This window comes from Oncorhynchus clarkii, chromosome 1 (assembly GCF_045791955.1).
Source record: "Oncorhynchus clarkii lewisi isolate Uvic-CL-2024 chromosome 1, UVic_Ocla_1.0, whole genome shotgun sequence".
Lineage (NCBI taxonomy): Eukaryota > Metazoa > Chordata > Actinopteri > Salmoniformes > Salmonidae > Oncorhynchus > Oncorhynchus clarkii.
This window is the reverse complement of record NC_092147.1, coordinates 69358113-69502291: the sequence shown is the minus strand read 5'-3', so window position 1 is coordinate 69502291 and position 144179 is coordinate 69358113. Positions and strand designations below refer to the sequence as shown.

At 42.7% G+C, this 144179-nt stretch overlaps 2 protein-coding genes across 3 annotated transcripts; one reads left to right on the top strand and one right to left on the bottom strand.

Moving 5' to 3' along the window:
- Window positions 1-34527: 34527 nt before the first annotated feature.
- On the bottom strand, window positions 34528-77669 carry LOC139417168 (coiled-coil domain containing 85A). 2 transcript variants are annotated; one of them, XM_071166412.1, is made up of 4 exons: window positions 77161-77669; window positions 74011-75058; window positions 39115-39172; window positions 34528-35184 (listed from the first exon to the last, which is right to left on the bottom strand). In XM_071166412.1, the coding sequence occupies exons 1-4, from the start codon at window positions 77389-77391 to the stop codon at window positions 35169-35171; spliced, it is 1353 nt and encodes a 450-aa protein (XP_071022513.1). In that variant the 5' UTR covers window positions 77392-77669; the 3' UTR covers window positions 34528-35168. The 2 variants fall into 2 exon arrangements, with proteins under 2 accessions (XP_071022513.1, XP_071022521.1); XM_071166420.1 differs by lacking the exon at window positions 39115-39172.
- Window positions 77670-91293: 13624 nt separating this feature from the next.
- On the top strand, window positions 91294-94660 carry LOC139417157 (heme-binding protein soul2). The gene is made up of 4 exons (XM_071166401.1): window positions 91294-91531; window positions 91629-91755; window positions 93253-93430; window positions 93538-94660. Exons 1-4 carry the CDS (start codon window positions 91397-91399, stop codon window positions 93710-93712), a joined length of 615 nt encoding a protein of 204 aa, XP_071022502.1. The 5' UTR covers window positions 91294-91396; the 3' UTR covers window positions 93713-94660.
- The last annotated feature ends 49519 nt before the right edge of the window (window positions 94661-144179 follow it).

Genomic DNA, 144179 nt, shown 5'->3' with positions numbered 1-144179 from the left:
GAGACTCTGTCCATAGGACAACAATCAGTCGTATATTGCACAAATCTGGCCTTTATGGAAGAGTGGCAAGAAGAAAGCCATTTCTTAAAGACATCCATAAAAAGTGTCGTTTAAAGTTTGCCACAAGCCACCTGGGAGACACACCAAACATGTGGAAGAAGGTGCTCTGGTCAGATGAAACCAAAATTGAACTTTTTGGCAACAATGCAAAATGTTATGTTTGGCGTAAAAGCAACACAGCTCATCACCCTGAACACACCATCCCCACTGTCAAACATGGTGGTGGCAGCATCATGGTTTGGGCCTGCTTTTCTTCAGCAGGGACAGGGAAGATGGTTAAAATTGATGGGAAGATGGATGGAGCCAAATACAGGACCATTCTGGAAGAAAACCTGATGGAGTCTGCAAAAGACCTGAGACTGGGACGGATGTTTGTCTTCCAACAAGACAATGATCCAAAACATAAAGCAAAATCTACAATGGAATGGTTCAAAAATAAACATATCCAGGTGTTAGAATGGCCAAGTCAAAGTCCAGACCTGAATCCAATCGAGAATCTGTGGAAAGAACTGAAAACTGCTGTTCACAAATGCTCTCCATCCAACCTCACTGAGCTCGAGCTGTTTTGCAAGGAGGAATGAGAAAAAATGTCAGTCTCTCGATGTGCAAAACTGATAGAGACATACCCCAAGCGACTTACAGCTGTAATCGCAGCAAAAGGTGGCGCTACAAAGTATTAACTTAAGGGGGCTGAATAATTTTGCACGCCCAATTTTTCAGTTTTTGATTTGTTAAAAAAGTTAGAAATATCCAATAAATATCGTTCCACTTCATGATTGTGTCCCACTTGTTGTTGATTCTTCACAAAAAAATACAGTTTTATATCTTTATGTTTGAAGCCTGAAATGTGGCAAAAGGTCGCAAAGTTCAAGGGGGCCGAATACTTTCGCAAGGCACTGTATGTTTTTGTAAGAAACCTCTTTGTCTACCCAGGTGTCAATGGAGGCTCCCATTCCCTGTACTCCAGTGTGGGGGATGATGACAGTCTGCCGTGTACCAATGTGGTCCACCCTGACTGTTCCTCTACAGTGTGGCTCTTCAGCAGAACTGAGTCTCACAGTGCTACTGAAAAGGTATTTCAAGGGAAGATCCAAAATGAAGGAAACGAGTGCAGTGAAAGACTGGGAGTAGGGTCTGACTGCTCACTACGTGTTCGTAACATTGGCGCTGAGGATACTGGAGTCTATGTCTACCGACAGTACCTTACAGATGGCAGAGCACATCTTGGAGAGGATACTACTGTCTACCTGTCTGTTCTCACCATCTCCATGTCCACACCAGAGACAGATCTAAAGTATCCTAGAAATTTTACATTGAGGTGCTCTCTGCTAACATATGTGGACTCCTTCGTTAGAGATATCGTTAGGGTGAGCTGGGTGAATGAGACAGGTGGCGAGTTGCAGGGAGACTCCAGATACCAGGTCACACGGGTGTCTGGCTGTGACATCACTCTGACTGTGAAACTTTGGAGAAAGGATAAGAACAGGAAGTGGTGGTGTCAGCTGACTGAGGGAACGAGGAAGACATTTGTCTACCTCACTTCTAAGGTCTCAGGTGGGACTATGGATCCTGTCGGGACAATCATCACTGCTCCAGAACAACCTATTGATGGTGAAAGTCCTCCAAAGCCCTCTCATTCAGGTACCAACAACATCAATGAGTTGCCAATCAGTCGCATAGTGCTCTGTGTGGCACTGCCCTTGATGGTAATCGTATATGCAGTTTACACAACTAGGAGGAACCGCCCATTAGCAGAGGTGTCCTCTGTTATAGAGCTGTAAGTCAAGACGAACAACCCCCTCCTTGTCACTCTCCATAGCATAGCGCCAGACTTACTCTACCTTTAATGAATGTGTACAACTGCGAGATTATTTGCTGAAGGATTCGTGCTGACATAATACATAAAGGCTTTGAAATAAATAATTAAAATGTGGTGCATGCTAATGGTATCCACTCAATGGGTAGTGACAATTAATGCTTTACAAATAAAGACGTTATATTTCTGTTTTGTAGCTAGCATTAGTGTGGTCAATTGCCTAAGAGGAAGGGGATTGCTTACCTGTGATACTGTAAAACATTCTCTAAAATTTCTACTGCATTTCTCTAAATCAGTCTTTCATTACCAGCTTCTATAATCTACAGTATAATGTGTGTGTGTGTGTTGTGTGTGTGTGTGTGTGAAAGTGCGTGCTTGTGTTTTTGTGTGTTTGTTTTTTAGCGTCCATTAAGCATGCTTACTCTCGCTCCGATTACACTGTATTTGATTTACGACCTTGTGTCACTGCATCTCTCTCTGTGTGTGTGTGTGTGTGTGTGTGTGTGTGTGTGTGCGCGAGCACGCGTGCATGCATGCATGTGTGTGAGTAGAAAGAGAGAGAGGGTTGGGAGGCAATGTGTTTATCCCTAAGCTGATGCACCTATATATAACCAATTGAGAAACTTTTAACTCTTTAAATGCCTCCTTTTCTATCTCAACACCATCTCCTCTTCTGCTTACCGTCTATTATAGAAAATAATGTTGTAAGTCTTGGGGCAATTTGTGGAGTAGGTCATATGGCTTTCTGTAACTTAAGCAAAAATAAATATTCATATTCCATCCCAAACACATACTGTACTATAAATGGTTGTTTTTCTAGTAGCAATGCCTTTACTGTGTTGCTTACAGACCCATGAATATCAGTCTGCGGAAAACAATGCAGCTGTGTCGTTACAGGAACAAAGAGAACCTGTTTCCACGGCTTCCTGGAACCAACAGTTAGGGACAAGACTGGCGTGTGCAGAGGAAGCTCCTTTGTGAACCCTATGATTGACTAGTGTACTGTACAATAGTATTGTCAGTTAATACTGGGTGATGATTTTTTGTTGGTTTGTGCATTCAGCCATACATTATGTTTCTGTCTCCATTCTTACACTGTGTGTGCCCGTGTTCACCCAAGGGGTCATGAGTGTATTATTTATCAGGATTGGCCTATAATTACAGCGGTCAACACACCCCTTTTCACACTGGGCTCATGTTATTGATTAGAGTTAGTAACGAATGTAGCCTCTCATTACTGCGCTATTGATGGAAACACGCAGCCATAACCCACACAACAACCAAATTTCAACTCCAATTTCTCTTTTAAGCCTTCAGGCCACCCTGAAGTTGAAAAAGTGGTGATTCTCATTGTGTGCAGGGTTCAAATTAATTGTCTGGGTAAACTCATACAAAACATGTAAGCCCTATAGGTTAACCAGGAAAGCCACATAAGGTTTGAAAATCCATTGGCTCCACAATTAATTTTTGACACACCCAATAACTATTGTTAAATGTGAAACCCTGTGTGAGGATTTACTGTGTATGCATGTGTGTGTGTGTGGATACAAGTGTGTGTGTGTCCTTCAGCCTCTCTATTTCGGCAGACAGTGTATCCCACCTGCTCTTCCTCTGTCATGCTGACACTGGCATCGCTGAGTCATCCTGGAGGATGGCCATGTTGGTTATTCACAGCACAACAGAAAAGGAATGACTGCTGTGAATGAATTACTTGAGTGAACGAGGTTGATACATGTACCAGGTATACCTGTTAGGAGGCTGCACAGATAGGCCCAAATTAAATGTATGGTTTTAATAGGATATTTTACATACTCTAGTCCTGTATGGTTCCCATTAATGTGGTAGATACAGGTAACGATTCTTCCAAACAGCAGAAACCCAATCTTCAACGTACATGAGATACGCACCAGGTTAAATTTGTGGTTTCAGCATTTCTTCATTGACAGCCATTTAAAGTTCATGGATTAAAATACAGTCGTGGCCAAAACTTTTGAGAATGACACAAATATACATTTTCACAGTCTGCTGCCTCAGTTTGTATGATGGCAATTTGCATATACTCCAAAATGTTATAAAGAGTGATCAGACGAATTGCAATTAATTGCAAAGTCCCTTTTTGCCATACAAATGAACTGAATCCCCAAAAAACATTTCCACTGCATTTCAGCCCTGCCACAAAAGGACCAGCTGACATCATGTTAGTGATTCTCTCGTTAACACACGTGTGAGTGTTGACGAGGACAAGGCAGGAGATCACTCTGTCATGCTGATTGAGTTTGAATAACAGACTGGAAGCTTCAAAAGGAGGGTGGTGCTTGGAATCTTTGTTCTTCCTCTGTCAACCGTGGTTACCTGCAAGGAAACACGTGCCATCATCACTGCTTTGCACAAAAAGGGCTTCACAGGCAAGGATATTTCTGCCAGTAAGATTGCACCTAAATTTATCGGATCATCAAGAACTTCAAGGAGAGCGGTTCAATTGTTGTGAAGAAGGCTTCACGGCACCCAAGAAAGTCCAGCAAGCGCCAGGACCGTCTCCTAAAGTTGATTCAGCTGCTGGATCGGGGCACCACCAGTCCAGAGCTTGCTCAGGAATGGCAGCAGGCAGGTGTGAGTGCATCTAAACGCACAGTGAGGCGAAGACTTTTGGAGGAATGCCTGGTATCAAGAAGGGCAGCAAAGAAGCCACTTCTCTCCAGGAAAAACATCAGGGACAGACTGATGTTCTGTAAAAGGTACAGGGATTGGACTGTTGAGGACTGAGGTAAAGTAATTTTATCTGATGTATCCACTTTCCGATTGTTTGGGGCATCTGGGAAAAAAAGCTTGTCCGGAGAAGACAAGGTGAGCGCTACCATCAGTCCTGTGTCATGCCAACAGTAAAGCATCCTGAGACCATTCATGTGTGTGGTTGCTTCTCAGCCAAGGGAGTGGGCTCACTCACAATTTTGCCTAAGAACACAGCCATGAATAAAGAATGGGACCAACACATCCTCCAAGAGCAATTTCTGCAACCAACCAGGAAGAGTTTGGTGAAGAACAATGCCTTTTACAGCATGATGGAGCACCTTGCCATAGGGCAAAAGTGATAACTAAGTGGCTCGGGGAACAAAACATCGATATTTTGGGTCCATGGCCAGGAAACTCTCCAGACCTTAATCCCATTGAGAACTTGTGGTCAATCCTCAAGAGGCGGGTGGACAAACATACAAAAAAACAAATTCTGACAAACTCCAAGCATTGATTTTGCTAGAATGGGCAAGTTAATTGACAGCATGCCAGGGCGGAATGCAGAGGTCTTGAAAAAGAGGGTCAACACTGCAAATATTGACTCCTTGCAACTTCATGTAATTGTCAATAAAAGCCTTTGACACTTATGAAATGCTTGTAATTATACTTCAGTATTCCATAGTAACATCTGACAAAAATATCTAAAGACACTGAGGCAGCACACTTTGTGGAAATTAATATTTGTGCCATTCTCAAAACTTTTGGCCACGACTGTAGAGCCATTATGGAGTAGCTGTTGTGTGAGAAAATCAGACAACCTCAGGATGAAATAGATTTGCTAGGAGGTGAAGACAGCAAAACTATGAAATCACACATATGGAATCATGTAGTAACCAAAAAAGTGTTAAACAAATCAAAATATTTTATACTTGAGATTCTGAAAGGTATCCACCCTTTGCCTTGATGACATCTTTGCACACTCTTGGCATTCTCTCAACCAGCTTCACCTGGAATGCTTTCCCAACAGTCTTGAAGGAGTTCCCACATTCTTGCCATTATATGGATAACTATTGCTCATCACAATATGAGCTATTGTGATGAGCAATAGTTGTGTTGAGAACAACCCAAATGTAAACTTATATTACACTCTCATTCAGACAACCTCAGGATGAAATAGATTTGCTAGGAGGTGGATGATAACGAGAAAAGCTGTGAACCTGTGACGCTGAGAATTCCGATCCGGAATTCCACTCAGTCTGTTTAAATCTTTGTGAGACAGCCAATCCATCACCACGGGAACCTAATTTCTGCCCTGTGTCCGATGCAAATGAACAGCGTTCCCAATCCCCCCGCCGTTGTCTTACCAATACTCCAGGAGAGGCGGGTATAATGTCGGACCATCCGATTTCCGTTTAGTAAATAGTGTGGGTGTTTCGACGCATGAGGGGTCACATCTCATCTGCATAACTTAACAGAGACAAGATTTGCTCTATGTTATCACAAATGCTTAGTTTATGTGCTAAATATGCTATATGATGTTCATTTCAGAAATAGCTCATCTGACATACATTGTCTTCTGTAAATGGCAATTTAGTGTGCATTTTTAATACCTCTCTACACCTCACAGACCAATATATAACAGAGCTGAGCAAACACACGTGTGGGTGGGGGGGTGGACAGAAGTTTTTGCCCGCGCTGCAGATGGCTATATCGGTCCGCTATTATAGGACTATTAGGCCTAGGGTACGACTTTTGTGAAATATATTTTCTTCTAAAATATACAATGCCAGTCAAAGGTTTGGACAAACCTACTCATTTAACGGTTTTTCTTATTTTTTTCTATTTACTACATTGTAGAATAACAGTGAAGACAGCAAAACTATGAAATCACACATATGGAATCATGTAGCAACCAAAAAAGTGTTAAACAAATCAAAATATTTTATATTTGAGATTCTGAAAAGTATCCACCCTTTGCCTTGATGACATCTTTGCACACTCTTGGCATTCTCTCAACCAGCTTCACCTGGAATGCTTTCCCAACAGTCTTGAAGGAGTTCCCACATATGACGAGCACTTGTTGGCTGTAGTTCCTTCACTCTGCGGTCCAACTCATCCCAAACCATCTCAATTTGGTTGAGGTCGGGTGATTGTGGAGGCCAGGTCATCTGATGCAACACTCCATCACTTTCCTCCTTTGTAAAATAGCCCTTACACAGCCTGGAGGTGTGTTGTATCATTGTCCTGTTGAAAAGCAAATGATTATCGCACTAAGCCCAAAACAGATGTGATGGTATATTGCTGCAGAATGCTGTGGTAGCCATGCTGGTTAAGTGTGCCTTGAATCCTAAATAAATCACTGTCAGTGTCACCAGCAGAGCAGCCCCACACCATCACATCTCCTCCTCCATGCTTCACGGTGGGAACCACACATGTGCAGATCACCCTTTCACCTACTCTCACAAAGACATGGCGGTTGGAAACAAAAATCTAAAATTTGGACTCATCAGACCAAAGGACTGATTTACACCTGTCTAATGTCCATTGCTCATGTTTTTTGGCCCAAACAAGTCTCTTCTTATCATTGGTGTCCTTTAGTAGTGGTTTCTTTGCAGAAATTAGACTATGAAGGCCTGATTCACACAGTCTCCACTAAATAGTTGATGTTGAGATGTGTCTGTTACTTGAACTCTGTGAAGCATTTATTTGGGCTGCAATTTCTGAGGCTGGTAACTCTAATGAACTTATCCTCTGCAGCAGAGGTATCTCTGAGTCTTCCTTTCCTGTGGTGGTCCTCAGGAGAGGCAGTTTCATCATAGCGCTTGATGGTTCTTGCGAGTGCACTTTCAAAGTTCTTGAAATATTCCGCATTGACTGACCTTCAAGTCTTAAGGTAATGATGACTGTCGTTTCTCTTTGCTTATTTGAGCTGTTTTTGCCATTATATGGACTTGGTCTTTACCAAATAGGGCTATCTTCTGTATACCCCCCCTACCTTGTCACAACACAACTGATTGGCTCAAACGCATTAAGAATAAAATAAATTCCACAAATTAACTTTCAACAAGGCACCTGTTAATTGAAATGTATTCCGGGTGACTAACTCATGAAGCTGGTTGAGTGTGTAAAGCTGTCATCAAGGCAAAGGGTGGCTACTTGAACAATGTCAAATATAAAGTATATTTTGATTTGTTTAACACTTTTTTGGATACTACATGATTCCATATGTGTTATTTCATAGTGTTGATGTCTTCACTATTATTCTACAAGGTAGAAAATAGTAAAAAAAATATATATATATAAAGAAAAACCCTGCAATGACTAGGTGTGTCCAAACTTTTGACTGGTACTGTACAGTGCCTTGCGAAAGTATTCGGCCCCCTTGAACTTTGCGACCTTTTGCAACATTTCAGGCTTCAAACATAAAGATATAAAACTGTATTTTTTTGTGAAGAATCAACAACAAGTGGGACACAATCATGAAGTGGAACAACATTTATTGGATATTTCAAACTTTTTTAACAAATCAAAAACTGAAAAATTGGGCGTGCAAAATTATTCAGCCCCCTTAAGTTAATACTTTGTAGCGCCACCTTTTGCTGCGATTACAGCTGTAAGTCGCTTGGGGTATGTCTCTCTCAGTTTTGCACATCGAGAGACTGACATTTTTTCCCATTCCTCATTGCAAAACAGCTCGAGCTCAGTGAGGTTGGATGGAGAGCATTTGTGAACAGCAGTTTTCAGTTCTTTCCACAGATTCTCGATTGGATTCAGGTCTGGACTTTGACTTGGCCATTCTAACACCTGGATATGTTTATTTTTGAACCATTCCATTGTAGATTTTGCTTTATGTTTTGGATCATTGTCTTGTTGGAAGACAAATATCTGTCCCAGTCTCAGGTCTTTTGCAGACTCCATCAGGTTTTCTTCCAGAATGGTCCTGTATTTGGCTCCATCCATCTTTCCATCAATTTTAACCATCTTCCCTGTCCCTGCTGAAGAAAAGCAGGCCCAAACCATGATGCTGCCACCACCATGTTTGACAGTGGGGATGGTGTGTTCAGGGTGATGAGCTGTGTTGCTTTTACGCCAAACATAACGTTTTGCATTGTTGCCAAAAAGTTCAATTTTGGTTTCATCTGACCAGAGCACCTTCTTCCACATGTTTGGTGTGTCTCCCAGGTGGCTTGTGGCAAACTTTAAACAACACTTTTTATGGATATCTTTAAGAAATGGCTTTCTTCTTGCCACTCTTCCATAAAGGCCAGATTTGTGCAATATACGACTGATTGTTGTCCTATGGACAGAGTCTCCCACCTCAGCTGTAGATCTTTGCAGTTCATCCAGAGTGATCATGGGCCTCTTGGCTGCATCTCTGATCAGTATTCTCCTTGTATGAGCTGAAAGTTTAGAGGGACGGCCAGGTCTTGGTAGATTTGCAGTGGTCTGATACTCCTTCCATTTCAATATTATCGCTTGCACCGTGCTCCTTGGGATGTTTAAAGCTTGGGAAATCTTTTTGTATCCAAATCCGGCTTTAATCTTCTTCACAACAGTATCTCGGACCTGCCTGGTGTGTTCCTTGTTCTTCATGATGCTCTCTGCGCTTTTAACGGACCTCTGAGACTATCACAGTGCAGGTGCATTTATACGGAGACTTGATTACACACAGGTGGATTGTATTTATCATCATTAGTCATTTAGGTCAACATTGGATCATTCAGAGATCCTCACTGAACTTCTGGAGAGAGTTTGCTGCACTGAAAGTAAAGGGGCTGAATAATTTTGCACGCCCCATATTTCAGTTTTTGATTTGTTAAAAAAGTTAGAAATATCCAATACATGTCATTCCACTTCATGATTGTGTCCAACTTGTTGTTGATTCTTCACAAAAAAATACAGTTTTATATCTTTATGTTTGAAGCCTGAAATGTGGCAAAAGGTCGCAAAGTTCAAGGGGGCCGAATACTTTCGCAAGGCACTGTATGTTAAAAAGCAGCTTTTCTGTGTTGGAATTGTACCCCATCAACAACAGAATGGTGTGGGAGTATACTGGAATTGTCTGTAGAGCTCCGAGGCAAGATTGTTTTGAGGCACAGATCTGGGTAAGAGTACCAAAACATTTCTTTGGAACCACCAGGACTCTTCCTAGAGCTGGCCACCTAGCCAAACTGAGCACACGGGGGAATAAGACCTTGGTCACAGAGGACATCCAATAAAAAAAACATCACATCACATTTCTCAGTAATGATGTCAGACTCTGACACAACTTGCCTAGGCAGGGACGAAGAGGAATTTCCACATTTCCTAAATGTAGACGGATCACCAGCGGAGTGGGTATTAAGTGTGGTTCTAAATGTGTTTAATCTAGATGTGTGTGATGGGCCAACAGATGGCAGCGGGGACAGATTATTGCTGGTGATTGAAGTGCCTGGTGGTGTGTGTGTGTGTGTGTGTGTGTGTGTGTGTGTGTGTGTGTGTGTGTGTGTGTGTGTGTGTGTGTGTGTGTGTGTGTGTGTGTGTGTGTGTGTGTGTGTGTGTGTGTGTGTGTGTGTGTGCGTGCATGTGCATGTGCATGCATGTGTGGTTGCAGTGATTGGGTGTCGGGTCAATGCTTCTGTCATCTTAATTGCATGCATGGTCCAATCTCACAGTCATTTTTTAATCCCGGTTTAATCCCTGTTATAATGAAGACTAGCGTTAACCAGTGGCGATTTTAGCATGTAAATCTTTGCGGGGCTAAAAAAAAGAAAGTGGGATGCATGCCAGCGAAGCCACTACCCAACACAACACTAAACAATACATGAATTGCGCCTTACCACTGCTACACCTGTCTATCAGCGGAGCCTTGTCTGGCAGCGAAACAGTTCATTCAGCCCCCATTACTGCCTTTAAAAAAAACATAGCTGACTTGCTTAAACAAATGGGGTTTATACTCACAATTGAGATATACAAACTATGGCATAAGGGGATGACAAATGGATAAGATGCGATACGTAATTTCGATTAAGACATTAATGAGGACGGACGGATGTAGTCGATATAACTACTTGTTCAACACTTTGAAATGTACAGCGACAGAATTCAGAACATGGGCCGTTCTTACAGTGTTCCCCCTGTACACCAAGTCAGAACCGTAGGATAAATAAAGGGGATATATAAGCAGACAATGAAAGATCTTACAATATTAGATGATTTCTCAAAAACAGGTTATAGGCCACATGTGCACAACCAAGTCAGAACAGTAGGCGAAATTAAGAGGAGAAAATAAACCAAATTTAGAGAGGCACATGGGCTACTAACAGCTTACTACACAACATACACTTACAGTAGTATTAATTTCTTAGCTACAGTATACATATCTCCCTGGCATATTACATAATTTAGGCAGCTGCATACAAGACATGTTTGGACTCACCTTGTGCTGTGCTCACAAGTGGTGCAGCAGTCCGTCGTGGGCAAATTCTGTCATCAAACTATGGGATCGAAGTCTGGCATTATGGTGCATTCAAGACAACTGGGAAGGTTGAACCATGATGATGTCAGTGATCTTCAGGTCATAGCTCTAGAAAAAGACCAGAGTTCCCGATTTACAATTCTGAGTTGGATGAAAGTGCAAAACGTATTTTCCCAGTCGTAGCTCGTTTTTCTTGAGATCCCAGTTGTCTTGAACTCACTAAAGTCAAATTTTGCAGTTCCAAGTTAACAGTTGTTTTGAGTGCGGCACAAATCATACTTCATTGATAGCATGGCCAATGTTGAATGTTTATCATATTAAACTAGGAAAAGAGACCTTTAATATTAGACTTGTGACCACACAGCCACTCCACTGAATAGCAGGGTAATGATTGCTTTGCAGTTAGCCACTGATTCCTTCCAACCTACTCCGTGTTGAATTTTTGTTGTGTAATATTTATGCACAAAGGCCGATGAGCACCTATACGTTTTATCTATAATTTATCTTCATTACTTCTCTTCATATGACCAGGATTAAAAAGGATTTGCCAGTAGGTTTATCAAGGCGAGACCCAAATGCAGACACGGGAGGCAGATGGTTAGAGTCTTACAATGTTTATTAATCCAAAGGGGTAGGCAAGAGAATGGTCGTGGACAGGCAATAAGGTCAAAACCAGATCAAAGTCCAGGAGGTACAAAGTGGCAGACAGGCTCGTGGTCAAGGCAGGCAGAATAGTCAGGCAGGTGGGTACAAAGTCCAGAAACAGGCAAGGGTCAAAACCGGGAGGACTAGAGAAAGGAGAATGCAAAAAGCAGGAGAACGGGAAAAACGTTGGTTGACTTGGAAACATACAAGACAAACTGGCACAGAGAGACAGGAAACAGGAATAAATACACTGTGGAAAATAAGTGACACCTGGAGGGGGTGGAGACAATAACAGGAACAGGTGAAACAGAAACAGTGTCCCCACCCCCTAGGGACCTCCTACCTGGACGCATACCTGGCTGACCGGGTTGTCGGCGGTGGAAATCTGCGATGAGGGCCAGATCCAAGATTTCTTTAGCAGGAACCCAGCACCTCTCCTCTGGGCCATAACACTCCCAGTCAACCAGGTACTGGAAACCCCTACCCCGTGGTCAAACCTTCAGGAGGCGTCTGACCGTATACGCTGGCTGGCCACCGATAACCCGGGGGGAAGGGATGGGCCTGGACACAGAAGACAAAAGGACAGTGAGACACAGGCTTAATCCTAGACACATGTAAGCTAGGGTGAATGCGGGGGTAACACAAGACGGACAGCAGTGGAACTCAGTACTCTGGAGATGGGAAATGGGAGACAGCTTGCGGGACTCTACCCGAAGGGGTAGATCCCAAGTGGAAAGCCATACCCTCTGCCCAATGCAGTAGCGGGGAGCTGGTGTCCGGCGACAGTCCGATTGTCGACGATACCTAGTGTTGGTCTTGAGAATAGCCGCCCTGGCTCTTCTCCAGGTACGTCGACAGCGGCGGACAAACATCTGGGCCGAGGGTAGGCTAACTTATTCTTATTCCGGGCAGAGTGCAGGCTAATATCCCATGGAGCACTCGAATGGAAAGAGTCCCGTGGCAGAACTGGGAAGAGTGTTCCGGGCATACACCACCCAGACCAGTTGACGGCTCCAGGTAGTTTGGTTAGTTGAGACCAGGCACCTTAAGGTGGTCTCCAGGTCTTGGTTGGCTTGGTCCAACTGACTGTTAGTTTGGGGATGGAATCCGGATGACAGGCTGGCCGACGACCCAATAAGGGTGCAAAATGCCTTCCAGAACTGAGACGAGAACCTGGATCGGAGACCATGTCTACCGGGAGTCCATGGGTCCGGAAGACATGCTGCACCATAAGCTGGGCTGTCTCCCTGGCAGAAGGTAGTTTGGGGAGAGGGATGAAATGGGTGGCCTTGGAGAACTGGTCGACTACCGTTAGAATGACAGTGTTGCCATCAGATGGAGGGAGCCCAGTGACAAAGTCCAGAGATATATGAGACCAGGGACGATGAGGAACCGGTAGTGGCTGCAGAAGGCCAGAAGGAGCTTTCTGTGGAGTTGTTTTGAGCACACACAGTGCATGCAGTGACGAAGGCAGAGACGTCAGGGACCATTGTGGGCCACCAGAAACATTGTCGAAGGAAGGCTAGTGTACGGGACCCTGGATGACAGGTCAGCCTGGAGGAATAAGCCCATTCCAGGATACGGGACCAGAACGGGTTAGGGACAAACAGCCGGTTAGACGGGCCCCCTTCAAGTGCAGGTTGGGAGCGTTGCACCTCGCGAACCAGGTTCTCAATACCCCAATCCACAGTGGCAGAAAGGCATGATGTAGGGAGAATGGTTTTGGAAGTCGAGGGTGTGGCAGAGGAACTGTGTAGTGGGAGAGAGCATCAGGTTTCACATTTTTAGACCCAGGAAGGTAGGAAATGGTAAAGTTGAGTCTGGTAAACAGGAGGGCCCACCGGGCCCGCTTGGCTCAACGGAGATATTCCAAGTTTTTATGGTCGGTCCAGACCAGGAATGGCTGTTCTGTTCCTTTCAGCCAGTGCCTCCACTCCTCCAACGCCATCTTCACTGCCAGGAGTTCTCGGTCGCCAACATCGTAGTTCCTCTCTGCAGGATTGAGACGATGGGACAGGAATGCACAGCGATGAAGCTTCTGGTCCTGGACAGATCGCTGGGACAGGATGGCCCCCACTCCAACATCCGAAGCATCCACTTCCACCACAAATTGACACGAGGGGTCAGGATGGATGAGAATGGGTGCTGTTGTGAACCAATGCTTCAGGTCCACAAAGGATGTGTCGTCAGCTGGAGACAATTTGAACAGTACCTTGGGGGAGTTGAGTGCAGAGAGGGGGGCCAACAGGGTGCTGTAATCCCGAATGAAATGGCGGTAGAAGTTTGCAAACCCAAGAAACCGTTGCAACTGCACCCTGGACGTTGGTTGAGGCCAATCCACCCCTTTCCTTTCCAGGATCCATCTGAACATTTCCCTCAACAATGACATATTCCGGAAAGGTAATAGAAGAGCTGTGGAACTCACTTCTCGGCTTTCACAAACAATTGGTTCTCCAGGAGGTGGTGAAGGACCTATCTGACATGGAGTACATGTTCTTGGGCAGATCGGGAACAAACAGGATGTCGTCCAGGTAGACGAACACAAACCGGTTTAGCATGTCCCTAAGCACATCATTGACCAAAGCCTGGAAGACAGTGGGGGAGGGGCGTTGGAGAGTCTAAATGGCATGACCAGGTACTCATCAAATCAAATGTATTTATCTAGCCCTTCTTACATCATCTGATATCTCAAAGTGCTGTACAGAAACCCAGCCTAAAACCCCAAACAGCAAGCAATGCAGGTGTAGAAGCACGGTGGCTAGGCAAAACTCCATAGAAAGGCCAAAACCTAGTAAGGAACCTAGAGAGGAACCAGGCTATGAGGGGTGGCCAGTCCTCTTCGGGCTGTGCGGGGTGGAGATTATAACAGAACAGACCCCTCCTGTCTCAGCCTCCAGTATTTATGCTGCAGTAGTAGTTTATGTGTCGGGGGGATAGGGTCAGTTTGTTATATCTGGAGTACTTCTCCTGTCCTATTCGGTGTCCTGTGTGAATCTAGGTGTGCGTTCTCTAATTCTCTCTTCTCTCCTCTCTAATTCTCCTTCTCTCTTTCTCTCTCTCGGACCATGCTGGTCATTTATGAACATTTGAACATCTTGGCCATGTTCTGTTATAATCTCCACCCGGCACAGCCAGAAGAGGACTGGCCATCCCACATATGCTCTCTCTAATTATCTCTTTCTTTCTCTCTCTCGGAGGACCTGAGCCCTAGGACCATGCCCCAGGAATACCTGACATGATGACTCCTTGCTGTCCCCAGTCCACCTGACTGTGCTGCTGCTCCAGTTTCAACTGTTCTGCCTTATTATTATTCGACCATGCTGGTCATTTATGAACATTTGAACATCTTGACCATGTTTTGTTATAATCTCCACCCGGCACAGCCGGAAGAGGACTGGCCACCCCACATAGCCTGGTTCCTCTCTAGGTTTCTTCATAGGTTTTGGCCTTTCTAGGGAGTTTTTCCTAGCCACCGTGCTTCTACACCTGCATTGCTTGCTGTTTGGGGTTTTAGGCTGGGTTTCTGTACAGCACTTTGAGATATCAGCTGATGTACGAAGGGCTATATAAATACATTTGATTTGATTTGATTTGATTTGAACATGGCCAAGATGTTCAAATGTTCATAAATGACCAGCATGGTCAAATAATAATAATCACAGTAGTTGTCGAGGGTGCAACAAGTCAGCACCTCAGGAGTAAATGTCAGTTGGCTTTTCATAGCCGATCATTAAGAGTATCTCTACCACTCCTGCTGTCTCTAGAGAGTTGAAAACAGCAGGTCTGGGACAGGTAACACGTCCGGTGAACAGGTCAGGCTTCCATAGCCGCAGGCAGAACAGTTGAAACTGGGGCAGCAGCACGGCCAGGTGGACTGGGGACAGCAAGGGATCATCATGCCAGGTAGTCCTGAGGCATGGTCCTAGGGCTCAGGTCCTCCGAGAGAGAGAAAGAAAGAAAGAGAGAAAGAGAGAGAGAATTAGAGAGAGCATACTTAAATTCACACAGGACACAGGAAAAGACAGGAGAAGTACTCCAGATATAACAGACTGACCCTAGCCCCCCGACACATAAACTACTGCAGCATAAATACTGGAGGCTGAGACAGGAGGGGTCAGGAGACACTGTGGCCCCATCTGATGATACCCCCGGACAGGGCCAAACAGGCAGGATATAACCCCACCCACTTTGCCAAAGCACAGCCCCCACACCACTAGAGGGATATCTTCAACCACCAACTTACCATCCTGAGACAAGGCCGAGTATAGCCCACAAAGATCTCTGCCACGGCACAACCCAAGGGGGGGGGGGGGGCTCCAACCCAGACAGGAAGATCACATCAGTGACTCAACCCACTCAAATGACGCACCCCTCCTAGGGACGGCATGGAAGAGCACCAGTAAGCCAGTGACTCAGCCACTGTAATAGGGTTAGAGGCAGAGAATCCCAGTGGAGGGGAACCGGCCAGGCAGATACAGCAAGGGCGGTTCGTTGCTCCAGAGCCTCTCCATTCACCTTCACACTCCTGGTCCAGACTACACTCAATCATATGACCATCTGAAAACATAGATAGGCAGACCATTCCATAAAAATTTAGCTCCAATAGGAGAAAGCCCTGCCTCCAGCTGTTTGCTTATAAATTCTAGGGACAATTAGGAGGCCTGCGTCTTGTGACCGTAGCGTACGTGTAGGTATGTACGGCAGGACCAAATCGGAAAGATAGGTAGGAGCAAGCCCATGTAATGCTTTGTAGGTTAGCAGTAAAACCTTGAAATCAGCCCTTGCCTTAACAGGAATCCAGTGTAGGGAGGCTAAACCAAATTTTTTGGTTCTAGTCAGGATTCTAGCAGCCGTATTTAGCACTAACGGAAGTTTATTTAGTGCTGTATCCTGGTAGCCGGAAAGTAGAGCATTGCAGTAGTCTAACCTAGAAGTAACAAAAGCATGGACTAATTTTTCTGCATCATTTTTGGACAGAAAGTTTCTGATTTTTGCAATGTTACGTAGATGGAAAAAAAGGCTGTCCTTGAAACAGTCTGGATATGTTTGTCAAAAGAAAGATCAGGGTCCAGAGTAACGCCGAGGTCCTTCACAATTTTATTTGAGACGACTGTACAACCATCAAGATTAATTGTCAGATTCACCAGAAGATTTCTTTGTTTCTTGGGACCAAGAACAAGCATCTCTGTTTTGTCCGAGTTTAAAAGTAGAACGTTTGCAGCCATCCACTTCCTTATGTCTGAAACACAGGCTTCTAGCGAGGGCAATTTTGGGGCTTCACCATGTTTCATTGAAATGTACAGCTGAGTGTCATCCGCATAGCAGTGAAAGTTAACATTATGTTTCGAATGACATCACCAAGAGGTAAAATATATAGTGAAAACAATAGTGGTCATAAAACGAAACCTTGAGGAACACCGAAATTTACAGTTGATTTGTCAGAGGACAAACCATTCACAGAGACAAACTGATATCTTTGCGACAGATAAGATCTAAACCAGGCCAGAACGCATCCGTGTAGACCAATTTGGGTTTCCAATCTCTCCAAAAAATAAAATAGAAAATAAAAAAGAATGTGGTGATCGATGGTATCAAAAGCAGCACTAAGTTCTAGGAGCACGAGGACAGATGCAGAGCCTCGGTCTGACGCCATTAAAAGGTAATCTACCACCTTCACAAGTGTAGTCTCAGTGCTATGATGGGGTCTAAGACCAGACTGAAGCATTTCATATACATTATTTGTCTTCAGGAAGGCAGTGAGTTGATGCGCAACAGCTTTTTCTAAAATTTTTGAGAGGAATGGAAGATTGTATTTTATTTTTTTATTTTCTGGGTCAAGGTTTGGCTTTTTCAAGAGAGGCTTTATTACTGCCACTTTTAGTGAGTTTGGTACACATCCGGTGGATAGAGAGCCGTTTATTAAGTTCAACATAGGAGGGCCAAGCACAGGAAGCAGCTCTTTCAGTAGTTTACTTGGAATATGGTCCAGTATGCAGCTTGAAGGTTTAGAGGCCATGACTATTTTCATCATTGTGTCAAGAGATATAGTACTAAAACACTTGAGTGTCTCCCTTGATCCTAGGTCCTGGCAGAGTTGTGCAGACTCGGGACAACTGAGCTTTGGAGGAATACGCAGATTTAAAGAGGACTCCATAATTTGCTTTCTAATGATCATGATCTTTTCCTCAAAGAAGTTCATGAATTTATTACTGCTGAAGTGAAAGCCATCCTCTCTTGGGGAATGCTGCTTTTTAGTTAGCTTTGCGACAGTATCAAAAGGAAATTTCGGATTGTTCTTTTTTCCCTCAATTAAGTTGGAAAAATAGGATGATCGAGCAGCAGTGAGGGCTCTTCAATACTGCTTGGTACTGTCTTTCCAAGCTAGTCGGAAGACTTCCAGTTTGGTGTGGCGCCATTTCGTTCCAATATTCTGGAAGCTTGCTTCAGAGCTCGGGTATTTTCTGTATACCAGGGAGCTAGTTTCTTATGAAAAATGTTTTTAGTTTTTAGGGGTGCAACTGCATCTAGGGTATTGCGCAAGGTTAAATTGAGTTCCTCAGTTAGGCGGTTAACTGATTTTTATCCTCTGACGTCCTTGGGTAGGCAGAGGGATTCTGGAAGGGCATCAAGTAATCTTTGGGTTGTCTGAGAATTTATAGCACGACTTTTGATGCTCCTTAGTTGGGGTCTGAGCAGATTATTTGTTGTGATTACAAACGTAATAAAATGGTGGTCCGATAGTCCAGGATTATGAGGAAAAACATTAAGATCCACAACATTTATTCCATGGGACAAAACTATGTCCAGAGTATGACTGTGACAGTGAGTAGGTCCACAGACATGTTGGACAAAACCCACTGAGTCGATGATGGCTCCGAAAGCCTTTTGGAGTGGGTCTGTGGACTTTTCCATGTGAATATTAAAATTAGAATATTATCTGCTATGACTACAAGGTCCGATAGGAATTCAGGGAACTCAGTGAGGAACGCTGTATATGGCCCGGGAGGCCTGTAAACAGTAGCTATAAAAAGTGATTGAGTAGGCCGCATAGATTTCATGACTAGAAGCTCAAAAGACGAAAACGTTGTTTTTCTTTTTTAAATTGAAATGTACTATCGTAAACGCATTAAATTCATCAGGCTTAAGCCATGTTTCAATCAGGCCAATCACATCAAGATCATGATCAGTGATTAGTTAATTGACTTTAACTGCCTTGGAAGTGAGGGATCTAACATTAAGTAGCCCTATTTTGAGATGTGAGGTATCACGATCTCTTTCAATAATTATTTTATTTTTTATTTGATTTAACCTTTATTTAACCAGGAAGGGCTCATTGAGATTTTAAATCTATTTTTCAAGAGCGTGCTGGCCAAGATAGGCAGCACCAAGTCATTACAAAAATTACAGACAAACAACATGAAAAACTACAAGTAATCTAGTAAAAACCATAGAATTCACAAGAGTATAACAAAATCATAAAACGGCAAATTAAAAACATTTACAGGTCAGGGAATCAGTCTCAAAATCCTTCACCAGGGATTTAAAAATATCGGGACAAGTTCTTGCAGTTTAAAAGTATTTTGTAAGGCGTTCCAAGACAATGGCGCAAAGTACATAAAAGCCCTTTTACCAAATTCAGTTCGGACATTTGGAACAGTTAGCAGGATAAAGTCCAGCGAACGAAGAGAGTACCCACCACATTTCTGAACAATGAAAATGCCCAAATAAAAAGGTAGTAAACCCCAAATGGCTTTGTAAATAAAAGTATACCAGTGCCTGAGCCTACGAGTGACAAGAGAAGGCCAGCCAACCCTGGTATACAAAGTGCAATGGTGTGTAAGGGTTTTGCAGTTTAAAATAAATCTCAAAGTGCAATGGTAAAGGGTGTCAATTGATCTCAAACACTGAGCGGAAGCATTCATATATAAAATATCCCCATAGTCTAGTAAAGGCATAAATGTAGCTGATACTAGCCTCCTTCTGGCTTCAAAAGACAAACAGGCCTTATTCCTAAAATAAAATCCCAATTTCAGCTTAAATTTTTTTGTAAATTGTTGAATATGCAATTTAAAAGAGAGGCCATCGTCAATTAAAATTCCAATATATTTATATGAGGTTACAACCTCAATCTCCTTGCCCTGACAGGTAGTAATAGGTGAAAGGTTCAGAGGTCTATTTCTTGCTTTAGAAAACACCATTAGTTTAGTTTTGTCAGTATTGAGGATAAGCTTCAATCGACACAAGGTATGTTGAACAGTATAAAAAGCAGTTTGCAAGTTCTGGAAAGCTTTTGTAAGAGACGAGGCACAACAGTAAATAACAGTATCAGGAATGGAGGAGGTCTTTATTCTAGTGAGATTGCTAAGGCGAACACCGCCATGTTTAGTTTTGCCCAACCTAAGTTGAGGCACAGACACGGTCTCAATGGGGATAGCTGAGCTGACTACACTGACTGTGCAAGTGGCAGACTCCACTATGCTGGCAGGCTGGCTAACAGCCTGCTGCCTGGCGTGCACCCTATTTCAATGTGGAGCTAGGGGAGTTAGAGCCCTGTCTATGTTCGTAGATAAGATGAGAGCACCCCTCCAGCTAGGATGGAGTCCGTCACTCCTCAACAGGCCAGGCTTGGTCCTGTTTGTGGGTGAGTCCCAGAAAGAGGGCCAATTATCTACAAATTCTATCTTTTTGGAGGGGCAGAAAACAGTTTTCAACCAGCGATTGAGTTGTGAGACTTAGCTGTAGAGCTCATCACTCCCCCTAACTGGGAGGGGCCAGAGACAATTACTCGATGCCGACACATCTTTCTAGCTGATTTACAGGCTGAAGCTATGTTGCGCTTGGTGAACTCTGACTGTTTCATCCTAACATCGTTGGTGCCGACATGGATAACAATATCTCTATACTCTCTACACTCTTCAGATTTAGTTTTAGCCAGCACCATCTTCAGATTAGCCTTAATGTCGGTAGCCCTGCCCCCTGGTAAACAGTGTATGATCGCTGGATGATTTATTTTAAGTCTAATACTGTGGGGAATGGAGTCGCCAATGACTAGGGTTTTTAATTTGTCAGAGCTAATTATGGGAAGCTTCGGCATCTCAGACCCCGTAACGGGAGGAGTAGAGACCAGAGAAGGCTCGGCCTCAGACTCCGACTCGCTGCTTAATGGGGAGAACCGGTTGAAAGTTTCTGTCGGCTAAATGAGCGACACCGGTTGAGCATTCCTACAGCATTTCCCTCCAGAAGCCATGAGAAGGTTGTCCGGCTGCGAGGACCGTGCGAGGGGATTTGTACTAACGTTACTATCTCTAGTTACTGGTGGCACAGATGCTGTTTCATCCTTTCCTACACTGAAATTACCCTTGCCTAACGATTGTGTCTGAAGCTGGGCTTGCAGCACAGCTATCCTCGCCGTAAGGCGATCGTTCTCCTGTATATTATGAGTCCAGCGACTGCAATTAGAAGGCTTCATGTTAATGTTACTACTTAGCTTCGGCTGTTGGAAGTCCTGACAAACCATGTCCAGATAAAGCGTCCGGAGTGAAAAAGTTGAATGAAAAAAAGTTAAGTGAGGGAAAAACTGAAAATATAAACGGTAATTAAAAAGTAAAAAACGTAAAGTTGTCAGGTAGCAAAGTAAGGTTGGCAACAAAACGCACAGCAACATGTAAACAAGTCTGCAAACAAGTTGATGTCAACTTGATGTCATAATTGATGTCATAATGTCCACTGGCTGTGTTGAAGGCTGTCTTCCACTCATTCCCCTCGTGTATCCGAACCAGGTGGTAGGTATTCCGAAGGTTCAACTTGGAAAACATGATAGCCCCCTGGAGAGGTTCAAACGCCGAGGAGAGGTAGGGTATACCAATTTTTTACAGTGATATTGTTAAGTCCCCTGTAGTCAATGCACAGGTCCTGTCTTTCTCAACAAAGAAAAGTCCTGCACTGGCTGGAGATGCAGAAGGACGGACGACCCCAGTTGCCAGACTCCTCTATGTACTCCTCTGTAGCCTTGGTCTTTGGTCCAGACAGAGAATACAATCGAACCCGTGGTGGTGTAGTGCCTGGGAGAATGTCAATGTCACAATCATAAGGACGGTGCGGGGGAAGGGAAGTAGCACGTGCCTCACTGAACACTTCCAGGAGGTCATGGTATTCAGTAGGAATAGCAGAGACATCCACAGTCTTGCTAACATCCTGAGGAGGACAACTTGGGGATGTGCTGCTTGAAGGCAGTGGGAATGGCAAAAGGACTCCATCCCAGGATGGAGCTTGTGGTCCAGTCAATCACAGGATTGTGTTTTTGTAGCCAGGAAAAGGGGAGGAAATGTGGTTACCAGAAACACGTAATTGAAGGGGCACCCTACTGTACTATGGGTGACTTCCCCTATAGAGCGGCCGTCCAATGCCCTAGCATCCATGTGCACAGAGAGAGGCTGAGTGGGAATACCAAGCTTCGAAGCTATCGTGGCATCCTGTTAGGAGAATTATGTTCTCAATGTTCATAAACCAATTCAATTAAACTACTCAGTCTGCGACCAGGATTTGTCAGATACTGGTTGAAATGAAACAGACAGAGGCCCAGTCCACAATATTCAAATGTTTATTCAAGGGAACGTTCTGGAGTCCACAATACAAAGACATTCATTTTATAGCGACACACATACTTCCACACAAAACATTAGGTATCCTACGCATCCACTGTCCAGCTACCCAGCCGACAGAGATTAGGGGAGTCCGTGAGAATCACTCCCCGCCCTCCCTCAAGATAGGGAGACCCTGGGAAGTTCTCAGTGCCCCCAGCCAAGGTCGGCACCGAATCTTGCTCAGACAGTCTGTTTTCAAGATACTAGACATATTGTTACAGATATATTGTTATACCCTAATTCTGCCTAAAAACTACACTCCCAGATATATAATTATACTGACTAAAACCACACACAGCATTAGAATAATCTAATGATTCTAATCAATTGCATTCAATCATATGGTTTCAGAGTGGAATATTCTAATCATTCATTTAAACATATAAATACCATTAACACATCCATAAGACATTCATCAGTCCCAGAGTTAATGAGCACTCAGAGAGACTTAGATTGGTCTCCTCACAGCACAAGAGCAAAAAGGGGTGTGCGGGTGATGGGAATTAGGGAACTCCCAGACTGACTCACCATAGTACTGGTACCCACTAGAGACAAGGGTTTCCTAATAGGGCAGGTAGACATAAAATGTCCTGCCCCTCCACAGTAAAGACAACAGTTATTATTCATCCTCCGTGCGCGCTCCCAAACTGATAGCCTAGCTCTTCCCAACGGCATAAACTCAGGAGTATCTAACTAACCCGTCATAGATTCACGAGAGAGCTCGGGTGGCTTTGGCTCCTCTCGGAAGAGCTGCCTTTGGAAACTTACGGATTCAATAGGAGGTGAATGCACCATATCGGGTGCACGTGTGTGCCTGAGACCAGACCTCCTCTCACTCTTGCGTTCCCTTAGGCGTCCATCAATGTTAATGGTTAAGGTGATAAGGGAGTTGAGGTCCACCGGCAGTTCCCGAGCAGCTAGCTCATCCTTTACCTCCTCAGATAATCTGTGCAGAAAAGTATGGAAAAGCGACTCCGGATTCCAGGCACTCTCTGCAGGCAACGTGAGAAAGTCCACCGCGCAGTCTGCCAAACTACGGGAGTTGTGACGTAAGTCAAGCAGTTTGCTGGCTGCTTTTCTCCCGGATACCAGAGACTCAAAAATGTCTCACCTCTGCCATGAATTCCTCCAAATGACCGCAAATGGCAGATTGTTGTTCCAAAACTGCCGTAGCCCAGGAGAGCACCCTTCCCGACATTAGCGTAATTATATACGCTATCTTCGATCGGTCTGAAGAAAACGAAGATGGCTGCAGCTCAGAAATAAGCGAGCACTGACAAAGAAAACCCCAGCAGGTACCAGGATTCCCCAAACGTCGCTCTGGAGGAGGTAAGCAGGGTTCACGGGGAGTCGGGATAGGCTGTACAAACTCGCCACAGATAGGGAAAAAATTACAGGGCGATTGCTGTTTTTCAGAGGTGGCAGACAGATTATGAGCTAACTCCCTGATTTGCTACATAATAGCCTTTAACCCATGGTCGTGGTGTTCCGTCAAGGAACTGAGCCCTTCCAAAAGGACCTGTAGTAACTCCTGATCTCTCCCAATGGTGGCTCCCTGCAGGGAGACCGCTTGACGGAGCTGGTCCAAGTCTACTGGGTCTGTCAGAGCCAGTTCGTACTATAAAGGCACAAGGCGAGACCCAAATGCAGACACAGGAGGCAGATGGTTGGAGTCTTACAATGTTTATTAATCCAAAGAGGTAGGCAAGAGAATGGTCATGGACAGGCAATAAGGTCAAAACCAGATCAGAGTCCAGGAGGTACTCTGAGAGTGAGGCGGATATATTTCATTTAGCTGATTATTTACAGTTGAAGTCGGAAGTTTACATAAACCTTAGCCAAATACATTCAAACTCAGTTTTTCACAATTCCTGACATTTAATCCTAGTAGAAAATCCCTGTCTTAGGTCAGTTAGGATCACCACTTTATTTTAAGAATGTGAAATGTCAGAATAATAATAGAGAGAATGATTTATTTCAGATTTTATTTCTTTCATCACATTCCCAGTGGGTCAGAAGTTTACATACACTCAATTAGTATTTGGTAGCATTGCCTTAACATTGTTTAACTTGGGTCAAACGTTTCGGGTAGCCTTCCACAAGCTTCCCATAATACGTTGCGTGAATTTTGGCCCATTACTCCTGACAAAGCTGGTGTAACTGAGTCAGGTTCGTAGGCCTCCTTGCTTGCACACACTTTTTCAGCTCTGCCTGCAAATTTTCTATAGGGTTGAGGTCAGGGCTTTGTGATGGCCACTCCAATACTTTGACTTTATTGTCCTTAAGCCATTTTGCCACAACTTTGGAAGTATGCTTGGGGTCATTGTCCATTTGGAAGACCCATTTGCGACCAAGCTTTAACTGATGTCTTGAGATGTTGCTTCAATATATCCACATAATTGTCCTACCTCATGATGCCATCTATTTTGTGTAGTGCACCAGTCCCTCCTTCAGAAAAGCACCCCCACAACATGATGCTGCTACCCCCGTGCTTCATGGTTGGGATGGTGTTCTTCGGCTTGCAAGTCTCCCCCTTTTTCCTCCAAACAAAACAATGTCATTATGGCCAAACAGTTCTATTTTTGTTTCATCAGACCAGAGGACATTCCTCCAAAAAGTATAATCTTTCTCCTCATGTGCAGTTGCAAACCGTAGTCTGGATTTATTATGGTGGTTTTGGAGCAGTAGCTTCTTCCTTGCTGACCGGCCTTTCAGGTTATGTCGATATAGGACTCGTTTTACTGTGGATATAGATCATTTTGTACTTGTTTCCTCCAGCATCTTCACAAGGTCCTTTGCTGTTGTTCTGGGATTGATTTGCACTTTTCGCATGATTTCTAGGAGACAGAACGCGTCTCCTTCCTGAGCGGTATGACGGCTGCGTGGTCCCATGGTGTTTATACTTGCGTACTATTGTTTGCACAGATGAATGTGCTACCTTCAGGCATTTGGAAATTGCCCCCAAGGATGAACCAGACTTGTGGAGGTCTACAATTTATTTTCTGAGGTCTTGGATGATTTCTTTTGATTTTCCCATGATGTTAAGCAAAGAGCCACTGAGTTTGAAGGTAGGCATTGAAATACATCCACAGGTACACCTCCAATTGACTCAAATTATGTCAATTAGCCTATCAGAAGCTTCTAAAGCCATGACATAATTTTCTGGAATTTTCCAAGTTGTTTAAAGGCACAGCCGACTTAGTGTATGTAAACTTCTGACCCACTGGAAATGTGATACCATAAATTATAAGTGAAATAATCTGTCTCTAAACAATTGTTGGAAAAATTACTTGTGTCATGCACAAAGTAGATGTCCTAACCGACTTGCCAAACTATAGTTTGATAACAAGACGTTTGTGGAGTGGTTGATAAACAAGTTTTAACCTGTTGAGTGTATTGGGCAGTATTTTGATATTTGGAGGAAAAACGTACCCAAATGAAACTGCCTATTTCTCATGCCCAGAAGCTAGAATATGCATATAATTGTCAGATTAGGATAGAAAACATTCTAAAGTTTCCAAAACTGTCAAAATATTGTCTGTGAGTATAACAGAACTGATTTTGCAGGTGAAAACCTGAGGAAAATCCAACTAGGAAGTGCCTCTTATTTTGAAACCTCCCTGTTCCATTGCATGCCTTCGCTACATTTAAAGGGATATCAACCAGATTCCTTTCCCTATGGCTTCCACATGGTGTGAACAGTCTTTCGACATAGTTTCAGCCTTTTATTCTGAAAGAATGAGCGAGAATGATTACATTGCATCAGTGGATGGCTGGGTGTCCCTAGAGTTTTGCATGCGCCAACAACTTGGAGCAGACATTTTCTCTCTCTCTCCTATTGAAAAAGCTACGGTCCGGTTGAAATATGATCGATTATTTATTGTAAAAACAACCTGAGAATTGTTTATAAAAAACGTTTGACATGTTTCTACGAACTTTACGGATACTATTTGGAATTTTCTCTGCCCCGTCGTGACCGCTCGAGCCTGTGGATTACTGAACAAAACGCGCCAACCAAATGGAGGTTTTTGGATATAAAAATAATCTTTATCGAACAAAAGGAACATTCATGTGTAACTGGGAGTCTCGTGAGTGCAAACATCAGAGACATTTGTCTGCTGAGAGAGATGTCCTTACATAAACGCTTGGTCTGCTTTTGCTGTAAAGCTTTTTTGAAATATGACACGGCAGGTGGATTAACAACAAGCTAACCTGTGTTTTGCTATATTGCACTTGTGATTTCATGAAAATTAAATATTTTTAGTAATTTAATTTGAATTTGGCACTCTGCAATTCAGCGGATGTTGACAAAAATGATCCCGCTAAAGGGATGGGTGCGCCAAGAAGTTTTAATGACTCCAACCTAAGTGTATGTAAACTTCTGACTTCAACTGTATCTCTCTGAAATTAAACCATCAATTGATTTTTAACAAATACATGTCTGTCATTGAACAACCCCATACCATGATTAGATAGTGACAAAACACACCAGTCTCTTATGCCATTTCTGAAAATGGATATACTGTGTACGGTTGCATTTTGGAATGAAACTCTTCTATTCAAGTTTGAGATAAAATGTAGATTCTTCTGACGTCCTTTTTTAGGTAGGGAATTAAGGAAGGAAGTAAAGTCGAAGTGCTCATTGGATGAATTCAAACTCTATTTGAATGTAGTTCATCAATAAATATTTTTTTATCTCAAATTGTCAAATTAAAGTGTACGTGTCACATGATTCGTAAACGACAAGTGTCGTAGACTAACAATGAAAGGTTTACCTACGGGACCTTCCCAACAATACAGAGAGAAAAATAATAATAACACAAGGAATAAATAAACAATGAGTAACGCTAACTTGGCTATACACACGGGGTACCAGTACTGAGTTGATGTGCTGGGGTACAAGGTAATTGAGGTAGATATGAACATTTAGGTAGGGATAAAATGACTAGGCAACATAATAGATAAGAAACAGTAGCAGCAGCGTATGTGATGAGTCAAAAGAGTTAGTGCAAAAATAGTAAATGCAGCTAGTCAGGGTAGCTATTGGTTAACTATTTAACTAACTATTTAGCAGGGAGTAGAAGCTGTTCAGGGTCCTGTTGGTTCTGGACTTGGTGTATCGGTACCACTTTCTGTGCTGTAGCAGAGGGAAAAGCCTATGGCTGGGATCTTTGACAATTTGTAGGACCTTCCTCTGACACCGCCTGGTATAGAGGTCCTGGATGGCAGGGAGCTCGGCCCCAGCGATGTACTGGGCCGTATGCACCACCCTCTGTAGCGCCTTGCAGTCGGGTGCCTTGCAGTTGCCATACCAAGTGGTGATGCAGCCAGTCAAAACTTTTTGAGGATCTGAGGCTGTAGTCTATTCCTGTAGTCTATGATCAGATCCTTTTGTTTAGCTGACCTCCTCCCGATAGGCTGTCTCATCGACGTTGGTGATCAGGCCAACCACCGTCGTGTCGTCAGCAAACTTAATGATGGTGTTGGAGTCGTGGGCGGCCAGGGAGTACAGGAGGGGACTAAATACGCACCCCTGAGGGGCCCCCGTGTTGAGGGTCAGCGTGTTGATTGTGTTGTTGCTTACCCTCACCACCTGGGGGCAGCCGGTCAGGAACACCAGGATTCAGTTGATGTGAGGCATGATCAGCCTTTCAAAGCATTTTATGACTACAGAGGTGAGTGCTATGGGGTGATAGTCATTTACCTTGGCATTCTTGGGCACAGGGACTATGGTGGTCTGCTTGAAACATGTAGGTATTACCGGTCAGGTAGAGGTTGAAAATGTCACTGAAGACACTCTCCAGCTGGTCGGCAACTGCTCTAAGTACGCATCCTGGTAATCCGTCTGGCCTTGTGAATGTTAACCTGTTTAAAGGTTACGGAGAGCGAGATCAGAGTCGTCCAGAACAGCTGGTACTCTCATGCAAGGTTCAAAGAAAGGTGAAATTAATTAATTAATTAAGTGTTGCTTCCCTCGAAGCAAGCATGAAATTAATTTAGCTTGTCTGGTAGGCTCTCTTCACTGGCCAGCTCGCGGCTGAGTTTCCATTTGTAATCCGTGACCGTTTGCAGCCCCTGCCACATCCGATGAGCATCAGAGCTGAAGAATTCCGTCTTAGTCCTGTATTGACGTTTTTACTTTTTGATGGCTCGTCAGAGGTTGTAGTGGGATTTATTATAAAAATCCAGATTAAATCAAATAAAATGTTATTTGTCACATGCGTCGAATACAACAGTAAAATGCTTACTTACCCTTAATTAACCAACAATGCTTTAAGAAGTTCTAAGAAAAATAATACAGTAAAAAATGGATAAGTAAAAAATAGAAAATAGACAATAAAAGTAACAAATAATTAAAAAGCAGCAGTAAAATAACAAGTGAGGCTATATACAGGGGGTACAGGTACAGAATCAATGTGCGGGAGCACCGGTTAGTCGAGGTAATTGAGGTAATATGTACATGTAGGTAGAGTTAAAGTGACTATGCATAGATTATAAAGAGAGAGAGTAGCAGCAGATAGAACAGTCCACAATCATCTCCTTTGTCTTGATCGCGTTGAGGGAGAGGTTGTTGTCCTTGCACCACATGGTCAGGTTTCTGACCTCCTCCCTATAGGCTGTCTCATCGTTGTTGGTGATCAGGCCTACCACTGTTATGTCATCGGCAAACGTGATGATGGTGTTGGAGTCACGCCTGGCCATGCAGTCATGAGCGAACAGGGAGTACAGGAGGGGATTGAGCACGCACCCCTGAGGAACCCCTGTGTTGAGGATCAGAGTGGCGGATGTATTGTTACCTACCCTTACCACCTGAGGGCAGCCGTCAGGAAGTCCAGGATCCAGTTGTGTTTAGTCCCGGGGTCATTAGCTTAGAGATGGAGCATTGGAAGTTAAGTCCAGGTTTAGCCATTATTCTCTTTCTTACGTCTTGCCTTCACAAGAGAAGGTCACGGTTGTTTTATTGGGTATCCTTCATTTGGCGTGGGCTACGGCCAAACAGTAGCCTGTGTGAATTTGGGTTAATAAACCGTAAATTCGTAAACTTAATCCTCTGTCTGGACAATTGTTCCTTTATGATCTAGCCAGGTCAATACAATAGCATCTTGAAAATGACTGGTCGCTGAGTCAGACAGGCACGGTCATTAAGACACTGAGTGTAAAACTGTGGAAACCCAGATAATCATAATAGTGTCTGAGCATTTAGGTCTGTTGCCATGGTGATGAAGTCATGTCGCCCATGGTTGGGCAGCGTTATGTAAGTGTGTGGGGGGTGGGGACACGGTTGAATACAACATGGGCAACATGCTACAAAACAACGCAACAGAAAGAGGAGTGTGTTTGTGGGTGTATGCGCGTTTGTGATTATTTCACAAGTCTGGATTTCATCAAGTATTTACCTGCTTTCAAGTTTACAAGCAAATATTTAGATGGTGGTAACGTATCAAATATAACCCAGAATCCCTTTGATCAAATTGCATTTAGATAACTACTGTAAGGGGTCAAACACAATGTATACTGCGTATGCCCTTGGGTCTTGCAATACATTTGTGTAAGTAGCCCCTCTCAGACTTCTAGGTCAGTATGACTCAACAGTGTGTGGAAACGTACTGTACTGAACAACCAGTTGAAGACATTGACCACGTTTACATGCGCACAGCATTCTGGATAGTAGCTCATAAGACCCGTTGAAGGTCTTATATGGTATAAAACGTTTCCATGCACCTTTGATATCCCGCTAACAAGTATCCCCATATCCATGAAAAAACAGAATATTTCTAATTAAAGTGAATATATGGGTTAAATGGAATAGTAATTGAAATATGGACACCGACCGTAGGCCTATAACTGCTCACATGTAGCTTAATACAATATTAACTACTGCAGAATTATGCATTTTTTGCAGTAAAGGTATAGAACAAATGTTTATTTTGTCTCGGGTACAGAAGTGGAGAAATATTATTTATTTCTTTCAGCATCTCTTGAGAAAATGCAAATGTGCGTGTAATGTGTTATCTTTCACACTGTTATGCAAGCAGACAGTATTTCAACCACATAAAATATCAGCCTGGTCTCATAGACTAGACGTAACATAGTAAATGTAAATCCGGGACACTCAAATGATATAGTATTATTTGTTAGGTTTGTTATGGTTACATAAGACAGAAGGTTATGTAAGGCAAAAACTTAAGGAGGGTGTAACAGAGCAACCTGGTCTTAGAGCATTTAATATGTTACGTTTGGTATGGTTACATAAGACAGACAGTTACTTCAGGCAAAAACAAAAGGAGGTTGGTTATTCAGGGCGGATGGGTGGGTGTATAATATGATGGACAACTTTAGCATTTTAGATGAATAGAAACTTTTCAACTATTTACTACTTTTTAGCTACTTCGCAACTACTTAGCATGTTAGCTAACCCTTCCCCTAACCATAACCCTTTTAGCTAACACTTCAACTAACCTTAACCCTTTAAGCTAACTCCTAACCTTAACCCTAACCCCCCAACCCCTAGCCTAGCTAACTTTAGCCAGCTAGACAACATTAGCCACCTAGTCACCAAGCTAACGTTAGCCACAACAAATTAGAATTCATAAAATATTATACATTTTACATACAGTACCAGTCAATAGTTTGGACACAATAAAACTAATTCAAGGGTTTTTCTTTATTTGTACTATTTTCTACACTGTAGAATAATACAATGTAGTATTACATCAATACATCATGTAGTAACCAAACAAATCAAAAACATATTTGAGATTCTGAAAAGTAACCACACTTTGCCTTGATGACAGCTTTGCGCACTCTTGGCATTCTCTCAAGAAGCTTCACCTGGAACGCTTTTCCAAGAGCCTTGAAGGAGTTCCCACAAATGCTGAGCACGTGTTGGCTGCTTTTCCTTCACTCTGCAGCCAACTTATCCCAAACCATCTCAATTGGGTTGAGGTCAGGTGATTGTGGAGGCTAGGTCATCTGATGCAGCACTCCATCACTCCTTATTGGTCAAATAGCCCTGACACAGCCTGGAGGTGTGTTGGGTCAGTGTCCTGTTGAAAAACAAATGATAGTCCCACTAATCCCAAACCAGATGGGATGCCGTATCACTGCAGAATGCTCTGGTAGCCATGCTGGTTAAGTGTGCTTTGAATCCTAAATAAATCACAGACAGTGTCACCAGCAAAGCACCCCCACACCATCACACCTCCTCCTCCATGCTTCACGGTAGAAACCACACATGCACAGATAATCCGTTCTCCTACTCACAGTTGATGTTCAGATGTGTATGTTACTTGAACTCTGTGAAGCATTTATTTTGGCTGCAATCTGAGGTGCAGTTAACTCGAATGAACTTATCCTCTGCAGCAGTTATAACTCTGGGTCTTCCTTTCCTATGACGGTCCTCATGAGCGCCAGTTTCATCATAGCGCTTGATGGTTCTTGCGACTGCACTTTCAAAGTTCTTGAAATTGACTGACCTTTATGTCTTAAAGTAATGATGGACTGTCATTTATCTTTGCTTATTTGAGCTGTTCTTGACATAATATGAACCAGGTCTTTTACCAAATAGGGCTATCTTCTGTATACCAACCTCTCCATTGTCACAACACAACTGATTGACATTAAGAAGAAAAGAAATTCCACAAATTAATTTTCAACAAGGCACACATGTTAGCATAGCATAAGCTACGGACAACGAACACAATTGCATTTTATCGATGGCAATTTTAATGCACAGAGATACCGTGTAGAGATCCTGAGGCCCATTGTCACGCCCATTTTCTTAAGGTACAGTATCTGTGACCAACAGATGCATATCTGTATTCCCAGTCATGTGAAATTCATAGATTAGGGCCTAATGAATTTATTTCCATTGACTGATGTCCTTATTTGAACTGTAACTCAGTAAAATCTTTGAAATTGTTGCATGTTGCATTTATATTTTTGTTCAATATACCTATATTTGACTAACAAATGGCCTATCAAATTATAATGTGGCCAGTAGGCTATACGGTACAGTTGGAACTGCGCAGGTATCCTACTTTTTGAAGTGATTTGTTTGACAATCAGATAAAAACATCATCACACCACACCCATGATATGTAAAATTGAACTTGCAGAGACCGCAAAAAACAACAGTAAACAGGGTAAGATGTTTACAAGGCACAGTATCAGGTCTAAGATCAGCATATCCCAGGCATCTTATACGGGTTTCTCATAACCGGGATATAAGCTTTTTCGGATGATTGTAAACAGGATATGATGTTTATATGCATCAACTCAAAAACAGAATATTTGAGTATCCCGAATAATAACGGGATATTGGTGTGCATGTAAACGTGGTCAATGTGACAATGGTGGCCCAGATGGTGATTATATATGGTGTGTTTGGTGATTTCAAATGGTCACAAGCATATTGATCAGGCCGCACATTGCTACATCCACCAAACTGGAGAAAACATACCTCAAATGCTGTTGAAGAACGTTTTGGGAAAATGTGGTTTTGGTACAAACAGCCACACAATGTAGCAAACGTTGAACGCACCCCAGGTAGACTTCCAGGTGTAGTGAGTCACATAACTGACGGAGAGAGAAAATAGAGGCAAAGGAAAAGCTGCTTTACTCAATCCCTAGTGAGAACTACTGATTTATACACAGACAGTTCCCTAGAGGGAACAGGGAATAACAATGAAGGGGAACAATCCATTGCAAATCCAGGACTTTGCAATGTGATTCCCAAATCCCTAGGCTCTGACATTAGTGTGCGACTGTTATCCTGGATCAAATGTAGGATGTTTAGGACTTGAAAAAACAACGCAGTTCTTCTATAATGAGAAATCCCCAGGGATCTCCATGCATGCAGACACACACACAAACACACACACATGTGCAGAAACAGACACACACAGAAAGTCACACACACACCAGGTATCAAAGTGCTAGTGAAGGCATGTTGCTAATTAGACAATCCCAGTTCCTACAAATTGTGTTATTTTATTTGAACAATACTGGAGTTATGAAATCTATGCCATCCTCTTCAGCCCTCTCAGCCTACATTGACATTACATGTCAAAGTAAGTACAGGCAGATAGACAGATAGTGTGTTAAGTAGTCAGGTAGGCTGACACAGAGACACAGCTTGCAGGCAGTAGTGAGGGCAACCCTAGTAGGACCCACTACTGGTGCATTGCAGTGGGAACTGAGACAATCACAGGAGTAGGTTTGCAGTTCCGCCCCGCTGACAGAGTTAATGTTAATCAGCACACCACTTCCCTCGCCTACCCCACACACAGGTGTGTGTTTGTAAGATAATTGTGTACAATGAAAATAAAACATTTTCCCTTGTGTGATTTCCTTAGTGTGTATGCTTCCTTTGCGCGTGTATGTTGGTTGGGAAAGTGTAGAGATGTATATGTGTTTCTAGCTGCGAGTGTGTGTTTCGAGGGTGGTTCTCATTAGAATTGCTTTGATCTGATGCCATTTGAGTAAATAAATAATGTTAGACCATTTCCCATGGCAGCAACCCAGAGGGAAATCTATATGTTTACTGTATAATATACTGTTACGAAAACACACACACACAAGCTGACTATAGAGAGATATTGATCAGATAAGCCTGTGAATATCATGGAGGTCTCTTCGGTCAAGCGGAATGGTGAGCTTGATCATCATGAGCTTCTATCTGCTGTGTTGTGCCTGGATCGACGAGTTAAGCGCATAATTGCTGAATACCTGTTGCCGCTCCTTCTGCTGGGGTGAAATGGTCATTTTCTTCAACCTTAACATGAATCCATGCACTCCTAAACACAAACACACCTATCGTCAGTGTATGGTGTGTGTGTGGGGCCAAACAGAAGACAAGTCTCTCTGGATTAGGTATTTTACATAAAGACACTTTATTATATTAGACATACATCTCTTGATATGATATTTATAGATATTATAAGACCAGTAGGTCAAAAATAATACTATAATTGTTATATATAGAAAACTAAGCAGATATACACTACTTTTGACTTATCTTAGTTCTGTCACCAAAAATCTAAAAGTCACAGGGATTGGAGGTTACACAGTACAGTCTGTTAGTAATAATGTGTGTGTGTGTGTGTGTGTGTGTGTGTGTGTGTGTGTGTGTGTGTGTGTGTGTGTGTGTGTGTGTGTGTGTGTGTGTGTGTGTGTGTGTGTGTGTGTGTGTGTGTGTGTGTGTGTGTGTGTGTGTGTGTGTGTGTAAGTGACCCCTCACAAATCACATGAATTGAGATTAGGATTTTGTTAGGTTCTCGCCACAACCATTGTCATATTAGCTGGTGTTTACATTTATAGATGTATATTAAGGGGCCAATATAATGCAATCTTCTCAGTTGAACTTTGACACAAGGTTTATGTACTGTACTGTAACACTGGTTGGAACTTCACACAAAGCTGAAAGGGGAACACAGTACTGTAATGCATTATGGAGAGCATGTGTTGGTCTGTAAAGGGCCTATGGCCTACAAGTCTTGTTCCTTTCTGTTTCATAGGCTTTTTTTACAAAGGAGGTAGGACTATTTTGTTGGCAACAGAGAGAAAATTCACTGACAGTAATATTAATTTGGCAATCACACTACCGTGTTTCCTCTATCTGACATTAAGAAAGAGCATGGCTGAAGTGGGAGTCGCCCTCATCAAGACACTGTCTTTCAATCTTTATTTTGGTCTTTCTCTCTTGTTTAATCTTTCTCTACTGCACCTCTCTCTCTAGTGTTTCTCTGTCTCTCCCCCTCTCTCTCTCTTTAGGGGCTCTGGTCACTGCAGCATGTATTATGGAGGCTTGTCGGGGTCAGGAGGCATCAAAGCTGAAAGACAAGAGGGGAAAATGCGTATTACCATTACTGTGTATATGCATGTTTCGTGCAAGTTGTCGTATGTGTGTGTGTGTGTGTGTGTGTGTGTGTGTGTGTGTGTGTGTGTGTGTGTGTGTGTGTGTGTGTGTGTGTGTGTGTGCGCGTTAGGGATGGGGGTTTTAAATAATTTCACTATTCGAATAGAAATTTCTGTCAGATATCCGGATATTGTAAATATATGTTATTTTTTTACTTACGTTTCTTAACCTGAGCACTGCTGCTATAGCTAGCTAAGCTAATTCAGGCTACATGCTGCGCTTTTTCCCCAACCCCATTCAGATAAAACAACAGCTTACCTGTTGGTTGCTCGTTGTAGCTTACTCCTTCTCATTGAGAACTTCTATTTCCATAATTTTATTCCATCTTGCATTGCATTAGTGAACTCTCACTCCACTTGCTACACATTGAGCCTCTTTGTCACCTTGATTGGCCAACATCAACAACTAGCTACAGTGCCTATAGAAAGTCTACACCCCGTTGAACTTTCTTCACATTTTGCTGCGTTAAACTTAAATCTAAAAAGGGATTATATTCAATTTTTTCCCGACATAGCTACACAACCTACTCCACCTTTTCAAAGTTAAAGAAAGATATAAAACATTTTCCAAATTAAGAAAAAATAATACAACTGAAATATCATAATTGGACAAGTCTCCACCCGCCTGAGCTAATACTTGGTAGAAGCACCTTTGGCAGCCATTACAGCTGTGAATCATTTTCATTAAGATTCTACCAACTTTACACAACTCTTAGAGCAACATACAGAGCATTCAGAAAGTATTCAGACCCCTTCACTTTTTCCACATTTTGTTTCGTTCCAGTCTTATTCTAAAATCGATTAATTAAAACATTTTCCTAATCAATCTACACACAATAACCCATAATGACAAAGCGAAAACAGGTTTTTAGAATTTTTGAAATACAGAAATACCGTATTTGCATAAGTATTCAGACTCTACTATGAGACTCAAAATTGAGCTGTTTCCATAGAACATCCTTGATGTGTTTACAACTTGATTGGCGTCCACCTGTGGTAAATGCAATTGATTGGAGATGATATGGAAAGGCACACACCTGTCTATAAGGTCCCACAGTTGATAGCGCATGTCAGAGCAAAAGCCAAGCCACGAGGTCAAAGGAATTATCTGTAGAGCTCCGAGACAGGATTGTGCCGAGGCACAGATCTGGGGAAGGGTAACAACACATTTCTGCAGCATTTAAGGTTCCCGAGAACACAGTGGCCTCCATCATTCTTAAATGGAAGAGCACTCCACCAATCAGACCGTTATAGTAGAGTGACCAGATGGAAGCCATGCCAAAAGGTACCTAGAGGACTTTCAGACCATGAGAAAGACTCTGTGGTCTGATGAAACCAAGAAACTCTTTGGCCTGAATGCTAAGCGTCACGTCTGGAGGAAACCTGGCACCATCCCTACGGTGAAGCATGGTGGTGGCAGCATCATGCTGTGGGGATGTTTTTCAGCGGCAGGGACTGGGTGACTAGTCAGGATCCAGGGAAAGATGAATGGAGCAAAGTAAAGAGAGATCCTTTTGGCAAACTCCTTGGGGCAGCAGGTAGCCTAGTGGTTAGAGTGTTGGGCCAGTAACTGAAAGGTTGGTTGATCGAATTCCCGTGCTGACAATTTAAAAATCTGTTGTTCTGCCCCTGAACAAGGCACAACACACTGTTCCTAGGCTGTCATTGTAAATAAGAATTTGTTCTGAACTGATTTGCCTGGTAAAATAAAATAATAATCCTTGATGAAAACCTGCTCAGGACCTCAGACTGGGGTGAAGGTTCACCTTCCAACAGGACAATGACCCTAAGCACACAGCCAAGACAATGCAGGAGTGGCTCTGGAACAAGTCTCTGAATGGCCCAGCCAGAGCTCAGACATGAACCCGATTGAACATCTCTGAAGAGACCTGAAAATAGCTGTGCAGTGAAGCTCCTCATCCAACCTGACAGAGCTTGAGAAGATCTGCAGAGAATAATGAGAGAAACTCCCCAAATACAGGTGTGCCAAGCTTGTAGCGTCATACCCAAGAAGACTATAATTGCTGCCAAAGGGGCTTCAACAAAGTACTGAGTACAAGATCTGAATACCTATGTGATATTTCTGGTTTTTATTTTTAATACATTTGCAAACATTTCTAAAAACCTGTTTTGCTTTGTCATTATGGGGTATTGTGTGTAGATTGATGAGGGGGAAAAACTATTCAATACATTTTAGATTAAGGCTGTAACGTAACAAAATATGGAAAAATTCAAATGGTCTGAATACTTTCTGAATGCACTGTATGTGTGTTTGTTTTTGAGTGTGTGCATGCCTTTGTATGTGCAGTACCAGTCAAAAGTGTAGACACACATACTCATTCTAGGGTTTTTCTTAATTTTGTACTATTTTCTACATAGTAAAGGCATCAAAAATATGAAATAACACACATGGAATAATGTAGTAACCAAAAAAGTGTTAAACAAATCAAAATATATTTTAGATTCTTCAAAGTAGCCACCATTTGCCTTGATGACAGCTTTGCACACTCTTGGCATTCTCTCAACCAGCTAGTCTCCTGGAATGCATTTCAATTAACAGGTGTGTCTTGTTAAAAGTTAACTTGTGGAATTTATTTCCTGAATGTGTTTGAGCCAATCAGTTGTGTTGTGACAAGGTAGGGTTGGTATACAGAAGATAGCCCTATTTTGTAAAAGACCTGGTTCATATAATGGCAAGAACAACTCAAATAAGCAAATAGAAACGGCAGTCCATCATTACTTTAAGACATGAAGGTCAGTCAATCTGGATGAACTTTGAAAGTTTCTTCAAGTGCAGTCGCAAAAACCATCAAGCGTTATGATGAAACTGGCTCTCATGAGGACCACCACAGGAAAGGAAGACCCGAGAGTTACCTCTTCTGCAGAGGATAAGTTCATTAGAGTTAACTGCACCTTAGATTGCAGCCCAAATAAATGCTTCACAGAGTTCAAGTAACAGACATATCTCAACATCAACTGTTCAGAGGAATCAAGCCTTCATGGCCAAATTGCTGCAAAGAAACCACTACTAAAGGACACCAATAATAAGAAGAGACTTGCTTGGGCCAAGAAACATGAGCAATGGGCATTAGACAGGTGGAAATCTGTCCTTTGGTCTGATGAGTCCAAATTTGAAATTTTTGGTTCCAACCGCCATGTCTTTGTGAGACGCAGAGTAGGTGAATGGATGATCTCCGCATGTGTGGTTACCACCGTGAAGCATGGAGGAGGTGTGATGATGTGATGATGCAGGGGTGCTTTGCTGGTGACACTGACAGTGATTTATTTAGAATTCAATGCACACTTAACCAGCATGACTACCACAGCATTCTGCAGCGATACGCCATTCCATCTGGTTTGGGCTTAGTGGGACTATCATTTGTTTTTCAACAGGACAATGACCAACACATCTCCAGGCTGTGTAAGGGCTATTTTACCAAGAAGGAGATGCATCAGATGACCTGGCCTCCACAATCACCCGACCTCAACCCAATTGAGATGGTTTGGGATGAGTTGGACCACAGAGTGAAGGAAAAGCAGCCAACAAGTACTCAGCATATGTGTGAAGTCCTTCAAGACTGTTGGAAAAGGATTCCAGGTGAAGCTGGTTGAGAGAATGCCAAGAGTGTGCAAAGCTGTCATCAAGGAAAGGGGTGGCTACTTTGAAGAATCTCAAATATAAAAAATATTTTGATTTGTTTAACACTTTTTTGGTTACTACATGATTCCATATGTGTTATTTCATAGTTTTGAAGTCTTCACTATTATTCTACAATGTAGAAAATAGTCAAAATAAAGAAAATGAGTAGGTGTGTCCAAACTTTGACTGGTATTGTATGTCTCACCTGTCCCAAATCTTCACACTCCTACAGGTGTTGGTGCAGCAGCCAGCAGATATGAGAGCTGCAAACAACATCAATAAATATGATCAATAATCTATATGACAAAGGACAAGCACAACATCCTGACAATAAAACCAGAATGGAATAGAATAAAATAAACATATTTAAGAGTATTGTCGTGTGTCTGTCTTGATTTTCACAGTGTATCCAGGGCAGTGTGTGTGTGTGTTCGTACGTGTGGCCATAGTAGTGAGTCACTGTACTAATTACAGTCATTAGGTGGAAAACAACCCCATAATTCAAGTGTGTTGTAATAAGGAAGCATCACTTAATCTGAGAGGACTGGATCTGCTGATTTGATTTGCTTATAATGCCCTCTTAATTATTTATGTTTGATACACTGAGGACAACACACACACACCCCAGTTAGCACATAACGTTCTGAGAACCATGTTTCTTAGAGCTTGGTGAGAGCAAGGTTGTTCTATGGTTATTTTGCATACAACCTTCCCACAAACTTCTGTGAATGGTGCAGGATACTAAACTAGCACATAACATGAAACAAATGTTTATTAGGTGGGAATTTCAGTGCTTCAACATAATGAAAGTTTCCAACAGGTTTCCTCATGGTTAAATTTAAAGTAATGTTCTCAGAACGTTCAGAGAACGTTTAGAGACAACGATCTTCTGTGGGAATTTCAGTACTTGAGCATAACATTTTCTACAGGTTTCCTCATGGTTCTATTTAAAGTCATGTTCACAGGACATTAAGAAGACATTCCATAAAAAATACAAGAAAACAGTAACATTCAAAGAATGTTATTTAAAAACATACATTCCGTTCTCAGCGTCAACAAAACTCTCTATGTTGTGTGTTCAGGTGAGTTGGCCGCTTGTTTCCTTTGACATTAGGTCAATTTGAATAGACTAAACTGAACAGCTTTGTATGAGTAAAAATAACATGGCATGCTACTTCCGTCTGGTGATGCAGTGGACTAATTCCATGGATAGAAAACAGAAGATCTTCGTTTTGAATCTCACTGACGCTGTGCCACAATAAATCTATGCTTGGAGTTCAAAACAGTTAATAAAAACTAAACTAGCGGTGAAATTTTCTCAGAACATTATTTAAATACCTTAAAATAACCTATAATTTCAGTTCAGTTCTCAGAACATTAATAAAACCTCCCAGGAAAACATTCAGGGAACCATAGTAAAATATTCTCAGAACCTCCCAGCAACTGAAAAATATTTGTTCCCAGAAAAGGTAAAATTGATCAATTCTGTTTTTAGAACGTTTAAAACGTTTAAAAAACTTTCTGTTTTAACGGTCAGGAAACTTATGGCTTCGTTCCCAGAACCAATGAAAACCAAAAAATGTACATTCCCACAACTTCCAAGAAACTAAATGTCTGTCATTCTGCACCTGAGCAAAGCAGTTAAACCACTGTTCCCCGGGCGCCGAAGACGTGGATATCGACCAACCCCTCTGATTCAGAGGGGTTGGGTTAAATGCGGAAGACACATTTCAGTTGAAGGCATTCAGTTGTACAACTGACTAGGTATCCCCCTTTCCCAGTGCAAATGAAAAACATGTTTTAAGTTTCAAAGTTACAACAACCTATAGCTACGTTTTTGTATTTGGAGTTAATAAATAATTTTTGATTTGGGTCGCAGCATGTTATGCATATCTGCTACTGTAGCATAGAAGCAAAGGCCGGACAAATATTATTTATCTCTTTTGTTTTAATATGTTAAAATGCATCCTACTGTATGTACATAAGTGGACATTATCAAGGGCCATATTTTTTCAAATAAAACAACGGCCAGTTTGGGTCGCAGTTGCACATTTTTTTGTAAAAACAAATAGGCTATGGCTGGTCCATGAATTCTTTGTGTTTTTTCAATAAGGCCCGTGTGCTAATTGAGTTTGACACCACTTGGCTAGCATATCTATTTATGTAGCTATTTATTTAGCAAGGTAAAAACACTGAGCCTAGCGTTAGCTAGCTGCTGGGAGGATGACATGTCATTGGATGAGTGGGTGAGTGACCGACTTTTTCCACTCATATCGTTTTTCTTTGGCTACAGCTAGAGATGCTGCAGGTTCATACGGTTAGCGAGCAAGAAATGTGAATCACTTTGCTAGCTAGCTATGCTGAACTTTATCCACAGTTAGCATATCTCTTAGTTGTCAATCAAATTTATTTGGCATCGATCAAATGTGCGGGCAGGCAGGCAAGTTCCCATTCAGTTGTTAAAACGTGGGTTGGGACAAGCATGCATTTGCAGGCAAGGTGCAGAAGGACGAGCAGGCCACTATTCCCCATTGTTTATCAGTGCAATTTTAACGGCAAACTAGTTTGAGAGGCTTAATCTACTGTTCCCTCGTTCGATTTTAGCTCATCTCGCTCTGGCTAGCATTAGTTGTTGATCTTGTTGTTGTTGATGTGCATAGGCAACTGAGGGAGAGAGACTCCCTTTTCATGGTTGTTCGATCAATAGGATTGTGAAGTTTGCAAATGTAAAAGGACTCCCGTGGTATTTACATATTTGCAGAAATCCATTCAGGTGTATTTTGTAGCTTTTGATGAATGCGTTCTAATGATCCAATGTTGCACTGTTACTACTGCCTGTAAACACACAGTCCAGTTGAAAGTGAATGATGGCAGGCCTGTGTGGCAAATGACGTATTTGCATATAAGCCTACTGTACCTCTGATTGGCTATGATGCACTGGTCTGCGTAGACTCTGGTCCCAGACAGGACAGATGTTTTATTTTGTTTTAATTACAGCAGTGTCTATTAATTGTCCAAACGCGAGGCCGCTTTCCCACTATTAATCTAGAATTTTCACAAACGCCTTACTGTACGTAATTCCCAAACATACTATGAATTTATGAAAACATGATAATGAACATATCTCTCTTGTCAGAAAATGTACAAAAAAAGGTGTAATATTCTTCCTGGAGGAATATGAACAGATTTTATGTTGCAAAAATGCTGTCAGTTCCACTTTAAAACAGTTAGAGTTTAATTGCTGTGATAGGAGAAAACTAAGGATAGATCAACAACATTGTAGTTATTCCACAATACTAATCTAAATGACAGAGTGAGAAGACTGAAGCCTGCACAGAATAAAAATATTCCAAAACATGCATCCTCTTCGCAAAAAGGCACAAAAGTAAAACTGCAAAAATGTGTCAAGGAAATTAACTTTTGTCCTGAATGTTATGTTTTGAGTAAATCCAACACATCACTGAGTACCAGTTTTTGAGGATAAAAATAAATGGAAAAAAGCCAAACACAGGCAAAATCCTAGAGGAAAACCTGGTTCAGTCTGCTTCTAACAGACACTGGGAGACAAATTCCCCTTTCAGCAGGACAATAACCTAAAACACAAGGTCAAATATACACTGGAGTTGCTTTCCATGATGACATTGAATGTTCCTGAGTGGCCTAGTTACAGGTTCGAATTAAATCGTCTTGAAAATCTATGGCAAGACTTGAAAATCGCTTTCTAGCAATGATCAGCAACCAACTTGACAAAGTTTGAATAATTTTTTAAAGAATAATGTGCAAATGTTGTACAATCTAGGTGTAAATAGCTCTTAGAGACTTAAACAGGAAGATTCACTGCTGTAATCGCTGCCAAAGATGATTCTGATATGTATTGACTCAGGGGTGTGAATACTTATGTAAATTAGATCATTCTGAATTAAATTTTCAATAAATTTGCAAAAATTTCTAAAAACATGTTTTCACTTTGTCATTATGGGGTATTATGTGTAGATAGGTGAGAAAAAAAGATTTAATACATTTTGAATCAGTCTGTAACACAACAAAATGTGGAATAAGTCAAGGGGTATGAATACTTTCTGAAGGCACTGTACATATATGACTCGTTTCAGGAAACTTCACAGGAGCGTCATTTGAACATAAACAAACATTTTTTTATCAAAATGTGTTTTTTGGTAGAAATGCCTTCTGGAATATGTGACCTTTCATGTTCCTTAATAACAAACTTGTATTCTATCCATTAATACGAATACAATTGTTAAATTATGAGCCAAGTTGGTTTAGCCACAGAGATAGGTGGAACCTTCCCACAAGCCATGATTAGCTGCGAAAATGGATGGGTTGGATATGCCGGGAGATGAGTTTGGATTGGTCTGCCATGTAGCATGCTTCTGTCTATAACATGAGCTGTTCAGTATGTGTTGACAGTCCTTTCCATGAAAGATTTAACGTTAGCCATCGAGAACTACAAAAGTTTTGCTACTTTTCTCAACAACATGACTTGACACAACGCTGGCCAAACGAGATGTAGCTAAACAAAATTGAGTTAAATGTTTAACTACGTGAAGCATTCATCCATGTATACAGGTAAGAGTCTAGCTACATGTTCAAATATAAGTTTCTAATTTTGTCAGAAAGTCATTTGTATTGCAAGTTAAAGCCTACTGTTAGTTAGCAAACGTTAGCTTGCTGGCTCGCTAACTAGCATTATGGGTATGATCTGTGTAGTAATATTATTTGAATCAGAAATACATTTGCATTGCTAGTTATAGCCTAATGTTAGCTAGCTAACGTTGAACCAATTTTGTTAGCTTTAGCTACCTGCAGATTCATACTACAGCTATGACAATGTTTGTATTGGTACTGTAGTACTATGAGATTATCATGGTTCATTGTTTAACTAGCTAGCTACCTAGCTAGCTAGCCAACATGTCTAAACAAAGGACTCCATTTCGGCCGGATTATTACATGACCCATCAAATTAGCGAGGTTTGTCTGGGGGTAATTATGGCCATCTATTGTATTTCATGAACCTGTCTAGACAATAGTGACTCATCCACTTAGCTAGATGTGGCTGGGGAGTGGTTATAGCATTTCCTTCACATGACCCATCAATTTAGACAAGTGTGTCGGGTAAGCATCATATAATAATGATAAAATATTTATACAACACTTTCTGTTTTTGATATTGCTACTAAGTAACCACTTCACTGCACCGTTTACACCTTCTGTATCCTGTGCATGTGACAACAAAACTAAGATTTTATTTGATATAGCGTGTGTTTACCACATGGCCTCATACGTGAATCCCTAAAGAGATGGGCGTGGCTAAGGCTTTAGAGGGGGTGAACGATGCTGAAAGGGTGTAGACAAAGAAGAACTCTCCAGTAGGTGTACCAAAAGATTCAAAGGCCAAGTGGGGTTAAAAGTTTATCAACTTTCAAAGCAGAATTACTTTCCCATTGTTCCTCAACTGCAGTGTATGATATACAGTTTTCTAGCTTTGAGTCTACTTTTATCCAATGTAATTAAAAAAAAACACAATTTCAGATTTTACTACATAAGACCGAATCTACTGTAGACGATCGGACACATATGAATTTTTCCCTGTTGCCTTCCGTGGATGTCATTGGGCAAGGGCAGAGAAAAAGGCAAGACACTGCTTTGACAGAGATTATTAACACACATACCACCACACTGACTCTCTATGTGGAGAAAGGTATTTTAAAACCCAATACTTAGCCATCAATGGTCAAATATTAGGCAGTACATATGTATCCTATTTAGACCCTTCAGCCATCTTGGTTATTCATGCAGGACCAGTGGATCAGACTTCCAGTGAGCATGTGGCAGAACAGCTGTTCAGAAAGAGAAAATAAAGAAGAGCTGACTAGTGACCACAGTCATTCATCATCTGTCATACATGATGTGTGTGTGTTGTGTGTGCATGCGTGTTTATTTAATATTCTAAGTACAGAGCAAACACTGACAGGTGTTTTGAAGGGCTATCCTGCCCCTATCCTGTCCTCTAAGCAGAGCGACCCTGATCCTCCTGGCCCTCTCTGCCACTATTGACCTGCTTCCTCCTGCCCTCCCATTGGTCCAGCCAGAGACAAGGACAGAGACCTCTGGCTAGTCCACAGCTGTCTCCTCTGCTCTGCTGCACCTGTGTGTGTGTGTGTGTGTGTGTGTGTGTGTGTGTGTGTGTGTGTGTGTGTGTGTGTGTGTGTGTGTGTGTGTGTGTGTGTGTGTGTGTGTGTGTGTGTGTGTAGGGGGGAGTGGCCCTCCATTTTGTTAGGGTCCTTTGAGGCATAGCCTCATTGTGAGAGGAGGAAAGAGGAAAGAAGGGAGAATAGAAAGAGGCGACTCTTTGAAAAACAGCGCCAGGCTTCTATGAAGACTTCAAAGAGTAAACACACACATACACACACACACACACAAACACTAAAGACACACACACACCAACTCAACAGTCTTCATTATGTTCCTGAATCCCTCTATGACAGCCATTAGACACAGTGTCAGTGAAGGTCTGCTCTGAATCTGAACCTCTGCATTAGGCTATTAGTGGGGGAACAAAAAGCTCAAAGCACCAGGAACGACGCCTAAGTGTTGCTTACACTATCAAACAAACAGAGTGATATTACTGCATCTATTTGGATACATAACACACTGTACACTAAGATCAGTCACAAGCCTGTAGCTGACATGGTTAGGGGAGTTTGTGTGTGCGTTGCGTGCCTGTACACGCATACTGTACATGCGCATGTGTGCGTGTCTATGTTCATGACAGTGTGGGTAGGTTAGCTGCACATGTAAGCCATTAATAATATGCAAAATATTCCTCAGCAGACATAATAGGAAAAAGGCTTCAAAGTGGAAATGCAAATTAGAAACCAGGGAAGCAGCTGTTGGCCTAGCTTAGGAGCTGTCCCCTGTAGAGGACCTCTGATCACTATCACACACACACATACACATGCTCACACACGCTCACATACACTCACACATCCTCCAACATCCCATAATCCAACAGCAGTCCAGGTCAACACTTAATTAGTTTCCTACCAAATATCTGTGCTGGGCTTACCACCTTATTAACCTACTTCTTGCCTGCTAGCAACCAAAAGAGAGAAAAATACCCAACAGTGGCAGCACACACACTTTTTGACTCCCACACACACTTTTCTGTTATAGTTGTTTGTGGGAACTCCTAGCACTCGCAGCCGGAAGACCCAGAGATGGAGTAAATAGAAGTGATTGGAGCACACCAGGGAAACCAGCGATATTAGGAGCTTAAACTACTATTTAAAAACCCTAAGATCAAACACACTCACACACCTACGCTGTGTGTGTGTGTGTGTGTTTTCTCTGGAGGCAAATTAGGCTCTCATCCTTAGTCCTACCAAAGGCATCCACCGACAACAGACCAATGTTCTGTCTCTTCTCTTCTCTGTAGAAACACTCTCTACGTGGAGAAAGGTACTGAGGAACACTATACTGTATTCAGTCCTGGTCTAGCTACTGATTGCCTGCCCTGGTACTGATAGAGAGGTCACAGGAGGACGGCTCATAATAATGACTGGGATGGAGTGAATAGAATGGTATCAAACTCATGGAAACCACATGTTTGATGTGCTTGATATCATTCCATTGATTCTGTCCCAGAGTGTCTAGTTTGAGAAACAGACGCCTCAGAAGTCCTCAACTGGCAGCTTCATTAAATAGTACTCACAAAACACCAGTCTCAACGTCAAAAGTGAAGAGGCGACTCCGGGATGCTGGCCTTCTAGGCAGAGTTCCTCTGTCCAGTGTCTGTGTTCTTTTGCCCATGTTAATCTTTTATTTTTATTGGCCAGTCTGAGATATGGCTTTTTCTTTGCAACTCTGCCTCGAAAGCCAGCATCCCGGAGTCGTGTTTTCACGGTTGATGTTGAGACTGGTATTTTTGCGGGTACTATTTAATGAAGCTGCCAGTTGAGAACTTGTGAGGCGCCTATTTCTCAAACTAGACACTCTAATGTACTTGTTCTCTTGCTCAGTTGTGCACCGGGGCCTCCAACTCCTCGTTCTATTCTGGTTAGAGCCAGTTTGCGCAGTTCTGTGAAGGGAGTAGTACACAGCGTTGTACGAGATCTTCAGTTTCTTGGCAGTTTCTCGCATGGAATAGCCTTCATTTCTCAGAACAAGAATAGACTGATGAGTTTCAGAAGAAAGTTATTTGTTTCTGGCCATTTTGAGCCTGTAATCGATCCCACAAATGCTGATGATCCAGATACTCAATTAGTCTAAAGAAGGCCAGTTTTATTGCTTCTGTAATCAGAACAACAGTTTTCAGCTGTGCTAACATATTGCAAAAGGGTTTTCTAATGATCAATTATCCTTTTAAAATGATAAACTTTGATTACCTAACTCCTGGAACACAGGAGTGATGGTTGCTGATAATGGGTGCCTATGTAGATATTCCATTAAAAATCAGCCGTTTCCAGCTACAATAGTAATTTACAACATTAACAATGGGTACACTGTATTTCTGATCAATTTGATGTTATTTTAATGGACAAAAATGATATTTTCTTTTAAAAACAAGGACATTTCTAAGTGACGCCAAACTTTTGAACGGTAGTGTACATATATAGATTTTTTTTTTTTACACATACTTTTCTCAACATTAACCACATCCGAAACAAACCCTTCCACAAACCAAAGTGTGAGCCATCACACCATGCAAAGGAACATGTCATGTTGGTATGAATTATTCGGGAGACAGGCGCAGGAATGCGTAATATTTTTTTTAATTTCTTACCCAAATTACGGCGTGACGTGTAAAGGCACGGGGATGAAAACCAAACAAACACTATACAAAACACAGGGTAAAAACCCAAACAAAAGAGCGAGGAGTACCTCGAATAAATAACACAAGCGCACAATGATTAACACACTGGACGAGACCCGTAATCATCTGCGCAATCCACAATGGCACGAAAGACAAACCGCACATAGACCAGGGACTCACTCGAACCAAAGGACATAGTAACAATAATCGATAGCACAATGGTAAACCAAAGACACACTTATACAATTACTAATCACTGGGAATAGGGGGCAGGTGTGCGTAATGAAAGTTCCGGAGGGATCCGTGAAAGAACAACCTAATCAAAACCTTTCCTTTATAGAATGCACCTAACTGTCAACTCCGTCAAACAGCACAAAAGGCATGTCTATCTCTGTATCCATTATCCAACAAGTGTTCAAAAGCTTTGATTATTCTACTCTAACACTAGACTATTCAAAAATGCAATACAAATCTCCAAAACGTCCCCCTGTTCCGTTCCATACCACTGAATTATGATCCAGGGCCAACCCTACTAGCATCCTGGCATGCCATTCCAGACTCAGAACATAAAACAAGATCCACAAAGCAAACACCATCCCTTATGTCCAGCACAGCAAGTACTTCAACAGTCTTAGCATATATTGCAGGACAATGATGAACAATGATTAGCAATCAGCGACGGAGCTGACAACCATGCATCAATTACAAAACATCTTCCTTCTCACTATACTGTTGGATTGTGCAACCCTTTACTCAGTTCAGAACCATTGCTATTCTAAAATGTTTACACAGCTTATCAGTGATATTGAATGCAGGCCAGTTAGCACATCTGTCATGACAACAGGAAGTCTGACTGACAGTGAGAAGAGGATGTGGAGCATATGCTGACGTCATATCCTCTTTCTCAGCAATCTTTCTTCACAGCTACAACCGGGATCAAATCTCAGGGCTAAAAATAGACCCAGCATCATACACTGTATGACAGCCTAGAGAATAAACAGCCACCGTTTAGTCTATTCTCTTATCCAATGTCGCTCTCTCTCTCTCTTGTTCACTCACACAAACACACACACTGCCCTGAGAAGAGGTTGGTGTGCTTAACCCTTTACTCACAGAGTGGAAAAGTGATGTCATTAGGTCTGGTGAAGGTGTGCTCAGGAGCTTCTCTGCTGACACGTTAGAACACATATGTCAGAGTCAAGGCCCGCGGGCCACATCCGGCCCGCAAGAAGGTTTTTTACGGCCCCTGGGATGATCTTGATTTATTATTAGAACCGGCCCGCAGCAAGCCGGCAGCCCGCAGATCTTTTACACGCACCAATACTACATTTCCCACAATGCAAAGGTGACGCACCGAGCAGTAGGCTGCTTCATTTCAATATTTATTGGCACAGCAGTCGTCAGCATCACAGTAAAATTAACTTTCAGATACCCATCAAAAATGGCAAAACGGAAGGTGGATACTGAGAACCGGGGGTTTCAAACAAGGTGGGAGTCGGAGTATATGTTCACGAAGGTAGCTGGAAAACCTGTGTGTCTTCTGTGTGGAGAAAGTGTGGCGGTACTGAAAGAGTATAATCTGAGACGACATTATGAAACGAAACACGCGGACAAAAACAAGAATATGGACATGGAACAAAGGCTACAAAAGGCAGAGGAATTAAAACGAGGCCTCAAATCTCGACAGGCTCTGTTCAAAAAAGCCAAATCACAAGGCCAGGCTGCTGTCAAGGCCAGTTTTATTTTGGCAGAAGAGATCGCTAAATCAGCCCGGCCATTTACGGAGGGGGATTTCATCAAAAACTGCATGATTAAAGTTTGTGACGAAGTTTGCCCAGAAAAAAGGCAACTCTTTTTAAATGTGAGTCTGAGCAGAAACACCATTGCCGAGAGAGTAGACCAGTTGTCCATCAATCTAAAAGAGCAGCTTGTGAAAAAGGGAAAAGATTTTATTGCATATTCCTTGGCTGTGGATGAGAGCACCGACATTTCTGACATTGCCCAGTTGTCAATTTTCATCCGCGGAGTGGACTCCAACCTAAGCGTGACAGAGGAGTTTTTGGCTTTACGTCCTATGCATGGCACAACTACGGGGCATGATTTGTATGAAGAGGTGTCAAGATGTGTAAATGAGATGGAGCTGCCTTGGGAAAAACTCGTGGGTTTGACAACCGACGGAGCACCTGCGATGTGTGGACACAGGAGCGGACTGGTGGCGAAGATACGGGAAAAGATGCAAGAGGAAAACGCGACAGGTGAGCTGACAGCTTATCATTGTATCATACACCAGGAAGCGTTGTGCGGTAAAGCCTTGAAAATGGAGCATGTAATGAGCATCATCACGCGCACAGTTAACTTTATCAGAGCCAAAGGTTTGAATCACCGCCAGTTCAAGGCATTTCTGACGGAGTTAGAAACGGAGCATGGTGATTTGCCTTATCACACAGAGGTGCGATGGCTAAGCCAGGGAAAGGTGCTTCAAAGATGTTTCGAGCTTCGTGAGGAGATTTGTCTGTTCTTGGACAGCAAAGGGAAAGACACAACACAACTCCGAGACGAAATGTTTCTGTGTGAAATGGCTTTTCTGTGTGACATTACGAGTCATCTGAATGCAATAAACTTGCAGCTGCAGGGTCGGGATCGTGTCATCTCTGATATGTACAGTACAGTGAAGGCATTTAAAACCAAACTGACTCTGTGGGAGACGCAGATGCGGAAAGAAAATTTGAGCCACTTTCCCAGCTGCCAGACCATGAAAGAGAAGCTCTCTACCAGTGCGTTCCCGAGCACACAGTTGGCTGATAAAATAGGTATGCTTGCCGCTGACTTTCGACGCCGATTTGCTGACTTTGAAGCACAAAAAAGCAGGTTGGAACTGCTCGGTAACCCATTTGCTGTTGACGTGGAAAGCTCACCACCAAACCTCCAAATGGAGTTGATTGACCTCCAATGCAATGATGCACTGAGGGCAAAATATGCGGCAGTGGGTGCTGCGGAGTTCGCCCGTTTCCTCCCCGGCACAATGCCCCAGCTGCGCATCCAGGCTGCTCAAACGTTGTCTATGTTTGGCAGCACATACCTGTGTGAACAACTGTTTTCTTTGATGAACCTGAACAAAACATCACACAGAAGTCGACTTACTGCTGAACACCTCCACTCAATTCTGAGGATTTCTTCAGCTCAGAGCCTTACCCCGAACATTGATGAACTTGTGGAAAAGATGGGACACCACCAAGTATCACCCTCAACCTCAAACAAGTGAACATTACTGTGCAATCACATATTTAGAGTTTTTACTCAGTTCAAGTTTAAAAGTTAAAATTTAATATTTGTTTTCACTGCATGTTACTTCTCCTTAAACAAAGTGTTGTTTTTGATTAATAGATTTTTGCACTTTATTTTTTTGTATTTCAATCCAATTATATTTAAAAAATATTTCAGTTGAGTGGATGATAGAAAATTGCTATTATTGTTTTTTCTTTGAAGTAAATTTAGCCCACTTTTGCTAAAATAGAAAATATAGTCTACTGATGGTGCCTTGAATACCGGTTTCTTTCATTTAATGTTCATGTTATGGGGATATTTATATAAAGGAAATTTGTCTTTTGTGTCTGTTGAAAATTAAAGATTACTGACAGAGCCATAAGAAAATATTGCTTTATTTATCTGATCATATTGTAATATATTTGTTAGGTTTTCAGTAGGTTCAATTAGGTTCACTAGACTATATGCGTCATTTAAAATTTTTTCAATGAACATTCGAACAGTCCGGCCCTCGTCTTGTAGCTGATTTTTTTATTTGGCCCTCCGTCCATTTGACTTTGACACCCCTGCGTTAGAACATAATGCGGTCAGGTGACACACTGCCAACCAATGCTATTATCATGAGACTAATTCAGACTTCTGTAACGGACACCCATTACCAGGTTGGAATACAGTACTAGTGCAAAAAGTAAACACTCTACATCTACCAGGATTGGGATTCAAACATTTCAAGGACGGATGAGGTTTGCGCCATTTTCTCCCTTGGAGAAAGGTTCTGTCTTTGTGTTCTTTGCTTCGCCAGGCTTCTGCAGCTGTCTTTTGTCTGGGTGAACAAGTTCTCAAAAGATGACTTGGGAAGGGGGGGGCATACAGCCAGTTCATGAAAGACAGAATATGACCTTCAGCTTGGCATACCCCACAAAGAGTAAAGCTCCTTCAAATACAACAGCTCAGCCTTCGTCATACCCTCAATGTGCGTCACACACTCATTCACTCACAGTGAGCGACCACAGTTGGATGGCTGAATCGACCATGGCAGTATGATTGCCATGTGTATTGGTGATAGTGAAGAGGCTATTGCTAATGTCCATATTCTTATGATGCTCCACTGCCTCACTCGCATATGCACACCCCCACGCACACAATACACACAACACATACACTCTGTCACTCTCTCTCTCTCTCTCTCTCTCTCTCTCTCTCTCTCTCTCTCTCACTGTTTGAACAGATTTTCGTGGCTAGGCCAACATGATTGGTCGTGAGAGTCTGGAAAATGAGACATTGGATTCTCCCATTCTGCAGGTTTACAGGAAGTCCCTCCATCCTACTCTGCATCTTCACTGGCAGGTTTGCTCCATATTCACTATGTGACTGCTGGCCTTACTTCTGGTATTTTATTAACTTCTTAAAGCATGTGCTAAATATTCACAGTACATATGCTATTTAGCTGCCAAACTATTCTACTACTTCCTTTCCCTCTATGTAATGTAGTCCAAGTCTGTACAGTCTAGGATGGCCACAGTGAAAGAGCAGAGACAGAGTGATGTGTGCCCTATCATCAGAAACAAAAAAGTTGCCTTCTGTTCAGTCGAGCAACCACTTCTTTCTGCTTATGAACAATAATGCAAGCAAGGCCAGCTGAGACCCAGCCAAACTGCAGTGCTTTCACTTATGCCCCTTAAAGCATGTACACACACACACGTTCATAATCATATTTTCTGTGACAGACACACACACTGTCACACACACACACTTTCTCACTCAAGCGAATGAGGCACCATCTGTTGCTGCTCACACCACACCTGACACCAAGCATGTCAGTGTTCTGGTCTTAACGACACACACACTGACTTCTACACATCAAATCAGTCATCTCTTTTCCATCCATAGTATCATTATCTAAAACCACATCATCTACAAAACATAATCATCATTAAGGCTCTAAATCGTGCTATTTAAGGCCTGACAGCATAAATTAAAGCTGTGATTAATTCATGCAACACACACACACACACACACACATAAGCACACACAGACAGACACCAACACACGTACATACGCACACACACACACACACACACACACACACACACACACACACACACACACACATTAACATTAATCAAGAATATAATGGACTCTGCTGGTGCTGGGCAATTAGAGCGCAGCAGACAACTACTATAGCATGAGATGAGTATTTGACAGATAGTCATGCACTATCTCTGAGAGTGACGGATGTATAAGATGAAGAATGTCTGTTGAGAGCTACAACACATACTTGGGGACGGATTCAATATAACTTGCTTGACATTTTAGTCATTTCTGATTGAGCCGACCTGCGCAGCACATACAAGTGTCTGCATACAATGCCTTCAGAAAGCATTCCTACCTCTTGACATATTACACATTTTGTTGTGTTACAGTCTGAAATCAAAATTGATTAAACTGATTTTTTTTCTCTCACCCATCTACACACAATAGCCCATAATGACTAATTGAAAGACAGAAATATCTCAATACATGTTAGAATCACCATTGGCAGTGATTACAGCTAGGAGTCTTTCTGGGTAAGTGTCTTAGACCTTTGCCCTCCAGGATTGTACAATATTTGCACATTATTCTTTTTTTATATAATTCAAGCTCTGTTAAGTTGTTTGTTGATCATTGCAAAACAACTAGCTCTTGGCCTCATGATGAAATCCCTGAGCGGTTTCTTTCCTCTCCGGCAATTGAGTTAGGAAGGACACATGTATCTTTGTAGTGGCTGGGTGTATTGATATAGAATCAAACGTGTAATAACAACTTCACCATGCTCAAAGGGATATTAATTGCTTTTCATTTTTACCCATCTATCGTACTACACCGACGCTCGTCGGATGTGGTAGGGCTTGCAAACGAAAACGGACTACAAAGGGAAGCACAGCCGTGAGCTGCCCAGTGACACAAGCCTACCAGACGAGCTACAGTTGAAGTCAGAAGTTCACATACACCTTAGCCAAATAGATTTTGTAGGCTGTGATTCGATGATAAATTAACAGGCACCACATTGATTATATGCAATGCAGGACAAGCTAGTTAACCTAGTAATATCATCAACCATGTGTAGTTAACTTGTGATTAGGTGAAGATTGATTGTTTTTTATAAGATAAGTTTAATGCTAGCTAGCAACTTACCTTGGCTCCTTGCTGCACTTGTGTAACAGGTGGTCAGCCTGCCACGCAGTTTCCTCATTGAATGCAATGCAATCGGCGTCCAAAATTGCCGATTACCGATTGTTATGAAAACTTGAAATCGGCCCTAATTAATCGGCCATGCCAATCAGTCGACCTCTAATGTAAACTTCTGACCCACTGGGAATGTGATGAAAGAAATAAAAGCTGAAACAAATCAGCTTCAAATCAATCTCTTCTATTATTCCGACATTTCACATTCTTAAAATAAAGTGGTGATCCTAACTGACCTAAGACAGGGAATTTTTACTAGGATTAAATGTCAGGAATTATTAAAAACTGGGTTTAAATGTATTTGGCTAAGGTGTATGTAAACTTCCGACTTCAACTGTATATAAAGCACAGGAAAAATCACGTTTTGGACTGCCCTGGATCTTTAAACTCATAGCACGTCATGCCAATTTTAGGCAACAATGTTTTACAGTTGAGGCATAAAACACCCACCTGTGAATAACATGAGACTCAGTTCAGAATAGACTCAGGTGTGTGAAAGTTCATTTCTTCAGAATTTCACCACAAAATGTTTTTGGGATGTCCTAGGCAATGCATTGCGGGGCAATTCAGCCTATGCTTTTTCACTCTCCCTAGTTCCAATTCCTGATTGAATATGAATGCAAGTCTGATAACAACAACAATTGGCCTTTACAAATGAGCCATAATAGACCTGTCACACTGACAACTCCTTTCCGTAATATCAGACATGTTCAACCTTATTGGACAACTGCTAATAGCCTTGTATGCATTGCATTGGACCAACTTTATTGAAATCCCAAGGTATTTGGAGACACTGGTCAGGGTGTTAACAAGTGGAGGAGGAAACACAGAGAACATGGCCCTAAGTACTGCTCAGTGTACCAGACTGATTATTCAGAGAACTGGGCTTCCACTTATGCCAACAGCTGGGTATGTACAGTAGGAGGTTTTCTCAGAAAATTCCTTTAGTTTCTGAGAATGAGGGCGATGGAAGGGAGGGAGAGAGACAGTGAAAGAGAGAGGGAGCAAGAGAGAGGGAGCGTGACAGAGAGAAAGAAAGAGGGAGGGAGGGCGGGCAGGAGGGATTGATGGAGGGGGAGGGAATGAGTAAAGAAGAGAGTAAAGAAGAGAGAAAATGCAATATTGAAAACTTCAGACGAACGCTAAAGCCTTGTTTATATTGGCAGTTTGAAGTGACTAAAATCCAATTTTTTTGCATTTCTGATTGGTTTGAGTCTGTTATTTTTCCTGCAGTCTGAACAGCCCTAAAGCACATGGAATAGGATACTTCAAGCCACATTTGTGGTTTGAAGTCAGATATAAATCTGATTCCTGGCCATGCGACTTGTGTGTGAATGGTCAAATCTGATTTATTTTACCTCAACTGGTTTTAGGACTGTTATTTGGCATATCTTGTTGCTTGCTAGCTACTCTGTTGACAGTCTGACAAGGACATGTGGTTGTTTAAGGTTTTGAAAGTGTTCTTACACTATGATTTTGAACATTCAAAGCAACTGGGAACTGTCCATTGTAGGCATTGTTGTCACCATAGCTTGCTACATAACTTCTGAGTGATAGGAAGCACCGGCACCACCACCAATCAGTCTACACCACTGCAAACATGTCAGCAAAAGACTGCGGTCTGAACACACACAAATTAAATTTGGTCACTTGTAACTTGCTGTTTGGACAGTCAGTATTCCATAACGGATTTGAAAAACACAACTGATTTGAGAATTAAGGCCTGCAGTGTGAACAAGGCTTTAGAGGATCCCTGCCAGCTCCCTCTTTCCCTCATCAGTAACACCATCTCAAGAGAGGATAAATTAAATTCCAGCTTGATGCCAAAACAGCCGATGTTCAACCTTCTACAACCCCACCCACCTCCCCCCAACACTCATTGAAACCCAGAAAGCAATTCAAAATCCCTCCAAATTAAATTAGGTTCATACTGCAATATAAACATCCTAAACCAAACAGAACAGGACAGACCAGATCAGGGCTTTTGAGATTCTCACGATTCTATATGAATTGTGATTTGATACTGCAATTTTATTTCGATTTGATGTTCCAAACATATTGCTCACCATACTGTATGTCTACTACAGAGAGACAAGTGAGAAAATTAGTTTCGGTCAGTCACGGAAATAAAAGTCGAGAAAACATTATGGCTCAAAATGTAAAATGTAAAAGAAGATGGATATCTATAGGATCGGATGCAGGAACTGCTGACTAGCACTAGCTAATACTACCCAGCAAAATTAGTAGTCAAAGTATTGATATCATTTTGTCAAAAATATCACGATATGTAGGCTAACTGTATCAATTTTTCACTACAGGATACGGAAAGGAAACCCTATGTAGCATGAAGCAGCCTGAAAATTCAGCAGGGCCTGTTGGGTGTCACATCTCCAATGCTAATGCCTGGGCACCCTGAGCACACGACAGGGAGAATGATGCCTTATTTACACAGCATCTGACACCAGTCCTCACTGATTGACTGGCTGACACACTGAGATCACTCCACCAAAGCCCAGAGATATTAAGTGCTCTCAAAAGACAAACATACACAGTGCCTTCGGGAAGTATTCAGACCCCTTGACTTTTCCACATTTTGTTACATTACAGCAGGGGTGTCAAAGTCAAATGGACGGAGGGCCAAATAAAAAAATCAGCTACAAGACGAGGGCCGGACTGTTCGAATGTTCATTGAAAAATTTTTAAATGACGCATATAGTCTAGTGAACCTAATTGAACCTACTGAAAACCTAACAAATATATTACAATATGATCAGATAAATAAAGCAATATTTTCTTATGGCTCTGTCAGTAATCTTTAATTTTCAACAGACACAAAAGACAAATTTCCTTTATATAAATATCCCCATAACATGAACATTAAATGAAAGAAACCGGTATTCAAGGCACCATCAGTAGACTATATTTTCTATTTTAGCAAAAGTGGGCTAAATTTACTTCAAAGAAAAAACAATAATAGCAATTTTCTATCATCCACTCAACTGAAATATTTTTAAAATATAATTGGATTGAAATACAAAAAAATAAAGTGCAAAAATCTATTAATCAAAAACAACACTTTGTTTAAGGAGAAGTAACATGCAGTGAAAACAAATATTAAATTTTAACTTTTAAACTTGAACTGAGTAAAAACTCTAAATATGTGATTGCACAGTAATGTTCACTTGTTTGAGGTTGAGGGTGATACTTGGTGGTGTCCCATCTTTTCCACAAGTTCATCAATGTTCGGGGTAAGGCTCTGAGCTGAAGAAATCCTCAGAATTGAGTGGAGGTGTTCAGCAGTAAGTCGACTTCTGTGTGATGTTTTGTTCAGGTTCATCAAAGAAAACAGTTGTTCACACAGGTATGTGCTGCCAAACATAGACAACGTTTGAGCAGCCTGGATGCGCAGCTGGGGCATTGTGCCGGGGAGGAAACGGGCGAACTCCGCAGCACCCACTGCCGCATATTTTGCCCTCAGTGCATCATTGCATTGGAGGTCAATCAACTCCATTTGGAGGTTTGGTGGTGAGCTTTCCACGTCAACAGCAAATGGGTTACCGAGCAGTTCCAACCTGCTTTTTTGTGCTTCAAAGTCAGCAAATCGGCGTCGAAAGTCAGCGGCAAGCATACCTATTTTATCAGCCAACTGTGTGCTCGGGAACGCACTGGTAGAGAGCTTCTCTTTCATGGTCTGGCAGCTGGGAAAGTGGCTCAAATTTTCTTTCCGCATCTGCGTCTCCCACAGAGTCAGTTTGGTTTTAAATGCCTTCACTGTACTGTACATATCAGAGATGACACGATCCCGACCCTGCAGCTGCAAGTTTATTGCATTCAGATGACTCGTAATGTCACACAGAAAAGCCATTTCACACAGAAACATTTCGTCTCGGAGTTGTGTTGTGTCTTTCCCTTTGCTGTCCAAGAACAGACAAATCTCCTCACGAAGCTCGAAACATCTTTGAAGCACCTTTCCCTGGCTTAGCCATCGCACCTCTGTGTGATAAGGCAAATCACCATGCTCCGTTTCTAACTCCGTCAGAAATGCCTTGAACTGGCGGTGATTCAAACCTTTGGCTCTGATAAAGTTAACTGTGCGCGTGATGATGCTCATTACATGCTCCATTTTCAAGGCTTTACCGCACAACGCTTCCTGGTGTATGATACAATGATAAGCTGTCAGCTCACCTGTCGCGTTTTCCTCTTGCATCTTTTCCCGTATCTTCGCCACCAGTCCGCTCCTGTGTCCACACATCGCAGGTGCTCCGTCGGTTGTCAAACCCACGAGTTTTTCCCAAGGCAGCTCCATCTCATTTACACATCTTGACACCTCTTCATACAAATCATGCCCCGTAGTTGTGCCATGCATAGGACGTAAAGCCAAAAACTCCTCTGTCACGCTTAGGTTGGAGTCCACTCCGCGGATGAAAATTGACAACTGGGCAATGTCAGAAATGTCGGTGCTCTCATCCACAGCCAAGGAATATGCAATAAAATCTTTTCCCTTTTTCACAAGCTGCTCTTTTAGATTGATGGACAACTGGTCTACTCTCTCGGCAATGGTGTTTCTGCTCAGACTCACATTTAAAAAGAGTTGCCTTTTTTCTGGGCAAACTTCGTCACAAACTTTAATCATGCAGTTTTTGATGAAATCCCCCTCCGTAAATGGCCGGGCTGATTTAGCGATCTCTTCTGCCAAAATAAAACTGGCCTTGACAGCAGCCTGGCCTTGTGATTTGGCTTTTTTGAACAGAGCCTGTCGAGATTTGAGGCCTCGTTTTAATTCCTCTGCCTTTTGTAGCCTTTGTTCCATGTCCATATTCTTGTTTTTGTCCGCGTGTTTCGTTTCATAATGTCGTCTCAGATTATACTCTTTCAGTACCGCCACACTTTCTCCACACAGAAGACACACAGGTTTTCCAGCTACCTTCGTGAACATATACTCCGACTCCCACCTTGTTTGAAACCCCCGGTTCTCAGTATCCACCTTCCGTTTTGCCATTTTTGATGGGTATCTGAAAGTTAATTTTACTGTGATGCTGACGACTGCTGTGCCAATAAATATTGAAATGAAGCAGCCTACTGCTCGGTGCGTCACCTTTGCATTGTGGGAAATGTAGTATTGGTGCGTGTAAAAGATCTGCGGGCTGCCGGCTTGCTGCGGGCCGGTTCTAATAATAAATCAAGATCATCCCAGGGGCCGTAAAAAACCTTCTTGCGGGCCGGATGTGGCCCGCGGGCCTTGACTCTGACATATGTGCATTACAGCCTTATTCTAAAATGGATTAAATGTTATTATTTTCTCAGAAATATACACACAATACCCCATAATGACAAAACAAAAACAGGTTTGTAGAAAAAAAATGTTTTTTTAAATATATGAAATACCTTATTTACATAACTATTCAGACCCTTTGTCATGAGACTCGAAATTGAGCTCTCGTGCATCCAGTTTCCATTGATCATCCTTGAGATGTTTCTACAATGGAATAGAGTCCACTGGTGGTACATTCAATTGATTGGGCATGATTTGGAAAGGCACACACCTGTCTATATAAGGTCCCACAGTTGAGAGTGCATGTCAGAGCAAGAACCAAGCCATGAGGTCGAAGGAATTGTCCGTAGACAAAAAATGTCTGCAGCATTGAAGGTCCCCAAGAACACAGTGGCCTCAATCATTCTTAAATGAAAGAAGTTTGGAACCACCAAGACTCTTCCTAGAGCTGGCCACCTGGCCAAACTGAGCAATTGGGGGAGAAGGGCCTTGGTCAGGGAGGTGACAAGAACCTGATGGTCACTCTGACAGAGCTCTAGAGTTCCTCTGTGAATGGGAGAACTTTCCAGAAGGACAACCATCTCTGCAGCACTCCATCAATCAGGCCTTTACGGTAGAGTGGCCAGACAGAAGCCACTCTTCAGTAAAAAGGCACATGACAGCCCGAGTGGAATTTGCCAAAAAGCACCTAAAGACTCTCAGACCATGAGAAACAAGATTCTCTGGTCTGATGAAACCAAGATTGAACTCTTTGGCCTGAATGCTAAGCGTCACATCTGGAGGAAACCTGTAACCATCCCTACGGTGAAGCATGGTGGTGGCAGCATCATGCTGTGGGGATGTTTTGCAGAGGCAGGGGCTGGAAGACTAGTCAGGATCGAGGCAAGGATGAACGGAGCAAAGTACAGAGAGATCATTGATGAAAAGCTGCTCAAGAGCGCTCAGGACCTCAGACTGGGGCGAAGGTTCACCTTCCAACAGGACAACGACCCTAAGCACACAGCCAAGACAATGCAGGAGTGGCTTCGGGACAAGTCTCTGAATGTCCTTGAGTGGCCCAGCTAGAGCTCGGACTTGACCGCGATCGAACATCTCTGGAGAGACCTAAAAATAGATGTGCAGCAACGTTCCCCATCCAACCTGACAAGAGCATGAGAGGATCTGCAGAGAAGAATGGGAGAAACTCCCCAAACACAGATGTGCCAAGCTTGTAGCGTCATACCCAAAAAGACTCGATGCTGTAATTGCTGCCAAAGGTGCTTCAACAAAGTACTGAGTAAAGGGTCTGTATTTATATATTTAAAATATATAAAATATAAAATATATATATATATTTTTTTTTAAATTAGCAAATAATTCTAAAAAACAGTTTTTGCTTTGTTATTATGGGGTATTGTGTTAAAATTGATGAGGGAAAAAAACAATTTAGTACATTTAGAGTAAGGCTGTAACGTAACAAAATGTGGAAAAAGTCAAGGGGTCTGAATACTTTCTGAAGGGACTGTATATAGTAGAGGTCGACCGATTATGATCTATCAACGCCGATACCGATTATTGGAGGACCAAAAAAGCAGATACCGATTAATCGGACGATTTTTTTAAATGTATTTGTAATAATGACAATTACAACAATACTGAATGAACACTTATTTTAACTTAATATAATACATCAATAAAATCTATTTAGCCTCAAATAAATAATGAAACATGTTCAATTTGGTTTAAATAATGCAAAAACAAAGTGTTGGAGAAGAGAGTAAAAGTGCAATATGTGCCATGTAAGAAAGCCAACGTTTAAGTTCCTTGCTCAGAACATGAGAACATATGAAAGCTGGTGGTTCCTTTTAACATGAGTCTTCAATATTCCCAGGTAAGAGGTTTTAGGTTGTAGTTATTTTAGGAATTATAGGACTATTTCCCTCTATATCATTTGTATTTCATTAACCTTTGACTATTGGATGTTCTTATAGGCACTTTAGTATTGCCAGTGTAACAGTATAGCTTCCGCCCCTCTCCTCGCTCCTCCCTGGGCTCGAACCAGGAACACAACGACAACAACTTACCTTGGCTTAACAGGCAGTCTCCTTGTGGAGTGCAACGAGAGGCAGGTGGTTATAGCGTTGGACTAGTTAACTGTAAGGTTGCAACATTTGGTTCCCCGAGTTGACAAGGTGAAAATCTGTCGTTCTGCCCCTGAACGAGGCAGTTAACCCACCGTTCCTAGGCCATCATTGAAAGTAAGAATGTGTTCTTAACTGACTTGCCTAGTTAAATAAAGATTAAATAAATGTGTAAAAAAAAATATATATATTTTTTTTTAAATCGGCCAAATCGGTGTCCAAAAATACAGATTTCCGATTGTTATGAAAACTTGAAATTGGCCCTAATTAATCGGCCATTCCGATTAATCGGTCGACCTCTAGTATATAGTACTACTCTAGGGCTGTAGCAGATCATTGACTTTGATATATTGATATGTTGTTGTTACATTGACATACCAATACAGTTGTGTCCATTTTACACCTGTGTGTTGATATGTATTGTTGTGTGTTGTCACACTAAACAGAAATCAAATGCAGTGCATCATGTCCCCGAGATAAATCCAATATTGCATTGTTTTCTTTGAGATCAGTTGTGTTTTTCTGTGTCCTTAGTCCAAGGTTAACACCTCTAGGGAAGGAACATAACAAAATTAAGCACCAAGAAAACTATACCCAGACTCTACATAGTGAATAAATAGGAACGTTATGATGCTATACTAATAGTGGATAACAAGCAAGAGCCATGATGCTAATCGAAGGGGACAAAGAAGAGACACTTATTATGATATTGTGTTTGGAAGGTGCTTATTCAAGGTAGTCCAGATCACAGCCTGTGTGTGTGTGTGTGTGTGTGTGTGTGTGTGTGTGTGTGTGTGTGTGTGTGTGTGTGTGTGTGTGTGTGTGTGTGTGTGTGTGTGTGTGTGTGTGTGTGTGTGGCGCGCGCGCGTGCTAGGGTAGAGGGCAGTTTCAAGGGGACCCTGTCAGGTGGTATGCACTGTGCAGTTACACACACACACACACAAACGTAAATTCAAACACAGACATCCATAACACCGGTATATGTTTTTTCACTAGGATCAAGGTTGAAGCCCCCTAGAAGCAGTCTTAGCGAGGTTAGTATGGAGCTGGTTACCTCACCACCCTCTCTGAAGGAACAAAGTGATTGTCTGACCTGGGCCAACTGATGTCCATAAAGCATCTACAATGCATTACAAACTGGTTGATAGAAACTCTTACCTTTCTGAAATGTTTACTGACTACTGGCTTTCTCAATTATTGAACACACTAGGCCTTAATAACCATAGTTTGTTAAGGTGACCACTCTTCTGTTATAATAAAGATTTATCCAGGGGTGAAAGTAAGCCGGTATAGCGTCCCGGCAAAATAAATATTGGGAGTACGCCGTACCGGTAAAACATGAGCCTATCACGATAATTAACACAAAATGCCAAGAAAACTATATATAACATTATTTAACATTACCACATGTCAGCCACAGTATACACTCCAAATTGAGTTGGTTTGACGAGAACACTTACATTTTGCCAAGGCGGAGATGAGTGGCTGATACCAAGACGCACGCGGACATCAGGCTAGGTGTGTAGGCCTTATGAAAATCACAGAATGTCATCATAATACAAGTTTAGGTGTTTTCTAAAAAAAAGTATTGTTTCCATTCATCAAATTGTGGGTGCACAGTGCACTGTTTGGATGCTGGAATTATTTTGTGAATGGACGAACATGAATGGGCAGCTTACAGGAGCGCTTTTTTTAAGTGATTGTTTGAACAATCAGATGAAAACATCACTGGTTGTGTTTATTCTACATTAAAAGATAATACATGTTACTAGCTAAAGTTGAAGTCGGAAGTTTACATACACTTAGGTTGGAGTCATTAAAACTTGGTTTTCAACCACTCCACAAACTACTTGTTAACAAACTATAGTTTTGGCAAGTCGGGTAGGACATCTACTTTGTGTATGACACAAGTCATTTTTCCAACAATTGTTTACAGACAGATTATTTCACTTATAATTCAATGTATCACAATTCCAGTGAGTCAGAAGTTTACATACACTAAGCTGACTATGACTTTAAACAGCTTGGAAAATTTCTGAAAATTATGTTATGGCTTAAGAAGCTTTTGATAGACTAATTTACATAACTTGAGTCAACTGGAGGTGTACCTGTGGATGTATTTCAATGCCTACCTTCAAACTCAGTGCCTCTTTGCTTGACATCATGGGAAAATCAAAAGAAATCAGCCAAGACCTCAGAAAATAAATTGTAGACCTCTACAAGTCTGGTTCATCCTTGGGAGCAATTTCCAAATGCCTGAAGGTACCACGTTCATCTGTACAAACAATAGTACACAAGTATAAACACCATGGGACCACGCAGCCGTCATACCGCTCAGGAAGGAGACGCGTTCTGTCTCCTAGAGATGAATGTACTTTGGTGCGGACATTGTAAATCAATCCCACATGATCGTACTTTTTTGAGAAATGTCCTCTGGTCTGATGAAACAAAAATAGAACTGTTTGGCCATAATGACCATCGATATGTTTGGAGGAAAAAGGGGGAGGCTTGCAAGCCAAGAACACCATCCCAACTGTGAAGCACAGGGGTGGCAGCATCATGTGTGGAGGTGCTTTGCTGCAGGAGGGACTGGTGCACTACACAAAATAGATGGCATCATGAGGCAGGACAATTATGTGGATATATTGAAGCAACATCTCAAGACATCAGTCAGGAAGTTAAAGCTTGGTCGCAAATGGGTCTTCCAAATGGACAATGACCCAAAGCATCCTTCCAAAGTTGTGGCAAAATGGCTTAAGGACAATAAAGTCAAGGTATTGGAGTGGCCATCACAAAGCCCTGACCTCAATCCTATAGAAAATATGTGGGCAGAACTGAAAAAGCGTGTGCAAGCAAGGAGGCCAACAAACATGACTCAGTTACACCAGCTATGTCAGGAGGAATGGGACAAAATTCACCCAACTTATTGTGGGAAGCCTGTGGAAGGCTACCTGAAATGTTTGACCCAAGTTAAACAATTTCAAGGCAGTGCTACCAAATACTAATTGAGTGTATGTAAACTTCTGACCCACTGGGAATGTGATCAAATAAATAAAAGCTGAAATAAATAATTATCTCTACTATTATTTTGACATTTCACATTCTTAAAATCAAGTGGTGATCCTAACTGACCTAAGACACAGAATCTTTACTAGGATTAAATGTCAGGAATTGTGAAACTGAGTATAAATGTATTTGGTTAAGGTGTATGTAAACTTCTGACTTCAACTGTATGTGACAAAATCTTTACTAGGCCTACTAGGCCCACAGAGATCTTATTAAATGAATAGGGATTCTATACGTGATTCTATGATTACACCCAGGCTATAATAAATGTTTTTTTGCACACATAGGGAGTCCCTTACTGGTAAGAAATTAAATCTACTTTCATCCCTGGATTTACCCATGCCTTAGACTACAGCACATACTGCCATGCTGAATGTACATCAAAGGAGGCTGGTGGGAGGAGCTTTAGGAGAATTGAAATGGCTGGAATGGAATAGATGGAACGGTATCAAACATAATGGAAACCACATGTTCGACTCCATTCCAGCCATTACAATCAGACAGTACTCCTATAGCTCCTCAAACCAGCCTCCACTGATGTACATGTATGGTTGGTTCTTTGGAAGACACATGACATTGCTGAACTTAGATGCAGGTGCAAAGGAGAAGAGCAGAGGAGTAGTAGGCAGGACAGAGGGAGACCAGAGAGAGAACAGACACACAGAAAGGGTTAGGCTAGAGCTCATGGAAACCATAGAGACAGGGAGCAATTTAAACGTTTTTTGAACATTTTGATAAAGCATTCCTTAATTGCTGATTGTGCATTTATTTATAAGTGCATAAATGTCATTTTATCTACAGTCTTCGTTTTTTGTTGATGCATACACTGTATACATGACCTAATGAATAATAACTGATACCAATAATGTATATATGAGGTGATGTATTATAGATGACGCCAAAGGACTATGATATTTTTTTTGTGTCTCAAAACTCTATTTGAGTGGTCCACAATGTGGTTTAAAAAAAAACTGTATTTTGTACTGTCAATTATTGTATCATTGTGGAGTGACACTTTAATACATTCTTCTTACCCTCTATTATTCTGTGATTAACCATGTTATTTACTGCCGGTAAAATATTTATATTTAAAATATTTTACAGTCATGCCAGTAAAAACTGAATTCAATTTGATAGAGTACAACACAAGGCGCGCACACTGCACACAGACATAGGGAACAGGATTGTCACAAACACGTACAATGGCAAAACACCAGTAAGGCACAAGCAGATACAGGTAAAGATAGAACTGGCACAGAACCGAGAGGGCACAGGCGTACACACGACACCAGCACCAACAGTGAGGGGTTAACTGGATAACTGGTGCCTCTATGTGCCTATAATCCTCAGACCAACAGACCAGATCACAGTATGTGTTAGCCTAATTGGTTCTGCAACATTAACAGAGGGATGGAGACAGAAAGAGTGGGAGGCAGAGGGGAAGAAAGAGAAGGCGTTGGGAGGAAGAGAGAGGTAGGGTGATTTGGAGACTGCGAGACTATGGGTGTGAGTGGAGCAAGAGGGTGGATGAAAGAAAGGGATAAAAAAACAGAGAGAGAGAGGCAGGAGGATAGAGGGAGAAGGGGGAGGGAGAGCAGTGCTAGGCGGTGTCAGCTCCTGTAGACTGTTCTCCACTCGTTAGCTCATGGTGTCAAAAGGGTGAATGAGCACTAGACGGAGACATTCATTTCCCAATAAACTCAGCTTCAACAGCAGGAAGGGAGGGAGCAGAGAGAGGGAGAGGCTGAGAGAAAGAATGAGGCAAAGGAATTAACAGAAAAAGAGAAAGAGAGAGAGGAGGAAGTGAAGAGAGTGAGGATGAGATACAGTCTGCCCAGCTAGCACATTGTGGGAACGTACATTTTTAGGTACCCATTGGTTCTGGGAATGAAACAATACGTTTTCTGACCGTTAAAACTGAACGTTTTATAAATGTTCTGAAAACAGACATGATAATTTTACCTGTTCTGGGAACATACATTTTTAAGTTGCAGGGAGGTCCTGAGAACGTTTTACTATGGTTCCCTGAAAGGTTTTATTAATGTTGTGAGAACTAAAATTCAAGGTTATTTTAAGGTAATTAAATAATGTTCTGAGAACATGTTTCAATAAGACTTTTAATAACACTGCTAGATTAGTTTAGTTTAACTGTTTTGAACTCCAAGCATAGATAGGACACATGGAAATGAATTTGCTCAGGCAATAATCATACAAGCCATTTTTTTTTTATTGTGGCACAGCGACAGTGAGATTCAAAACCATGATCTTCTGTTCTCTATCCATGGAATTAGTCCAAGTCCACTGCACGACCAGAATGGAAGTAGCATGCCATGTTTTTTTTTTACTCATACAAAGCTGACCCAATTTCAAAGAAAACAAGCACTCTTTAGGAACCATGTGTTGCCAATTAGTGGAACGGCCAACACACCTGAACACACAGCATAGAGAAAGTTTTGTTGACGCTGAGAACGGAATGTATGTTTTTAAATAACATTCTTAGAACGTTCTTTGAATGTTACTAATGTTTTCTTGTTTTTTTATGGATTGTCTTCTTAATGTTCTGAGAACATGACTTTAAATATAACCATAAGGAAAACTGCAGAAAACGATTTGCTGAAGTATTGAAATTCCCATAGAAGAACGTTGTTACTTAACGTTCTCTGAACGTTCTGAGAACTTTACATGAAATAGAACCATGTATAAGCCTGTAGAAAACATTATGCTGAACTTCCGAAATTCCCACAGAAGAACATTGTTTCTTATCGTTCTCTGACCGTTCAGAGAACATGACTTTAAAGCCGGTTGTGAAGGTCCTGGGCTGGCGTGGTTACACGTGGTCTGTGGTTGTGTGGCCAGCTGGACGTGCTGCCAAATTCTTTAAAACGATGTTGGAGGCAGCTTTTGGTAGAGAAATTAACATGAAATTCTCTGGTAACAGCCCTGGTAGACCTTCCTGCAGTCAGCATGCCAATTGTACGCTCCCTCAAAACTTGAGACATCTGTGGCACTGTGTTGTGTGACAAAATTGCACATTTTAGAGTGGCCTTTTATTGTCCCCATCACAAGGTCCACCAATGTAATGATCATGCTGTTTAATCAGCTTCTTGATATGCCACAACTGTCAGGTGGATGGATTATCTTGGCAAAGAAGAAATATTCACTAACAAGGATGTAAACAAATTTTTGCACAAAATGTGAGAGAAATATATTTTCTGTGCATATTGAACATTTCTGGGAACTTTCATTTCAGCTCATGAAACATTTCAGCTCATGAAACATGGAACCAACACTTTACATTACAATTTTCTTTTCAAAAGAATTCAGACCCCTTGACTTTTTCCACAATTTGTTACGTTACAGCCAATTGATTAAATATGTTTTCCCTCATCAATCTACACATAATACCCCATAATGACTAAGTGAAAAACAGCTTTGTATACATTTTTGCAAATGTATTAAAAATAAAAAAACTGAAATGCCTTATTTACATAAGTATTCAGACCCTTTGCTATGAGACTCGAAATTGAGCTTAGGTGCATCCTGTTTCCATTGATCATCCTTGAGATGTTTCTACAACTTGACTGGAATCCACCTGTGGTAAATTCAATTGATTGGATGGCACACATCTGTCTATATAAGGTCCCACAGCTGACAGTGCATGTCAGACCAAGCCATGAGGAATTGTCCGTAGAGCTCCGAGACAGGATTGTGTCGAGGCAAAAATCTGGGGAAGGGTACCAAAACATTTCTGCAGCATTGAAGGTCCCCAAGAACACAGTGGCCTCCATCATTCTCAAATTGAAGAAGTTTGGAAGCACCAAGACTCTTCCTAGAGCTGGCCACCCGGCCAAACTGAGCAATTGGAGGAGAACGGCCTTGGTCAGGGAGGTGACCAAGAACCCGATGGTCACTCTGACAGAGCTCCAGAGTCCCTTTGTGGAGATGGGGAAACCTTCCAGAAGGACAAGCATCTCTGCAGCACTCCACCAATCAGGCCTTTATGGTAGAGTGGCCAGATGGAAGCCACTCCTGAGTAAAAGGCACATGACAGCCCGCTTTAAGTTTGCCAAAATGCACCTAAAGACTCTCAGACAATGAGAAACAAGATTCTCTGGTCTGATGAAACCAAGATTGAACTCTTTGGCCAGAATGCTAAGCGTCACGTCTGGAGGAAACCTGGAACCATCCCTACGGTGAAGCATGATGGTGGCAGCATCATGCTGTGGGGACATTTTTCAGAGGCAGGGACTGGGAGACTTGTGAGGATCAAGGGAAAGATGAACGGAGCAAAGTATAGAAAAATCCTTGATGAAAACTTGCTCCAGAGTGCTCGGGACAGGACAATTACCCTAAGCACACAGCCAAGACAACGCAGGAGTGGCTTTGGGACAAGTCTCTGAATGTCCTTGAGTCGCCCAGCCAGAGTCCGGACTTAAACCCGATCTAACATCTCTGGAGAGACCTGAAAATAGCTGTGCAGCGAAGCTCCCCATCCAACCTGACAGAGCTTGAGAAGAGTTTGAGAGGATCTGCAGAGAAGAATGGGAGAAACTCCCCCAAAACAAGTGTGCCAAGCTTGTAGCGTCATACCCAAGAAGACTCGAGGCTGTAATCGCTGGCAAAGGTGCTTCAACAAAGTACTGAGTAAAGAGTCTGAATACTTATGCAAATGTAATACTTTCACACAAAAAAAAACTTTCTCTAAAAAAACGTTTTCTAAATACCTGTTTTTGGTTTGTCATTATGGGGTATTGTGTGTCGATTAATGAGAGGGGAAAACTATTGAGTAAATTTTAGAATAAGGCTGTAATGTAACAAAATGTGAAAAAAGTCAAGGGATCTGAATACTTTCCAAATGCACTGTACACTGCTCAAAAAAATAAACGGAACACTAAAATAACACATCCTAGATCTGAATGAATGAAATATTATTATTAAATTATTTTTTCTTTACATAGTTGAATGTGCTGACAACAAAACCACACAAAAATTATCAATGGAAATCAAATTTATCAACCCATGGAGGTCTGGATTTGGAGTCACACTCAAAATGAAAGTGGAAAACCACACTACAGGCTGATCCATCTTTGATGTAATGTCCTTAAAACAAGTTAAAATAAGGCTCAGTAGTGTGTGTGGCATCCACGTGCCTGTATGACCTCCCTACAACGCCTGGGCATGCTCCTGATGAGGTGGATGGTCTCCTGAGGGATCTCCTCCCAGACCTGGACTAAACCATCCGCCAACTCCTGGACAGTCTGTGGTGGATGGAGCGAGACATGATGTCCCAGATGTGATCAATTGGATTCAGGTCTGGGGAACGGGTGGGCCAGTCCATAGCATCAATGCCTTCCTCTTGCAGGAACTGCTGACACACTCCAGCCACATGAGGTCTAGCATTGTCTTGCATTAGGAGCCACACCAGCATATGGTCTCACAGGGGGTCTGAGGATCTCATCTCGGTACCTAATGGCAGTCAGGCTACCTCTGGCGAGCACATGGAGGCTGTGTGGCCCCCCAAAGAAATGCCACCCCACACCATGACTGACCCACCGCCAAACCGGTCATGCTGGAGGATGTTGCAGGCAGCAGAACGTTCTCCACGGCGTCTCCAGACTGTCACGTCTGTCACATGTGCTCAGTGTGAACCTGCTTTCATCTGTGAAGAGCACAGGGCGCCAGTGGCGAATTTGCCAATCTTGGTGTTCTCTGGCAAATGCCAAACATCCTGCACTGTGTTGGGCTGTAAGCACAACCCCCACCTGTGGACGTCATACCACCCTCATGGAGTTTGTTTCTGACCGTTTGAGCAGACACATGCACATTTGTGACCTGCTGGAGGTCATTTTGCAGGGCTCTGGCAGTGCTCCTCCTGCTCCTCCTTGCACAAAGGCGGAGGTAGCGGTCCTGCTGCTGGGTTGTTGCCCTCCTACGGCCTCCTCCATGTGTCCTGATGTACTGGCCTGTCTCCTGGTAGCGCCTCCATGCTCTGGACACTACGCTGACAGACACAGCAAACCTTTTGCCACATCTCGCATTGATGTGCCATCCTGGATGAGCTGCACTACCTGAGCCACTTGTGTGGGTTGTAGACTCCGTCTCATGCTACCACTAGAGTGAAAGCACCGCCAGTATTCAAAAGTGACCAAAACATCAGCCAGGAAGCATAGGAACTGAGAAGTAGTCTGTGGTCCCCACCTGCAGAACCACTCCTTTATTGGGGGTGTCTTGCTAAATGCCTATAATTTCCACCTGTTGTCTATTCCATTTGCACAACAGCATGTGAAATGTATTGTCAATCAGTGTTGCTTCCTAAGTGGACAGTTTGATTTCACAGAAGTGTGATTGACTTGGAGTTACATTGTGTTGTTTAGGTGTTCCCTTTATTTTTTTTAGCAGTGTATATTAATATTCCGGTCTCTGAAATTGCGTATTCTGATATTTCTTCATTTCTTTATAATTTTTTTCTGCATTAGGTGTGTATTGTTTATTTTATTATTGCTAGGTATTACTGCACTGTTGGAGCTAGAAACACAAACATTTCTCTGCACCTGCAATAACATCTGAAAATCTGTGTATGATTTGATCATACTGTACTATACACCCTGTTCTGACAGTGATGTGTGTTCTAAAGCCTTATAATAAACTGTGCACAGTACCACAGGCCCACTTTTCAATTACTAAGTCATCCCCTTTCAACGTGCCTCCAATAATCAATCCTCTCATCAATACTGGATCCTAAATAGTACTTCTTTAGATCTTTGAATAAGGTAGCAACTACATCACCCAAAAACAGAATCACCCCAGTCCACATTATGTATCTAGAGTGTTTTTACTAATTAGTAGACTAGTATGTAAATGAGAGTGTAGTGTTGTGGTGATATGCTGGCTTCGAGGCAAGTAACACTGAAACATGCATGAGAGCATCAGCTGTTCCAACTGATCACGCTCTCCACAGCCGGTGTGAGTAAGACCTTTAAACAGGTCAACAGGGCCAGACAGATTACCAGGACGTGTACTCCGAGCATGCGCTGACCAAATGGCAGGTGTCTTCACTGACATTTTCAACCTCTCCCTGTCTGAGTCTGTAATACCAACATGTTTCAAGCAGACCACCATAGTCCCTGTGCCCAAGAACACTAAGATAACCTGCCTAAATGACTACCGACCCGTAGCACTCACGTCTGTAGCCATGAAGTGCTTTGAAAGGCTGGTCATGGCTCACATCAACACCATTATCCCAGAAACTCTAGACCCACTCCAATAAGCATACCGCCCCAACAGATGATGCAATCTCTATTGCACTCCACACTGCCCTTTCCCACATGGACATCTATGTGAGAATTATATTCATTGACTACAGCTCAGCGATCAACACCATAGTACCCTCAAAGTTCATCACTAAGCTAAGGACCCTGGGACTAAACACCTCCCTCTGCAACTGGATCCTGGACTTCCTGACGGGCCGCCCCCAGGTGGTAAGGGTAGGTACAACACATCCGCTACGCTGATCCTCAACACGGGGGCCCCTCAGGGGTGCGTGCTCAGTCCCCTCCTGTACTCCCTGTTCACTCATGACTGCACAGCTAGGCACGACTCCAACACCATCATTAAGTTTGCTGATGACACAACATCTGTAGGCCTGATCACCGACAACGATGAGATCTGGCCGTGTGGTGCCTATTCCCCCTCAGGAGACTGAAAAGATTTGACATGGGTCGTCAGATCCTCAAGAAGTTCTACAGCTGCACCATCGAGAGCATCCTGATTTCTTTGCATCACTGCCTGGTATGGCAACTGCTCTGCCTCTGACCGCAATGCACTAGAGGGTAGCGCGTACGGTGCAGCACATCACCGGGGCCAAGCTTCCTGCCATCCAGGACCTCTATACCAGGTGTGTCAGAGGAAGGCCCTAAAAATTGTCATAGACTCCAGCCACCTTAGTGATAGACTGTTCTCTCTGCTACCGCACTGCAAGCGATACCGGAGCGCCAAGTCTAGGACCAAAAGGCTTCTCAACAGCTTCTACCCCCAAGCCATAAGACTCCTGAACAGCTAATCAAATGGCTACCGAGACTATTTGCATTTCTCTGATAAGTGACGCATCAGGCCAACTGCTCACAACCAGGACTCATTCCCATGGCCTTACACAGAGGATCCACTCAGCACTCTACACTAATCTTTAGATCTCAGGGCTGCAGATACACACACATACAAACATAGGAACACACACACACTCTCTCTCACACACACACACACACAAACATGTGCACACACATTCTTAAATGGAAAAACATACTCACGTAATTTCTCCCTAATAAATGCATACTTACTAAGGGACAGAGCATCTATGAATACATACTCAGTTGTTCCTCAGTCAATGCAGTCACTGAAATGGATTCCCAGAAATCTTTTTAGGTATGAAAGAGACTTTTACTATTAAAAGAGGAACCGTTTGTCAAGGTTATTAAGAAAATCTATTTGATTTAATGTTATTTAACTGTCAAATGAAAGCCTTATATTTAACTAAGTGGAGACCCTTCCTGATAGACTCCCTCTCCATGTTTATCCAAGACAGTAGACTCCCTGAACTCTTATACACACACACACACAAACACATGCCCTTGGAACTGTGGGTAAAAATAACTAAAAGATGCTGCTAATAATAATAATGAACCAAGAAGACAGGACCCTGCTGTGCTGAGTGGCACATATGTGTGTGCGTATGCGTGTGTGTGTTGCCTGAATCACGGCCCTGAAAGCACACAGCTGTGTTACCTGTGTTGACTTCAGACACCCTGGGGAGTGTTACATCATATGCCCTCCACCATCCATCCATCCATCCACACACACGCACAAATACCACCCCCACCACCACAACCCCATGTGACCCACAGAGAGAGAATCCCACAGAGCGGTGACATCACTGCTGCTTGGCTAACACCATAACTGCTGCTGAACCACATAGGTGATACCACAGTAACTGAACCTGCCATAGCCCCAACCTCCCAATTGGCTGCTAAACACATTACACAGTCAATTGTGTTAGATCTGCTTATATGCGTGTTCTAGTCATATACAGTGGTCCTGGAAGGCTACTGGGTGTGCTAACCCATAATGTCTGCACACCTAAAGACTGTGTTAGCCCACTCAGCTAAAGCCTAGGTATTAGCACAAGTGTTTACTGTATGTCTCAGACAGTGTTATTGGAAAAGACTCAACCCACAGATATCGTTCCCTGAACCACCTCAGCTACACACAGTATTTCCCCTGATAAATAATCAAATAAAACATTATGACTATTCTGAACAAAAAACGCACCGTTCATGCCGTTGTAGATGCTGCGGTGGTGAGGGGACAACTCGTCTCCAGTGGTCCTCCTCTGTACCCCCTCCCTGCCTGCTGGGGGGCTGCTGCTGTACCTCCCCTTCCCGTGCTCTGAACTGGGGCTGTGGTGGAGGTTCTGGTGTCGTAACACTTCAGGGCTCCCCACTATCACCCGACCCTTCCTCAGGTGCTCTGGTGTCCCCGGCAGTGCCTGTTTGGCCTCAGGGCTCCCACATCCAGCCCCAACCACGACCGGATTACCCCTGTGTCTCTGTGAGAGGTCTGGACTTGACTGACCCGGACCCTGGTTTGGCCCTAGACCTTGCCCAGCCCCCAAGAGCTGTTTCTGGGCCAGCATGTCAGCACTGCTGGGTTTGGACTGAGCTTTGGCCTCCAGTCTAGTAGGGGATTTGCCGTGTTTCTCTGGGCTGCAGGGTCCCCGGAGGCCCCAGGGGTCAGGGCTGGTGAGGGACCCCCCGCGGGGCCTGCAGGCCTGGGGGAAGGTGTGGTAGTCTGGGGTGGAGCTGTGGCGACGGCCTGTAGACTCTGGGCCTGGGCCCTCTGGTTTGTCATGGTTAGAGCCAGGGTTGGAGCCCAGCCCGGAACCCTGGGTAGGGGGCTTTTGATGGGGGTGGTCGGGGTTGTCCGTGCTCCCCGTGCTGGAGTTGCTGCTCCCATCCCCCACGTCTCGGAGCAGGCACGTTGTAGCCCCCCCAGTTTGAGACAGACTACTCTGGCTGTCGATGGAACTTCTGCACCCTGCACCCCGCACTGCTCCTCCCCCTTCTCCCCTCTCCTCGTCCAGTAGGATACACAGCTCCTTGAGCTCCAGGTTTTCTCTGATCACCTCTCCCTGGCGCTGCTCGAGCTCCTTCAGTTTGTGCAGGTAAAGGGACACCTCTTTTCTCATGAGGCCAGCGCTGTAGCGTCCCAGGCGCTGCCACTCCCGAGACACACGCTTGCCCTTCTGACGGTCGTCATCAAGGAAACAGCACAGGTCCCGCAGCTCTTGGTTATCCTCCTGCAACTTCTGGTTCACGTCCTGGATACACACACACACACACACACACACACACACACACACACACACACACACACAAGAGCAAGCACAGAGGAGGTGATACAGTTGAAGTCGGAAGTTTACATACACTTAGGTAGAGTCGTTAAAACTCGTTTTTCAACCACTCCACAAACTACCTGTTAACAAACTATAGTTTTGACAAATCGGTTAGGACATCTACCTATCTACCTATCTATCTACTCTACTCAAAAAATTGTTTGCAGACAGATTATTTCACTTATAATTCACTGTATTACAATTCCAGTGGGTCAGAAATGTCCATACACTAAGTTGACTGTGCCTTTAAACAGCTTGGAAAATTCCAGAAAATAACGTCATGGCTTTTAAAGCTTCTGATAGGCTAATTGACATAATTTGAGTTAATTAGAGGTGTACTTCAAGGCCTACCTTCAAACTCAGTGCCTCTTTGCTTGACATCATGGGGAAATCAAAAGAAATCAGCCAAGACCTCAGAAAATGAATTGTAGACCTCCACAAGTCTGGTTCATCCTTGGGAGCAATTTCCAAATGCCTGAAGGTACCACGTTCATCTGTACAAACAATAGTACGCAAGTATAAACACCATGGGACCACGCAGCCGTCATACCGCTCAGGAAGGAGACGCGTTCTGTCTCCTAGAGATGAACGTACTTTCGTACAAAAAGCGCAAATCAATCCCAGAACAACAACAAAGGACCATGTGACGATGCTGGAGGAAACAGGTGCAAAAGTATCTATATCCACAGTAAAACAAGTCCTATATCGACATAACCTGAAAGGCCGCTCAGCAAGGAAGAAGCCACTGCTCCAAAACCTTCATAAGAAAAGCCAGACTATGGTTTGCAACTGCACATGGGGACAAAGATCGTACTTTTGGGGAAAATGTCCTCTGGTCTGATGAAACAAAAATGGAACTGTTTGGCCATAATTTTTTGAGGAAAAAGGGGGAGGCTTGCAAGCCTAAGAACACCATCCCAACTGTGAAGCACAGGGGTGGCAGCATCATGTTGTGGGGGTGCTTTGCTGCAGGAGGGACTGGTGCACTACACAAAATAGATGGCATCATGAGGTAGAACAATTATGTGGATATATTGAAGCGACATCTCAAGACATCAGTCTGGATGTTATAGCTTGGTCGCAAATGGGTACTTCCAAAGTTGTAGCAAAATAGCTTAAGGACAACAAAGCCAAGGTATTGGAGTGCCCATCACAAAGCCCTGACCTCAATCCCATTGAACATTTGTGGGCAGAACTGAAAAAGCGTGTGAGAGCAAGGAGGCCTACAAACCTAACTCCATTACACCAGCTCTGTCAGGAGGAATGGGCCAAAATTCACTCAACTTATTGTGGGAAGCTTCTGGAAGGCTACCCAAAACGTTTGACCCAAGTTCAACCATTTAAAAGGCAATGCTACCAAATACTAATTGAGTGTATGTAAACTTCAGACCCACTGGTAATGTGATGAAAGAAATCAAATCTGAAATAAATCATTCTCTCTACTATTATTCTGACATTTCATATTCTTACAATAACGTAGTGATCCTAACTGACCTAAAACTGGGAATCTTTACTAGGATTAAATGTCAGGAATTGTGAAAAACTGAGTTAAAATTTATTTGGCTAAGGTGTATGTAAACTTCAGACTTCAACTGTCCATCACAGAATACTAAAATATAACAAAACCAATTTGACATAAACACAGGATTATTTTTTATTTTTTTAATAATATGTATTTATTATTAAAAAAATATTAATAACATTCCACCCATGGGGACACGTCATTTCGACTACAGGCAAGGGCTACTCCATATCTTCAGCAGTTCCAGCTCTTATGATAAGCATACAAGCAACAAGTGGTCCATTGGGTTCAATTATGTAAACCACTTGAAGACTACCATGCTACATTCAAACCACCTACCGTTGTTATTTTTAAGGAGTTTGCAGTGGTAAATTACAGCTTTTTTTAACGCATGAATGATAATAATAATTAGACCATGGCTTTTTTCATCGGGAATCCATCAGACATCCATAGAGCAGTGCGCAAACTTGTGCGCCCAGCATTATCAACATCACACCTGCCTCACCTTCAAACCCCGGATCTCTGTCAGGTGCTGCTGGAGTCGCCGGTTCACCTCCCGGATCAAATTTCCGTGGTCAAGCATGACGCCCATCTTCTCGGCTTCTGCCCTCCGTAACCGCCGCACCAGCTCCTCTTTCCTCCACTTCAACAGCTCCTCGTCGCTTATCTTGGAGAGTTCCTCCGCTGGACTCTCTGCGCTCTTGGCCATCAGCTGGGGCTGCGTCCCCTTCTCCATCGTTGAATTTAGGCTAGCCTACTCTAATGAGAAGATAACACTACGACGGTAACCTACTAATTCAGTGCAAAAGCCACCCAAACGTAACTCCTCACCTGCACTTACCCAAATGTACACTCTTTATCTAACGTCCAGATTGATCTAACGCCCATTTTAAAGCTATCCAAGACAAGCAGCGCTCTCCTATATTCCCGCCTTTCTCAAAGTAGTCCGCACGCGGTCTCTTCTGGAGAGCCCATCGCCAGCTCGTGGGCTGTTTCTGGGCATGCCTGCTGCCTCGCACATAAAGCCTTTGCCTATGGCTCTCCTGCTCCTGCGCTTCGGCCAGAAGGGAGAAGTAGTGGCTGCAGATGCATCTCGAGAAGCAACGGTGCTCTCTCTCTCTCTCTCCCTTTCTCCCTCAGGGGTTGAGTGGCGAGGACGCGTTGTCTTCTTGCGCCATCTGCTGCAGGATTTTATCCTTGTAAACCAATAGATTTTGCACAAAACTGTATTAATCAGGTTTTCAATCATATAACTAGGCCTAGTGTGGACTTTATTAAGATTGAAAACCCTGTGAAGATATTGGTCGGCATAAAAATGTCTACTATGGAAGCTCTTCCTGCCACCAAAAAAAAGGAAAGGTGATCTGTATCACATTAATCCAATGTGCACTTGAATTTTCATTTAGCAGACACTCTTATCCAAAGCGAATTTCGTGAGCAATTAGTGTTAAGTGCTTTTCACCCAGTCGGTTCAGGGATTTGAACCAGTGACCTTGACCACTAGGCTACCTGCCTTAGCATCAGGCCCTCTTCAATTTTCAATGATAACCTTATGCATATTCTATAGTCAATTACACATTGAGCGAGAGAGTGAGAGAGAGAGAGAGAGAGAGAGAGAGAGAGATTCAAAACATATAATTATATATAAACAAATAATTTTGATCTCATGGATGGTCAGTCCTCACATCAATATCTGAGTTTCAGGACTCAGGCTAAGATTCATGTGCAGACATAGGAGGTGGATAGTGCGAGTCTCAGAGTTTTAGATAGTACAAGGGGCAGGCAAAAGGTAAGTCAAGGCAGGCAAAGGGTCGTAGTCGAAATCAGAGTCAGGCAGGTACAGGACGGCAGGCAGGATCAGGACAGGTCAGAACTGGCAACACTAAGAATAACTAAAGATAGAGCACAGGAACACGCTGGTAGGACTTAACGGGACAAGACGAACTGGCAACAAACAGAAAACGCAAGTATAAATGCACAGGGGATAATGGGGGACACGGGAGGGGGGTGGAGACAAGCACAAGACAGGTGAAAGAGATCAGGGTGTGACAGTGAGAGTTCTTGCGTCTATGTACACTTGGCAAAAAAAGAAACGTCCTCTCACTGTCAACTGCGTTTATTTTCAACAAACTTAACTTGTAAATATTTGAATGATATTTGAATGAGCATAACAATATTCAACAACTGCCTCTCTCAGCCTCTTGCGGACAGTCTGAGCACTGATGGAGGGATTGTGCGTTCCTGGTGTAACTTGGGCAGTTGTTGTTGCCATCCTGTACCTGTCCCACAGGTGTGATGTTCGGATGCACCGATCCTGTGCAGGTGTTGTTACACGTGTTCTGCCACTGCGATGACGTTCAGCTGTCTGTCCTGACTCCCTGTAGCACTGTCTTAGGCGTCTCACAGTCCGAACATTGCAATTTATTTCCCTGGCCACGTTTGCAGTCCTCATGCCTCCTTGCAGCATGCCTAAGGCACGGAGATGAGCAGGGACCCTGGGCATCTTTCTTTTGGTGTTTTTCAGAGTAAGTAGAAAGGCCTGTTTAGTGTCTTAAGTTTTCATAACTGTGGCCTTAATTGCCTACCATCTGTAAGCTGTTAGCGTCTAAACGACCGGTCCACAGGTGTATGTTCATGAATTGTTTATGGTTCATTGAACAAGCATTTAAACCCTTTACAATGAAGATCTGAGAAGTTATTTGGATTTTTACGAATTATCTTTGAAAGACAGGGTCCTGAAAGGGACATTTCTTTTTTTGCTGAGTTTATTTGAGTGGTTACATTTATCCTGCCCCCTTCCTCAGCTGTTTACCAAATTAAGTGGCGGGGAGAGTGCTTTGTTATTGGTTGGGATCCCAGATTGCCCTTTAAAAGGGGTCAACCTGCAGGACTGTTCAATGTCCAGGATCCAGACTTACTTTCTCATAATTATGACTAATATATCTCATAATAATGACTTACAATCTCATAATTAGGACTTAGTATCTCATAATAATGACTTACATATCTCATAATTATGAATTACTATCTCATAATAATAACTTACTATCTCATAACTCTTAATCAGATAATTTTTTGGGGTGGCAGGAATGTGGTTTTGTATATGAAAGCTTGTTCCCGCCATTATTATGAGATATGTTTATGCAAACTGTATCACATGAATCACAGGTGTGTGTGTGTGTGTGTGTGTGTGTGTGTGTGTGTGTGTGTGTGTGTGTGTGTGTGTGTGTGTGTGTGTGTGTGTGTGTGATTAATTTAAATTAATTAGTTATAACCCATTAAAGGGGCAACCTGGGATTGGTACATCATTTTTGGACTTTTAAATTATGAAAAATATACTTCGGGATTTTGGCAGAGTCAGATGAACTCATGGATACCATTTTTATGTCTCTGTGTCCAGAGACATAAAAATTCCCCCTTTAAAAGGGGTCGACCTGCAGGAATATTTAATGTTTCACTATCTCCTAATTATGACTCACTATCTCCTAATTATGACTTACTATCTCCTAATTATGACTTACTATCTCCTAATTATGACTTACTATCTCCTAATTATGACTTACTATCTCCTAAATATGACTTACTATCTCCTAATTATGACTTACTATCTCCTAATTAAGACTTACTATCTCCTAATTATGACTTACTATCTCCTAATTATGACTTACTATCTCCTAATTATGACTTACTATCTCCTAATTATGACTTACTATCTCCTAATTATGACATACTATCTCCTAATTATGACTTACTATCTCCTAATTATGACTTACTATCTCCTAATTATGACTTACTATCTCCTAATTATGACTTACTATCTCCTAATTATGACTTACTATCTCCTAATTAAGACTTACTATCTCCTAATTAAGACTTACTATCTCCTAATTAAGACTTACTATCTCCTAATTATGACTTACTATATCCTAATTATGACTTACTATCTCCTAATTATGACTTACTATCTCCTAATTATGACTTACTATCTCCTAATTATGACTTACTATCTCCTAATTATGACTTACTATCTCCTAATTAAGACTTACTATCTCCTAATTAAGACTTACTATCTCCTAATTAAGACTTACTATCTCCTAATTATGACTTACTATATCCTAATTATGACTTACTATCTCCTAATTATGACTTACTATCTCCTAATTATGACTTACTATCTCCTAATTATGACTTACTATATCCTAATTATGACTTACTATCTCCTAATTATGACTTACTATCTCCTTATTAAGACTTACTATCTCCTAATTATGACTTACTATCTCCTAATTAAGACTTACTATCTCCTAATTAAGACTTACTATCTCCTAATTATGACTTACTATCTCCTAATTATGACTTACTATCTCCTAATTAAGACTTACTATCTCCTAATTATGACTTACTATATCCTAATTATGACTTACTATATCCTAATTATGACTTACTATCTCCTAATTATGACTTACTATCTCCTAATTATGACTTACTATCTCCTAATTATGACTTACTATCTCCTAATTAAGACTTACTATCTCCTAATTATGACTTACTATATCCTAATTATGACTTACTATATCCTAATTATGACTTACTATCTCCTAATTATGACTTACTATCTCCTAATTATGACTTACTATCTCCTAATTATGACTTACTATCTCCTAATTATGACTTACTATCTCCTAATTATGACTTACTATATCCTAATTATGACTTACTATCTCCTAATTATGACTTACTATCTCCTAATTATGACTTACTATCTCCTAATTATGACTTACTATCTCCTAATTATGACTTACTATCTCCTAATTATGACTTACTATCTCCTAATTATGACTTACTATCTCCTAATTAAGACTTACTATCTCCTAATTAAGACTTACTATCTCCTAATTATGACTTACTATCTCCTAATTATGACATACTATCTTATAATAACGACTTTCTGTCACGGATCCTCCCGGTACTATTCTTTGTTAAAAAGAAAGATGGGGGACTGCACCCCTGCATTGATTATCGAACTCTGAATAAAGCCACCGTTAAATTCAGCTATCCTTTACCCCTCATCCCAACCATCAGCGATCAAATACATGGGGTGCAGTACTTTACGAAACTGTACTTGAGGAGCGCCTACTATCTGGTGCGCATTCGTGCAGGCGACAAATGGAAAACGTCCTTTTCCACGACAACGGGCCATTACGAATATCTCTTAATGCCTTTTGGCCTGTCTAATGCTCCTTCAGTCTTCAAGGCCTTTGCTGGAACGGGGCATAGTGGTTTATATAGACTTTGGTCTATTCTGCTGACCGCGCCCAGCATGTCTCGTTAGTCAGGTCTGTGCTGGGTAGACTGTTGTAGCATGATCTATATGTTAAAACAAGATAAGTGTTTGTTTTTCCAGCATATCCACGGATGGAGTGGAGATGGAGGAGCAACGCGTCAGCGCAGTCAGGTCATGGCTCATCCTCAACTCCGTGAAAGCAGTCCAGCGATTCCTGGGGTAAGCCAACTATTTCCGGAGGTTCAACCGGGGCTTCAGGACGATGGTCGCTTGTTTGTATAGATGAACTTGGTACCTTCGGGCGTTTGGAAATTTCTCCCACGGATGAACCAGACTTGTCGAGGTCTACAATTTATTTTCTGAGGTCTTGGCTGGTTTCTTTTGATTTCCCCATGATGTCAAGCAAAGAGGCACTGAGATTGAAGGTAGGCCTTGAAATACAACCACAGGTACACCTCCAATTGACTCAAATTAAGTCAATTAACCTATCAGAAGCTTCAAAAGCCATAACATAATTTTCTGGAGTTTTCCAAGCTGTTTAAAGGCACAGTCAACTTAGTGTATGTAAACTTCTGACACACTGGAATTGTGATAGAGTGAATTATAAGTGAAATAATCTGTCTGCAAACAATTGCAGACAGATGCACAAAGAAGATGTCCTAACCGACTTGCCAAAACTATAGTTTGTTAACAAAAAATGTGTGGGGTGGTTGAAAAACGAGTATTAATGACTCCAACCTAAATCTATTTAAACTTCCGACTTCAACTGTATGTGCCCTCTGTTTCCCATTGTCCTTGTCGGTTATTGTTACCATGTCCGTTGTTCCTGTGAGTATCTGTGCTATTGTATCGGCTTCCATGCTGCGTGTTATTGTGCACTTGTTTTATGGGTCTCGTCCCATGTATTATTTAGAGGTTGACACCTCGCCCTTTGTTTGGGTGGAGATTTTTTTTTTTTTTACTATTTTGTATTCCTGAGCTTGTCTCCAATCTTAAGACAACGTGACACTTACAATCTGATAATTGTGACTTAGTAAATCAGAATAATGAGATTCTAACTCACAATGACTTACTTTAGTAATAATGCCAGAGAAGCCGGTATTTGGAGAATATAGTGGCACGGGTGTTGTTAGGCCTGAGACGAAGTTGAGGGCCCTAAAACCTTACCAATATATCCTCCAAACACTGGCTTCGACGACATTATCACTTTTATACAAAGGTTACCAACATATTCAAATAATAATTGACATATTTTCATTAAAAACGTTATTTTGATGAATTTATTCATACCATTTCATCCTTCCACGAGATATAGTCCCGACACAAATCTAGGGTTAGCACCCAAGCCGGCTCGGTTGCTAGAGAAGAGACCCAGTCATTAAGTCATTGTGTTCTAAATCTATGGACACGACCCAGTTGTTTGTTCTAAATGTTACGTTGCCATGATGGCTGGCAATGTTCTTCTCCCTTGCTTGCTAGCTAGACAACTTTGGCTAACACAGTCACGTCAAACAGTGTATCCCAGAATAACAACAAAGTAGCTGCATTTGCATTTGTTTAAGCTGTTTCCTAGTGATTTGGGGGGGAATACATCCACAACAATGAGCTAATGATGTGCGATTTCACCTGGCATAAAACATTTTCTATCTCACTGTTCAGAAGAGATAGCCAACTACACAGCTAATACAATCGCTTCAAACTGAAACTGTAATGACAGTCAACTATCTGCATGTATTGTTCTTCTATTAACATTTCTTCTTATATATCCATAAACATTATGCAGATTCATGATTTTGACTGGCTGAGAAAAGCTGCCAGCCTGTCTGTCACGTCCTGACTCTCAACATGTTCATTACATAGTACAGCTGGAGATCGAATTTCAATACTCAAACAATGTTGCAAATGTCGGAGAGACAGACAACAAGGTTATTACAAATCTCCGTGGTTCAAAACCAAAAGCTAGTCTAAAGGAAAGTGGAGATAATATCCATATGCTTTTTACAATGAAATGGGAGATAAAGTCTAGATGCATTTTAGAGTGTGGATCTAATATATAAATTGCCTGGCTGAGCTGATGAGACAGTGGATTTCGCAGTCAGATGGAACAGAGTAAATAAGCATTTCAACATCACAGATTTAGCTGGTGGTAACTTGTGGACTAGACACCGGCTGGAATACGGTTTTAACCAATCAGCATCCAGAATTAGACCCACCCTTTGTATAATATATCATAATTGTTACTTACAGTACATATCTCATAATATCTCATAATCTCATAATAAGGACTTCCTATCTCATAACGCGTAGTCCAATAATTTTTTTGTCATGGCAGGAACGGGCTTCCATACAACTTCCAAATAAACTTTCTTTTTTTTAAATGTAATGGTCAAGCGTGAAAAGGCAATGAAGGCATCGGATAGAAGTAGCTTAAATTAGTCCACGAATATAAATATATAGCGATGTTTAAGTGAGCGCGTGTTTATGAATTTGATCTTAACGTTCAGTCAAAAGCAGCATGGGACATGATCCAGGAAGTAGGCCTAAGGTGGAAAATGTGAGCAAATAGGTAAAAAAAAAAAAATGGTTTGCATTTATGTAGCCCTAATTATATTTAGGGTGCCTCGAAATTAAACGTTTGGGAACCCCTGTGCCATTAGTCTCTAGGCCAGGGATGGGCAACTGGCCTTACTGTTGAGAGTTAGAATAGCAGGATACACCAAGGCACAATTTTGAAATTTGGTTGTGCATCAGCAGTTTTTCTCTTGTTATGTCAGTCACTGATAGTCACTCAATTAGCCCATGTCAGCAAAAAAAAATGTTAGTCTAGCCAGATATCTAAACTTATACAGTGCCTTGCGAAAGTATTCGGCCCCCTTGAACTTTGCAACCTTTTGCCACATTTCAGGCTTCAAACATAAAGATATAAAACTGTATTTTTTTGTGAAGAATCAACAACAAGTGGGACACAATCATGAAGTGGAACGACATTTATTGGATATTTCAAACTTTTTTAACAAATCAAAAACTGAAAAATTGGGCGTGCAAAATTATTCAGCCCCTTTAATTTCAGTGCAGCAAACTCTCTCCAGAAGTTCAGTGAGGATCTCTGAATGATCCAATGTTGACCTAAATGACTAATGATGATAAATACAATCCACCTGTGTGTAATCAAGTCTCCGTATAAATGCACCTGCACTGTGATAGTCTCAGAGGTCCGTTAAAAGCGCAGAGAGCATCATGAAGAACAAGGAACACACCAGGCAGGTCCGAGATACTGTTGTGAAGAAGTGTAAAGCCGGATTTGGAAACAAAAAGATTTCCCAAGCTTTAAACATCCCAAGGAGCACTGTGCAAGCGATAATATTGAAATGGAAGGAGTATCAGACCACTGCAAATCTACCAAGACCTGGCCGTCCCTCTAAACTTTCAGCTCATACAAGGAGAAGACTGATTAGAGATGCAGCCAAGAGGCTCATGATCACTCTGGATGAACTGCAGAGATCTACAGCTGAGGTGGGAGACTCTGTCCATAGGACAACAATCAGTCGTATATTGCACAAATCTGGCCTTTATGGAAGAGTGGCAAGAAGAAAGCCATTTCTTAAAGATATCCATAAAAAGTGTTGTTTAAAGTTTGCCACAAGCCACCTGGGAGAAACACCAAACATGTGGAAGAAGGTGCTCTGGTCAGATGAAACCAAAATTGAACTTTTTGGCAACAATGCAAAACGTTATGTTTGGCGTAAAAGCAACACAGCTGAACACACCATCCCCACTGTCAAACATGGTGGTGGCAGCATCATGGTTTGGGCCTGCTTTTCTTCAGCAGGGACAGGGAAGATGGTTAAAATTGATGGGAAGATGGATGGAGCCAAATACAGGACCATTCTGGAAGAAAACCTGATGGAGTCTGCAAAAGACCTGAGACTGGGACTGAGATTTGTCTTCCAACAAGACAATGATCCAAAACATAAAGCAAAATCTACAATGGAATGGTTCAAAAATAAACATATCCAGGTGTTAGAATGGCCAAGTCAAAGTCCAGACCTGAATCCAATCGAGAATCTGTGGAAAAAACTGAAAACTGCTGTTCACAAATGCTCTCCATCCAACCTCACTGAGCTCAAGCTGTTTTGCAAGGAGGAATGGGAAAAAAATTCAGTCTCTCGATGTGCAAAACTGATAGAGACATACCCCAAGCGACTTACAGCTGTAATCGCAGCAAAAGGTGGCGCTACAAAGTATTAACTTAAGGGGGCTGAATAATTTTGCACGCCCAATTTTTCAGTTTTTGATTTGTTAAAAAAGTTTGAAATATCCAATAAATGTCGTTCCACTTCATGATTGTGTCCCACTTGTTGTTGATTCTTCACAAAAAAATACAGTTTTATATCTTTATGTTTGAAGCCTGAAATGTGGCAAAAGTTCGCAAAGTTCAAGGGGGCCGAATACTTTCGCAAGGCACTGTATTTAGTTGCTCTAATGACCATTCAAATGAGCTCTGATACCGTGACTGGGCTGATTTTGACCACTCATCATAACTATTTGAGCCCAATAACTCACTAATGAACACTACAACATAGTGTTGTGGACAGAGAGGTGGTCTTCATGGCAGGAACAAAGCAGGAAGTAAGGTGTGTTGAGGAGTGGATGATTTTATTTACCACTGTCCAAAAGTGCAGGTGTCAAATGTAAGCAAAGAAAAGGAACAGGTAGATTTACTGTATACAAAAGGTTTAGTACAGGTCTACTGCCAACACCTACCTAGTCATCGGTGTGACAGACTTAACCTACAATTCAAATGACCTAACAACAGTAGAAAGAATAAAAAAGGAGACTATAGAATGAATAGCTATTGTTAAGCTATATACTGTAGGTCAAGAGTAGCCTGGTTGCCGTCTCTGCGCAGCTATTAAATGAAATCAAATTGTATTTGTCACATGCGCCGAATACAACAGCGCCGAATACCTTACAGTGAAATTCTTACTTACAATCTCAAACCAACAATGCAAAACTACCTTTTTAAATGTATTTTTAAGTAACAATAGCTAGGCTATATACAGAGGGTACAGAGTCAATGTGCAGGGGCACCGGTCAATGTGCGGGGGCACCGGTTAGTTGAGGTAATTGAGGTAATATGCACATGTAGGTAGAGTTTTAAAGTGACTATGCATAGATAATAACAGAGAGTAGCAGCAGGGGGGAAAGGGGGAGGGGGGGGCAATGCAAATAGTCTGGGTAGCCATTTGATTAGATGTTCAGGAGTCTTATGGCTTGGGGGTAGAAGCTGTTTAGAAGCCTCTTTGACCTAGACTTGGCGCTTCGGTGCCACTCGCCATGCGTAGCAGAGAGAAAAGTATATGACTAGGGTGGCTGGAGTCTTAGGGCCTTCCTCTGACAAGGCCTGGTATAGAGGTCCTGGATGGCAGGAAGCTCGGCCCCAGTGATGTACTGGGCCATACGCACAACCCTCTGTAGTGAATTGTGGTCGGAGGCCGAGTAGTTGCTATAGCAGGCAGTGATGCAACCTGTCAGGATGTTCTTGATGGTGCAGCTGTAGAACCTTTTGAGGATCTGAGGACACATGCCAAATCTTTTCAGTCTCCCGAGGGGGAATAGGTTTTGTCGTGTCCTTTCACATCTGTCTTGGTGTGCTCGGACCATGTTAGTTTGTTGGTGATGTGGACACCAAGGAACTTGAAGCTCTCAACCTGCTCCACTACAGCCCCGCCGATGAGAAAGGGGGGCGTGCTCGGTCTTCCTTTTCCAGTAGTCCACAATCATGTCCTTTGTCTTGATCACGTTGAGGGAGAGTTTGTTGTCCTGCCACTAAACGGCCAGGTCTCTGACCTCCTCCCTATAGGCTATCTTATTGTTGTCGGTGATCTGTTGTGTCATTGGAAAACTTAATGATGGTGTTGGAGTCGAACCTGGCAGTCATGAATGAACAGGGAGTACAGGAGGGGACTGAGCATGTATCCCAGAGGGGCCCCCGTTTTGAGGATCAGCGTAGCGGATGTGTTGTTACCAACCCTTACCACCTGGGGCAGCCTGTCAGGAAGTCCAGGATCCAGTTGCAGAGGGAGGTGTTTAGTCCCAGGGTCCTTAGCTTCGCGATGGGCTTTGAGGGCACTATGGTGTTGAACGTTGAGCTGTAGTCAATGAATTAGAATTCTCATATAGGTGTTCCTTTTGTCCATGTGGGAAAGGGCAGTGTGGAGTGCAATAGAGATTGCATCATCTGTGGATCTGTTAGGGCGGTATGCAAATTGGAGTGGGTCTAGGGTTTCTGGGATAATGGTGTTGATGTGAGCCATGACCAGCCTTTCAAAGCACTTCATGGCTAGAGACATGAGTGCTATGGGTCTATAGTCATTTAGGCAGGTTACCTTAGTGTTCTTCAGAAAAGGGACTATCTATGGTGGTCTGCTTGGAACATGTTGGTATTACAGACTCAGACAGGGAGAGGTTGAAAATGTCAGTGAAGACACTTGCCAGTTGATCAGCGCATGCTCGGATTACAAGTCCTGGTAATCCGTCTGGCCCTAGGACCTTATGAATGTTGACCTGTTTAAAGGTCTTACTCGCTCTCATGCATGTTTCAGTGTTACTTGCCTCGAAGCGAGCATAAAAGTAAATTTAGCTTGTCTGGTTGGCTCGTGTCACTGGGCAGCTCTCTGCTTTGTTTCCCTTTGTAGTCTGTAATAGTTTGCAAGCCCTGCAACATCCGACGAGTGTCGGAGCCGGTGTAGTACGATATGATCTTAGTCCTATGTTGACACTTTGCCTGTTTTATGGTTCTTCGGATGGCATAGCGGGATTTCTTATATGCTTCCAGATTAGAGTCCCGATCCTTGAAAGCGGCAGCTCTACTCTTTAGCTCAGTGAGGATATTGCCTGTAATCCATGGTTTCTGTGAGAGGGGTATGTACTGTCACTGTGGGGACGACGTCATCAATGCACTTATTGACGAAGCCAGTGACTGATGTGGTGTACTCCTCAATGCCATCGGAAGAATCTCGGAACATATTTCAGTCTGTGCTATTGCATTCCACTACATTTATTAGAAATGGAGCATTGCAGTGGAATACACTTTCACATGCACAGTAATTTGGATTATGTCTCAATGGGTAGTTTTATCAAAATATAATAATAGTTTCAATAAAATAATGATATAATCTCTACCTCCAATATATTGCAATATAGAGGGATTGCTACAGTAAACCTTTCTTCAACACCCTCACTATTCTTTTAGTGTACATGCTAGATTTTGCCATGTTCCATTTCACATGCTACACAGTATTAGACAGTTTGTCATGTGGTCATCTCTGTCATGGTAATTGAACTAGTAATTATGTTAAGGCTGAATGGAGCCTCAAATATCTGCTGAATGCCATCTGACATGTCTGGTGTTTTTTTGTTATTAACCCCAGGCTCCATCCATCAAGGACAAGCCAGGAGCAATAATGTATAATAATGTATAATAATGTACATCCACAGACACCTAGGCCAGAAAACAGTTATCAATTCTGCTCTGATTAGCAAACCAAAGACTTCATAACTTGTCTCACTCACTGCCTGTCTGTTTAGACAAAGTCCCCCCATCAAAGTCATAACTTGCGGACGACACAACAGTGGTAGGCTTGATTACCAACAACGATGAGACGGCCTACAGGGAGGAGGTGAGGGCCCTCGGAGTGTGGTGTCAGGAAAACAACCTCACACTCAACGTCAACAAAACTAAGGAGATGATTGTGGACTTCAGGAAACAGCAGAGGGAACACCCCCCTATCCACATCGATGGAACAGTAGTGGAGAGGGTAGCAAGTTTTAAGTTCCTCGGCATACACATCACAGACAAACTGAATTGGTCCACTCACACAGACAGCATCGTGAAGAAGGCGCAGCAGCGCCTCTTCAACCTCAGGAGGCTGAAGAAATTCGGCTTGTCACCAAAAGCACTCACAAACTTCTACAGATGCACAATCGAGAGCATCCTGGCGGGCTGTATCACCGCCTGGTATGGCAACTGCACCGCCCTCAACCGTAAGGCTCTCCAGAGGGTAGTGAGGTCTGCACAACGCATCACCGGGGGCAAACTACCTGCCCTCCAGGACACCTACACCACCCGATGTCACAGGAAGGCCATAAAGATCATCAAGGACATCAACCACCCGAGCCACTGCCTGTTCACCCCGCTATCATCCAGAAGGCGAGGTCAGTACAGGTGCATCAAAGCTGGGACCGAGAGACTGAAAAACAGCTTCTATCTCAAGGCCATCAGACTGTTAAACAGCCACCACTAACACTGAGTGGCTGCTGCCAACACACTGACACTGACTCAACTCCAGCCACTTTAATAATGGGAATTGATGGGAAAGGATGTAAATATATCACTAGCCACTTTAAACAATGCTACCTTATATAAATGTTACTTACCCTACATTATTCATCTCATATGCATACGTATATACTGTACTCTATATCATCGACGGTATCCTTATGTAATACATGTATCACTAGCCACTTTATACTATACTATGCCACTTTGTTTACATACTCATCTCATTTGTACATACTGTACCCGATACCATCTACTGTATCTTGCCTATGCTGCTCTGTACCATCACTCATTCATATATCCTTATGTACATATTCTTTATCCCCTTACACTGTGTACAAGACAGTAGTTTTGGAATTGTTAGTTAGATTACTTGTTATTACTGCATTGTCGGAACTAGAAGCACAAGCATTTCGCTACACTCGCATTAACATCTGCTAACCATGTGTATGTGACAAATAAAATTTGATTTGATTTGATTTGACTTTGCATTAAATTGTGCAGCTGAAACTGGCTAGACTAGCTTAAGAAAATAGGCAAAGGAGTCTGTCAGAATTAGATTTCGAATCTGGCATCCTGCAGTGACCCTGGACCAGTTGGACCAGTTCTATAAGGTTAGCCTTTCTGTAAGCAGAAAGGCTTGGGTCTGGCAAATACTGTACATCTATTTTGATCAGGCAACGGAATTTACATGAAAAGTAGCATTGACATTTACTTTACATGAGTTATTGTCGTATTTAATGTGTTTTTCAATATAGTAGTAGCCTTGGTTATCGTGGCGATACGTGTGCAATTTCATAGGGAGGATGCCTCTAGTGCACCTGCTCCTCTCTTTTATCTTCTTCAGGTATTCAACTCCATTCCCAGCGGAGGGGTTGGGGCGTTGTCTTGTTATGGACGGAGACCATAACCAGGTAACTCCCCGCCACAGCGCACGACTCCCCGGCGTATTGCAATGTTTTGTTTATTTGGCTCTCTTTCCCCGCCCCCCGAGGAAGAAATTAGTCAGGCAACACCTGTTTTCTCAGAAAGGTATTGTAGGTGTGTCCTGAAAATACAAAGATGGTAGAGAGTTGTTAAAATTGAAAGTGTCATCCGAGTTTAGGCAGCGACAAGATGAAGTTTCCCGAGGTAACAACGCTTCTCTCGGTTCTGGCCGTGGTGTTTTTACGCGGGGCGCACGGTTGGGATGCGCCGCCGTTTTGTCATAGCTATGATTGTCCTGAGTTCACGGTCGTTAATAAATATGAGGTAAGTGAATATAGAGATCTATGACACATATTATAACTGATGTAAGAAGCTTGAGGTGTAGTTGTTAAATAGCCTAGCGTTGTTTTTATTTGAACAGGGCTTTGAGGAACGTGCGTACCAAGTGAGCCGCTGGATAACAGTCGACAGCCAGGGTGTCTCTGACCACGACGTGAAGGCTGGATTCACGAAACTGTGGGACTACACCCAGTGGGACAATAAAGCAGGTGGATGTCTCAATGTTGTTTAAACTGCAACAATGATCTTATTGATTAATTGCACGTTCTAGCATGCAGTATTGTGTATTACTGAAATGTGCTTCAAGGAAATGTAATTTATATCAAAGTCCTTTGGCATAAAGGTGACTATTCAATACTAATGTAGCCTACAAATGTTCCATACCAATGACATGTTAATTCCCCTATTTAGTGGACATTCGTTATTTAATTGTTGTATCATGGCATATCGAGGTTATTCGATTATAAATCAACAAATAGCCTCGATTGACTCTTGGATATGGAGCCTCGGCAGTGGCTACAAAAACCGAGTGTTCCGGTTTTCAGGGTAATTGGAAAGAAAGCCTGTGACACGACTTTCGCTTTTGGACGTTAATAAGGCAACACTCCATCTTAATTCCTCCTCCACATTTACTGGATTGGTTGAACAGTGCAGAAGAGAACCTCCCCCGACAGTTTTTTTTTCTTCTCGGCAAGACCACTATATGGGGTAGTAGTTTCAGGCGTTTCTTTTACGCCTGCTAAATTAGGTTAAATGTATCAAGTTATATGTCCACAGCCGTTGGAGGCTCGGGCAGACCGGTACATCTCAGGCACACAAGCAGCATAGCGCTGCAATGCTTATAGTCTACTGCAGCGATATGAAAGTGTCCCATTTGTTCCATGACAAACACACGTCGATTTGTTCCGAATTTAAAATAAATAAAATTGAACACAATGTGAAGAAATCACTTTGTTCAAAGGGACACACTTTATATTATATGAAAACTGGGATTGTGACAAATCAGTTGATTCGCTAGCCAACTCCGGTACATTCAGTGGGAGAGAGACAACAATGAATGAGAGCAGTCCACCAGGAAATTAGTATGATTTCCCGTATCACTAGTAATCTAAAAAATGATTACAGTATAAGGCAGCTCAAATCGTATATTATGTTAATTGTAAAGTTGAGTATATGTAGATTAAGCCCTATTCCCCTATTTTTCATTAATAGGTTGTTCATAGCATATGAGATTTGAAAATAAAATCTACGATGTACTATTTTTCATTTTATTTACTATAGCAGTGCATACTAGTGGACAAATTGCACACAAATCATAGATAAATAATAAATACCCCAAAAAGCAGGACATCTGAGCTTTCTAACTGTACATGTCATTACTAGGTACTGTTTATGGCCCTCTTATGAAGATATGACCATCTATATGACCATCCACTTAACACTCAACATTAAAGAGAAAAATACCTATTATTACACGGTAGCCTAGTAACATAGACAAGTGCAATGTAATTACAGTAGCCTACACAACTGGAAGCCTACCTGTTGGAATGCACAATTTCAATATTTAAAATATTAACTTAAAATCTTTCAATTAAACTTTTCTAAAGGATGAATAATTTGAATGAATATTATCTTTCAATGAATCCTTTTTATCTGATTTTTGGTTGTAAAATGTATGGCGTGTTTTTTTTATCATTCCTTCTCAGGTGAACATGTCAATACTCATACCTGGCCTGCACTTATTTCTACGACTGAGGTAGAGGATGGTGGAGAGAAGCATGCATCTCTCTCTTTCTATGTGGCTCCAGAAGATACAGTCCTCCCCACTCCCAATGATGCCTCAATCAGGAACGAGACTATGCCTGCCTGCACCATATATGTCAGGTGAAGAACCACCATTGCCATCCTGTTTCACTAACTAGGGGCCAAATCCTGCTGTAGAAGTTTAAGTCCATGTCTCTGTTTTTTAACTCTCTTTCTCTCTCTCTCAGGACTTTCAGTGGTTTTCCGTCAGAGTACAACTTCCAGGAAAATTTGAAGAAGCTACGTGATGCCCTGACACAGGCTGGGAAAGCATTTGACTCCCACCGGTTCATTGCGGCAGGGTATGAAGGCCCGTGGACTCTGATTGGCCGACACAATGAGGTCTGGATCCACGCCGCCTGAGGAAGGCAGATGAAACTAATAAACACAGAGATTTAAAATTCCAAACAAATGTTCAATGGTGGGTACACTTGCCCATGCATATAGTGTGCGCCATTTGGAATGTTCAATTAGTACGCTATGAAAGTTGATATGTCAACTACAAAATGTCACTGGTGTATTGCCTTAAACTAAATGATTTGCTACCTCAGAATTCTGTAGCTACTTTTATCTCCTCCAACCATGGCAATTTCTAAATTGGGTTGAGGGACTTCTAGTATACATGTGAAGCCATTACTGTGTCCCATAGAAAAACATACTAGAGTTTCTTCACTTTGGGGGAGAGGCTTTCTATAGTCTTTACTAGCTAAATATATTTTTGGGCACCTGTTCTGTTAAAATTATAATCTTTCAACCATCTAACTGTTGCAAGTCAAACAGAGCAGGTTTAGTAAAATATAGATTCAGTATTGTAATCCACAAACACAAGATGCAGTTTTTTAAACATCGATCCCTAGCATTTTATCAGCAATCTTTATTTACACTATGAATGATTTGGTCTATAAACGATTTGGTCTTTCTACTGCCACTTATATGCCTAGTCCCTTGTAAAATATATTTTGCAATCTCAATGGCCTGCTCCTGGGTAAATAAAGGTCAGATGAGAACGATAACAACATGCTGTATAAGAATGTGAAGTTAGTCCACAGTCTCAGGTTAATTTTCTGCCAGAGTGATTAGAAAGCGACTGGTTGTAGGAATGTTGTGCAGCAAGTAACCTCAAAAGTACCTAGCCGCATTCTCAGAATATTCTCAATTTCCGCAAGAGATCATCACAGTAAAGACACATGAGAAGCTTACATATTATATAATCTAGTGAGGAGTGATACTTACAGATATATGTACTTTTGTACCCGCAAATTACTTTACTTATATATTAATGTAAATCAATAAAAATATAAGTATACCCAGCTTTGCTTTAAGAATCTTTTGTTGACAAGGAACAAGGAAGTGGTTGGATACATGTCAGACATGACAATGTTGTGCTGTTTTTCATTTTTCACCAAAATGATTTACATCTACCCTGAATCAAATCAAATGTATTTATATAGCCCTTCTTACATCAGCTGATATATCAAAGTGCTGTACAGAAACCCAGCCTAAAACCCCAAACAGCAAGCAATGCAGGTGTAGAAGCACGGTGGCTAGGCAAAACTCCCTAGAAAGGCTGAAACCTAGAGAGGAACCAGGCTATGAGGGGTGGCCAGTCCTCTTCTGGCTGTGCCAGGTGGAGATTATAACAGAACATGGCCAAGATGTTCAAATGTTCATAATTGACCAGCATGGTCAAATAATAATAATCACAGTAGTTGTCGAGGATGCAGCAAGTCAGCACCTCAGGAGTAAATGTCAGTTGGCTTTTCATAGCCGATCATTAAGAGTATCTCTACCGCTCCTGTTGTCTCTAGAGAGTTGAAAACAGCAGGTCTGGGACAGGTAGCACGTCCGGTGAACAGGTCAGGGTTCCATAGCCGCAGGCAGAACAGTTGAAACTGGAGCAGCAGCTCGGCCAGGTGGACTGGGGACAGCGAGGAATCATCATGCCAGGTAGTCCTGAGGCATGGTCCTAGGGCTCAGGTCCCCGAGAGAGAGAAAGAAAGAGAGAATTAGAGAGAGCATACTTAAATTCACACAGGACACCAGATAAGACAGGAGAAGTACTCCAGATATAACAGACTGACCCTAGCCCCCCGACACATAAACTACTGCAGCATAAATACTGGAGGCTGAGACAGGAGGGGTCAGGAGACACTGTGGCCCCATCCGATGATACCCCCGGACAGGGCCAAACAGGCAGGATATAACCCCACCCACTTTGCCAAAGCACAGCCCCCACACCACTAGAGGGATATCTTCAACCACCAATTTACCATCCTGAGACAAGGCCAAGTATAGCCCACAAAGATCTCTGCCATGGCACAACACAAGGAGGGGCGCCAACCCAGACAGGAAGATCACGTCAGTGACTCAACCCACTCAAGTGATGCACCCCTCCTAGGGACGGCATGGAAGAGCACCAGTAAGCCAGTGACTCAGCCCCTTTAATAGGGTTAGAGTACCCCACCATACCAGATCGACCACTTCTGTTTTGACCATCTAACCCCCACCCTCAAAACAGCCTATGTGAAGTATGTGAATTTTCTTATTTTATGTGCTGTGTTATGTTTGTTTTATATTTGGACATTCCTTTTAGACTGTGCCAAATATGTTTACGGACCCTTTTCAATGGTATTGACTGTCTTGTACTAAGAGCTGAATACTAAATTGAGATTCACACTGCCATGTACAAACCTAATCTTCCTTTCACTGAAACTGCACATCATCTGCATATTAAATGAGCTTGTATGGACAGGAACCCTAGCTGCTTTGAAATTGTTCATCCCTGCCTGTAAACAAGCCTGGTTTGAATCTCGCCCTCATCAACCCACTTGACCTACCACTGAAACTGAGTTAATTAATGACCTATTGTATCTGTAGTGGGGGTGATAACAAATTACTAATGTGCTCATCGATTCTGATAATTCAGAAATGTTTATCTTTTATAGCATGACCATCTAGTGATTGCCCTCTACAGGTGAGCAGGAGCAGTATTTTTAAGCACAATACTGTGGGTAAACTGTTGGTATGGCATTGATTTGAATCAGTAGGCTGCATGGCTGTGTGTTGTCAGGAGGGGTAATCTGGGTTAGCCAACAAGGGACAAAGCTATGTGGGTTTGGTATGTGACTGATTCAGGAACAGCCTAATTGGGCCCCAGTGTTTCCCAAAGGACCAAGAATTGTGATGACGTTGCTTGTTTACTTCCTGGTTTGGCTTATTTGTGCTGGAGCAGAGAAATAGGAGCCAGCCATCACCTGATCACTGCAGTGTTAAATACAAACAGAACAGAGGGAGACAGGAGAGGAACGGAAAGGAGAGTTATACCTACCATCTCACAGATTATTTATAAAAGACAACTCTTTAAGTAGACATTAGTAGGGAGTCTGTAAGAAGCGTTATGGTACTACGCAGCCATCATTTCATTTGCCTGCTGTGGTGTACAATTATGTCCTGTAGATGGTGGTGTTGCTTTTCTGGATTGTAGCTTTGTCAAAGGTAACAATTACTGACAGTAGTGGAAAAACGGGTTTCTGCATCATCTCATTAGAGATACAAGGTTCTTGGAATTGTTGTTGGAAATATTAATGAAAGTTGTTGGAAATATTAATGAAATTGAGATGATTTATTGATTATAGCTGCTATATGTTTTATGTCAGCCTCCAAAACCTGCACTGTTGATAACAATTCAATTCCAAGGGTGTGCGTGCATGTGTGCGTTTGTGAGCGAGTGTGTTGGTGTGTGTGCATGGCAGGACTGGAAGTGTTAAGTGTGTGACTACAATGTGTTCACACTATACATCGGCATCGCTTGGTGAAACATCGGAAGCCATTCACTTTCAATGGAAGGAAAGCAAGAGAAGTGGAGTGGGTGGGGAACCGTTGAGCGATGCGAGCATGGGCGAGGGAGCTGAACAAGGTAGGACTAAAGTTGGGTAAATCTGAACTTCATGCAAATCCTCTGCAATATTACAACTCGAGTGACCAATCGAAGCTCACCATAGCTTCCAGCCCCTACTGGATTAGCTGAAAATGGCTGTTGATACCTAGCACTACCTAGCTTGCTTGCTAGTTAGCATCCACATGAGGGAGAAGCTAGCGTGGCTAGGCGAGTGCCACTTGTGTAGTCAAAACCGGGCTTTCAATCCATAATGCTGAAGTTTAGCGTTACAGCGTGATTTAAATTTTAAAGTCAATTGCACTTCCTGATTTGGCCTCGTGGTTAGATATGGGTGATTCTTGGGTGTGACTTTGTCATTCAATCACAACAAACAAGTGCAGTACTGAAAAGAGCAAAGTAAGATAAGCTAGCTTTGCTAAGGAGAGAGCGAAGTTTTGAAGTTGAGGACTTCTCCCCTCCTGACTGACTCACCATCTCAAGAAGGTCAGATAATTCAGTTATATGTGTAGGCTGAAGCCTGCGCTGACATTGTGTTTTAGCTAAGCTGACAGCAGCTACCATGCATAGCTTGGTGATAGCTGAACCTGGCTATACAATCTAGATTATATTTCTATGCCAAATCAGTTATGTCAAGATAGCAAGAGCCCGTGTCTGGAATGTGTATTATAAGACACTCATTCTACACTGAACAAAAATATAAACGCCACATGCAACAATTTCAAAGATTTTACTGAGTTACAGTACATACAAGGAAATCAGTCAATTGAAATAAATTCATTACGCCCTAATCTATGGATTTCACATGAATGGGAATACAGATATGCATCTGTTGGTCACAGATACCTTAAACAAGAAAAGGTAGGGGCGTGAATCAGAAAACCAGTCAGTATCTGGTGTGACCACCATTTGCCTCATGCAGCGTGACATCTCCTGATTAGGCTGTTGATTGTGGCCTGTGGAATGTTGTCCCACTCCTCTTCAATGGCTGTGCGAAGTTGCTGGATATTGGCGGGAACTGGAACACAGTACACATTGATCCAGAGTATCGCAAACATGCTCAATGGGTGACAGGTCTGGTGAGTATGCAAGCCATGGAAGAACTGGGGCTTTTTCAGCTTCAAGGAATTGTATACAGATCCTTGCGACATGGGGCTGTGCATTATCATGCTGAAACATGAGGTCATGGCGGCAGATGAATGGCACTACAATGGGCCTCAGGATTTCGTCACGTGTGTTCAAATTTCCATTGATAAAATGCAGTTGTGTTCATTGTCCGTAGCTTATGTCTGCCCATACCATAACCCCACCGCCACAATGGGACACTCTCCAATACTGTGGAGACGATACCAACTACTGGGAGTTGAATGCACACAGTCTTCAGTCAGCTCAGCTGTCCTACAACACAATATTCTATAACTGGTTCGTCTCGTCTCTCCTTGTGTCAGCTGGTAAATCTTTCCCGGAAGACAAATCCCAGAACTAATATCCCTACATGTGGATATTGCACAAACATCGCCCAGATTGACTGTACATACATCAACAAAAAAAATGTATGAATGTGTTCGTGTTACAAAGAAAAAAACACTTTCTGCTGTAATTATCATATTAATGTGCTTATAAAGACAGTATGCCAACACTTAACCTAACATATCAGTTGTGTGCAGAGTACAACTTCAGCTATCTAACCAGAACTAGAATGGCATTTCTATTTCTATGGTCCATTTGCCCAAATCTTAAGATTGGGCTGTCTAACACACTGACACGATTGGGTTCAGGTCCAGGCTCTGGCTGGGTCACTCAAGGACATTCAGAAACTTGTCCCAAAGACACTCCTGCGTTGTCTTGGCTGTGTGCTTAAGGTAATTCTCCTGCTGGAAGGTGAACCTTCACCCAAGTCTGAGGTCCTGAATGCTCTGGAGCAGGTTTTCATTAAGGATCTCTCTGTACTTTGCTCCATTCATCTTTGCCTCAATCCTGACTAAGGTAGTAGTTTTGGAATTAAGGTAGTAGTTTTGGAATTGTTAGCTAGATTACTTGTTGGTTATTACTGCATTGTCAGAACTAGAAGCACAAGCATTTCGCTACACTCGCATTAACATCTGCTAACCATGTGTATGTGACAAATAAAATTTGATTTGATTTGACTAGTCTCCCAGTCACTGCCGCTGAAAAACATCCCCACATGATGATGCTGCCACCACCATCCTTCAGACATGACGCTTGTCCTTCAAGCCAAAGAGTTCAATCTTGGTTTCATCAGACCCGAGAATACTGTTTCTCATGGTCTGAGAGTCTTTAGGTGCCTTTTGGCAAACTCCAAGCAGGCTGTCATGTGCCTTTTACTAAGGAGTGGGTCTGTCTGGCCACTCTACCATGAAGGCCTGATTGGTGGAGTCCTGCAGAGAACCTTCTGGAAGGTTCTCCCATCTCCACAGAGGAACTCTGGAGCTCTGTCAGAGTGACCATCGGGTTCTTAGTCACCTCCCTGACCAAGGCCCTTCTCCCCCGATTGCTCAGTTTGGCCGGGCGGCCAGCTCTAGGAAGAGTCTTGGTGTTCCAAACTTCTTCCATTTAAGAATGATGGAGGCCGCTGTGTTCTTGGGGACCTTCAATGCTGCAGACATTTTTTTGTACCCACCCAGATATGTGCCTCAACACAATCCTGTCTCCGAGCTCTACGGACAATTCCTTCGATCTCATGGCTTGTTTTTGCTCTGACATGCATTGTCAAGTGTGGGACAGGTGTGTGCCTTTCCAAATCATGTCCAATCAACATAATTTACCACAGGTGGACTCCAATCAAGTTGTAGGAATCTCATAGCAAATGGTCTGAATACTTATTTAAAGAAGGTATTTCTGTTTTATATTTTTATTAACTTTTCAAAAAAAGTATAAAAACAGTTTTTGCTGTCATTATGGGGTATTGTGTGTAGATTGATGAGGAAAACAATTAATGTAATACATTTAAGAATAAGGCTGTAACGTAACAAAATGTGGAAAATGTCAAAGGGTCTGAATACTTTCCGAATGTATTGCAGTTGTAGCAAAATGCTTGTGTTTCTAGCTCCAACAATGCAGTAGTATCTAACAATTCACAACAATACACACAAATCTAAAGGTAAAAGAATGGAATTAAGAAATATATAAATATTAGGATGAACTATGTCAGAGTTGCATTGACTAAAGTACAGTAGAATAGAATACAGTATATACATACACTAACAGTCAAAAGTTCTTCAAATACACAACGTTTGCCTTGGTGAAAGGTTGAACAATCTTGTCATTCTCTCATCGAGCTTCATGAGGTAGTCAGCTGGAAAGCATTTCAATGAACAGGTGTGCCTTCTTAAAAGGTCATTTGTGGATTTTTTTTCCATCTTAATGGGTTTGAGCCAATCAGTTGTTGTGACAAGATAGGGTTGGTAAACAGAAGATAGCCCTATTTTGTAAAATACCAGGTCCATATTATGTCAAGAACAGCTCAAATAAGCAAAGAGAAAGTCCATCATTACTTTAAGACATGAAAAATTTCAACAACTTTGAAAGTTTCTTTATTTGCAGTCGCAAAAATCATCAAGTGCTATGATGAAACTGGCTCTCATGAGTACCGCCACAGGAATGGAAGACCCAGAGTTACCTCTGCTGCAGAGGATAAATTCATTAGAGTTACTAGACTCAGAAATTGCAGCCCCAAAAAATGCTTCACAAAGGTCAAACAACAGACACATCTCAACATCAACTGTTCAGAGGAGACTGTGTGAATCAAGCCTTCATGGTCGATTTGCTGAAAAGAAACCACTACTAAAGGAAATCAATAAGTAGAAGAGACTTGCTTGGGCCAAGAAACATGAGCAATTGACCTTAGATCGGTGGAAATGTATCATTTGGTCTGGAGTCCAAATTTGAGCTTTTTAGTTCCAGCTGCCGTGTCTTTGTGAGACGCAGAGTAGGTGAACGGATGATCTGCCCATGTGTGGTTCCCACCGTGAAGCATGCAGGAGGAGGTTTGATGGTGTGGGGGTGCTTTGCTGGTGACACTGTCTGTGATTTATTTAGAATTTAAGGCACACTTAACCAGCATGGCTACCACAGCATTATGCAGTGATACGCCATCTCATCTGGTTTGGGCTTAGTGGGACTATCATTTGTTTTTCAACAGGACAATGACCTGACACACCTCCAGGCTGTTTTTTTTATTTTACCAAGGAGAGTGATGGAGTGCTGCATCAGATGACTTGGCCTCCACAACCAAATTGAGATGGTTTGGGATGAGTCGGACTGCAGAGTGAAGGAAAAGCAGCCAACAAGTGTTCAGCATATGTGGAAACTCCTTCAAGACAGTTGGAAGAACATTCCAGGTGAAGCTGGTTGAGAGAATGCCAAGAGTGTGCAAAGCTGCCATCAAGGCAAAGGGTGGCTACTTGAACTATCTCAAATATAAAATATATAGTTTGATTTGTTTAACATGTTTTTGGTTACTACATGATTCCATATGTGTTATTTCATTGTTGTGATATCTTCACTATTATTCTACAATGTAGAAAATAGTAAAAATAAAGAAAAACCCTTGAATTAGTAGGTGTTCTAAAACTTTTAACTGGTAGTGTGTGAAATGAATAAAGCAGTATGTAAACATTAAAGTGACTCGTGTTCCATTATTAAAGTGACCAGTGATTCCATGTCTATGTATATTTGGCAGCAGCCTCTAATGGGCAGGGTTGAGTAACCAGGTGGTAGCCGGCTAGTGATGGCTATTTAACCATCTGAAGAGATAGAAGCTGTTTTTCAGTCTTTCTATCCCAGCTGTGATGCACATGTACTGATCTCACCTTCTGGATAGTCGCGGGGTGAACAGGCTGTGGCACAGGGGGTTGATATCCTTGATTGTTTTTTTGGCCTTCCTGTGATACCGGGTGCTGTAGGTGTCCTGGTGTCAGGTAGTGTACTGGGCAGACCGCACCACCCTTTGGAGAGCCCTGCGGTACCAGGCTGTGATACAGACTGGCAAGATGCTCTCAATTGTGCATCTGTAAATATTTGATGGTCTTAGGGGCCAAGCCAAATTTCTTCAGCCTCCTGAGAGGGTACTGTTTTTTCAGCCTCTGTGCAGGGGTACTGTTGTAGTCAGACATGAGAGTTAGCTAGTACCACCATAGCTGCATTAAATATGTATTTATGCCCTAGACATGGGTTGCACCTCGGAGGCTAATGTGACTGTTTAGTTTTAATTACATTCATTTATAGCCGCTTGGAAATATCATGACATTGCTTATGTAGGCACATGAGAAGGAAAAAACGTTGCCATATTATGATGTCGTCAAATTTAATTCATTGTGATTACTGTTACTAGCAAATTTGTCAAAAATAGCTAGCAATGCTAATGTTAGCTACCTAAAATACAGTGGTCCCCTCAATCTTAGTTAGCTGGCTAATGTTATATTGCATTTAAAGTCAATCTGGCAACATCACAATCATTAGGTAGCTAATGTCAGCTATGCTAGCAATGATAGTGATAATGATTATCAAAATATACATAACCAGATACATAACCAGCAGTCTATGGTCTAGCTACCAGTATATTCACCATGATTGGGGACCAATTCTCACCACCTATTAGACACAGTAGGGTCCTTAATGATTTTTTTTTTTTAAACGTTATTTAACTTGGCAAGTCAGTTAAGAACAAATTCTTATTTACAATGACGGCCTACCCCTATGGGACTCCCAATCACAGCCTGGAATCAAACCAGAGTATGTAGTGACGCCTCTAACACTGAGATGCAGTGTCTTTCGGGAGCCCCTTTAGCAGGGCAGGCAAACCATAGTAAACTGTGCATCCTGCTGGTAGCATGCATTGTCGAACCAGACCCAGAGGCATGGTAAATCCGTACAGGGCTTTTCAGTCTCAAATAGCCATGATCCTTTGAACGCGCTGGGGGTGATGAAACAATTGAGCCCCATTCAATGAAGGGAAGCGCAGTGGGCGGAAGGGTGATTTACACGTGGAGCTTGGCAAAAGGGGGCATGAATTGTTGACATAATTGTAATCCAAACCCATCCTTCATCTACTCGTGACGCACACAGGTTCCAATCTCCGTTTTAGACCAGACTCCGTTGACATTAGAATAAAGGTTTCTGACTCATATCGATGCCACATAGCAATTTTTCTTTTTTAGGGCAGATGTTTTTTAAAGACAATGTACCCGCATTACATGGAACCCAAACCGGCTACGCGCGTGCGCCATCGTGAATAAATTAATTTTGTCCCCCTACACCAAACGCGATCAAGACACGCAGGTTAAAATATCAAAACAAACTCTGAACCAATGACATTAATTTGGGGACAGGTCGAAAAGCATTAAACATTTATGGCACTTTAGGTAGTTAGCTTGCACTTGCAGGCTCCGACAATTAATTCACACATAAAACGGTCAACCGAATCGTTTCTAGTCATCTCTCCTCCTTCCAGCTTTTTTCATCTTTGAATTTATATGGTGATTAGCATCTAAACTTTCATAGTATTACCTCTACAACCGGCAACATAGTTCATCTTTCAATCACCCACGTGAGTATAACCAATGAGGAGATGGCAAGTGGGTACCTGCTTCTATAAACCAATGAGGAGATGGGAGAGGCAGAAGTTGCAGCTCGATCTGCGTTAGAAATAGGAATGACTTCTATTTTAGCCCTTGGCAACGCAGACGCTCATTGACGCGCATGAGCAGTGAAGGTGCAATAATTGAATAACATAGATTTCTAAATTTATTTTGTTCTCGAGCGGCGTGGTCAACCTGTTAGCAGTAGACTGCATTCACGGTCGACACCGTCTCTGCCTATATGCTGACTACACGCAGCGCGTAGGTACCCGCGGCCACTAGGGAGCCTGTCATGCTAAATAATGTCCCCCACTACATCACAATGGGATTCGATTAACTATTAGCTTTCGTTGCCATATCAATTGTGGGATGACCTAATGATTGGAAATTTGGAGATCATTACAGCCTAAATGACATTCTTTTAATTATCGCTATGCAAACAAGGCTAATTTCCACGACAATTTTGCTGTTTATACAGTTTTATTTAGCTAATAAAATGAAAACATTAATTTGAACTACTTCAGGGTACCTTGTTAACATTACAACATGAAATCCATGTCTTAAACATTGTTACGTTTCGTAAATGGCAAAGAAAACATGTAATTTGCTTGACACATTAGTTACTTACCTTACAGATATTGAAGTCAGCTAATTTCCACTCCATTCACATGCAAATCCGGTTGATGCATACACGCTTGTCTTGTCCTTTTTAAAAATGTTAACCTGCCCTTCTCTTGTCTACACTGAAATAATATAATTTCAGTAGTCCTCTATTATAATTCATTTTTTTCTATCGCGCATACAGTAGCTCATTGGTACACCCTTGTGGTTGAATATATACAGTGGGGCAAAAAAGTATTTAGTCAGCCACCAATTGTGCAAGTTCTCCCACTTAAAAAGATGAGTGGCCTGTAATTTTCAACATAGGTACACTTCAGCTATGACAGACAAAATGAGAAAAACAAATCCAGTAAATCACATTGTAGGATTTTAAATTAATTTATTTGCAAATTATGGTGGAAAATAAGTTGATGTTATTCGTTGTTATTCACTAGGGTTAATGTTTTAATAAGATAATTAAATTCAATCAGAAAAATGTGTAATTTTGGTATAGAATTTTGGAATTTTTGTTTGTGTATAAAGTATTTGGCAACAATAATTTAAAAAATCAACAATCATTTCAGTGATTTTGTTATCCTTGCAATAGTAACATATTATTATGTTATTATTATGTTGTCTCTTGTTCTGTCGTATTTAGTGTTCAGTTAATTAAAGGAAAAATAAACACGTACCACGCTGCGCTTTGGCCTACTCCTTCTTCCTCAGATGAACATCGTTACAATAACCATGTTCCAGAAAAACTTTCCTCTCGGTGTAAGTTGGTTTTTTTGAATGAAGAATTTGTCTTGTATATTTATTGCAACAAGATCTCTCAAGTAAGCCCACACCTTCCAATCTGAGTTCTGGATAAACTTTTTGATCATTCCCAAAATTAAGATGAGTTTTCATAAGTGTAGTTACACCACTGGGAACGGCTTTGATCACAGAAATAAACTCTCTGAAAGGTATTGGAAACTCTTTCAATGTTATAAATTGTTATTGAAAATATCAAGAACAAAGTCAATATTCCTGCCAGCTGGGGTAGAACAATGACTTATTCCTTATGTCTGAATTATTCCACAAAAGAGCTTTATGAGGGGAAAAATTGTGCAGGAAACATATTTTCCAGGCCATTAAAGCTTGTTGGTGAAACCTAGCCAATTTAGCAGGTAATCTTTCAGGAATTACATTTCAGTAAAAATTGAAGACCTCGCAATTTATTAAACACATTATTTGGAATGAAATACCATATTGAATCAGTATCGATCAAACATTTGAAAGTGTTATATATGTCAACAAAATCCAACATTTCTAGACCGCCTTCAGCTCTTTTGTTAGAAAGAACAGATTTTTTTTAGTTTGTGAGACTTATTTTTCCAGATGAAGTCAAAGGTCTTATTGATCTCTTTTACAAGTAGCTGGATTTACACAATGATAATGAGGGGTACACAAAACGAGACAGTCCCTCTGCCTTGGACAGAAGTACTCTCCCAAGTATGGAAAGATCTCTTTCTAGCCAATTATTAAATATATTTTTAGTTCTCTTAATTTTAGGAGAGAAATTCAAATGTCTGACTAAGTGGTTTTTTGACAGATGTATTCCTAAATATTTAACACAGTCCTTTACAGGAATATTTTCTATTTCTTTATCATCGGAGTCAAATAAACATAAGATTTCACATTTACAAACATTCAGCATTAATCCCATGCAATAGAAAATGCAGTTATAGCATTAAGGGCATGTGCGACCTGGTCTTTGTCTCTTAAGAAAATAGTAGTATCATCAGCCAGTTGAGAAATGTTGATTTCTTTGTTAAAAATGTTTAAGCCATACAAATGTGCATTATTCAGAATATCTATAGATAGAAGTTCCATAACCAAAATGAATAAAAATGGCGAAACTGGGCATCCCTGTCGTACACTTCTGTTGATTCTAAATCTTTTGGAAGTATTAAGGTTTAGTAGCACAGAACTATTTATATCTTTGTAAAACATGCAAATTACTTTAATAAAATTTTCACCAAATCCAAAAAGCTTAAGAGATCTTAAGAGAAATTCATGTTCAATTGTGTCAAAGGCTTTACAGAAGTCCAGAAATAGGACAACCGCATCTGAGTCAATTGCATCTGAATAATCTATAAGGTCCAAGACTAAACAAATGTTAGAGCTTATGTGACGGCCCTTCATAAATCCTGTTTGAGTCCCATTTATAGTGGTATCTATTAATTTCTTTAATCTTTTGGCATAAACCAGAGCAATCAATTTGTAATCAACATTTAATAAAGTAATTGTTCTCCAATTGTCAATGAGTGAAGGGTCTTTATCAGGCTTCGGAATCAATGAAATAAGGCCCTGTTTCATAGTGGAGACCATTTCCCCATTTTCAGTGCAATCTTGAAACATATTGAAAATCGCGTCTTCTACTAACTCCCAAAACTGTCTACAGAATTCAACTGACAGGCCATCAGGGCCAGGTGATTTCCCTTTTTTCATTGAATTCAGAGTCTCTCTAATTTCTCCAATTGACACAGGTGAATCGCAAACTGAGTGGAAATCATCCTCAATTACAGGGACATAATTCTGAATGAGACAAATGTAGCTTTCACAACCATCTTCCTGAAATTGAGAGCTGTAAAGGTTTTCATAAAAGCAATTGACAAATGATGATATTGTAATGGGATCTTTGCATAAAACATCGTTAATTTTGAGTGCAGTTATAGATTTTCTTTTGTAGTTTCTCTTTTCAAGTGCAAAAAAAGTAATTAGTTTATGTCCCCCTCTTCAATCCATTTTGCTCTTGACCTTACAAAGGCGCCCTTTGCCAGATCCGTGTAAGTCTGTTCTAATTCTAGTTGTAAAGACCTGAACACAGACTCCTCTTCTTCAGATAGATTATCTTTCTTTAGAAAACTGTCAAGCCTGCTCATCATCTCCTTTTCTTTAAGGTTATTTAATTGCATCAGCTCTTTGGCGCGTTTAATGGCTACCACTCTGACTTTATATTTGAAAAAGCCCCATCTACTCCCATGACCCAAGTCTTTTCTTGCAAAAATATCTTTAGCTAACGATTTGATGTTTTCAATGAGAGTAGTATCTTTAAGAAGTGTGTTGTTTAATTTCCAATGTCCTCGAGTACCTTTTGATTTTTTAGTAGCTTGTAAATTCAGGGAAATCAAGTGATGATCAGAAAAGGGAGCCAACTGATAATCTACATCTATAACAAATTGTAACAAAAAAGGGGAAATTCGGAATAAATCTATTCTAGCTGATAGTTTTGTTGGTCCAGGTATAACACTTAGCATCCGGTTTGAAATAACGCCAGGCATCCTCAACACAGAGATCCTTGCAGAATGTAATGATAATGTTACTATTTTGAGGGTTTTGACTCATTCTAGGAGGAAAATGATCAGCAGATGCATCAGGTGTTTCATTAAAATCCCCTGAAATACTGTACTTTCCTGGTAAATTGGGTAAAAAGGGTCTTATTAGGAGGATGGAAAGATCTCTTTGTAGCCAATTATTAAATATATTTTTAGTTCTCTTAATTTTAGGAGAAAAATTCAAATGTCTGACTAAGTGGTTTTTTGACAGATGTATTCCTAAATATTTAACACAGTCCTTTACAGGAATATTTTCTATTTCTTTATCATCGGAGTCAAATAAACATAAGATTTCACATTTACAAACATTCAGCATTAATCCCGATGCAATAGAAAATGCAGTTATAGCATTAAGGGCATGTGCGACCCGGTCTTTGTCTCTTAAGAAAAGAGTAATATCATCAGCCAGTTGAGAAATGTTGATTTCTTTGTTATACATTACAGATGATGAAAATAGCATTGTCAAGTTTAACAGTTACTATGACCCATCTGCCTTCTTGTGAAGATGTGGATTATAGAATGTCACCTTTAAACTTGTGAATAAGTGTCAAAACACCAACAGAATGATTTGATCCATAAAATAGGCCATATCTCCCCGTTGTGCTTTCCAAAATTTCAAATCACTTTCACCCGTATGAGTTTCCTGAAGAAGGACAAAATCTTACTATAGCAACAGAAGCTAGAACTCATCGAATCCCATTGTGACGTTGAGGGGGACACTATTTGGCGGGGGGGATACTATTTGGCATGACAGGCCCCCAAACCAAATCTCGCTTAGGGCCCCACACTGGCTAGAGGTGGCACTGTGTAGGCTCAATTGGAAAGGACTTCAGCGATACAGATTGACTACAGCCCTTAAAGCGGCACTCAGCAGTAGAAACAATAACAAAGCCGATTCCCCGCCACTCTTTTGGTAAAAAGCTGACGGATGGGGCTGGAGAAATGTAACAACCCTCAAATTGAAAAACAGAACTATGGATGTAAGGACTAACCATCTTGATATCAAAATTATAGTTTTAACCATGTTTTTATGCTATATAGTATTTGTTTACATTTATTTTGTTTACAAACATGGGAGTAAAGAATAAAGCTTATATTTTGGGTTCTGATGGGGTACAACAGTTGAACTAAGCTCATTTATAAGTTATATTCTTCAAGAATCAATGGGTATATATATCATTAATTTAGAAGTCCAAAAACGTATGCAGCAACTGCTTATTGCCCCTTCAAAGCTAGAATCTGTAGTTGTAACATCCATTTTTGGACTTCTAAATTAATAATATATACCCAATGATTTTTTAAAGAATACAACTTGTAAATTCCTCTTGAGCTTAGTTCAACTGTCGTGCTCCATCAGAACCCAAAATATATTTTTTCCCCTCAATGTTTGTATATAAGTAGATATGTAAATGTAAACAAACACAATAGCCTCAAAACATAGTTTCTACTATGATATCACAGATGGTCAGTAATAGCATCCATAGCTCTGTCTAAACATTTGAGTGGTTCTATTTCTCCAGGCCCTCCCTCAGCTTTTTACCAAAACAGGTGGGGTGCCCGCTTTGTTATTGTTTCAATGAAAAATTCTAGAGTGTGGGAAGTGGGTACAGAATGTGGCTGATGGAAAGGTTGTGGGCGGCATTAGTCTGGAGGTCAAGGCACACAACTTCCTTCCCAGCATGCCATTGCCCATTCCTCGCAACAGGACCATCAGGCGCTCAACAGACAATCATACTTTTAATAATGCCTGTAATAATGCCAGCAAAGTGTGTTTGCATGAGTCATCATGCTCTACACATAAGGAGTTACTTGCCTATCAACACTTTTCCCATGCAGAGCCCCCTCATATTTCTGATAGGCCTGGAAAATTCCCAGATATCAACCTGTTTTCACAGTTTCAAATTCACAGATTGAATCACATGCAGTGCTGCAGCTAAACTCATAACATAGTTTACATGTTCACTGATATGCCTTATTAATTGATTCATTAATGATCTTTCTGATTGCTATTCTAGTCACATCTTGTGTTGTGAGAGCAGTTCCTTTCTAACGAAACCACCACTTGGTCAGTGAAATGGATGGTGAAACATCAGTCGTCAGTTTTATTCTGCTCCATTGTGGATGGTGTTCAGTTCTCCATCACTGTTTCAGCACAGAGACCTTGTTGGCTGAAGCTCATGGGGGATTTATCTTATCAGGGGCTGGTTTACTGAGAAATGGCCTTAGCATCCTTTTCCCAGTGATAACGGCTGGTGAGAGCAGCTATGGCACGCTGTATATCTCTTAATGCTTGATGGAACTGTCTCAACTCTGCCATGTGATCTTAAACGGCCCAGAAAGCAGGAAGTTTAACACCAAAAGCTATATTTAGACAGGCTCAGACATTGGTGTCAAGGCAAAGTCTCCCCCAGCCCAGATACAGTATAACTGAGAACAAAGCCATGAAATACCATTGAGGCCTGGGTAATGATGTTTTGTAGTAGCTGTATGGGAAGTTTCTCTCTCTCCTTCACTTTTAGTGTCTAGCGTTGTTTTTCGTGCTGGTGTTGTGTCAAGTAGATTTACTTCTGTCTCTCTCGTTACCCGCTCTTTTCTCTATTCCTCTCGTTTTCTCTGTGTTTATCGGTCTCTCTGTCTCCGTCTCAATCTCTCAAGCATCTCTCTTCCCCCAGGCACTGTCTCCCTGTCAGCTTCTCCTCCCATCTACTCTCTCTCTCTCTCCCCTCCTGTCACTCAGAACTTGGTGACAGGGTTCTACCTCTAAGCCAGGATGACTTGCATAAACCAGCATCTGAAAGTAGGTCAGAACAGAGCTCCAACTTCCTGCACATACATTGCTGCAGCTAAACCTATACAGTGGCAAGAAAAAGTATGTGAACCCTTTGGAATAACCTGGACTTCTGAATAAATTGGTCATAAAATTAGATCTGATCTTCGTCTAAGTCACAACAATAGACAAACACAGTCTGCCTAAACTAATAACACACAAACAATTATACATTCACAATGCAGGATGTAAAAAGTATGTGAACCCTTGGTTTTAATAACTGGTTGACCCTACTTTGACAGCAATACCCTCAACCAAACGTTTTCTGTAGTTGTGGATCAGACCAGCACAATGGTCAGGAGGAATTTTGGACCATTCCTCTTTACAAAACTCTTTCTGCGGGACAGGTACAGGATGGCAACAACAACTGCCCAAGTTACCCCAAGAACGCACAATCCCTCCATCAGTGCTCAGACTGTCCGCAATAGGCTGAGAGAGGCTGGACTGAGGGCTTGTAGGCCTGTTGTAAGGCAGGTCCTCACCAGACATCACTGGCAAAAATGTTGCCTATGGGCACAAACCCACCGTCGCTGGACAAGACAGGACTGGCAAAAAGTGCTCTTCACTGACGAGTCGCGGTTTTGTCTCATCAGGGGTGATAGTCAGATTCGCGTTTATCATCGAAGGAATGAGCGTTACACTGAGGCCTGTACTCTGGAGCGGGATTGATTTGGAGGTGGAGGGTCCGTCATGATCTGGGCTGGTGTGTCACAGCATCATCGTACTGAGCTTGTTGTCATTGCAGACAATCTCAACGCTGTGTGTTACAGGGAAGACATCCTCCTCCCTCATGTGGTACCCTTCCTGCAGGCTCATCCTGACATGACCTTCCGGCATGACAATGTCACCAGACATACTGCTTGTCTGTGCGTGATTTCCTGCAAGACAGGAATGTCAGTGTTCTGCCATGGCCAGGGAAGAGCCAGGATCTCAGTCCCATTGAGCGCGTCTGGGACCTGTTGGCTCGAGGGCCATTCCCCCCAGAAATGTCTGGGAGCTTGCATGTATCTTGGTGGAAGAGTGGGGTAACATCTCACAGCAAGAACTGGAAAATCTGGTGCAGTCCATGAGGAGGAGATGCACTGCAGTACTGCTGGTGGTCACACCAGAGACTGACTGTTACTTTTGATTTCCCCCCCCCCCCTTTTTTCAGGGACACATTATTCAATTTCTGTTAGTCACATGTCTGTGGAACTTGTTCAGTTTATGTCTCAGTTGTTGAATCTTATGTTCATACAAATATTTACACATGTTTAAGTTTGCTGAAATTAAACGCAGTTGACAGAGAGAGGATGTTTATTTTTTTGATGAGTTTAAATATTTGTAATAATGACAATTACAACAATACTGAATGAACAATGAACACTTTTATTTTAACTTAATATAATACATCAAATCTTTCTAGTCTCAAAAGATAATGAAACATGTTCAATTTAGGCCGATAGTTTTTATATTTTCTGGGTCAAGGTTTGGCTTTTTCAAGAGAGGCTATATTACTGCCACTTTTAGTGAGTTTGGTACACATCCGGTGGATAGAGAGCCGTTTATTATATTCAACATAGGAGGGCCAAGCATAGGAAGCAGCTCTTTCAGTAGTTTACTTGGAATAGGGTCCAGTATGCAGCTTGAAGGTTTAGAGGCCATGATTATTTTCATCATTGGGTCAAGAGATATAGTACTAAAACATTTGGAGTGTCTCCCTTGATCCTAGGTCCTGGCAGAGTTTTGCAAACTCAGGACAACTGAGCTTTGGAGGAATACACAGATTTAAAGAAGAGTCTGTAATTTGCTTTCTAATTATTATGATCTTTTCCTCAAAGAAATTCAGGAATTTATTACTGATAAAGTGAAAGCCATCCTCTCTTGGGGAATGCTGCTTTTTAGTTAGCTTTGCGACAGTATCAAAAATTAATTTGGGATTGTTCTTATTTTCCTCAATTAAGTTGTAAAAATAGGATGATCGAGCAGCAGTGAGGGCTCTTCGATACTGCATGGTACTGTCTTTCCAAGCTAGTCGGAAGACTTCCAGTTTGGTGTGGCGCCATTTCCGTTCCAATTATCTAGAAGCTTGCTTCAGAACCCGGGTATTTTCTGTATACCAGGGAGCTACTTTTTGACAAATGCTTTTAGTTTTTAGGGGTGCGACTGCATCTAGGGTATTACGCAAGGTTAAATTGAGTTCCTCAGTTAGGCGGTTAACTGATTTTTATCCTCTGACGTCCTTGGGTAGGCAGAGGGAGTCTGGAAGGGCATCAAGTCATCTTTTTGTTGTCTGAGAATTTATAGCACGACTTTTGATGATCCTTGGTTGGGGTCTGAGCAGATTATTTGTTGCGATTGCAAAGGTAATAAAATGGTGGTCCGATCATCCAAGATTATGAGGAAAAACATTAAGATCCACAACATTTATTCCATGGGACAAAACTAGGTCCAGATTATAAGGAGGTGAGGCCTCATTTAACACAGTAAATTCATCAGGCTTAAGCCATGTTTCAGTCAGGCCAATCACATCAAGATTATGATCAGTGATTAGTTAATTGACTATAACTGCCTTGGAAGTGAGGGATCTAACATTAAGTATCCCTATTTTGAGATGTGAGGTATCACAATCTCTTTCAATAATGGCAGTGAGATTGCTAAGGCGAACACCACCATGTTTAGTTTTGCCCAACCTAGGTCGAGGCACAGACACTGTCTCAATGGGGATAGCTGAGCTGACTACACTGACTGTGCTAGTGGCAGACTCCGCTAAGCAGGCTGGCTGGCTAACAGCCTGCTGCCTGGCCTGCACCCTATTTCCATGTGGAGCTAGGGGAGTTAGAGCCCCGTCTATGATCGTAGATACAATGAGAGCAGCCCTCCAGCTAGGATGGAGTCCGTCACTCCTCAACAGGCTAGGCTTGGTCCTGTTTGTGGGTCCCAGAAAGAAGGCCAATTATCTACCAATTCTATCTTTTGGGAGAGGCAGAAAAAAAACAGTTTTCAACCAGCGATTGAGTTGTGAGACTCTGCTGTAGAGCTCATCATTCCCCCTAACTGGGAGGGGGCCAGAGACAATTACTCGATGTCGACACATCTTTCTAGCTGATTTACAGGCTGAAGCTATGTTGCGCTTGGTGACCTCTGACTGTTTCATCCTAACATCGTTGGTGCCGACGTGGATAACAATATCCCTATACTCTCTACACTCGCCAGTTTCAGCTTTAGCCAGCACCATCTTCAGATTAGCCTTAACGTCGGTAGCCCCCCTGGTAAACAGTGTATGATCGCTGGATGATTTAAGTCTAATACTGCAGGTAATGGAGGCGCCAATGACTAGGGTTTTTAATTTGTCAGAGCTAATGGTGGGAAGCTTCGGCGTCTCAGACCCCGTATCGGGAGGAGTAGAGACCAGAGAAGGCTCGGCCTCTGACTCCGACTCGCTGATTAATGGGGAGAACCGGTTGAAAGTTTGTTGGCTGAATGAGCGACACCGGTTGAGCAATTCCTACAGCATTTCCCTCCAGAAGCCATGAGAAAGTTGTCCGGCTGCGGGGACTGTGCAAGGGGATTTATACTACTATCTGTACTTACTGGTGGCACAGACACTGTTTTATTCTTTCCTACACTGAAATTACCCTTGCCTAACGATTGCGTCTGAAGCTGGGCTTGTAACACAGGTATCCTCGCCGTAAGGCGATCGTTCTCCTGTATATTATGAATACAGTGACTGCAATTAGAAGGCATCATGTTAATGTTACTACTAAGCTTCGGCTGGTGGAGGTCCTAAAACGTCCGGAGTGAAAAAGTTGAATGAAAAAAAAAGTTGAGAGAGAGAACTAAAAATATAAACGGTAATTAAGAAGTAAAAACCGTAAAGTTGTCAGGTTGCAAAGTAAGGTTAGCAAAAAACGCACAGCAGCATGTAAACAAGTCTGCAAGTTGTGACAGGAAATGACGGTCCACCCACACAGACAATCGAGACAGGATGAAAGCTGGTGGTTCAATATTCCCAGTTCTTCAATATTCCCAGTTTTAGGTTGTAGTTATTTTAGGAATTATGGCACGTCGACTATTTCTCTCTATACCATTTGTATTTCATATACCTTTGACTATTGGGTGTTCTTATAGGCACTTTAGTATTGCCAGCCTAATCTCGGGAGTTGATAGGCTTGAAGTCATAAATAGCGCTGTGCTTCAAGCATTGTTAAGAGCTGATGGCAAAAGCAGTAAAATGCTGTTTGAATGAATGCTTACAAGCCTCCTGCTGCTGCCTACCACCACTCAGTCAGACTGCTCTATCAGATATCAAATGATAGTCTTAATTATAATATAATAAACACAGAAATACAAGCCTTTGGTCATTAATATGGTCAAATCCGGAAACTATAATTTTGAAAACCAAACGTTTATTCTTTCAGGGAAATATGGAACCGTTACGTATTTTAGCGAACGGGTGGCAACCCTAAGTCTAAATATTGCTGTTACATTACACAACCTTCAATGTTATGTCATAATTATGTACAATTCTGGCAAATTAATTACGGTCACACCTTTCGCAACAATCAGTATCGATCAAACAGGGTATTGGAGGAAAATGGAGGAAAATGATCAGCAGATGCATCAGGTGTTTCATTAAAATCCCCTGAAATACTGTACTTTCCTGGTAAATTGGGTAAAAAGGGTCTTATTAGGAGGATGGAAAGATCTCTTTGTAGCCAATTATTAAATATATTTTTAGTTCTCTTAATTTTAGGAGAAAAATTCAAATGTCTGACTAAGTGGTTTTTTGACAGATGTATTCCTAAATATTTAACACAGTCCTTTACAGGAATATTTTCTATTTCTTTATCATCGGAGTCAAATAAACATAAGATTTCACATTTACAAACATTCAGCATTAATCCCGATGCAATAGAAAATGCAGTTATAGCATTAAGGGCATGTGCGACCCGGTCTTTGTCTCTTAAGAAAAGAGTAATATCATCAGCCAGTTGAGAAATGTTGATTTCTTTGTTATACATTACAGATGATGAAAATAGCATTGTCAAGTTTAACAGTTACTATGACCCATCTGCCTTCTTGTGAAGATGTGGATTATAGAATGTCACCTTTAAACTTGTGAATAAGTGTCAAAACACCAACAGAATGATTTGATCCATAAAATAGGCCATATCTCCCCGTTGTGCTTTCCAAAATTTCAAATCACTTTCACCCGTATGAGTTTCCTGAAGAAGGACAAAATCTTACTATAGCAACAGAAGCTAGAACTCATCGAATCCCATTGTGACGTTGAGGGGGACACTATTTGGCGGGGGGGATACTATTTGGCATGACAGGCCCCCAAACCAAATCTCGCTTAGGGCCCCACACTGGCTAGAGGTGGCACTGTGTAGGCTCAATTGGAAAGGACTTCAGCGATACAGATTGACTACAGCCCTTAAAGCGGCACTCAGCAGTAGAAACAATAACAAAGCCGATTCCCCGCCACTCTTTTGGTAAAAAGCTGACGGATGGGGCTGGAGAAATGTAACAACCCTCAAATTGAAAAACAGAACTATGGATGTAAGGACTAACCATCTTGATATCAAAATTATAGTTTTAACCATGTTTTTATGCTATATAGTATTTGTTTACATTTATTTTGTTTACAAACATGGGAGTAAAGAATAAAGCTTATATTTTGGGTTCTGATGGGGTACAACAGTTGAACTAAGCTCATTTATAAGTTATATTCTTCAAGAATCAATGGGTATATATATCATTAATTTAGAAGTCCAAAAACGTATGCAGCAACTGCTTATTGCCCCTTCAAAGCTAGAATCTGTAGTTGTAACATCCATTTTTGGACTTCTAAATTAATAATATATACCCAATGATTTTTTAAAGAATACAACTTGTAAATTCCTCTTGAGCTTAGTTCAACTGTCGTGCTCCATCAGAACCCAAAATATATTTTTTCCCCTCAATGTTTGTATATAAGTAGATATGTAAATGTAAACAAACACAATAGCCTCAAAACATAGTTTCTACTATGATATCACAGATGGTCAGTAATAGCATCCATAGCTCTGTCTAAACATTTGAGTGGTTCTATTTCTCCAGGCCCTCCCTCAGCTTTTTACCAAAACAGGTGGGGTGCCCGCTTTGTTATTGTTTCAATGAAAAATTCTAGAGTGTGGGAAGTGGGTACAGAATGTGGCTGATGGAAAGGTTGTGGGCGGCATTAGTCTGGAGGTCAAGGCACACAACTTCCTTCCCAGCATGCCATTGCCCATTCCTCGCAACAGGACCATCAGGCGCTCAACAGACAATCATACTTTTAATAATGCCTGTAATAATGCCAGCAAAGTGTGTTTGCATGAGTCATCATGCTCTACACATAAGGAGTTACTTGCCTATCAACACTTTTCCCATGCAGAGCCCCCTCATATTTCTGATAGGCCTGGAAAATTCCCAGATATCAACCTGTTTTCACAGTTTCAAATTCACAGATTGAATCACATGCAGTGCTGCAGCTAAACTCATAACATAGTTTACATGTTCACTGATATGCCTTATTAATTGATTCATTAATGATCTTTCTGATTGCTATTCTAGTCACATCTTGTGTTGTGAGAGCAGTTCCTTTCTAACGAAACCACCACTTGGTCAGTGAAATGGATGGTGAAACATCAGTCGTCAGTTTTATTCTGCTCCATTGTGGATGGTGTTCAGTTCTCCATCACTGTTTCAGCACAGAGACCTTGTTGGCTGAAGCTCATGGGGGATTTATCTTATCAGGGGCTGGTTTACTGAGAAATGGCCTTAGCATCCTTTTCCCAGTGATAACGGCTGGTGAGAGCAGCTATGGCACGCTGTATATCTCTTAATGCTTGATGGAACTGTCTCAACTCTGCCATGTGATCTTAAACGGCCCAGAAAGCAGGAAGTTTAACACCAAAAGCTATATTTAGACAGGCTCAGACATTGGTGTCAAGGCAAAGTCTCCCCCAGCCCAGATACAGTATAACTGAGAACAAAGCCATGAAATACCATTGAGGCCTGGGTAATGATGTTTTGTAGTAGCTGTATGGGAAGTTTCTCTCTCTCCTTCACTTTTAGTGTCTAGCGTTGTTTTTCGTGCTGGTGTTGTGTCAAGTAGATTTACTTCTGTCTCTCTCGTTACCCGCTCTTTTCTCTATTCCTCTCGTTTTCTCTGTGTTTATCGGTCTCTCTGTCTCCGTCTCAATCTCTCAAGCATCTCTCTTCCCCCAGGCACTGTCTCCCTGTCAGCTTCTCCTCCCATCTACTCTCTCTCTCTCTCCCCTCCTGTCACTCAGAACTTGGTGACAGGGTTCTACCTCTAAGCCAGGATGACTTGCATAAACCAGCATCTGAAAGTAGGTCAGAACAGAGCTCCAACTTCCTGCACATACATTGCTGCAGCTAAACCTATACAGTGGCAAGAAAAAGTATGTGAACCCTTTGGAATAACCTGGACTTCTGAATAAATTGGTCATAAAATTAGATCTGATCTTCGTCTAAGTCACAACAATAGACAAACACAGTCTGCCTAAACTAATAACACACAAACAATTATACATTCACAATGCAGGATGTAAAAAGTATGTGAACCCTTGGTTTTAATAACTGGTTGACCCTACTTTGACAGCAATACCCTCAACCAAACGTTTTCTGTAGTTGTGGATCAGACCAGCACAATGGTCAGGAGGAATTTTGGACCATTCCTCTTTACAAAACTCTTTCTGCGGGACAGGTACAGGATGGCAACAACAACTGCCCAAGTTACCCCAAGAACGCACAATCCCTCCATCAGTGCTCAGACTGTCCGCAATAGGCTGAGAGAGGCTGGACTGAGGGCTTGTAGGCCTGTTGTAAGGCAGGTCCTCACCAGACATCACTGGCAAAAATGTTGCCTATGGGCACAAACCCACCGTCGCTGGACAAGACAGGACTGGCAAAAAGTGCTCTTCACTGACGAGTCGCGGTTTTGTCTCATCAGGGGTGATAGTCAGATTCGCGTTTATCATCGAAGGAATGAGCGTTACACTGAGGCCTGTACTCTGGAGCGGGATTGATTTGGAGGTGGAGGGTCCGTCATGATCTGGGCTGGTGTGTCACAGCATCATCGTACTGAGCTTGTTGTCATTGCAGACAATCTCAACGCTGTGTGTTACAGGGAAGACATCCTCCTCCCTCATGTGGTACCCTTCCTGCAGGCTCATCCTGACATGACCTTCCGGCATGACAATGTCACCAGACATACTGCTTGTCTGTGCGTGATTTCCTGCAAGACAGGAATGTCAGTGTTCTGCCATGGCCAGGGAAGAGCCAGGATCTCAGTCCCATTGAGCGCGTCTGGGACCTGTTGGCTCGAGGGCCATTCCCCCCAGAAATGTCTGGGAGCTTGCATGTATCTTGGTGGAAGAGTGGGGTAACATCTCACAGCAAGAACTGGAAAATCTGGTGCAGTCCATGAGGAGGAGATGCACTGCAGTACTGCTGGTGGTCACACCAGAGACTGACTGTTACTTTTGATTTCCCCCCCCCCCCCTTTTTTCAGGGACACATTATTCAATTTCTGTTAGTCACATGTCTGTGGAACTTGTTCAGTTTATGTCTCAGTTGTTGAATCTTATGTTCATACAAATATTTACACATGTTTAAGTTTGCTGAAATTAAACGCAGTTGACAGAGAGAGGATGTTTATTTTTTTGATGAGTTTAAATATTTGTAATAATGACAATTACAACAATACTGAATGAACAATGAACACTTTTATTTTAACTTAATATAATACATCAAATCTTTCTAGTCTCAAAAGATAATGAAACATGTTCAATTTAGGCCGATAGTTTTTATATTTTCTGGGTCAAGGTTTGGCTTTTTCAAGAGAGGCTATATTACTGCCACTTTTAGTGAGTTTGGTACACATCCGGTGGATAGAGAGCCGTTTATTATATTCAACATAGGAGGGCCAAGCATAGGAAGCAGCTCTTTCAGTAGTTTACTTGGAATAGGGTCCAGTATGCAGCTTGAAGGTTTAGAGGCCATGATTATTTTCATCATTGGGTCAAGAGATATAGTACTAAAACATTTGGAGTGTCTCCCTTGATCCTAGGTCCTGGCAGAGTTTTGCAAACTCAGGACAACTGAGCTTTGGAGGAATACACAGATTTAAAGAAGAGTCTGTAATTTGCTTTCTAATTATTATGATCTTTTCCTCAAAGAAATTCAGGAATTTATTACTGATAAAGTGAAAGCCATCCTCTCTTGGGGAATGCTGCTTTTTAGTTAGCTTTGCGACAGTATCAAAAATTAATTTGGGATTGTTCTTATTTTCCTCAATTAAGTTGTAAAAATAGGATGATCGAGCAGCAGTGAGGGCTCTTCGATACTGCATGGTACTGTCTTTCCAAGCTAGTCGGAAGACTTCCAGTTTGGTGTGGCGCCATTTCCGTTCCAATTATCTAGAAGCTTGCTTCAGAACCCGGGTATTTTCTGTATACCAGGGAGCTACTTTTTGACAAATGCTTTTAGTTTTTAGGGGTGCGACTGCATCTAGGGTATTACGCAAGGTTAAATTGAGTTCCTCAGTTAGGCGGTTAACTGATTTTTATCCTCTGACGTCCTTGGGTAGGCAGAGGGAGTCTGGAAGGGCATCAAGTCATCTTTTTGTTGTCTGAGAATTTATAGCACGACTTTTGATGATCCTTGGTTGGGGTCTGAGCAGATTATTTGTTGCGATTGCAAAGGTAATAAAATGGTGGTCCGATCATCCAAGATTATGAGGAAAAACATTAAGATCCACAACATTTATTCCATGGGACAAAACTAGGTCCAGATTATAAGGAGGTGAGGCCTCATTTAACACAGTAAATTCATCAGGCTTAAGCCATGTTTCAGTCAGGCCAATCACATCAAGATTATGATCAGTGATTAGTTAATTGACTATAACTGCCTTGGAAGTGAGGGATCTAACATTAAGTATCCCTATTTTGAGATGTGAGGTATCACAATCTCTTTCAATAATGGCAGTGAGATTGCTAAGGCGAACACCACCATGTTTAGTTTTGCCCAACCTAGGTCGAGGCACAGACACTGTCTCAATGGGGATAGCTGAGCTGACTACACTGACTGTGCTAGTGGCAGACTCCGCTAAGCAGGCTGGCTGGCTAACAGCCTGCTGCCTGGCCTGCACCCTATTTCCATGTGGAGCTAGGGGAGTTAGAGCCCCGTCTATGATCGTAGATACAATGAGAGCAGCCCTCCAGCTAGGATGGAGTCCGTCACTCCTCAACAGGCTAGGCTTGGTCCTGTTTGTGGGTCCCAGAAAGAAGGCCAATTATCTACCAATTCTATCTTTTGGGAGAGGCAGAAAAAAAACAGTTTTCAACCAGCGATTGAGTTGTGAGACTCTGCTGTAGAGCTCATCATTCCCCCTAACTGGGAGGGGGCCAGAGACAATTACTCGATGTCGACACATCTTTCTAGCTGATTTACAGGCTGAAGCTATGTTGCGCTTGGTGACCTCTGACTGTTTCATCCTAACATCGTTGGTGCCGACGTGGATAACAATATCCCTATACTCTCTACACTCGCCAGTTTCAGCTTTAGCCAGCACCATCTTCAGATTAGCCTTAACGTCGGTAGCCCCCCTGGTAAACAGTGTATGATCGCTGGATGATTTAAGTCTAATACTGCAGGTAATGGAGGCGCCAATGACTAGGGTTTTTAATTTGTCAGAGCTAATGGTGGGAAGCTTCGGCGTCTCAGACCCCGTATCGGGAGGAGTAGAGACCAGAGAAGGCTCGGCCTCTGACTCCGACTCGCTGATTAATGGGGAGAACCGGTTGAAAGTTTGTTGGCTGAATGAGCGACACCGGTTGAGCAATTCCTACAGCATTTCCCTCCAGAAGCCATGAGAAAGTTGTCCGGCTGCGGGGACTGTGCAAGGGGATTTATACTACTATCTGTACTTACTGGTGGCACAGACACTGTTTTATTCTTTCCTACACTGAAATTACCCTTGCCTAACGATTGCGTCTGAAGCTGGGCTTGTAACACAGGTATCCTCGCCGTAAGGCGATCGTTCTCCTGTATATTATGAATACAGTGACTGCAATTAGAAGGCATCATGTTAATGTTACTACTAAGCTTCGGCTGGTGGAGGTCCTAAAACGTCCGGAGTGAAAAAGTTGAATGAAAAAAAAAGTTGAGAGAGAGAACTAAAAATATAAACGGTAATTAAGAAGTAAAAACCGTAAAGTTGTCAGGTTGCAAAGTAAGGTTAGCAAAAAACGCACAGCAGCATGTAAACAAGTCTGCAAGTTGTGACAGGAAATGACGGTCCACCCACACAGACAATCGAGACAGGATGAAAGCTGGTGGTTCAATATTCCCAGTTCTTCAATATTCCCAGTTTTAGGTTGTAGTTATTTTAGGAATTATGGCACGTCGACTATTTCTCTCTATACCATTTGTATTTCATATACCTTTGACTATTGGGTGTTCTTATAGGCACTTTAGTATTGCCAGCCTAATCTCGGGAGTTGATAGGCTTGAAGTCATAAATAGCGCTGTGCTTCAAGCATTGTTAAGAGCTGATGGCAAAAGCAGTAAAATGCTGTTTGAATGAATGCTTACAAGCCTCCTGCTGCTGCCTACCACCACTCAGTCAGACTGCTCTATCAGATATCAAATGATAGTCTTAATTATAATATAATAAACACAGAAATACAAGCCTTTGGTCATTAATATGGTCAAATCCGGAAACTATAATTTTGAAAACCAAACGTTTATTCTTTCAGGGAAATATGGAACCGTTACGTATTTTAGCGAACGGGTGGCAACCCTAAGTCTAAATATTGCTGTTACATTACACAACCTTCAATGTTATGTCATAATTATGTACAATTCTGGCAAATTAATTACGGTCACACCTTTCGCAACAATCTAGGCGGCTCAAACTGTTGCACTTTCCCTGACTCTGCTTGCACTGAATGCAAGAGAAGTGACAATTTACCTAGTTAATATTGTATGCTAACATTAATTTATTTTAACTAAATATGAAGGTTTAAAAAATATATACTTCTCTGTATTGATTTTAAGAAAGGCATTGATGTTTATGGTTAGGTACATTTGTGCAACAATTGTGCTTTTATCGCGAATATGCCTTTGTTAAATCATCACCCGTTTGGCGAAGTTAAAGTAGGCTGTGATTATATGCAACGCAGGACAAGCTAGTTAACCTAGTAATATCATCAACCATGTGTAGTTAACTAGTGATTATGTGAAGATTGATTGTTTTTTATAAGATAAGTTTAATGCTAGCTAGCAACTTACCTTGGCTTCTTGCAGCCACAAGGTCCTTTTGACACTGCACTTGCGTAACAGGTGGTCAGCCTGCCATGTAGTCTCCTCGTGGATTGCAATGTAATCGGCCATAATTGGCATCCAAAAAGGCTGATTACCGATTGTTATGAAAACTTGAAATCGGCCCTAATTAATATGCCATGCCGATTAATCAGTCGACCTCTACCCTGCACCCCACCACCCAGGGTCTATCGACCCAGTCAATGCTCCTTCAGCCCCTGAGCCTGCACCCCGAGGCACCAAGTTGGTAAACAGTTCAATGTCAATATAATGTCATGGTCACTTGTTTAGCCCTAATCACACAATTTAGCTGTCTTCAACAGGGGTGTGCAATCTTACCAGGCTATGAGGGGTGGCCAGTCCTCTTCTGGCTGTGCCGGATGGAGATTATAACAGAACATGGCCAAGATTTTTAAACGTTCATAGATGACCAGCAGGGTCAAATAATAATAATCACAGTAGTTGTAGAGGATGCAACAGGACAGCACCTCAAGAGTAAATATGAACAGTTTAGGGTTCCATAGCCGCAGGCAGAACAGTTGAAACTGGAACAGCAAGGAGTCATCATGCCAGGTAGTCCTGACGCATGGTCCTAGGGCTCAGGTCCTCCGAGAGAGAGAAAGAGAGATTTAGAGAGAGCATACTTAAATTCACACAGGACACCGGATAAGACAGAAGTACTCCAGATATAACAAACTGACCCTAGCCCCCCGACAAACTACTGCAGCTTAAATAATGGAGGCTGAGACAGAAGGGGTCAGGAGACACTGTGGCCCCATCCGATGAGACCCCCGGACAGGGCCAAACAGGAAGGATATAACCCCACCCACTTTGACAAAGCTCTACACAATATTGTGCTGCTGATGCCAGGTGCCATAGCAGTCTCTTTCTGCTGTAAAGCAGAGGGTCACCCAGCATGTGGCGCAGGTGATGGGGGACTTAATTTCTCTTCTCATTGGCTCGGAGGCCGATGATAGTTTTTTGGACGCTACTCTGGAATCCGAGCTAAACATCCCCACTTAGCCCCTCTCCATTCCCATGGACGTTAGAGCGCTGGACGGGCGCACTATAGGCAGAGTCACCCACAACACCACTCCCATCCACCTACAGGTGTCAGGGAACCATAGCGAGGCTATCCAGTTCCTACTCATCAAGTCCTCTCTGATTCCCGTGGTATTGGGATTCTACTGGCTCCAAGACACAATCCCCTCATTAACTGGTCTACTGGTTCCATCATGAGCTGGAGCCCATTTTGCCACACCCATTGCCTAAAGTCAGCACAACCTGCCCCGGGAAGTCTTCACGGTGGCTCGGAAGGTGCCCCGTACCTCTCCGCCATTCCCGCGGAGTACCAGGACCTTCGGGAGGTGTTCAGCAAGGTCCAAGCCACGTCGCGTCCCCCGCACCGACCCTATGACTGCGGGATTGACCTTCTCCCTAGCACCACATCGCCCCGGAGATCAAGGCTATGGAGACCTACATTGGGGACTCCCTAGCTGCTGGATTTATCCTTCCCTCTTTCTCTCCCGCCAGCGCAGGCTTCTTCTTCGTGGATAAAAAGGACAAGACCCTGCATCTGTGCATTGACTACCGGGGACACAACGACATTACGGTTAAGAACCGTTACCCACTACCACTCATCTCCTCAAACTTCGAGACGCTCCAGGGGGGACACTGTGTTTTCCAAGCTGGATCTACAAAATGCCAACCACCTGGTGCAGATACAAGAGGGGGATGAGTGGAAGACCGCCTTCAACATGGCCAGTGGCCACTACGAGTATCTGGTCATGCCCTTTGGCCTCAACAATGCCCCTGCTGTGTTCCAGGCTCTGGTGAATGATGTTCTCCACGACATGTTGAACCGGTTCATCTTCATCTACATTGATGACATCCTTGTCTTCTCCCGCTCTCCTCATGAACACGTAATCCACGTCCAGTAGGTCCTGAAAACTCCTTCTGGAGAATCAGCTGTTTGTGATGGTGGAGAAGTGCAAGTTCCATCGCTCCACCATCCCCTTTCTAGGTTACATCATCTCTGCTGGGAGTGTTCCGATGGATCCTGGGAAGTTGAGAGCAGTGATGGATTGGCCTCAGCCTACGTCCAGGTTCGAGCTGCAACGTTTCCTGAGGTTCGCCAATTTCTATCGCCAATTTATCTGGGATAACACCACCCTGGCTTCCCCCCTGTCAGCACTCACCTTGCCCAAGGTTCCATTCATGTGTTCCCCAGCTGCGGAACCTGCGTTTCCCGGGACCTCAAACATCGCTTCACCACAGCTCCCATCCTGGTTCATTTGGACCCATCTCGTCAGTTCGTGGTGGAGGCAGATGCTTCGAAAGGTGGAGTGGGGGCTTTCCTGTCCCAGCGTTCTGCCCTTGACCTCAAGCTACATCCATGCGCCTTCTTCTCCCATCTCCTCAACGCCACAGAAAATAACTATGACGTGGTGAATTGAGAGCTTCTTGCGGTGAAGATGGCGTTGGAGGAATGGAGGCACTGGCTGGAGGGGGCGGAACATCCGTTCATCGTGTAGACTGACCACAAGAACCTGGAGTATCTCCGCATCACCAACGCCTCAACTCCAGGCAAGCCAGATGGGCCCTGCTTTTCACAAGGTTCAACTTCTCCCTCTCGTACTGGCCGGTGATCCAAAAATGTCAAGCCGGATGCACTGTGTCACCGCTATAGCCCCACGACTATTACTATCCTTTCCACCTCAGGCCTGGCGACAGCAGTCAGCTGGTGAATAGGGATGCAGGTCTGTGAGGTTTAGCGTCCCCAACCAAACCCCGGGGGGGGGGGGGGGGGGGGGGGGGTCCTGATAACCGGATGTTCATTCCCGACACCGTCCACGGTCCTGGAGTTGGCCCACTCCTCCACCCTGGCCTGCCACCCAGGCGCCCGTCAGACCATGGTCCCAGACGTGTCCACATTCGTCGCCGCTTGCACAGTTTGTGCACAGAACAAGACTCCTCGGCAAGCTCCGGCTGGTCCCCTCTAACCTCTGCCTGTGCCCCATTGTCCCTGGTGTTACATCCTCCTGTATTTTGTCAAGGGTCTGGCTTCCCCCGTCAGCAAACTGTCCCCCCAGTTTATCGGACCTTTCCCCATCTCCATGGTCATTAGCCCCTGTGCTATTCCTCTTCTGTTGCCACGTACCCTTCATATACACCCCACCTTTCATGTGTCCCGTATCAAGCCCGTATCTCACAGTCCCTTGTCTTCCATTTCCAGGCCCACCCCTCCTCTCTGTGTCGTTGATGGCCATCCGGCGTACACAGTGAGACACCTCCGGAGGGTTCGACCACGGGGTAGGGGTTTCCAGTACCTGGTTGACTGGGAGGGTTATGGCCCGGCAGAGAGGTGCTGGGTCCCCGTTAGAGACATCCTAGACCCAGCCCTCATCGACGACTTCCACCGCCTGCACCCTGGTCTACCAGGTGTGTGCCCAGGTAGTACGCCAGGTGGTGCCCCTAGAGGGGGGGGGGGGGGGGGGTACTGTCCTGATCCGTTTCACCTGCCCAGGTAGGAAGCCAGGTGGCACCCCTAGAGGGGGCTACTGTCACGCCCTGATCTGTTTCACCTGTCTTTGTGATGGTCTCCACCCCCCAATAGGTTTCACCCATCTTCCCCATTATCCCTTGTGTATTTATACCTGTGTTCTCTGTCTTTTGCCAGTTGGTCTTGTTTGCCCTGTCAGCTCCTGTCTTTCCCAGGCTCTTTTTCTCACCCTCCTGGTTTTTGACCCTGGCCTCTCCTGACCCCGCCCACCTGACCACTCTGCCTACCGTCCTGTACCTTTGCCCCTATCTAGATTTCCGACCTCTGTCTCATCTGAGCCTGCCTGAAGTCCTGTACCTTTGCCATTGTTGCTGTAATAAACATTGTTACTTCGACACGGTCTGCATCTGGGTCTTACCTTATCCTGATAAAGACGAGATTGAACGTTCCTGAGTGGCCTAGTTACAGTTTTGACTTAAATCAGATTGAAAATCTATTGCAAGACTTGAAAATGGCTGTCTAGCAATTATCAACACTCAAATTGATATAGCTTGAAGAATTTTTAAAAGAATGGAAAAATATTTTACAATGCAAAGCTCTTAGACTTACCCCAAAATATTCACAGCTGTAATCGCCACCAACGGTGCTTCTACAAAGTATTGGCTCAGGGGTATAAACACTTAAGTAAATTAGATATTTCTGTATTTAATTGAATACATTTGCACACATTTCAAAAAATATGTTTTTACTTTGTCATTATGAGTATTGTGTGTAGATGGGTGAGAAAAATATTCAAGCTGTAACAACAAAATGTGGAGTAACTCAAGGGGTATGAATACTTTCTAAAGGCACTGTGTATATATGTAAAACTGTCACACTGATGCAATTAATCATATTCTGAACCAAAACCTTTATTTGCATGATTAGTGTTTCTGGTTGGTAGATCTGGTTGGCCCCACACTGTCCTTTGCTGGATAATGTTTAATACATGGTTGGCGAACAAAACTGCACTCACTGGCTGCCCTCATGTTTGCTGCGTGAAGATGAAGCAGCAGCCAGTGCATCAGACAGGTCAGCCAGGGCGGCTGAGATACCACCTCGTTTAAGAACAGCTTCCTAGCTGTATTTTGGACAGTTTGTCCAGGCCATAAAAGGACATTAGATACCAGCAGCATGTAACGCTCGTCTGAAGAAGAGGGAATGGACCAAAGCGCAGTGTGGTACGTGTTCATGATGTTTATTAAAATCTGAACACGGCCTCCGGGGTGGCGCAGTGGTTAAGGGCGCTGTACTACAGCGCCAGCTGTGCCATCAGAGTCCCTGGGTTCGCGCCCAGGCTCTGTCGTAACCGGCCGCGACCGGGAGGTCCGTGGGGCGACGCACAATTGGCCTAGCGTCGTCCGGGTTAGGGAGGGATTGGTCGGTAGGGATCTCCTTGTCTCATCGCGCACCAGCGACTCCTGTGGTGGGCCGGGCGCAGTGCGCGCTAGCCAAGGTTGCCAGGTGTAGCCTCCGACACATTGGTGCGGCTGGCTTCCGGGTTGGACGCACGCTGTGTTAAGAAGCAGTCGAAAATTGAAGATACAATTATGTAGCAGTGTGTTTACGGGGTAAAAAAAACGAACTGAATAAGAACATATGTTAATTTTACCATTAGACCTAAGGGAGTATATAGTAGTACTGTATTAATACCCAAAGGTAAAGTCATGTGATAGGGGGTACAGTAACCAAAAAAGGGAGAGAACCACTGAACTAAGGGACCAGGCTCGGTCTATCATGCTAGTAGTTCTGTTGTTGGTCCAGGTGCTTTGTTGTCCAAAGGGTGTTGGTGGGGATGGGTATCTGTGAGGGGAGGGAGAAAATCACAAAGAAAGAAAAAAGATAAACAATGTTTAATAACAGATTATTTGTCGTGGTAATTTTCTCTTTCTTTTGGCTACCTACACACCAGAGAGCACCCGCCTTCGTTTTAGCAATCCTGTGTAATCCACGTTGATGTACCTAGTTGTCCATCACTCACTGTGCTTACATTAACAGGACTCAGCCTGTTGCAGAGGAACTGTAAAATCTCTGCCGACAAGCAGAAGTTTTCAATCCATTAGGTGTCTGTAAATTCTGGAACACAATTGTACCACCACTCAGTTGACTGAAATCGGCTCTAGAGAGTGGGTGCTCGCCTGCGGCTCTGCAATATGTGATATATCTGAAACACATACAATACAGTATATTGCAGCTTTTTTTATATAGTTTCATGATATTGTTATGTTCCTTAGGGAAATAGTACTTTGTCTGCAGTTTCTACCTTGGCACCTACCCCCACACAGACTTCCTGAGTGCAATTACAATTACCATCCAGATGGTAATGCACACCCGATCAGAACGTCTGGACCCAGGTGATCAATAGAATGTGAGCTGGCCATTCCAGTCAATAGAACATACATCAACTCACCACAGATGGAGATAATTATTCAACCCAATCAACAATATTATCATCTGCTAAGGTCAGGCATTTTTTTCTCATCAGAATGTTCAGCTTAATTCTTCTTGCAGTATTGAATGAGGACAGCTAGCTGTTACACTTGCAATAAGGTGCAGTAGGCAATATTACTCTTGCAGTATGTCGTGTATGATGTAGCGTTAGGCCTAGGTATGTACAAAGCACAGGAGGTTGGTGGCACCTTAATTGGGGAGGACGATGCACGTGGTAATGGCTGGAGTGGAATAAATGGAAAGGTATCAACAAACACATGGTTTCCATGTGTTTGATGCCATTCCATTTGCTCTGTTTCATTCATTATTATGAGCCAACCTCCCCTCAGCACCCTCCACTGGTACAATGTATATCTATACCAAAGATAGATAGACATTATGTAGCTAGCTAGCTGAATAGATTGTCCATACCTCCTAGTGGTCTATCACACACAGCATACTACAAGAGTAATACTGCAAGACTAATACAGTATCGCAGGACTGCACCCTATTGCAAGCAAATGTAACAGCTGTCTTCATTCCAACTAAGTTTTGAACAATTCACAAAGACAGATACACATACAGTGCCTTGCGAAAGTATTCGGCCCCCTTGAACTTTGCGACCTTTTGCCACATTTCAGGCTTCAAACATAAAGATATAAAACTGAAAAATTGGGCGTGCAAAATTATTCAGCCCCTTTACTTTCAGTGCAGCAAACTCTCTCCAGAAGTTCAGTGAGGATCTCTGAATGATCCAATGTTGACCTAAATGACTAATGATGATAAATACAATCCACCTGTGTGTAATCAAGTCTCCGTATAAATGCACCTGCACTGTGATAGTCTGAGGTCCGTTAAAAGCGCAGAGAGCATCATGAAGAACAAGGAACACACCAGGCAGGTCCGAGATACTGTTGTGAAGAAGTTTAAAGCCGGATTTGGATACAAAAAGATTTCCCAAGCTTTAAACATCCCAAGGAGCACTGTGCAAGCGATAATATTGAAATGGAAGGAGTATCAGACCACTGCAAATCTACCAAGACCTGGCCGTCCCTCTAAACTTTCAGCTCATACAAGGAGAAGACTGATCAGAGATGCAGCCAAGAGGCCCATGATCACTCTGGATGAACTGCAGAGATCTACAGCTGAGGTGGGAGACTCTGTCCATAGGACAACAATCAGTCGTTAATTGCACAAATCTGGCCTTTATGGAAGAGTGGCAAGAAGAAAGCCATTTCTTAAAGATATCCATAAAAAGTGTTGTTTAAAGTTTGCCACAAGCCACCTGGGAGACACACCAAACATGTGGAAGAAGGTGCTCTGGTCAGATGAAACCAAAATTGAACTTTTTGACAACAATGCAAAACGTTATGTTTGGCGTAAAAGCAACACAGCTGAACACACCATCCCCACTGTCAAACATGGTGGTGGCAGCATCATGGTTTGGGCCTGCTTTTCTTCAGCAGGGACAGGGAAGATGGGAAGATGGATGGAGCCAAATACAGGACCATTCTGGAAGAAAACCTGATGGAGTCTGCAAAAGACCTGAGACTGGGACGGAGATTTGTCTTCCAACAAGACAATGATCCAAAACATAAAGCAAAATCTACAATGGAATGGTTCAAAAATAAACATATCCAGGTGTTAGAATGGCCAAGTCAAAGTCCAGACCTGAATCCAATCGAGAATCTGTGGAAAGAACTGAAAACTGCTGTTCACAAATGCTCTCCATCCAACTCGAGCTGTTTTGCAAGGAGGAATGGGAAAAAATTTCAGTCTCGATGTGCAAAACTGATAGACATACCCCAAGCGACTTACAGCTGTAATCCCTTAAGGGGGCTGAATAATTTTGCACGCCCAATTTTTCAGTTTTTGATTTGTTAAAAAAGTTTGAAATATCCAATAAATGTCGTTCCACTTCATGATTGTGTCCCACTTGTTGTTGATTCTTCACAAAAAAATACAGTTTTATATCTTTATGTTTGAAGCCTGAAATGTGGCAAAAGGTCGCAAAGTTCAAGGGGGCCGAATACTTTCGCAAGGCACTGTATTTACATGTAGTTGTCACGTCCTGACCTTAGTTCCTTTTTTATGCCTATATTTTAGTTTGGTCAGGGCGTGAGTTGGGGTGGGCATTCTGTTTTTGTTCTATGTTTTCTATTTCTGGTTTTGGCCTGGTATGGTTCCCAATCAGAGGCAGCTGTCAATCATCGTCTCTGAATGAGAACCATACTTAGGCAGCCTGTTTTCCCACTATGGGTAGTGGGTAGATGTTTTCTGTCTTTGTATTAGTTACCAGACGGAACTGTTTCGGTTGTTATTTTTGTTTACTGTGTATTGTAGTGTTCAGTTCAGTTTAATAAAATGACGAACACGTACCACGCTGCATATTGGTCCGATCCTTCCTACTCCTCAGAAGAGGAGGAAACCGTTACAGTAGTAGCATAATGAAACATGTAATACAATTAATGATTGTATGAACAACTACACAGTGAAACTATCAGTATCTTGTGTGGGTGATCTAAATAAATGTTCCTATGGTATTTCATGATAAATTAGTTATTTGAACCAATGATTATGAAAGTGCAAAGTTCCTTTAAAGCTATGAATGCACAATGCAATGTTTTGAATATTGGACAGCCGGCGTTACAAGCGATGACAGTTTTGAGTTGTGTCTAGAGGTTTGAAAAAATGACCACAAGGTTCTGAAATTAGTGCCAAAGTGATTGTAAAAAACTATATAAGCATGCTGTGAAAGTTAATTTGTGTGTGCATGCATGTACTGTACTGTACTGATGAGTCTTATAGGGATTAAGAGATGGGTCTGTCCACAGTGGGATTTATGGAAGAGGATTATTGTCATGTTGTGTCTTGTCTCTGTCCTTTCCCTTCACCCTGTCTCCCTCTGCTGGTCGTTGTTAGGTTACCTTTTCTCCCCCGCTTTCTCCCAGCTGTTCCTTGTCTCCTCTAACTACCCATTCACCCCGTTTCCCACCTGTTCCCTTTTTCCCTCTGATTAGGTCCCTATATCTCTCTCTGTTTCTGTTCCTGTCCTTGTCGGATTCTTGTTTGTGTTTCATGCCTGAGCCAGACTATCGTCATGTTTGCTGTAACCTTGTCCTGTCCTGTCGGAATCTGCCGGTCTATCTGAGCCTACCTATGTTTGGTTATTAAAGAAGCTCTGTTTAAGTTAGTTCGCTTTTGGGTCCTCATTCACTCCCCATAACAGAAGAATCCGACCAAGAATGGACCCAGCGACTTCGGATCCTCTCCACTCAGCCGTCGGGATCCAGGGAGCGATGCTAGGCAGACACGAGCAGGAAGTGTCTGCTGCTCGACATGCCGTTGAGACCCTGGCCACCCAAGTCTCCAACCTCACAGAACAGGTTCACCATCTCCGCCTCGATCCACCGGCCACTTCCAGGGCTTTCGAATCTCCGGAGCCCAGAATCAATAACCCGCCGTGTTACTCTGGGGAGCCCACTGAATGCCGCTCGTTCCTCACCCAGTGTGATATTGTGTTTTCTCTCCAGCCCAACACTTACTCCAGGAGCACTGCTCGTGTCGCCTACGTCATATCTCTCCTTATTGGACGGGCTCGTGAGTGGGGCACGGCAATCTGGGAGGCAAGGGCTGAGTGTACTAACCAGTATCAGGACTTTAAGGAGGAGATGATACGGGTTTTTGATCGATCTGTTTTTGGGGAGGAGGCTTCCAGGGCCCTGTCTTCCCTATGTCAAGGCAATCGATCCATAACAGACTACTCTATTGAGTTTCGCACTCTTGCTGTCTCCAGTGGCTGGAACGAGCCGGCCTTGCTCGCTCGTCTTCTGGAGGGTCTCCGCGCAGAGGTAAAGGATGAGATTCTCTCCCGGGAGGTTCCTTCCAGCGTGGATTCCTTGATTGAACTCGCTATTCGCATTGAGCGACGGGTTGATCTTCGTCACCGAGCTCGTGGAAAGGAGCTCGCGCTCTCCGTCGCCCCCCTCTCCGCATCACTACCATCTTCCTCTGCCGGCTCGGGTGCTGAGCCCATGCAGCTGGGAGGTATCCGCATCTCGACTAAGGAGAGGGAACGGAGAATCACCAACCGCCTCTGTCTCTATTGCGGTTCCGCTGGTCATTTTGTCACTTCATGTCCAGTAAAAGGCCAGAGCTCGTCAGTAAGCGGAGGGCTACTGGTGAGCGCTACTACTCCTGTCTCTCCTTCAAGATCCTGCACTACCTTGTCGGTCCATCTACGCTGGACCGGTTCGTCAGCTTCCTGCAGTGCCTTAATAGACTCTGGGGCGGAGGGCTGTTTTATGGACGAGACCTGGGCTCGGGAACATGACATTCCTCTCAGACAGTTAAAGGAGCCCACGGCCTTGTTCGCCCTGGATGGTAGTCCTCTCCCCAGGATTCAGCGTGAGACGCTACCTTTAACCCTCACTGTTTCTGGTAATCATAGTGAAACCATTTCTTTTTTAATTTTTCGTTCACCTTTTACACCTGTTGTTTTGGGCCATCCCTGGCTAGTTTGTCATAATCCTTCCATTAATTGGTCTAGTAATTCTATCCTCTCCTGGAACGTCTCTTGTCATGTGAAATGTTTAATGTCTGCTATCCCTCCTGTTTCCTCTGTCTCTTCTTCACAGGAGGAGCCTGGTGATTTGACAGGGGTGCCGGAGGAATATCACGATCTGCGCACGGTGTTCAGTCGGTCCAGGGCCACCTCTCTTCCTCCACACCGGTCGTATGATTGTAGTATTGATCTCCTTCCGGGAACCACCCCCCCCCGGGGTAGACTATACTCTCTGTCGGCTCCCGAACGTAAGGCTCTCGAAGATTATTTGTCTGTAGCTCTTGACGCCGGTACCATAGTCCCCTCCTCCTCTCCCGCCGGAGCGGGGTTTTTTTTTGTCAAGAAGAAGGACGGGTCTCTGCGCCCCTGCATAGATTATCGAGGGCTGAATGACATAACAGTGAAGAATCGTTATCCGCTTCCTCTTATGTCTTCAGCCTTCGAGATCCTGCAGGGAGCCAGGTTTTTCACTAAGTTGGACCTTCGTAACGCTTACCATCTCGTGCGCATCAGGGAGGGGGACGAGTGGAAGACGGCGTTTAACACTCCGTTAGGGCACTTTGAATACCGGGTTCTTCCTTTCGGCCTCGCTAACGCTCCAGCTGTCTTTCAGGCATTAGTCAATGATGTCCTGAGAGACATGCTGAACATCTTTGTTTTCGTTTACCTTGACGATATCCTGATTTTTTCACCGTCACTCCAGATTCATGTTCAGCACGTTCGACGTGTCCTCCAGCGCCTTTTAGAGAATTGTCTTTTTGTGAAGGCTGAGAAGTGCACTTTTCATGCCTCCTCCGTCACATTTCTCGGTTCTGTTATTTCCGCTGAAGGCATTAAGATGGATCCCGCTAAGGTCCAAGCTGTCATTGATTGGCCCGTCCCTAAGTCACGCGTCGAGCTGCAGCGCTTTCTCGGCTTCGCGAACTTCTATCGTCGTTTCATCCGTAATTTCGGTCAGGTGGCAGCTCCTCTCACAGCCCTTACTTCTGTCAAGACGTGCTTTAAGTGGTCCGTTTCCGCCCAGGGAGCTTTTGATCTCCTCAAGAATCGTTTTACATCCGCTCCTATCCTTGTTACACCTGACGTCTCTAGACAGTTCGTTGTCGAGGTTGACGCGTCAGAGGTGGGCGTGGGAGCCATTCTTTCTCAGCGCTCCCTCTCTGACGACAAGGTCCACCCATGCGCGTATTTTTCTCATCGCCTGTCGCCGTCGGAACGTAACTATGATGTGGGTAACCGCGAACTGCTCGCCATCCGGTTAGCCCTAGGCGAATGGCGACAGTGGTTGGAGGGGGCGACCGTTCCTTTTGTCGTTTGGACTGACCATAGGAACCTTGAGTACATCCGTTCTGCCAAACGACTTAATGCGCGTCAGGCGCGTTGGGCGCTGTTTTTCGCTCGTTTCGAGTTCGTGATTTCTTATCGTCCGGGCTCTAAGAACACCAAGCCTGATGCTTTGTCTCGTCTCTTCAGTTCTTCAGTAGCCTCCACTGACCCCGAGGGGATTCTCCCTGAGGGGCGTGTTGTCGGGTTGACTGTCTGGGGAATTGAGAGGCAGGTAAAACAAGCGCTCACTCACACTCCGTCGCCGCGCGCTTGTCCTAGGAACCTTCTTTTCGTTCCCGTTCCTACTCGTCTGGCCGTTCTTCAGTGGGCTCACTCTGCCAAGTTAGCCGGCCACCCTGGCGTTCGGGGTACGCTTGCTTCCATTCGCCAGCGTTTTTGGTGGCCCACCCGGGAGCATGACACGCGTCGTTTCGTGGCTGCTTGTTCGGTCTGCGCGCAGACTAAGTCCGGTAACTCTCCTCCTGCCGGCCGTCTCAGGCCGCTTCCTATTCCCTCTCGACCGTGGTCTCACATCGCCTTAGATTTTGTCACCGGACTGCCTTCGTCAGCGGGGAAGACTGTTATTCTTACGGTTGTCGATAGGTTCTCTAAGGCGGCTCATTTCATTCCCCTTGCTAAGCTTCCTTCTGCTAAAGAGACGGCACAAATCATCATCGAGAATGTTTTCAGAATTCATGGCCTTCCGTCAGACGTCGTTTCGGACAGAGGTCCGCAATTCACGTCTCAATTTTGGAGGGAGTTTTGCCGTTTGATTGGGGCTTCCGTCAGTCTCTCTTCCGGCTTTCACCCCCAGTCTAACGGTCAAGCAGAACGGGCCAATCAGACTATTGGTCGCATCTTACGCAGTCTTTCTTTTCGCAACCCTGCGTCTTGGTCAGAACAGCTCCCCTGGGCAGAATACGCCCACAACTCGCTTCCTTCGTCTGCGACCGGGCTATCTCCTTTTCAGAGTAGCCTCGGGTACCAGCCTCCGCTGTTCTCATCTCAGTTCGCCGAGTCCAGCGTCCCCTCCGCTCAGGCTTTTGTCCAACGTTGCGAGCGCACCTGGAAGAGGGTCAGGTCTGCACTTTGCCGTTATAGGGCGCAGACTGTGAGGGCTGCTAATAAGCGTAGAACTAAGAGTCCTAGATATTGTCGCGGTCAGAGAGTTTGGCTCTCCACTCAGAACCTTCCCCTTAAGACGGCTTCTCGCAAGTTGACCCCGCGGTTCATTGGTCCGTTCCGTATTTCTCGGGTCATTAATCCTGTCGCAGTTCGACTTCTTCTTCCGCGATACCTTCGTCGCGTCCACCCGGTCTTCCATGTCTCCTGTATTAAGCCCGTTCTTCGCGCCCCCGCTCGTCTTCCCCCCCCCCCCCCCATCCTTGTCGAGGGCGCACCCATCTACAGGGTCCGCAGGATTTTGGACATGCGTCCTCGGGGCCGTGGTCACCAGTACCTTGTCGATTGGGAGGGGTACGGTCCTGAGGAGAGGAGTTGGGTTCCCTCTCGGGACGTGCTGGACCGTGCGCTGATCGAGGATTTCCTCCGTTGCCGCCAGGTTTCCTCCTCGAGTGCGCCAGGAGGCGCTCGGTGAGTGGGGGGGTACTGTCATGTTGTGTCTTGTCTCTGTCCTTTCCCTTCACCCTGTCTCCCTCTGCTGGTCGTTGTTAGGTTACCTTTTCTCCCCCGCTTTCTCCCAGCTGTTCCTTGTCTCCTCTAACTACCCATTCACCCCGTTTCCCACCTGTTCCCTTTTTCCCTCTGATTAGGTCCCTATATCTCTCTCTGTTTCTGTTCCTGTCCTTGTCGGATTCTTGTTTGTGTTTCATGCCTGAGCCAGACTATCGTCATGTTTGCTGTAACCTTGTCCTGTCCTGTCGGAATCTGCCGGTCTATCTGAGCCTACCTATGTTTGGTTATTAAAGAAGCTCTGTTTAAGTTAGTTCGCTTTTGGGTCCTCATTCACTCCCCATAACAATTATGGTGATTTGGGGACAGATATCAAAGGCCCCTGCACACACAGTACATACTGCCCCTACCCCCCCATGCATGACAGTCACTGCTTTGCCTTATCTTGGTCAAGCACAGCGGCTGAACAACTAGTGATGTTCAACTTCCAGACAACCTGTATTTGGAGTGGTAAAGACCATTATAAACGTCTCCCACTCATAGGCTACAGCTGGTGTCCAGTGATTTCTGTCCGCGTGTCTCTTCATAATGGACAGATAAAGTAAGTGATTTAAGACTGTTACAATAAATTTGTTAACACTCAGATTATTCAAAGGCAGAGTGTTGTGTCTTCGCTCGAATAGCTACATACAGATGGTCGCTATCTGAAACGTCATGTCGTATTTACTTCCTGTGAATGGATATGGGAAATATACGTTGCAATGGAAGGGATGAGGCAAAGGACTCACACATTTTCCTAATTTCCCAGAATTCCCACTGGAGAAATGATATCATCACTGACCCACCGGTGACCTCGACAGGTTGCCCCAGACACAAAGCCATAGGGACATGCCCCTTCTGTACTGGACTAGTGCTCCATGCAGCAGAAGATCTGTCTCAATCTTTCGGTCTCATCTCCGTCTAAAGTTTGTGCTTTTAATGATGTTACTATACAAACATCTCTCCTTTCTCTATTTCTCTATATTTTTCTCTTTCTGTTATTGTCCATCTCGGTCTACCTCCCTCCCTCATCTCTTTCCCTCTCTTTCTATTTGTTATGTTTGTATTTCTGTCTGTGTTTGCATGTTGTGTGTGAATGCCTGTGCATGTTTGTAAAAGTGTGTTAGATCTCAGTGTCTGTCTAAGATCAGTAAACCTAGGCATTAATTCAGTCTAGTTTCACAGCTTTCTCGAAATAACAGATTAGTGCTTCTGGCAAGATTTGAGGGATTTTCCTCATTAGGTGTCCTCTCTAAACACAAAATTAATAAATTATACTACACAGGGCTTAAAGTTACCATTAATGGCTCTTTGAATAAGAGAGTTGAGGTCACATGTCCACTCTGTTTTTTATTCTCTTTACTATAGGTGATGGATGGAAGAGATAAAAAGAAAGATGAGAAGAGTTTGAGTGAATGAGGTGATCCTTCAGCGTCTTGTGTTCCCCAGTGTCTCTCTCCATTGATTCCCTTTCAGGTCAATCACACTTGCACGGACACACACAAACAAACACATTTGTGCACGCACAGCGTGACAAGAGAGAAGACCCTCATCCTCACAGATTGTGCTGACAGTAGACTACTTCATTTATTCATATATCTTTCCTAATCCCTCTTTTTCCATCCATCCATTCTGCTGTTCTGATACCAGGTGTCTACTACAGATTAGTCTCGTCGACAACCAGGCTTAGGCGTGACAACGTGATTTGGGAGGTATAGTTTTACGTTGCTAACTACAGATGGACTAACTCCTCTTCTTCATCTACTCACCTCACATCCCATCTCGTCCCTCTCCTCTCTACCTCCCTGTCCATTGCTCTTTCTCGTCTCTCACCCCCACCCCCCTCTTTCTTGCCCTGGCTCCCCAGTTACTCGTTTCACTTTCACCACTTTCCTCTCTATAACCTTGGACTGACATTGGTAACCTATCCCTAGATGATAGAGGCACCATAGACAACAGAGCATTCTTAAAGTGGAACTGACAGTGTTTAAGCAACATGAAATCTTGTTCAAATCTGTTCATCAACACCCCCAGGAATAACTTTTTTTTTTACATTTTCTGACAAGCGAACACTTACAGTAGATAGTCATTTTCACATTTGCATAAATTCATAGAAAGTTTGGGAATCAAATCAAATTGTATTTGTCACATGCGCCGAATACAACAGGTTTAGACCTTATAGTGAAATGATTACTCACAAGACCTTAACCAACAGTATAGTTAAGAAAAATAACTGTAGGGAAAAAAATAGCAGCAGTAAAATAACAGTAGCGAGGCTATATACAGGGGGTACCGGTACAGAGTCAATGTGCGGGGGCACAGGTTAGTCGAGGTAATATATACATGTAGGTAGAGTTATTAAAGTGACTATGCCTAGATAACAGAGTAGCAGCAGCATAAAATCGTCTGGGTTGACATTTGATAGGCTGTTCATGAGTCTTGTAGTTTGGGGGTAGAAATTGTTAAGAAGCCTTTTGTACCTAGACTTGGCGCTCCGGTACCGCTTGCCGTGCGGTAGCAGAGAGAACCATCTATGACTAGGGTGGCTGGAGTCTAACAATTTTTAGGGCCTTCCTCTGACACCGCCTGGTATAGAGGTCCTGGATAGCAGGAAGCTTGGCCCCAGTGATGTACAGGGCAGTACGCACTACCCTCTGTAGTGCCTTGCAGTCGGAGGCCGAGAAGTTGCCATATCAGGCAGTGATACTCTCGATGGTGCAGCTATATAACTTTGAGGATCTGAGGACCCATGCCACATTTTCAGTCTCCTTTGTCGTGCCTTCTTCACGACAGTCTTGGCGTGTTTGGACCATGATAGTTTGTTGGTGATGTGGATACCAAGGAACGTGAAACTCTCAACCTGCTCCACTACAGGCCCGTCGATGAGATTGGGGGTGTGCTCAGTCTTCCTTTTCCTGTAGTCCACAATCATCTCCTTTGTCTTGATCACATTGAGGGAGAAGTTGTTGTCCTGGCACCACATGGCCAAGTCTCTGAACTCGTCCCTATAGGTTGTCTCATTGTTGTTGATGATCAGGCCTACCACTATTGTGTCGTCTGCAAACTTAATGATAGTGTTGGAGTCGTGCCTGGCCATGCAGTCATTAGGGAGAACAGGAGGGGATTGAGCATGCACCCGAGGGGCCCCTATGTTGAGGATCAGCGTGGCAAATGTGTTGTTACCTACCCTTACCACCTGGGGAGGCCAATCAGGAAGTCCAGGATCCAGTTGCAGAGGGAGGTGTTTAGTCCAAGGGTCCTTAGATTAGTGATGACCTTGGAGGGCACTATGGTGTTGAATGCTGAGCTGTAGTCAATGAATACCATTCTCACACAGGTGTTCCTTTTGTCCAGGTGGGAAAGGGCAGTGTGGAGGGCATCTGTGGATCTGTTGGGGCGGTATGCAAATTGGAGTGGCTCTGGGGTTTCTGGGATGATGGTGTTGATGTGAGCCATGACCAGCCTTTCAAAGCATTTCATGGCTAGAGACATGAGTGCTATGGGTCTATAGTCATTTAGGCAGGTTACCTGAGTGTTCTTGGACACAGGGACTATGGTGGTTTGCTTGAAACATGTTGTTATTACAGACTCAGACAGGGACGGGTTGAAAATGTCAGTGAAGACACTTGCCAGTTGGTCAGCGCATGCGCGGAGTACACGTCCTGGTAATCTGTCTGGCCCTGCGGCCTTGTGAATGTTGACCTTTTAAAATATCTTACTCACTTAGGCTACGGAGAGCATGATCACAGTCATCCTGAACAGCTGATGCTCTCATGCATGTTTCACGGGGATAAGGGCCTTGACAGGTGTCTGACGTAAATCCTTCATGTCCGACTTGTTAAAGATTTTTTTTTTTTTTTTCCAGTAAGAGGTGTCGTGTCTTTGTCTATGCCGGAATAATTGATAAGACATGCTATTCTATAAAATAATTTATCCGTAATTAATATCACCTGATTGAGCTAATCATGTAAATGTAATTAACTAGAGTCGGGCACCACAAAATAATATTTATAGAGCTGTTATCTTCCGAATAAACTTAAAGAACTAGTAATATTTTACATCAATAGCAGTTAACATTAATCTTCATCTTACTTCAGTCACATCTAAAAGTTGAACATTTTTGGTTATCTGCAAGAACCCTGGCTAACAATTTGAATCAGCAATACAAAATTGGGTTTAATAATTGATTTACTAAATACCTAACTAATCACACGTAATTAATCATAACTTGATTACAAATTACGTCATAAAGGAAAACGTCCCTAGCGGGCGGAACAGATATGACGGCTTGTTACACAAAGGAAAAGGGCTGGGTTGAGTGAAAGAGCGGGAAGACAGGAACAAAGGCGAAGCTGTGCTATCGTAAATGCAGTATCTTATGCATTCTAAATTACCGCCCATTTGGAAAAGGAAAATGCAATAAATATTTACTCTGAGCTGCGCTTCAGTAGGTTGGTGGTAGATGGAAGGCCGTGTTGCGCAACCGAGTCCTCTGTCCTTTGAAGAATGTCTCTGGTTGTCAATAGGATACGTTGTGGTAACGCCGTTGTGTGGTAGATGGGGTACTCTGTCTGTCTGTTCCTTCCTAACCTGTGTTTGCAGCTGTGGTCGCTAACCCAATGGCTAGGAGGTATCACTTCTGTCGTCAATAAGAGTTCAAAAGTTCATATCATTCGCAACCAAAGCTCATGCTGAGGTTGGCTTAATTCTGTAGTTATCTGAACCATTCTGACATAGGATCGTCATCCTACCTCATCGGAACAGGAAGTTATGTTGTCGTCAAGGGCTTATATAGGAAGGGAGAGGAGAGTGTGTTTGAAAAGTTTTATAGCCCTTGTCCCTTCACAGGGGAGTGCCACTGATTGAGCAGCCCTATCTTATGAAAACCCAAATGTCACATTTTAGAAGCTAAAATCACATTTCATCCCATCACAAATCATTTCATATTCAAACATTTCAATTGAACAACAATTCCATGTGAATCCGATAACTCTGATGTAGAGTTCATGTCATCTTATCATTGATGAGAATGTCTCAGATGACAACAGAACTGACATCATATTCATTAAGTACCACCACATATGTTCAATTGTTCGGATTACCAGAATATAGTTCATTTCCCCCCACATTCTGACGTTCCCAGAATCTATGTTAACCAAGGGTTTTGCAAATGTAACCTTAGTAGGGTAGAGAGAGGAAAAGTGGGGAAGAGGTATTTATGACTGTCATATACCAACCCCCCAGGCCAACGTCATGACAGAGGTAAGTTGTGATATCCAGAAGCTATTTTCAGTCATAAGCGACTGTGGCAGAGACATTATGTACAAAATAGGTTACAAATAACACGAGAAAAAAAAAAACACACAATAGCACAATTGGTTAGGAGACAGTAAAACGGCAGCCATCTCCTCTGGCGCCATTCTAAAAAAATAAAAATATAGAGTGGGAAAGCGGTCATGCGTTTGGACAATTAATAGACACTGCAGTAAATAAAACATCTGTCTCGTCCAGGATCTGAGTCTACGCAGACCGGTGTGCCATAGCCAATCAGAGCTTTACAGTAGGCCTTTATGCAAATAAGCCTTTGCCACTCAGAATGCCATCATTCACTTTGAACTGGACTGTGTGTTTACAGGCAGTAGCAAAAGTGAAACGTTAGATCATTAGAACACATTCACCAAAAGATACAAAATAAACCTGAATGGATTTCTGCAAATATGTAAATATTTGCTAAAAAAAACATTAAATGGGCAGCTCTCTCTCCCTCAGTTATGCACATCAACAACAAGATCAACAACTAATGCTAGCCATAGCGAGATGAGCTAAAATCTAACAAGGGAACATTCGATAAACCTTCTCAAACTTTCAGCTAGTTGGCCGTCAAAATTGCACTGATAAATGGAGAATAGTAGACTGCTCGTCCTTCTGCTGCTTTCCTGCCAATGCATGCTTGTCCCAACCCACATTTTGACAACTGAATGGGAACTTGCCTGCCTGACCGCCCATTTCATCGATGCCAAATACATTTGATTGACAACTAAGGGTGTGTTCGTAAATTGCCCCCAGTGTGTCTGAGTACGCTCTGATGTCTGATCGTAAATTTGTAGCATTCAGAGCGCACACGGCACTATTGACACTGGACACTCTGGACAAGGAGTAGGATTGGTCCAAGCGTTCCTCACAACAATGGCAGTCAAGCACCCAAGCTAACTAGCTAAAGTTGGCTAGCTTGCCATCTACTTCCAGACACAAATGAGAGAACAGCTCACTCAGTCTGACCACTTTACTCGCCTCAGCAGATCTATTTGCATGTTATCTAGAGCGTTAGTGAGTGACTAACTGTGCTGCTGTCAACAATTGAATTACTTTTTTGCCAAAGTGTTGCGCATTCGTAAATTCAACAGTTATTCTGTGCTCTGGCACACTGAAATCGGAGGAGATAGCCAGAGTCAATTTACAAAACGCAAGAGATATGCTAACTGGATAACAGTTGTTCAAGTTCAGCATAGCTAATTAGCTAGTGAAGTGATTCTCATTTCTTGCTAGCTAACAAAATGACACCTGCATCTAACTGAGGCCACAAAATGATATGAGGGGAAAAAGTCAGTCACTCACCCACACCTTCAATGACATGACATCCTCCCAGCAGCTAGCTAATGTTAGGCTCTGTGTTTTTAGTTTTCTAAATAAATAGCTACATAAATAGATATGCTAGCCTATTAGCCACATTATGACTGACAATTTATCATTGCCCTTGCTAGTTTGATTGTATTGACAATCCCAGCCTTAGTTACATGCGTCCATTTTTGTCCAAAATATTGAAACTGAAACAGTGCATCCCAAATGGGTGGAGGCAGCAAACAATGTACCAGACCAGCTGTGATTTACAACCTGATAAACCTTTTTGAACCAAGAAATGCATTGGTGAGTTATATAATCATACATTGAACTGCATCCATCTATTCTGCCAACAATGCCTTATTGTACGTCATGGAATTTTGAGTCAGGTAGAAGCTATATTTCAAACCTCTTGTACAGTTGGTTTTGTAGCATAAACTGTGAATTTGATATTTGACTGATATTGTGATTGTATTATGAGGTTTCATATCTGCGAAGTAGTTAAGAACGCTTTCAGTTCCACTTTAAATAGACAAGATGTAGTATTTTGGAAATCCCCATAGGGAAAGCCTACCATGAGTGTCGCAGTGGAGCAGGAGAGACTGGGACACAGTGACCAGGGTTATTGATTAGTAGGACAGACCGATACACATTACTATCCTCACTCACTGTCTCAGTGATATTCACAGAAAAGAAAGGAGCAATATGATACACTTTGGATTGATTAGGATAAACTATATGTGTCTGGAACAAATGTTAGACAGAGGCATGGAGTGATACTGTGTAAAATCTTTGTTGTTTTGTGCTCTCAGCGTAATCAATCTTGTTTGGTGTCAGATGCAGCCTGATCACTTGAAATAAACCGTGATTTCGGAGGTTTGAAAAGGTCCTGAGAATGTTGATATATGCCTTCCTATGTGCTAACAACAAAAATTTAAAACAATTGCCCAGCACTGGGTGCAAACTTGTGATGCCTGGAGCCAGAGCACGCTGCTTAGACCACTGCTCCACCGCAGTTCACA

Excerpts from the sequence above, each read along its gene's own strand:
- LOC139417168 (XM_071166412.1), bottom strand. The coding sequence starts at position 77,391 with ATGGAGAAGGGGACGCAGCCCCAGCTGATGGCCAAGAGCGCAGAGAGT. Across the intron at positions 75,059-77,160 it reads CAGAGATCCGGGGTTTGAAG|GACGTGAACCAGAAGTTGCA; the intron begins GTGAGGCAGGTG and ends GTGTGTATCCAG. Across the intron at positions 39,173-74,010 it reads CATCTACAACGGCATGAACG|CTCTCATATCTGCTGGCTGC; the intron begins GTGCGTTTTTTG and ends TGTTGTTTGCAG.
- LOC139417157 (XM_071166401.1), top strand. The coding sequence starts at position 91,397 with ATGAAGTTTCCCGAGGTAACAACGCTTCTCTCGGTTCTGGCCGTGGTG. Across the intron at positions 91,532-91,628 it reads CGGTCGTTAATAAATATGAG|GGCTTTGAGGAACGTGCGTA; the intron begins GTAAGTGAATAT and ends TTATTTGAACAG. Across the intron at positions 93,431-93,537 it reads GCCTGCACCATATATGTCAG|GACTTTCAGTGGTTTTCCGT; the intron begins GTGAAGAACCAC and ends TCTCTCTCTCAG.